This window comes from Melanostigma gelatinosum, assembly GCF_949748355.1.
Source record: "Melanostigma gelatinosum genome assembly, chromosome: 20".
Classification (NCBI taxonomy): domain Eukaryota; kingdom Metazoa; phylum Chordata; class Actinopteri; order Perciformes; family Zoarcidae; genus Melanostigma; species Melanostigma gelatinosum.
The window spans coordinates 2,621,811-2,765,989 of NC_136653.1; the positions used below are offsets into that span (position 1 = coordinate 2,621,811).

Here is a 144,179-nt window from a genome sequence, read left to right on the forward strand (position 1 = left end):
TCTGTTAAACACTTATTGATGTTAATTCTGATGTAAAAAAAGGAATTATGTAAAAAAAAAAGGAATATGTAAAAAAAAAAAAGGTAAATGGCGGCCATTTTGAACAATGGCCGCCATATCTTCCACATGGCTAATCTTGAATGCCTCCATATCCAAAAATGTTTAGAATATATTAATCTACATGTGTGCCAATTTTGGTGCTTTTAGAACAATTTGAACAATTGGTCTGCTATGCCGCAGGACTATCATAGAAGATAGTCACCAAGCTGTCTGCCTGCGTAGTAGCGACTGAGTTGCAGAGAGGTACAGCAGTTGGTGTACTGGTAGTTACAATAGCTGTTAGCAGTTATCCAAATACACCATCCAAAACAATAAAAGTGAGCCAACTAACAACCAGTGCCGTGATGTTACATAACCAATTTAAAACACTTCATTTCAACTGAAATACAAGAGATGATGTCTGCAGACAATTGGTAGACGTTGTATAATGCTCAAAGGCTCACCCTTACTCACGGATGCATGCACAACCGTGACTGATCGCATGATCCTCCTGGCAAAGATGAATCTACACTTGATAGCCTTCTGATTTGTCTGACTCATACTGCCAAAGCCTCATATTAGTTCCAGCTGAACTTGACCAATATCTCCTTTATGTACATAATGGCATGTGAGTACTATCCTCATAAATAATGCCAATTTTCAAAAAAAAAAATCTTCCACTGGCAGTTTTTTGAGATTATGTGCTTCTGGATTGGACCTTTTAAAAAGTTCTTCATTAGGCAAGTGAACATCCACAAGAAGGCATGCATGTTTCAACACGTTAGCATGACACGTAAACTGATAACCTGGGTTTGCCTCTCATTTATACATTCTCCACTTGCCACATGTCAAAATATTAATATTGTTTTTTCATAATTTGTTTGAAATGGAACCTATGTGTTGGCACTGTCCTTGTCAATACTAGCAGTCTTCCAGCTATAAGATTCAAAAGTGATGAGGAGACACGTCAGAACTGTATTGATATTTGAAAATAATTCACACCCTCTGGCCAGAATCAAGTGTTATATTTATGTCCATGGTACAGTATCCAGTATTGTGTGCATGAGTGCTCTATGCACTTTGTCAAAAGTATTGTGGCCACAAATATTATCATTGTCTTTCTAAATTTGCCCAAAGCATCACAGAAGCATTTAAATTATGTCACATGATGAAACAAACAATTGGAACACTGTTTTTAACTTGAATAATTATAACATTGACATTGAATCGATGCCTTTATATGGCAAACTGTTGCCTTGGTCCTCTTCAGTCGTTTTTTGTAAACTCGCCTGCCTCCCAGCGCAGAGCCATGGCACTCTTGCGTCTTCCTCCTGTGTAGACCTCTGGAAACTGAGAAAGATAGTTGATTTTTTACCTGCTTTCAAAGCACTTACTCCACCTCCTTCACATCCACCTCCTCTCTAAGGTCATTAGACTGATGGTGGGATGAGTATATCAGTGTCAATGTAATGGTAAAGAATTGGTAACATTGCTGGTCGGAGTTACCTTGATACAATTTGTTATTGATAAATACTCAACCCAGTCGCCAGAAAAAATGTTGGCATTGTATGATTCTGCAAACAGCAGGATACGCAGAATGTCTATGTTTCTTAAACAAAAAAACCCCATTTCATATCAGCCTTGTATCACGCTTTCAGAAACGCACAACACATTAACATTGTGAGATGAGGATTGGTTAGGTTTAGGCATCAAAACTACTTGGTTAAGTTTAGAAAAAAGGTCATGGTTTGTGTTCGAATTATAACGCAACAAAACAGCAACTGAAACAACTTAACTACCGTAAACAAACAACCACCCTTAGAACATTTTTTTACTTAACAAGTGTTGCGTGAAACAACATTGCAATAAAACAACATTGCGTAAAACAACATTACGTCAACAACGTTACAACGTCTTTAATTGTTTTTAAATCTCCTTTTCTTTTGCCTTATGTTTTGATGCTTTTAATGGTTTTATGTGAAGCACTTTGAATTACCTTGTTGTTGAAATGTGCTATACAAATAAACTTGCCTTGCCTTACATACCACAACGTTACATACCACAACGTTACGTACCACAAAGTCAAATGAAAAGTGTAAATTCAATATTTACTTTTGGTTTAACACGGGACATGAACAGAGGTGAGGTGAGAGAAGTCAGCTGTTCATTTCACCCATTTACTACCACTCCCACCTGCCCTGTCTTGACTTTCTGGCTTGTTATACTGATTATTATACCATGCAACTTTCATACCACGTCATTTTTAAAAATGCCCAATATACAAGGTAACTTCCTCTGCGGGTCACTCGCTGTACTACGTCACTTCCTTTACTGTGCCACTTCCTGTGCTGCATCACTTCCTGTATTACATCACTTCCTGTACTACGTCACTTCTTGTATTATGTCACTAGCTGTACTACGTCCCTTGCTCTGACCAAATGCAAAAACACCCGCATTCAACGTTTCTGTGGTTTGCAGATTTTTCATTATATCAGCTATATTACAAAACATAAAGCATAAAGCATATTTACTTATTTTCATTGACAATTGTTTCTGTAAAATAAGATTTCCAAAAAGGAAATGTTTGAGCAAGAGCTTACTCTGTGATCACAGGATAAAGCAGAGCGATCCATCCTGTAGGCTGTTTTCATTGGTGATGATGGAGACGACTTACACTTCACTGGTCCATCAACTATCAACAAAGAACAAAGATGATCGTTAGCTGAAATGTATATGCACAAAGAGGAAAAAAGTACGTGTACAATGTATCGTAAATAATGTATTGATCTGTCATCAGTATTTTGCTATCATACCTGAATCGTCAAACGCCAATGTGTCCATGTGATTTGACAATATCCTTTCATTGTTGAACTTGTCTTTGCCATACAGATTCGCCCTCTCTTTTCTCAGCTCATCCTCCCTCTGCTTCACCATCCTAATCTCTTCATCCACCAGTGACATTGTGCTTCTTGAACGCAGCTTGAAAAAGGGGTTCTTCAGGAACATCTTTTCCTGGGGCTGCTCACAGGCTTTGTTGAGTGAGAACTCAGAGGCACTGCGAATAATCAGATTGGATGTCGCTAGGATGATGAGGTTGGAGCTGTTATCCTCGGAGCACCACTCGCCGCAATGAGCTACCACGTTATCTTTGCCATGTCTTGGGCTAGAGGTGAAATCATTGCTAGGGCCGAGAATGATAACGTTTGCAGATACTTCATGTTTCAGTGGTTCCTTAGTGGGTGAGGAGGTGATGATGAATGAAGGTGTCAGTGGAGTGCTTATTGATCTGGGGATACTTCGTGATGGAGCACAATCAGTTGATTTGCCCATCCTGGAGAGGCCCCTCTCCCTCTTGAAGTTTTCCTCCCTCTCCATTGATATACGAATCTCCTTTTCAACTGGTGTTTCTGGGTCATCGTAAGGTGATCTGTAACTAGAATCATCCAGGCCAGAGTCCTCTGAGCAAGGGCTGAATTGGGTGTGAGGATAATCGCCAACTAGATTCAAATTTTCCAGATCATGTGCTTTCTTTTGAGTTCTTTCAATGTTGCGCACTGGTGTGTACATGAAGGTGTGGCTGCCATGGAAGCTGGGCTGCTTGGCTGTAGGTAAGACCATCTTGTTCATGGTTTGCTCTTCCATTTCCCGCCACTGTTTACGTGCCAGCTGGAAGTCCACATGTTCTGTGCTCACATTCTCACTCTTGGTCTCTTGTATCACACAGAAGTCTTTAGGTAGCTTCTTGATAAAATCTTCATTGATATGCTTTTGGTGGGTGGTGTGGTTATGATTAACATCCCTGCCATTTTCACTCTCATCTTCAGAGATTTTGGACAAACCTTGAAGGCTTAAAGGGTTATATTTAACCTCTTGAGGAGAGGATGGGAAAGCAATGTCATCCTCAGGTTGTTCCAGAACTTCTTCCCCTTGGTGAACATCAAAACTGACCTCTTCATACTTATTATTGTCTTGTTCCTTAAAGTCTGTCACCTCAACTTTCTGCACAAAGAGCTCCTGGGCACTTAGCTGAAGACTGTCCAAATATGAGTCATCATCTTCTTTATTTATAGACGAAGAGAATATTGATCTCCATTTATCATCTGTCTCACTGTCTGAGGAAGCTGCTGCAATCTCAACTCCCAGGCATTCATACATTTCATCAGGCTCAAGGTCATGGCAGGATTCATTGGAAACATCTGACAGTGCCTCTTCTTTCATACCATCCTCTAATATTGACTCCTCTGTAATGGATGGTTCAAAAAGAGTTTCATGGGTCTCTGGGTCTTCCTCTGTGTCTATTGCCCTATTTTGATAACCATCATATTTGAGACCAAGCACATTTTCCTCAGGCTCTGGCTCAGGGTATAACTCTTTCTCAGGGTATTGCTCAGGCTCAGGGTACTGGGGTGGTTCAAGGTATTGTTCTGACTTAGGGTAGTGTGCCAGCTCAAGATCTTCCTCTTGCTCATGGTATTGCTCTAGTTCAGGGTCTTGCTCTGGCTCATGGTATTGCTCTAGTTCAGGGTCTAGCTCTGGCTCAAAGTAATGCTCTGGTTCAGGGTTTTGCTCTGGCTTGGGATATTGCTCTGGTTCCGGATACTGCTCTTGCTCAGGGCATTGTTCTTGCTCAGAATCTTGTTCTGACATATCCTGCCTCTTACGATGGTCCTCATTCTCATAAACACTGTCTGCACTGGAGAGTGTGTCTGACACAGATGAGGTGATTGACTCATTCCTGTTGAGCTCATCATGCCCTAAATCTAATATCAGAGCTTCCTTTTGATCCTGACAAGGCATTTCAGTGCAAACACTGGTCTCAGAGCAGTCGGGCTTGTCAATCTCAACTGTGCCGCTTGGCAGTTCAGTTAACATTTTGCCGAGCATCACTGTTTTGTCTTGGAAATTTGATGAATCGGTCTCTAAACAAACTTGTTCATCATCTGCACTGAAATTCTTCCCCTGCACAGGTGAATCAGCCACAGTGACCTCCACTTCACAGTCCATTGCCAGCTCTGATTGTTCAGTGGTTTCCATAGTGACGGAGAAGGAGCTGTGATTCTCAGCTATGCTGCAACCTTTGTTCAAATCTTTTCCATCTGCCTCGCCATCCACCAAGGTAGCTTTCTGAGTAGAGAGACAAAAAGTGAAATCAAAAGCTGCATGTTCACAGCAGCGTTACTTCACCCTGGCATTGTTTGCAGTCTCCTTAACCTTGTATTCCTCTATTGTCTTCCTGTGTTGAAAATGTCTTTCAATTTCTCTAATGACAAATCAATTATTAAGTTATTATATAATAAACAAAATACATTATCATGTATGAATGACAAGCCAGGACTATTATTTAGAATTGTTTTCAATATTGTACTTCATGTAAACACAGCACAGAGGAATCAATCTACTACCACTTGATTATATGTACATCTATTGTAAAACAAATACAGAAGAAACACTATCGTGATATCAGACTGAAGATTTTATTTGTTGCGACAATGATTTATGTCAATACATAACTCATCACACTGATCATCATCTGCATTGTATTCATCAACAACATAGACAAGAACACTGGACCGGCTCAATAACACAGGATGTTATTGTGAATGTAATCACACCAAAGTGACTTTGGCAAATCCTACTGAACAAGTCCTAAAGTGAAATAAGCACACTGAAGTTGTCCATGGATAACACTTAAATGTTCTGTGCCTGTGCCAGTCGGAAAAACACTTTCTGATGTTTCTGTGGAGGGATGGGGGGTGGCGATGATGACAATGGAGGTGTTGGGGGGGATATCTGCTGTTTGTGCTTGCCGTTGCTGTGCTGAGTGAATGTTTCCCTAAGTGGGTTATGTGCAGAAAAAGAGGAAGCACATTAATGGCAGCTGAATTAGATGGCATTATATCTGTTCTTATGTAAGACTGCAGGGCTGAGTCTGCCTCCCACATACTGCTGGAGTGTCCCTGCAAGATGATTGGCTGAGCCCCACACTCCCTGTGTTCACAATTGCACACACATACTCAGACATTTTAATTGCTATTCATGTCACTGTGAAGACCATCCCTTTCTATATTTATACTATATTGTATAGGTTTCGCCCTCTAAGAGCTGTTGCTATTGGGTTTATACCCTGCGTCGTCATTTTCCGGGAATTATTTTATTCCCCGCTTCTGTTGACCAATTGATCCTAATAGCCAGAGTTAAGCTGGGGTTAGTTGTTGCTCAGAAACAGTAGCTACTAGACGATAGGTGCCCCTCTCATGACTCCTGAGCATCTGGTAATTCAGTGCATCAGGAGTTGCGTAACTCTGTAGATTAACTGAGATGCCTTGTCTCCCTTTTGGGAGTTGGAATCTGGCAGGAGAAGAGAGTGGGGCTTAGAAGTTATCATTCTCTTCCTCTGAAGAATACAGGGATTCTGTGAATCTTCCTTCCGCAGGTTAAAGTAGCGGAGCACAGGGCAAGTTATCCGTTTTCACCTTCAGGATCCAAAAACAGTCTATTGTTCGACCAGCAAAGTTAAGACTATCACCTGGAGTTTTTCTTTAAAAGCAGCATTGATTCTGCCTCCTTTCATCCAAATCGAGTCGGACGGGACGGCACAGAGTCAAGGTGAGCAGTGATTTATATAGCCTTGGTGATGTCATGGCTGTGTTACAGGGATTTCCTGTGGCCTCATCCAATGAGGCACCAGTGTTTGGTTTGACCCAAATCTCATACATAACTGGTGCGGTTAAACCACTTTAGATGGAGATGGCCAGGTAGGCCTCTCCTTTTTTTCAGCCACATGGGGAAGTTCCAACATGGGTTATTTGTGCCCACTCACGGAAAAGGCCATGGAGCTCCAAGATATATACAGCAGTGGCTGGGCTGTCCGCCGTAACACGCCCCCATATACAATGCAATCAGTGGAACTGGTGGGATATGGGGAACGTGTGTCTCATTCCAGCTGAGTAACGGAAACACAATGGCCCATTTCAGAGACACCCACTTTCTAGTGTGTGTCTGTCGAGTGTTGTTGAATGTTTGTTTGATAAGTTCACTGTTACTGTGTATTGTGTATTTTACGGACCGCCGAGTCTTGTTCAGTGCCTTGAACATAATTCTTGTGCTTGCTGCCGTATATTATAGTGTTGTGCCACACCGCTGTGCTTTGTTTGTGTTTAAATCAGCCACTGCGAGTAAAGTTGGTAAACTATCCTGTCAGTTAAAGAACCACTGCCTCAGCTGCCGAACCTGATTTCACCAGTCGGGCTCCTGTGTGATAAAACTACAGTTAATGTACTTTACTCCAGCAGAGAGGATCCTCTTTGCCTTTCTTTGAGGGTTTTCCTTTCTTTCCTAAATAACCCCGCCACACATACATGCACTCATTCATACACACGTTGTGTGTTAAGCACAACACATTGATATGGATCGAGCACCTTCCATCAACGTTTCCTAATGAAGTGGAATCTTCTACAACTTCCTCATAAAAAATACATACACCCCTCCACAGGGGCGACTGTGGCGACTGTGTGTGTTAGAGCCAATCAGAGGATCAGCAGTTCGAGCCCTGGCTCCGCTAGTCCATGTTGATGTGTCCCTGAGAAAGACACTTAACCCCAAATTTCTCCCGTAGACTGTTGACTACAGTTTATGAATGGGTTGGACGGATTAGATAGTCCTGATGGGCAGCTGGCACCTTCCGTTATAGCCCCTGCCATCAGTGTATGACTGGGTGTTGTTAGATCCTGGGATACTTCTGGCCCGATAAGGGGCTACTTACTGACTCAGCTCTCTATTAAAAGATTGTCGAGCTGGTGTTCTTGCGAGGGAACTCGCCTGGCTCCGCTAACTGCCGTTACTCCCGACGTCTACCCTGCTTCCTCCGGTCTGAGCGCGCTCGGCCCGAGAGACCAGTCCTGGCCCCGGGCGCTCCCACCAGTCGCGTCAGTTATGGCAGCTTCCCTCTTATGGATCCGTGCTCTTGGTAAATGCCAGGTTAGGTTTTAACGGCTAGGATTACTTCTTTCTAAAACCGTAAGGGGTTGTTAAGTGGATTCGGTCTCTAGGATAACCTGACAGAACTCAGTTGTTAGACATACAATGGCTTTAACTTTTTACTGGCACGAGGAACTTTTTACTACTTGAGCAAATAAATGCACTTGAGAAATTTACTTTAAATGCAGATTAGATATTTATTGCAGGTTATATTTAGTTAGTTTGCAAGGGTTAGGCTACAGCTCACATACAAAGTTACTACACTTGATTCGTTACTTTCATTTTCTTCTTCGATTACACTCATTAGTTTTAGATGCCGAGACGGCTCGGTTGGAGCTGGATGTTCAATGGTACGATGAAAAGGTTCTTTTGAAGTTGTTAGGAGCGAAGGTCAGGCCCGACCCTCGGTCCTCCCGCTCTGCAGCGGAGTCCGTTCCACAGTCCTCAAAACTCAGTACAAAGTCTTTCTAGGGCTGCTGCGTCTTCTCCGTTGTCCAGTTGTTAAGAATCGAGCAGTGGGGAGAGGAAAACCTCCGTCTTTAAATGTTATTGTCCACGAACAGCGGTCTTCTTTCCGTGAACAGAGACGAAGTCCTCAATACATCAGTTATGATCGTCCGTATCTCCTCATCGGCGCACTTGGACGGCGCCGTGTCGAAATCCCAGTGTGTTGCCTGCAAATGTCTCCTTTTATCCATCATTTGGGCTCTGTCGGCTCCCCCCTGTTCAATACATGATCTCATCTCCCCACCCACTTGAGTGGGCGTTGGGTCCTGAACATGTCCGGACAAGTCCAGGCTTTATTGCCAACTCATCCTGACAAAACACTTTTCATACATCGCAGCTCCGGTCACACAGAACATTTGTTAAACAGTCTTTACATTTGTTAAATCACTCTATGCATTAAACATTTGTTACATATTGATTAAACATTTTGTTATATAATGATCATACACTTTATCTCTTGATTACACTTTATTCTGAGTATATGCTTTGTGCTTTTATATCCTGACTCTCCCTTGAATGTGCAAGCATGTTACCGAGGCAGCTCTGTGGGCTCAACTCTTCTTGACAGTGTGAATGGGTGAATGATGACATGTAGTGTTAAAGCACTTTGAGCGGTTGGGTCTGGATCCGGACCCAGGACCTAAAATCGGTATTTCAGAATCATACATATTAGGCAGCGAGTTTGTAATTTAACCGGCGCATCTTATTCAGCAGTTACGGTACTTGTTCAGCGGTGCAGGACACACCGACTAATGGGTTGTAAATCACATCACGTGCTAAAGCTCAGCCAATCAAATAGGAGTATTCTGACTCGAGCGAGGTTTACACACACCGTGACACACGGGGGAGAGACGAGGAAACAGAAAGAACAGCAGGAAAATTGCACTGATCAGAGAAGTTATCTCACATGACGTTCTCCAAAAAGAGAAACGTGTTCAGAGAGAATATCATTGATAAGCAAGAATGAACAGAATCTTATATGTTAATTATTCCCACAGGCAGTTAAATCCAGCATGTCTCATATGTCCAGAAACGGTAACTATTGATAAAAGCGGTAAATGAAGCGCACTACCAGACAAAGCACAACTCTTTTGAGCAAACGTACCCACTCACATCTGAAATGAAGACACAGTATGATCAGAGTCCTGACACATGAATTCACTGACCAACAATGATGTTGACGGAGAGAATAGAGCTGAAACAAGTGTTAATAACCACAGATGAAGTCCATGCTCACTGATTTCTCTTTTTAGAAGACAAAATACAATATTGTGACTTTTTGATTGACATCACTTCACACCTGAATGAACTGAATTTAAAGCTGCAGGACAATTCAGTGAAATTAGTTTTTCTAAAATGAATTACTTTATTTTAAGATGCACATTTTTGAAAAGCTTTCTGTTGTATCAGTTCTTTAATCCAGACATTATTGCACTTGAAATGAGAAGAACATTTATTTATGTATTTCTATGTATTATTTATAATCCATCCAGTTAAATTTGTAAACTCAGAATAATAATTTGTTAAAATATAATTGATGTGTACTTTCTTTATTTGATTTGACAGTTGTTGACGACACAGAGACGTTACTACTACTAGACTTCTTGAATAATATATATATATATATGGCACTAAATAGCGCGGGTTAGACATTATTGTCATGTTCCGGACCTTTGCCCGAGGAGATTTTCTCAATCTGGACCGTTTGGAATTTTAGTTGAAGACCCCTGACATAAATGAACATCACTCTGTGCAACGACAGGGTCAGGCCACATAGACCTGTACCAACTACAGGCTTATGAAGACCCTTGTCAAAGTAAAAACCACATACTGTAGATAGGCCTACTTTACACATGCACAATAATAACTTTTCGGGATATTTACTGTGAAGAATTTATAGGAATGTGATTAAATGTGATTATCCACAGTTTCTCCTCCTGACCACGAGATGTATCAGAATTTAAACCCGCCATGTCAAACTCCTTGAATGTGCAACATACCTTGGCAAATAAACGGTTCTGATTCTGATCACTATTCGATCAGGCAGGTTGGATTTAGGTGTTAAGTGTGGACACACATGTGGACACAGCTGAGTTCCGATCTGAAGCATCCCATAACACAAGTTGTATTAAAAAGATGTGTACCCAAAGCTCACTGTGGAATTCTGGGGTAATTTGAAGAATATTCTGTGATCAACACAAACATTGGATATTTGTATTTTGTGCTTATGTTACTGTCCCACTCTGTGAAGGCTCTGGTTGAAGCTACCTCACCCTGCAGCGAAGGTTACATGCTCCAGCTGCCAAGTGTCGAGGCAGCAGCTCACCAGGGCCTTGGGGCTCTTTTAACTCCAAAGCTGAGAATATTTAACAGGATACCCACGGCTGATGACTCCAAACATCAAATATTGCCACCTCCCATTCACTCTCCACCAAGTTCCTAACCCTTTTTCCGTCCTCTCCATCTCTCTTTGGAACAGTCACAGTAGGCACATTCCTTTCATCAAGTCAACTCCCATATAATGTTACCAAGCAGTCTCACCAGAGTCTAAAATCGGACTGGCAGTTGCGATAATGCTTAAATCTCCCACAAATCAATAAAATGATCTTAGTGTGTGAATTCGTCTGCCAGGATAAAACAGCACATAATGTACCACTCTCTGCTCAGACTGAATCTGCAGCTGTACAGCAGCATTAGGCAATATTTGAATGTGAAAAACACCCATTGTTTCAGCTTTTTTTCAATCTTATTCTCTATTGATAATAAAGCCATAGATTTTCTAGATTTTTCTACCACATATAATTTAGGGGTCAGTGCAGTAACTAGTGGGGAATCTCCAGACAGGAAATGATAAGGAAATTGAGTTTCTTCTCTCTGACCTTTTCAGACCCAAACACATCCAATGAATAATACCTGACAGCATACACTGTATATTATATCCTTATCCCCAATATTTGCCTGTTTAACCATTACTGCACTGTTGTGAATCAGTGTAAGTCATCCCCTTCCCCTTTTGTTACAGTCTCAAAGTTAAGGTTGGTAATCTTGAGTAACTAGCAAGTATGCAAAATTTTGAAAGTTATCCGACTGAAAAACCCAGCCCAGTGTTCTCATCATCCAAGGATGATGATTGGACGGGTTTAATACAGACCTGCGACAGCCACAGATACCAGATTATTTTCTCTTTCTTTTGGTCAGAGCATTTCATTTATTGACTGCTGCTGATTGCTGTAACAAATATAATAAAAGCATGTCTTTGAAGAAGACAAATCTAAGCTTTAGAATGATGATTGTATACAAGAAATACAAAGAGCAGCCTGATGAATAGCAGCGGTTCATAAAGAGGTGCGTGTTTGTGATGTCATCACTGGCATAATAAATAGCCCTTAAAGTTCCATTTCAGGAAAAATGTTTCATCCACAAACATTTTATTAAACAAAGACTAGAAATAAGAATCTGAAATCAGCAGACACAAATATACCAAGTTTAGCAGAGTCAGTAGTCATATTAGTGGATCCGAATCAATTATTATTTTGGATTATTATATTTATATATTTTGTTCTATATAATGAAACATGACTCAGCATTTCAATGTTTTCTTTTTCATCTCAAATGTATTCAGAAACAGATTTGGGTTGATTAATGAACATGATAAAATGATCACACACACAGACCACAGTACGGTCAGTTTCCTGCTCAAGAGACCAGTGAAACTATTTTTCCATTTCTTTTCATCCACAACTGCCCAGACACACTTCCTTGAAGACAAGGACACATGCATGCAACCGACTAAGCGCCATGGTAACCATCAACAGGCCTGACACTTAGTGCACTGCTCAGCTGTCGCCGCCTCCACCGCCCCCTCACCAACTAATCCACAGACTGCTAAATGTGATGGGAAGCAGAGCTGTCTTCATGTCGTGTGGGAAAAGTGGTAAATACAAACTTCCTACTTTAAAACAGTTCATTTTCCCAAAAACATTTTCCAAAAAAGTTCCCTGTGTTCATATAGCAAATCTGTTCTGATTAACCTTTTGGTCCTTTGCGAGTCATAGCAAAACTGGAACTTCTAGGCTTTGTTTTAAAAGTAACTCTCATACATCAAAATCTCAATGACATGATAAGTAAAAATCCAGCACTACAGTATTTCATGTGGTTTGCTCCAATTGTCCAGGGATTGAAAAATTATCCCATACTCTTTCCTTTAAATTAACAAACATCATTTCCCACGGCCAAAAACCATCCCAGGTTAAACATCACCAGTTTAACAGACTGACGCTATGCCGCTATCAGAATGGACAGGAAGGGTTGAGCAGCATAAATGGGATTAGGAAGAGGAATAATTATGATGGACCACCGTAAAGAATCTCTGAGTTATCTTTGATCAGGATATGTCCTTTAACTCCTAGAAAATAAAAAACTTCAAGGATTGCCTTTTTTCACCTACGTAATATTGCAAAAAAATAGGCACAGTCTCAAAGCCAAGCAGACATTTTTTTTCATGCATTTGTTACTGCTAGACCAGATTACTGCAATTCCTTATTCACTATCTAAGACCACGCTAATAACGATAAGGGTTTAAAATGGTTTATTGCATGTTGAAGTCAGAGGGATGGACTTCAGGAGCGAAAGGTGGTTGAGGGATGAGGGGATGAGGGACGTGGGATGAAGGGATTCAGGTTCAGGGATGAAAGGGTGTAGGGAAAAGGAATGAGGAGGGTAAGGAGGGTCATAGAACGATGGATGGAGGAGAGCCATGATGGACTGCTGACGTCCGGTGGGAACTGGGGAAGTGGAGACTCTTGAGGGGGGGCTGTCTTTTTGGAAGCTCTGGTGATGCTGAGTCCCCAAAAGATAGCTTCATGAAGAGAGGTGCAAGGGGATGTTTTCTGATATTATTCGGGTTGGAATGGATGTATGCGAGGTATGCAGGGATAGACCAGCGGCCGAGAACCTTAATGACTTGGTCGGGGTCGGTTGAAGATGGTTGCTGAAAGCCGTGGGACCGCAGTCGACAGAGGGTCGGAGGCTGGTGCCTATAGTCTGAATTTCTTGTACGAGGAACGCGAAAGTGAGTCGGCAATCAAGTTGTGTGACCTGGGATGCGGAAGGCTCAGATGCCAAACTGGTACTGAGCCAAAACCAAAGTGAGCCTCCGCGTAAACTGCATTACATTGAGACGATGAGAACGTCCTTTGTGAAGGATCTCCAAAACGGCACTGTCTGAATAGATTGCGATGATATTTGAACCATTCGGGCCCTCAAAGAGGCTGCTATGACTACGGGACATTTCGGAGATCGTGGAAGAAGGGGTGAGTGATGAGAATTCGGGCGGCCTTTCGGCTGAGAACCACTTGCCGCCACAGAAACCACCGAAGCTGATGGAGGGGGCTGTCTGTGAATCGATGGATGTGAGGCAGGTGAGGGATGTAGCGTGATCAATTGTTATGTACTGGATGGAGTAGTCCAGGCTGGGAATTAGGCTATTGATGCTTGGGACGGTGGAGCCCTGGAGTGATGAAGTCTATGATATGGCTCTTTTTCCCTGAATATTTCCCAGCAGCTACGACGAATGAATTGAATAAGAATATGGGAAAAGTGGACTAATGAGTGGACCTATCATGAATGCGTTGTGATCTTCCTGGGCCAGTATTTATCGTCTGTTCCAGGCTCTGAGATGGCTGATTGCAAATGTTTACGTGTGTAGGAGGATTCTGGCTTAACCTGCAAACCTGGGTGGAAGCTAAATGTGACCAGCAGCTTCAGATGCAAATATAACATGATATGTATAAAAGTTGCTGCTGAACCACAGGGCCAGGTCGAGGAACAGCAACAAGTAGTTGTCCAACTTGAGCCTGCGGTCTAGGAAGGCAGAGCAGATGATGTCACGGTACAAGGAGAAAGAAAAGGCGAACTTCAATGTTGTGAGTTCCTTGGAGCAGCTAGGGAGTGCTGATTGAGTGCAGAGCGGCCGAGAGTGGTTAGAAATTCCTTAGAGATGTGTGGATTACATGTGGATGAATTCGTAAATTGAGCAAAGTTGATGTAGTTACCGGCGAGAATCTGTTGCCTGAGTGTGTGACACGGGTGATGATCGGATGGATGCGACTAGGCACGCTGGAGGTAGTGCTGCGGCTAAAGTGAAACTGGTAGGTGGAGGAAAATAAGTTGGAACAACGCTGGAACTGGCTGATGGCGGAGCTGTGGAAAAAAGGGGAGCATTTAAGGTGGTATGGGTAACGCAAGTGGGGGTAGGGATGGAGGAAGGGTGGAGAGAGGAAAGCAGACACTGGAGGAAACAACAGATTTTTGCCAATGACTCCACCGTGGATCCCTATTTGTTGGAGCGTTCTGTGCAGCTGAGGTAGCCGGTGTCGAGGTGGGAGGAGCAAGGTTGGTCGAGGTGGGTGGGACGTAAAAGGCAGAAGCGAGATGACAGAAAAAGATCCTGGAATGGAGGGATGAATGTGCATGGGTTGATACTGAAGTCTGGGGAAAATAAATAGCAAGGTGAGATGTCTCTGGGACCGAGGGAGCTTGAAGAGGGTGGGATACGACCTGGCCCTCTGAAAGTGGATGTGGATGGCTAGGCTTCTCCGTGGGATGCGTCATGACATCACCGGCGCTGTATCTGATGTGGCGCAGGGAACAAGGAAGTGCTCTGGATTCTTGGAGAACGAGAGTGGTGTTGTGCTGTGAGTCCGTGAATAGTTTGGAAAGTTTCGCTTTTTTATCGGAAAAAGGATGTTGGGGATGTTGCGCTGGATGATTGCATTCTTCAGTCGAGAGACTGTTGACTCGAAATGTGAGATATGTAAAGACTGTCAGCGCGTCGGCATGGTGAAAGAGGAGGGAGCTCCGCAACGTGGATCGCTGAACGCAGCCGAGATTGTTGGCGACGAAGCATGGCAAGAAAAGGAGGGTGCTCCGGGGCTTCAGGATATAGCTGGTGATCTGCGAACAGCTTGTTATCAGAGGAGTTGAGAAAGAGCCTGCAATTGACTGGGCAGATTAGAGGCGTGGTCAGGGTAAACAGGAAGAACCCTGAAAGCTGAAGCCCAGTAGAAAATTTGGCAGTGCTAAGCTCCCCAAGTTTTTGGGCTTTTGTAAATGTCTTTTTACGTATGCTGGTGGCATTCCAAAAAAAATCTAAAATCACAGTCTAACTTTTAGGAATAAGAAGGGCAAGCATTACAACAGATACATACATTTAGGTAAGATAATCAGCTTGACTACATTAACCCTTCATATACAAATAGATTCCTCAAACCAGACAAAATGGAAAAAGGGGCAAATAAATAAGTAAACAGGAAAACAAGAAAAAATAAAACAATTTGAATGTAAAAAAAAAGCACTTGGGGTTATATTGATTATCAATGGAAATAATATTAGGGTAAGTAAGTTATGCAGGAGATTTGACTCCTGTGCATGAAGCTCAGGTCGGCTGAGTGTACAATCCAATGGGAAAGTTAGTGCTGGTAGATAGTTGTGCTCAAATCTTGTGACTATATTTTGCAATGGTGGAGTAAATGGGGACTGAGGTACGACATGAACAAATCTTAAAGATTGCACCAGTGGAGTCAGCAGGAATATCTATCTATCACTGATATTGAGGCAAATTCCTTTTGAATTAACACTTGAATTGGATGCCCACTTATTTGGAAACAGTTAATATCCCAGCTCAGTGAGGAGCAGTCAAAAAAGTCAGCCCTTCATAAAATGGCACATTGGAATCGTGAGGTTGGACACGTGCCAGTATTATCAGGAGGTTTTTATCCTACAAACTCCCGGCCTGACATCTTGAAATGAAGTGCCTCTTGCAACAGGGGTCTACTGGTTGTGAAAGTCTTTGCCCAGGGAAATACAGGGACTGTCAAGTCTGTGATCATCGACAGGCTAAAGGCATCAGAACTAACGTCTGCTCCGTAATGTTCCACCAAGATTTAGATGGGGCTACATAAGGAAGGTATTTTATTCCAAGTTTGAAAATAATGAATCATTGAGTGTGTTTACCCTCCATTATTACATGCCCTGCTTTCTTCTGAATATATTTCATATCCGTCAACACAAAAAAAATATGGGGGATGTTAGGGCTTTCTTTGTCTTCAGAGCAGCAGAAACACACACACACTAACTGCATTCAAATGTGTGCAAAGCTTCAATCTAACAGATCAGACAAATATATCGAGACATCAGTGGAAGTTTACCAGGTTGGATACAGATCTGTTAAAGGGATACAGATGCTTTGAGTGTGCGCTTGTGTGTGTGTATGTGTGTGTGTGAGGCACTGACGTGTTTCTTTATGTGAAAGCCTTGAAAACACCAATCCTCTCTACACTAAGAATTATAATGCAATCATTCCAGCGGACTCTGTAAGACAACTGCAGGCTGCACTGCAAATATAATACCATCATTTTATAGTCTATTATGAAACTAGCATCACTGAAACATAAATTAAGCATGCATTAAATATTAAACAATAAGACTTTCTAATCTTTGTATTCCTGGTGATATGTTCCATCATTACCATGAACACACACACTGTAGTTTATTTTGACTCTAACCCACACACACCGTCCTTTTGTCACAAATACTTACTTGACCACCAAATATGGCTTAATCCAAGCCTGAAAATAGTCCCAAACAAATGCACAATTTCCTCTTGTTTGATTAATGTTCGTTAAAAACTATAGCGACCAGCTGTTTGAGAAGATTTTACTCTTCCATAGAAAACAATGGGGTTGGAGCTGAGAGACAGAGACAAGAGTGAGGAAGTCAGAAAGTATTGAAGAACGGATTAACACATTGTTGGTTTGAATCCTTTCATGGGAATCGTCAATACAGAAATATGGAAGAACATTGGTCTCACCTTCTATGCACTTTATAACCGGATACTATTGATTGATGATGATGATGATGATGATGTAGTATAGGTAAATGGTAAATGGACTGTACTTGTATCGCACTTTTCTAGTCTTCCGACACTCAAAGCGCTTTCACGCTACTTGCCATCATTCACCCATTCATACACTGATTATAGGGGCTACCATGTAAGGTGCCACCTGCCCATCAGGACTCTAACTAACATTCATACACCATAGGCAGAGTTACGGGAGCAATTTGGGGTGAAGTGTCTTTCCCAAGGACACATTGACACAGACTAGAGGAGCCGGGGATCGAACTACCAATCCTCTGATTGTCCAGCAGTAAATAAGAGAAATGCCTAAGATTTTGGACACATGGGAATCTGTGTGAGCAGGTATTTCTTTCAGAATCAGCATCAAAGATCACAAAGGCTCCTCTGCTTCTCTGAATTACATCCGTATCTGGCAAACTCAAGGAGTTTGGAGCATGGCACATAATACTGTATACATGAAAAAGCTAAATATAACAAACCTTAAATGCTTGTTTCACAGATTACAAAATAATATAATTTCTCATATACAAATCTCTCCAAACCTAGACAAATCAAGGCAAAACGATCTGTACAGCTGGATACCACCCCTAAGATCAAACATTAAATTCAGCACAGAATTTATCCACACAGAACAAGGACAGTCCAACCTCACTGCTTATTCACACCCGCGGAGCTCCAGACACACACACACACACACACACACACACACACACACACACACACACAGAGAAAGAGAGCCTACTGCAGCTAGTCCATACGTAGCATATTATCATCCCCATAACTCTGCTGGGAGGCTTGCAGAAATCCCTCCATCCACATCAATACCAAACACATGAGCTGATTTCCATTTTAGTAGCCACAGCACTGTGGATCTATACTCTGACACAAGGAAAAATCTTTGCGAACTTTTGTGTGTGTGTGTGTTTTGTGTGTGTTAATATACCTACCTGAGGTAGAGTGGTGGGCTTACGCAGAGGATTCTGCTCTGTTTCTGAGTGCAGCCTCACACTGGCAGCTCTGCCTGGCTGCTGCCGCCTCTGATTGGACGGCTGACGGAAGGGGGGTGGACTGGAGACAGCCAATACTTGAGCTTCCTCTGATGAACCCACACTCAGAATGAGAGGAGCTCATCTTGTGTTCATACACACACTATCCTGTAGCACAGGGATTCCCAAAGTGGGGTGCGCGCACCCCTGGGGGTGCGCGAGCTGCCTCTAGGGGGTGCGCGAGAGGAAAAATGTAATGGCGGTGCAGTCCTGTCTCCTAAAAATTACGTTCCCCCAAAACTAAAATGCATTCTCAATTACGTTTTACCACGAACGTATTTTCTCCCTGATTACGTTTGTGTTTGACGTACAAATACGTTTCTCATCAACATATCTTTGCTGTACTCTAGTCTTTATTATTTTTCTGTGATCTGCCTCGCCTCTACCCCGCCACCCACAAGTTGTTGCCCCGCGGCCTGTTCCGAGGGCTGAAGGCCTGACGATCAGGTGCCTCGCGGCGGGGGCGGCTGGAGACCTCGCGTCCCGGCGCCAACGAGTGAGCGCCGCCACTCGGAACCATAAAACCAAGTCCCGGATTTCACCCGGGGGACATTCTGGAGGTATTGTGACCGGGTGATGTGCCTCGTTGCTGGGGAGGTATGAGCCGAGAGTGGCGGGGTGTTATGGAGGTATATATTACAACTCGGTGTTGTTCCCGTGCGTGGATGAGCGCATTTCTGCCGGAGACAGGCGGCGTGTTGTGGTAGTATTCTGACCGCGTAATAGGGAGGAGAGGCGGTGGTGGAGAGGGAACAATGTTAAAGAGATGGTGGAATGTATGATTGGAGAGAGAGAAGCGAAAAAGTTGGACGTGATCCCGGTGTCCAACAACACTGTCGCGCGCATCGATGCTTTGTCCGAAGACATCCTGGCTACATTGGTCGGTCGCGTGAAGAAGAGTGAGTTTTACTCTCTGCAAGTAGACGAGCCTACAGATGTGGCCAATCTGGCCAATCGTCCGTTACCTTCGTAACGTTACGTCCGTTACCTTTTCGAAGGCACGGTGCAGGAAGAGTTTTTGTGTTTTTTATCTTGTAAACAAACGGCACGCGTGAGCAAACTGTTCTCTCATTCGTCCGATTTTTATGCGGCTCTGTTGCTTTTTTTTTTTTAAGGTGTTGTGTGGGGGGGGGGGGGTGCGTGAACCCGGTCGGGATGTAGAAGGGGGTGCGTGGCCTAAAAAGTTTGGGAACCGCTGCTGTAGCAGATTGATTTGAACCGCTAGCTGATTTCTTTCTCTGCTAGTAGGAACACCATTGAATTCTTGATTTTTCCACTAAAAACATGATATTTTGTGTGAGCCAGCCATGCTTTAGTTGATCATATATTATTGCTTTGAGTGTTTAAGTGCTTTCATTATTAGATTTCCAAAACTCAAACCTGCACTAATCTATTTGCTTATTTCTATTTGTTTACCCAGTTAAAGCTAGGGTGGGTCATGCAATTAGAAGCTTTTTCTCTTATATTGTTTCAATCAGGATGTAAAAAAGAAAAATCTGTGGCTGTCGCAGGATGGTAATACAGTTTTTCTCGATTGCTAAGACACATTTCTTGAAACGGTCACCCATTCTCTCAAAACTGTAAACACAAAACCTCATCTTCAAGCACTATTTACAAAACCTCTCAATCCTCTTGCAAAATGAAACTTTCGCCTCAAAACAGTTTTACCTGTGCTCGAAATCAAACACTGCTCTCAAATCATAAACAAAGTGATCAAAATAACATACACCATCAAGCAGTCAGTAAACAATACACCAATAAATAGAAAACACATTGTTCAAAACATATAGTTCTCAGGGAGAAGTCGATTTTTAATCTCAAAACAAATTTCATATGAACGAAAACATGTTCCATTACAGTAGCTCAAAATTGATCAGAAATGACTCCTGTGCTTTGCTCTTTGCAATTTCTTTTGTTCTTCCTCCTCCTTGTACCCCTATTTTTACAGTACTGTACCCTGCAGCTCACAAACGTGTCCTTTGTCTCTGTGGTACTGGAATTCTTGTTCTTTCTTGATATGAACCTGCAACCAGTCAACATATATTGAGCAGTCAGTACTGTTACTGTAACAAATAGAAAGCACCATGTTCAAGGCCATACAATTTGTTTGTTGTACACTGTCGATTCCCTGGAAGTGTGTGTTGTCTTGTATCACTCGTTCCTGGATTTCTCTGAGTCGTATTAAATGATCTTGAAGGACCATGCCCACTCTAACGGTCTCTTGCTCCTGAGTGAATATAGCTCTCCTTCCACCTGCATGTGGCAGCCTTGCAGTTCTACAAAAAGTAGAAAAATATTCATGCAGTACAATACATACAGTGATGAACTTTACAAATGTCTATTGAAACAGCTGCATATAGTGTCGTACAGTCAATTTGCAATTACAAAAATACAGTAGCATACTGTACCTGTTCTCTTCTCTGAATGTCCTTACTATGGTGGACACAGAAAATCGGCTCAAATTGGGGTGCACTCTAAGTCCTGCTTCCCTCATTGTCAGTCCGTGGACTATAACATGGTCTATGACTGTTGCTCAAATTTCATCAGATATTTCCACTCTTTGTCTTCCTCTTCGTCCTCCTCTTCCTCTTTCTTGCCCTCCTCCTCTTCCTCCTCGTCGCCCACCTCACATACGCACTTGTCCTCGTCCTCGTCCTCTCACATTGTTTCTTCTATCCATTCTCGGACTTTCTCCTTCCCACCTTCAACCACCTGTTTGCTCTCTAAACTGGCTAATATTGGTTGTGTCACATCATTTGATACAAGTGAAATCAATTTTGAGTGATTGTGTTTAATCAATGACATGTGTTCTCCATTTCTATTTGATTGTTGCCACTTGTGTTTACCAGTGTGGATGACATGTGCATTAGAGTGCAGAATGTGTTTTGAGACTGAGAATGTGTTTAGAGTTTTGCTGAAAAGTCTAAGTGAGATCTGCAAATTGTGTTTCACCATGTGAAATAGTTTAAGGTATTGACAACAGACTGCACAATTAGCTAAATGAGTTCAGGCAACTGAGAACTTTGTTCAGCCAATGGGTTTTAGTGTTTTAGCAATTGAGAAATACTGTAAGCCCGTCCAATCATTGCACACTCTGCCTGTTCACTCATTGTGAGTCACCTATGTTGGTAATCTAGTCTAGAAGCTTGTGGAGACAAGGTTCTATCTTACCAGCTGTGAGTATTAACAACAGCTAGTTACAAGACACAAGCAATACACAGCATCATACCACAGAGGTTCTACAGGATGGTGCCCTCCCACTACTTTAAGTCACCAACATCAGTCAAAACACTAGGAAACACAAACACTGTCACTCACATGCAGTTGTCTACGTACACAGCTACGAACAAAGTGAAGTTCATGTTCATTGTGTAGTTGTTAGGCCAACTGGGAGATTAGCAAGTGCTCCTTACGTTTTAGAGCTCTCTTAGCCTAATGGTATGAATGTTAGATAGTTCTGATAGGCAGGCTCCTTGCATGGTAGCCCCTGTCATCAGTGTATGAATGTAGTGTTAAAGCGCTTGAGTGGTTGAGACTAGAAAGATACAAGTACAGTCCATTTAACATTTAACATTACACATAAGACATTACCATTGGCTTGACTCAACTGCAAAAAGAATACACAGCTGTAGTAGGTAGTTGTCTGTAGACACTAAATTGAATTGGTTAAAATCCTCGTCTTTGTATTGGTCGGATATCACTCCTGACACAGATGCTCGGTGTCATATAAAAGTGTTTTTTAATCTGCCACTAAACATCTCAGAGGTAAATATTGTACTATTTACACCACTACAATATTTACCTCTGAGATGTAGTGGTGTAAAAAATACAATATTTACCTCTGAGATGTAGTGGTGTAAAAAATACAATATTTACCTCTGAGATGTAGTGGTGTAAAAAATACAATATTTACCTCCGAGATGTAGTGGAGTAACAAATAGAATATTTACCTCTGAGATGTAGTGGAGTAACAAATAGAATATTTACCTCTAAGATGTAGTGGTGTAAAAAATACAATATTTACCTCTAAGATGTAGTAGAGTGAAAAGAACAATATTTATGTCTGACATGTAGTGGTGTAAAAATGCAAAATTTACCTCTAAGATATAGTGGAGTATAAAGCATAATATTTACCTCTGAGATGTAGTACATTAAACAATACAATATTTACCTCTCAGGATGGAGTGGAGTAAAAAGTACAATATTTACCTCTGAGATGTAGGACATTAAAAAATATAATATTTATCTCTAAGATGGAGTGGAGTAAAAAGAACATTATTTACCTCCGAGATGTAGTTGAGTAAAAAGTACAATATTTAACTTCTATATTTTATATATATTTTTTATAATACTTTATTTGCTACCGTCGACAGGCTAACAAACCCTCCAGTGTCTGTAGCTGCTGAGCTCCAATCCACCTGGGCATGCAATCAATTTGCCACCTTTTTTACTGACAAAATTCAGAAAATTAGACAAGCAGTCAGTGCCTCCACACCAACCACAGGATATGTGTTGTCCCGATCTCTGAATAACATCCATTCAAATATCATGACACAATTTCATTCAATCGACTGTAGAAGCCTAGAAGACATTATACAACATCTGAAGTCATCCTCCTGCTGCTTGGATATTCTACCAACACACTTTTTCAAAAATATTTCAAACTGCATGACCACTGATCTTTTACAAATTGTAAACACATCCCTTCTCTCAGGTGTCTTCCCACAAGCCCTAAAAACTGCAGTTATTAAACCGCTCCTAAAGAAGGCTAGTTTAGACTCCGCAACGATGAAAAATTATAGGCCAATATCAAACCTCCCATTTTTAAGTAAAATAATTGAAAAAACGGTTTTCCAACAGCTGACCAACTTCTTGGCCGTAAATAACTGCTTTGATGTTTTCAGATTTATGCAGACGTTTTTGATGCTTTGATGTGTTATCATAATTATGCAGACGACATACAAATCTACATAACTATGTCACCAGGGGACTATAATCCCATACAAGGGCTGGGTAACTGCATTGAACAAACCAACAACTGGATGTGCCAGAATTTTCTTCAATTAAACAAAGATAAAACAGAAGTAATTGTTTTTGGTACCAAGGACGAACAATTGAAAATCACCGCTCAGCTTCAGTCACTGATGTTAAAACCCACAAACCAAGCCAGAAATCTAGGTGTAGTTATGGAGTCAGACCTCAACCTGAACAGCCATATCAAGACAATTACAAAATCAGCCTACTATCACCTGAAGAATATATCAAGGATTAGAGGATTTATGTCTCAACAGGATTTGGAAAAAGTTGTCCACGCATTTATCTTCAGCAGACTGGACTACTGTAACGGGGTGTTTACAGGTCTCTGTAAAAAGTCCGTCAGAAAGCTGCAGCTGATTCAGAACGCTGCAGCTCGAGTCCTCACTAAGACCAGGAGGGTGGACCACATCACTCCAGTTCTGAGGTCTTTGTACTGGCTTCCTGTCCAACAAAGAATTTACTTTAAAATCCTGCTGTTGGTTTACAAAGCACTGAATGGTTTAGGGCCAAAATACATCTCTGATCTGCTGCTACCTTATGAACCATCCCGACCCCTCAGGTCGTCTGGGACCGGTCTACTTTCTGTTCCCAGAGTCAGAACTAAACATGGAGAAGCAGCGTTCAGTTTTTCTGCTCCACATATCTGGAACAAAGTCCCAGAAAGCGGCAGGTCTGCTGAGACCCTCAGCTCATTTAAAGCAAGATTGAAGACTTTTCTGTTTGCTGCTGCCTTTAATTGAACCACATTCAATTAATATATTAATCAATTTCCTGCATTTCTGCATTTTACTACTGTATTTTATTTCTTACACTGTTCTTAATTGCTGTTAAATCTCCTTTTCTTTTGCCTATGTTTTGATGCTTTTAATGGTTTTAAAAGGACTGCACAATATATCGCCATTTCCTCCGGGACCGAGTTCGTGCAAGGCGTACACTATAAAACGCAGATCGGCAGAGATCTTTTCCAGACGTGGTTTGTGTGCGAGTAATTGCAGAATTGCGGCAGTGTATGGTTGATTGCGTGCAGCGTAATGTCTCAGGGAGACATCAATTATTGTTTCAATGTATGTTTTAAATCTCCTTTACTTTTCACTACTGAATTTTATTTCTTACACTGTTTCTTTAATTGTTTTTAAATCTCCTTTTCTTTTGCCTTATGTTTTGATGCTTTTAATGGTTTTATGTGAAGCACTTTGAATTACCTTGTTGTTGAAATGTGCGATACAAATCAACTTGCCTTGCCTTGCCTTCTGAGATGTAATGGAGTAAAATGTACAATTTTTACCTATATGTATTACCGTAAAAAATACAATATTTACATCTGGTAAGTTGTGGTGTAAAAATGCAATATTTACCTCTAAGAAGTATTGGTGTAAAAAGTACAATATTTATCTCTGGGATGTAGTGGAGTAAAAAATACAATATATACCTTTGAGATGTAGTGGTTTCAAAAATACAATATTTACCTCTAAGATATAGTGGAGTACAAAGTACAATATTTACCTCTGAGATGTAGTGGAGAACAAAGCATAATATTTACCTCTGAGATGTAGTGGAGAACAAAGCATAATATTTACCTCTGAGATGTAGTGGAGAACAAAGCATAATATTTAACTCTGAGATGTAGTGGAGTAAAAAGTACAATATTTACCTCTGAGATACAGTGGAGTAAAAAATACAATATTTACCTCTAAGATGTAGGAGTGAAAAGAACAATATTTCAGATCTGACATGTAGTGGTGTAAAAATGCAAAATTTACCTCTGAGATGTAGTGGAGTAAAACATATAATATTTACCTCTAAGATGTAGTCGTGTACTAAGTACAATATTTGCCTCTGAGATGTAGTGGTGTAAAAAATACAATATTTACCTTTGATAAGTAGTACAGTAAAAAATGTTTTTTTTTACCTATGAGATGTAGTGGTGTAAAAAGTACAATATTTACTTCTGAGATATAGTGGGTAAAATATACAATATTTACCTATGAGATGTAGTGGAGTAGTGTTTATTGACGGATTGAAAACACCTCTATACCGCAACTTGGCGTCTGCGTCAGAGTGACGAGGTTTGTATCCAATTAAATTTAGTGATACAATGGTGACTAGGTCCGCCCACTTAGTGTCCAAAAGAACAAACAGCGAGCAGGTGAAAGCTTTGCGAGCAGAAGAGCAGTGATAGAAGTCCTGCGCTAGACGATGCTCCTCGCCCTCAAAGCATGGCTTCATCCTCGCGGGCATCAATCGTGCTCACTCGAGCAGAGATAATTTGCACGGAGTTATGTTGAAGCGCTCGCAGAAGTAATTTGCGTTCAAGGCTGTTTGAGTTGAATGGGCTAGACCTCTACATACACACGAGCACGGATCTCATTTGTGCTCGCGGATATTGACAGTGATTTTTTTCGTGTGTTTTGTTGTGTTGCAAAATGGGACTGCAATCTGCATTTTGTTGTGACAGCCTGTTGTGCAATAACAATAAAATAATCTTGTAACCAGTGGAACCTATAGGCTCAATTTAACAACATTAACACAGAGAATAATTATAGTGTCATAATATATTGTTATTGTATCAACATATAAACACTCAATGTTTGCTGATGTTCACGTGCTGTTTGTGAGACCTTTCTCTAACCCAAATCCCAAATGTTGCAAAGATGAAATAAAGAAGGTGGTATGATTTAAATCAGTGATTCTTAACCATAGGGCCGCGGCCCATGATTGGGCCGCGAGCGCCACCTAGAGGGCCGCGAAAAACTTTCAGTTTTGCACCTGTGGGCCGCGAGGGCCGCGGGACCGCATAGGGTATCAATTGAAGACACCAGAGATATCACTGTTATCCATGAGACGCTCAGTTACAATATAGCTTCCCACCACCTGGTGGTGGTAATGCATTAGTCAGTTGTTTAACAAGCTGCAATAAGCAGAAGAAGACACTCAACTAGCCGCTAGCCTGTAGCGAAAGTTATGGATAAGTTATTAAAAAGAAAAAATGAATATGACAGTGGTGCCATACCCCCCAAAAGTCTAAATGTGTGCGCAAGTACAACCCTGACTTTCTTAAGTACGGCTTTGTGAACGGAGGCAACGAGGCAGAGCCGAGGGCTCAGTGTGTGGAATGTGAGCTAATGCTATCAAACGAAGCACTGAAGCCTTCAAAAATAAAGCGACACCAAGCGACGAAACATCCAACGCTCGTGGGAAAGTCTGTTGGGCTTCTTGTTGTGTATGCAGGTTTACATACACATGATAATAAATGTCTTTGTGATCATCACATTCTATCATCTCATTTATTTAACAAGGGTTTTGCCTGTTCAACACCGGCATCCTCGATCCCCTCCCCTTCCGTTCCTACGGCTTGTTTGCGCAAATACGTCACAAAACATGTCCGTGTTTGGTATCCCAGCATGCCCAAAATCCTCATCTTTGCAAATTTCTTATGGTTTCTCCACAAAAGGAGCCCACACACACACTGTCCAAAGTCGCCATAATCGCTGCAAGTCGTATCTTGCAGCATTTCGACGGAAAAAGACACATTACAGACCCGACAACGTGCGAGTGGATGTTACCATGGAGCTACTGGCTTCAGAAAACGCTAGTACTTATAGTACAAACCTTATCCTCCTCTTCCATAAGCCGTCAACCAACGTTTGCGTAACTGAGCTATTCTCATTCTCGTTCGTGCGCTCGGTCGCAGCCATTAAGCACAGCAAGTCCGCTACTCACACACCATGTCTTCGGCCATATATACATAGTTTTTGCAATTTGCAAAGGCTAATAATAAAAGGAAAATAATATAATATCAAAATATAAAGGGAGAAACACCTTTAGTGTGTCAGAATATCATGTGGTTACCATGTGTCCATTTGGGTCTCCAAATGTCCTTTTAGAGCTCCGCCTGGATCTCTTCATGGAAGAAACACTGTAGAATGGTCATACTTTGTCCAATCTTCTTCACATGTGAGGCAGTTGTTCACTGATAGTGTAATTACAGCCCTATACTGTCCTTTACCTGTACAGATACAGCCACTGGCAGTTATTTATACTGAAAGATACTTTTTTATTTTATGCGGACAAAAATCTTAAATTTTTACTGACTCCAAAGGCCCACTGCTCTGTTTCTGTATGACCTACAGGTTGTCTGACACTTTTGATGCATATAGTCAGAGTGGGCCCCGGGACACTTTGTACTTGAAAAGTTGGGCCCCGAGGTCAAAAAGGTTAAGAACCCCTGATTTAAATAAATGATTTAGATTTCTTGTTGGCAGGACAAAATTTACGGACACATTCCCAAAATAACCAACTATTCCGTTGATGTCAACTGGGCCTCTAGCCCAGTGAGTGTTGGAAAATCACATTTAAAAATGACATTGTCTCACTGTGAACAGCTGACTTGAAACTACTTTGGAAGGTGAAGTAACACTGCTTTCTCCTTTTAAAGTTCTTCAGGAGCGAAGTGCTTCATCCACAATATGTTACTGATTCTGATCAGTCCATGATGAGCGGAATAGGAGTCATGTATTGACCATATCAACAAAACTCCATTGCTAGGCAACAGCTTGGGTCCATGTTTACTTCCTGTCAGCTTATGTCATTTGCATACACTGCAACAGGAGATAAACTGGCTCAAATTTGTAATGTTTATATTTACACATGTGAAATAGTCTATCAACCCAGATATACAATTTCTCTGTTTACAAGGCACATGCATTCCTATTGGAGGACAAAAGTGGTTTATTACTCTTCCAGCTAATGGAAAGACAGATACAGCGTGAATATTGAACAGAGATAACAATGGATCGCCCTAGGTTTCTCACTTTTCATGTTTTTGTGTTGCATACAAAATGCTGTTATATAACTGTGTTCTCTCAGCCTGATGTCTAAGATGCCACCATATTTTTTCCCACCCTCCATGTTTTTCACGGAGAGACACGGAGAGAAAGAGAAAGCAACCATTGGTTGAATGTTTTACATAAAGAGCAGAGCAGTGACTTCACTCAGCTGTCAGTCCTTGTCTAAGACAGAATTCAGAGCAGACCTGCTGTCATAGCTGCATACAGAAGAGCGCAGACACGCACACCTCTTCATAAGCATATTCATGTTTTTCCATTGTGATAAAAAGTTGTGTACTTCTTTTGGTCCCGGCATTAGGTTGTCGAGACCAACACATATCACAAATTTATTTATTTAATTTAAAATATTTCAAATTATTCTCAGACATAGGTGGCATTTCCCCATGTAATTTAACTGGCTTTGGTGGTGAATACAGTCAAGTAGACCTCACTTTCCGGACCACTGCCAAAAACAACACTGTCACCATTGTTGATGAATAAATATTTTTAATCACAGAGGAAGTAACAGCACACAGAACAGTTAGTTTACACAGGCATGATTAACACCTTCATAAAAAAGCCAGATGTTTCCAGGTTGAAACAAATGGCTTTATTAACGTATGAGGGCACCTGAACATCCCTCTCATGTGCGATAGTTAAACATGTGTTTCTGGCTGCAGAAATTTGCCCCCATTCAGAAACAAGAGTATTATTGAGGTCCAACACCGATGTTGGTGATAAGGTCTGGCTCACAGTCACTGTTCCAGTTCATCCAAAGGTGTTGGATTGGGTTGAGGTCAGAGCTCTGTGCAGGACAGTCAAGTTCTTCCTCACCAAACATTTCTTTGTGGAGCGGCTTTGAGCATGGGGCATTAGTCATGTTGACACAACATAGGAATACACACAAACTGTTGGCACAAAGTTGGAAGAACACTTAAAAATCACAGTATGCTATCGTGCTAAGATTTCCCTTATCCAACGACCCAGTTTCTCAAGGGCGAAGGGCCTGCGAAGGGCCTGAGAACAAACAAGGAGAAATAGGCCCAGGCCAAAATGAATGTCCACATACATGTGGCCATATTGTATAGCTCAGTAACAAGGCAATAATAAATATGTATGTTCGTAAGATATACCTGTCCTTTAAAGGAGTCTTCCTAATGAATTAAAGTAACAAAGCAATTTATACTGGAGGAGTACTTATACTTATATGGCCTTTAAAAAGGGAGTCTGTGTCAGGCAACCTAAAATGTTTAAATGGCTTGATGCTAGTCTATAAAGCTTTGTTTACCATTACTAAATATATTTTAAACAACTTATGAATCATTTATAAAGTATATTATTTTAAACAGTGGAACCAAAAGTGGTCAGGCTTTGACATTGTGCCCATGTTAATGTCACTGGCTGAATATGAAACTAATTTGCTGGGAGGGGGCAATAAAGCTTTCTCAATCAGACAGACAGGTCAGGACTGTCAGTTGGTTTCCTCGATTCCTCAAACCTATAAAGACCCATGAACATGGTAAAGGACAAGAAAAGAAAGATTTAAAATCACCTAAATTCTGTTGCTACATTTCCTCTCCAACGACCCAGTTTCTCAAGAAATGGTCAAGTTACATCTTATCTTCCTGTTGAACAGAGCTTCATCTCCTCCATATTTATGCTGCCTGTGTTTGCAGACTCATCCACCCTCTGTCCCTGCAGGTAGGGACTGGGTCTCTCAGGATTATGGTTGAATGTTGGCTTGTGGAGCACGAAATCATCCCGGTTTGTGTTGGTATCTTCAATAACGTCTCTGCAGCCTTCAACCTTGGCTATAGATACTTTGGGTTGGAAGACTTTACTCTTGTATCCCTCTGGGTGGTATGAGAGACACGCTTCCCTGCCACTTTTATTATGACCATAATGGGCCTCGTCATCGTCATCACCGCTGATGATAACCAGCTCAGCCTGGATGTCATCTTCATCCTCGTCCTCAGCATTTTCATAGCCCATGAAGATCATGGTGACGGGTTCTGATTCTAGCTCCTCTGGCAGGGTGTTGATGAGATTCAGAGAGGCAATACTTTCTGTACAGAAGGCTGAATCTCTGTTGACATCACCTGAGCTCTTTGTCAAAACATCAGGATCAACCCCAGGCTCATGGCTGGCTAGTGAAGGACTGCAGCCATCGATACCCGTGTGGAATGGCTGTTTGGGTGCTGGTATTCCTTCAGACCTGGCTTTGACTGAGACAAGAGCTGCTGGGTTTGGACTGCCTGAATCCATTCTGTTGGTGAGTCCTCGTAGAGTTTTAGCACCAAAGTGAGGCTGTGAAATTCCATGGCTGTCACTCTTGGATTGTCCTGGAATATGGGGGTAGGGCCACTCGGTTTCTTCTCTTCGTCTTTGGATTCTTGACATAGAGTCCTGTTGGATGAGGCTAGGGCTGAGTGATTTGCTTGTGGTTTTCCATGTTTCCAGGTCTTGGCTGCCTTGGCTTTCCTCTCTGAGGATTTGAGCTCCATTTCTGGATGAGACTGAGCTCTGAAAGGGGCTGGGTGTTGGGGTTTGTCTTGGTGTCCTGGGTGTTGAAGGCCTGCTGCTACCTGTGTAGGATAGAGAGTAGACAGGCTGATGGTACTGCACCTCAGTGGGCACATTCTTCTCTGTGGCCTGATGCAGCAGCTCTGCCACCTCTGTGGGCGTCATCATTCCAACTGCTCCATTGTGCATTTTGCCTCTGTCTTGGTGCAGAGCATATACGGACTTACGTCCATCATCATACACCTTTAACCCCCTCTCTTGTATGGTTTCCGGGGTGATGGTTGCTGTAGAGACCACCTGACTTTTGCCTGTTCTCTTATCATGCTCCACACTGATCTCCATCACAAACGTAGCTGGAATGGAGAAAAGACTTAGATGAAGCTTAGAAAATAAATAAAGTTCAATGCCATGCCATCGCGAATAACGCATAATACGCAAAATTTGCCTCATGCGTGCGAGTTGTAATTTTTCAACTAGGGCAAAAAATTGGGAGACGCTGTGTCGCGAAAGCTTATCAGCGTTGAGATGGTCCTCCTGTCATCACTGACATCCTGCCATTGTTTAATCATGAAAAAAATGAGGAAAAAAAGGAGTCTGGCGATTTCCTCCCTGTGCGACAAAGGATCAAATTGTGGTTGCTGTTTACCATAGGCCTATTATTTGTTCATTTTGATATATTTACCGTCAGTAAAATTGTGTACTTTTCAGAAATGCAGTGTGATGATGAAATCAGTTAAAACTAGAACCGTAACAAATGTCTTCTTTAATCATGTAAGGCTTCTACTATTTTTTTTAATTAAGTATTTTCAAATGAAGTACCATATTCAAATTTGTCATCAAATTTTAGGAAACTAAAGTTGGGGAAAATAATTTATTATTGTGGGAATATTAATATAATTTATGGTGCTGTTAGATTGCTGCTAAACCACCTTGGAAATACAGGCTTTGACGCCCTGTGGCAAGCTGTAGAACAATTTTGGATCCCATTGAAAATGTTTTTAATACACCAAAAAATATGAATTGAAGCTAAATATTTAGTTTGATAAAAATATTTTGTGAATTTTAGAAATGACAACATCGATCATTTTCAATAAAAGTTGACTTGAATTGAATACTGCGATTCTCGCTGTGTGTGCCCGTGTGTTTGAGAGAGAAGGAGGGGTGTACTATTGCATGCAATACGTTTCCAGACGTTGCAACTATAATAATGATATGCTTAGCTGGGCTGTCTGTTTTACTCCTTACCACATGTTGGTTGTGATGCAATTTTGTTGCTTGCCCACTGAAAATAGGGCGAGGATGATTTTATGTTGTTCACTATGGGCAGAGGTCTCTTCAAAAACCCTATTAAACATGGATGCAAATCATTTTCCCTCAAAAACAATGTTTTAATTTATTTTCTACTCCATTGTGTACCACTTGTCTCTTATCATATTTTAAACACTTACGACAGTTAGATCAGAAACAGATTTTCAGCATAAGCAGTGATTAGATGATGTATGTACCTTTCTTTGGTTCTTCACTAATAGGCTCATGCAGAGGAGCGTTTTTTGTTGGTGTCAGTGGGATGAATGATGGGATATCTGGGAGTGGTGGGGGGGCATGATGTATCTCATCTGAGGAGAAAAAGAAACACTTGAAATGCCAAGAGAGAGAGAGAGAGTCATCAGATCATCATTTAAGGATTTTGTTATAGCGAGGTGTTAAACCATTATTATGGTATGGATTATGTCCTAGTTATATAAATATAGAAAAGATGAAGTTGTTTCGAGTTTTTTAAGAGATTTCTGAGTAAAATTGAAATTTGCTGAATTTCCGATGGATATCATCTCATGTCTGTATGTAAAGTACAGGGCTGGAGTCAGGCTAGCTTCGCAGCACTACTGGAAGGAGCTCGCTTGACTCCGTTCAAGTTCAAAGATGCACCTACCTTCATTCAGCTCTCTGAGTTACACATTGTATCTAGTTGTACATGGACAGGAATGTAAAAATGAAAATTTGTGCTGAGTAGACAGATAAACTATGTATGGTTTTATCCATCAAGAAATAGCTTCAACGTGTAACCCCCCCTCCCCCTAAAAACACAAATTGATGTTTTTAAATGTTGGTTCTTATATGAATATAAAATGAAATATGATATAATGCAAGGGTCACTAATAGGTGGACCGCGGGCCAGATCCGGACCCAGACGCCATTGTATCCGGACTCTGGACCTAAAACCGATTTTGACAGAGCGCTTCTATTTTAACCGGAGCAGCTTTTCTAGTCTTTACGACACTCGTTCAGCGGTGCAGGAAACACACCGACCAATTACATGCTTTGTAAATCACATCACGTGATGAAATATGTGTATTCTGACAAGTTTCCTGACTCGAGTGAGATTTTCACACAGGAGAGAGACGAGGAAAGAGAATGAAGAGTAGGAGAATTATGAGAGTCAGAGAAGTTATTTCACATGACGTTCTCCAAAAAGAGAAATGTGGTCAGAGAGACCAGTCTTTCACCAAGAATAGATACTCTTATATGTTAATTCTTCACACAGGCAGTTTAAAACCAGTGTGTCTCATGTGTTTTGAGACTGTGACGATAATTAAAAGCGGTAATGTGAAGCGCCGCTACAGACAAAGCACAACTCTTTTTAGCAAACGTACCCACTGACATCTGAAATGAAGTCATAGAAAACAAACGATCTAAGAGCCCAATATGATCAGAATCCTAACACATTAATTCACTGTCCAACAATGATGTTAACAGAGAGGAATAGAGCTGAAACAAGTGGTTTAATAACCACAGATAAAGTCCCTGAACACAACACTTTCTCTTATTAGAAGAAAGTTAAGTACTTTTTAATTTAAGATGCACATTTTTCAAAATATTTCTGTTATATCATTTATTAGTTAATGCAGCCCTTATTTTACTTAAAATAAGAGCAGAACATTTATTTATTATTAGAGTATGTATTATTTATAATTCATCCAGTTCAATTTGAAAACTGACAATACATATTGTTGAGATATTATTCAATTGAACTTTCTTCATTTGATTTGACAGTCAGTTGTTGTCTACATACAGACGTTAATACAACTGTTGGCTAATTCAATTTATATGGGACTAATTCATAGCACAAGTTAGACAATATTGTATAGTTCCAGACCTTTACATGAGGAAATTCTCTCTAAATGGACCTCGCTGAACTTCAATTGAATCCCTCTGATATAATGTGTTCATTAGTGAGCATTAGGTGTTGGTGGGTCCAGGTTAGCTCTTTCCCCGTGCTTCCAGTCTTTATGCTAAGCTTATATATTGGTTCTGAGTTGTTTTAAGATAACTAGATATTCCAAACATTATCTTGGTTTAATGGTCTGAAAAAACAAGATTTGAAATGGGTAAAAATCATCATTTGTTATTTCAAGAAAGTAAAACCCTTGATTTCAGCTGACTGGCAGAATATACGTATATGATTAATATACATAAAATCATGATCTCATAATATGACCTTAAAAAATAAGCAACTAGCCATTAGCTGTTTGTCTGAATGATAAACAATAAAGGTTAAATGGTAAAAAGGTTTGTATATAAATGTATGAGTGTATCACGAACATTCATTATTGTTAATTAATAACACATGTCAAATAATATCAGATCTATGAATAATGCATGGTAATAAAGCCTAGTCACATATTTTGTTACGAGTGAAAAGGAAAACTGAAATGAATCACACACACCAAAAAGCTACAAAAGTGTTTACCTGCCTGGAAGTCTGCGTTAAGCTCCTACATGTGAAGACAGAGTAGTTGAGGGTCAAAGTGGTCAGAGAAGCAGTAGGTCAACATCACAGCAGTGTTACAGATTAATGCTGCATCAGAAGTTCATGCCAAAGTCACAGCTATTTCACTGTCTTTCAGTTACAGACAGCAACCAGAAAGAACATGATGCACATTAGTCCTTGTGCGCTGCACACCCACCATGTGAGCAATCCATTTAGCTGCCACCTTACTCACCGAAAGCACACCCACACAGGCCTCAGACAGTGCATCTTGTTAGAAACAAGCACAGATTAGAGGAAGAGCCACAGCCAGCGTGGGGTGAGTAGAAAGATGATATATATTGTATATTCATAGAAAGAAATTCCGCCTCCTCTAACCCACACGTTTGACAGTCACAACTTGTATAACGTCCAAGAGCATTGTGAAATTGAAGCACCAATGTGCAGTGAGCTGACTTGTGGCTATACGGGACATTGGTTATGGCCGAGAGGCTTTTCACATGTAGCTGAAGTGATATCATACTGGGCTCTCAAACTCTTGAGTTGCAGCAAACGACTAATATCCATCATTTCCAGAGTTTAATTTATTTTTTCAATGTATGATTTAAAGATGATTGTTTCAAAGAACAAAAGCACATTTGGTAACGAGGTGAATTAACTGAAGACTTGACTATGTTTGCTATAACTGTTGCTGTTCCCATTTCCATAAATACACACACACAGCAACTACTGGCAGATGTAGCATAACATTTTCTAAACTTAAGTGGGTGGGATAATGATACAACATGAAACTGCATTGACAAATCAAATATGCAGAAATTTATATTCCAAAAGACTTTGTGATGTACAAATAATAGTGTCGTAATCGTGATGGAAGATGAAATGATTGAACTCTCTCAAGGTACATCAACCACTGTGCAGTTTTAAATCTTCAAACTGACAATCATGCATTGCATCTCATTGTCTCTGTAGCTGAAGTCACATTGTGTTCACCAACACGGCCACCTGCACTGTTTAGTTGCAGTGCTGTTTTCAGTCTGAACACCCAATAACACACTCACATGCATAGCTACGTACCATTTAGAGTTGGAAAGCCTGCACTATAGATGATTAAAGAGTTGCTTCGACCTGATTCTTCAACTTTTACTGAGAAATGCGCTCTACTGACAAAATCATTATTTTTCACCAGTGAAGCACCAATTTCAAAAACGTGTTAACTATGAGCTTTTTATTCATTGTGACAAAATAACAAATGTCACACTGAAGGCAGTGATGGAACTTTTATCAGCAAGAGGGAATGTATTCATCAACAGAACACCAATGAAACAGCCTTTAAGTGCAACTCAATGTATCTGTCCCAACACATTCTCATCCCAACTCATCACATACTGACGCAGCCCAGAGCATGGTTGCAGTAAACATGTGGTTTAAGTTGTGAATTTAAACAAAAACACTTTGTGAAGATGCACTGATTGCAACTTTCTTGGCCGATTTTTTTAAAGTTTGACCAGCAGATTCAGATTTTCATTTAAAAAACTATAATTGACAGGAAGGCTACAGACTACTCCAGACTAATTATTTTATTTTGTTATTGTCATCTATAGTGGTTATTTGCAGACTACTACACAGTAGTGTAGTGTAGTTACGACACAGAGATGTTACTACTACTAGACGTATTGAATATACATATATATATATATATGGCAAGTGCAAGTTAGATATTATTGTAATGTTCCGGACCTTTGCACGAGGAGATTTTCTTTGGAAATGTACTTGAATACCCCTGGTATAGAAGAACACCCACAAAGTTTATTTTCACATGCTAATTGAGCATGGTGAAATGCAAGTACGACACCGACTACATGAGATATGGATTTTCTTACATTAAGGACAAAAGAGGGCAAAAACCTCAGTGTGTTTTGTGCAGTGAGGTTCTGGCACAAGAAAGCATGAAGCTGTCAAAACTGAAGCGGCATTTGTTGGATCAATCCACAGCGGATAAACTGAAAACTATACCTCTTTCAAATGACACTATAAGTAGGAGAATTGACAACATGTCGGATGACATCAAACAACAGACCACAGCTCGAATTTAGGCAAGTGGTCATTTTGCATTTCAAATGGACAAATCTACAGACATAACAAACAAAGCAGTTTTACTCGTTTACGTGAAACATGTGCAGAAGAAAGCTCCCTACTGCTACGACTGCATCGGACATTTTCAGCTCAGGTTCAAACTGCACCATCTTTTCATTAAATAAATTTGAGAAGTTGAAAATTTGGGTGGCGGCCTGTCATTAAAAGGTGATGGTGGGTCCTGCAGCGAGACCAGTTGAGAACCACTGCTCTATAATATTGGTTCTATATTGCAATGGAAACATCTCCTTCAAACCACTGGATTTATTCAAGTTACTCACCAAAAACTACATTTTACAAGATTACATTTGAACACATGATGATGATATAATTTACCTTCACCCAATACAAATTTTTACTGAGTAGAGCTTGAGGGCACGTCTGAAGCTTCTGCTCAGCTGAAGAGACAACAGTGTGCTCATCGCTCCACATCTGATGTAATCTTCCTCACATTAGTCATTAAACTAACACAAATATATTTACAACCAGTTTTCCACATTGTTTTTCGTAGTTGGTGATTGGAGCTCTTTTAATGACATCATCTTGTTGTGCCCTCGTCCTCTGCAGTGCGATAGCGGTTTTCTTACTGAAGAAGTGGCGCCACCTACCACTTATCTCATTAAACCAACTCCTAATAATCGCTCAACTGGAGTGGATGGAAAACAAGCATCATTCGTATTTTCTTTTACAGATTTTCTCAAAATCCAGTTTAAATTTGTGATACATTTTGATGGAAACCTGGCTACATTTAAAATATACAGACCCATGTTGTGATCTTTACTTTATTGTCACATCAGGAACCAGCAAATAATTTGTTTGATTGTTTGTTTGTTAACAGCTTAAGGATTTTTAGATGTCCTCATGATTCATTGCCTCAAGGTGAAAAGTTGCATATTGTAGCAGAGGTAATCAGTAAGCAACACACAGCAGGCTAAGAGCCAGTAGAGCAAAAACAGTATACAAGGTTTATTTGGGCCTACCTTGATAATGTCCTCAGTCGTCCTCTCCACCTCTTTTAAACGTTTCAGAACTACTTCTTCATTGGCAGAGATGTTGAGCTCCTGTGTTTCCAAGGCCTCGATTTCCTCCTCTATTCTGTAAAAGAGAGATATGAACAATGTTGATGACTGAAACAAGCATTCATCTGAATTAGCAGCAGCTACTATCTGAATGGTTTTTATTAAAGCAAGAATAACACACTTGCTTCAGCACTTTTTGCCACATTAGACATTCTGGGAAGTATTGCTGTGTTTGCTTGTAAGGTATTTCCAGTTTCCAGTTATCCAATTTAAAACATGGCTTTGTACGTGTACATGAATGTTATTGTTCAGCTATGAAGTAAAGAGTTTCATATAAATTTAAGTAGTTAAGTTAAGTAATGTTTAGCAATGTAAAAAATATTTTGGTGGTTTTGGCCCAAGTAACTAAATCTTTCCATTTTTATATTCAAGTATTTCGTCATTTCTTTACTCTGTCTTAAACCTGTTAAAAAACGAAATGGCTTCCACTGAAAATAATACGTCTTACAAATGTGTAAACTCGAGATCTGCAGTTAATTTTTCTTCAGTCAAAAATGTACTTCAGGGTTTTTCTCACAGACTGTGTAAGCGTCTTGTTCACAACCCCCTGCAGCAACTAGTCCCTGCTCAGGGCTAACATGTCCCATACTTGCATCTCATGCTCACTTTCCAAACACATTACCTCGAGTATTTTGATTGTGATGTCTTAACGTTTATTTCCAGACTTCTGCTGATATGTTAATTAGGGCTCGAGCACTGACGTAGTCGGGGCGGAGGACCTACTGTTCTTCTAATGTTTATTAGGGCCCGAGCAACCGACAACGTCGGGCCAGCGAAAACCCTATTGAAATCGAAAGGGGTATTATTAGGGCCCGAGCAACCGACGTCGGGCCAGCGAAGGCCCTATTGAAACTGGTATGTTAATTATTATTCTTCTACCAAATGAATTGCCTTTTTTATCATATACCAAAACTAACGAAATGTGGCATGCATATCAGGATTGGTGAAAAATGTTCATGTTTTATGGGTCCCATAATTAAGTATGACAAAATGGCTCTCTAGCGCCCCCTAGAATTTGGACCGGCGACGCCCTCGGCCAGTATTTCCGATTGACTTGAAATTCAACACGCATGTCCAATCCGTCTACTCTACAAAAAAGACAATCAGACCCCTAAACTCTGCCTTCCAAAATTTTCCACCATTTTCAATTTAGTGAAAAACTATTTTTTGCAAACTCCTCCTACACGCTGTGTCCGATTGCTACCAAATTTGCTCTGAATCATTATTGGATCTAGATCATTAAAAAGTATTAAAAGCTTTTTGATATCTCTTTGTATTTACAAGATATTGACATATAAACTTCTTAGGGGTGTGGCTTATATATCAATACACATAACTTCTCAAACATTTGTCATAAAATCACCAAATTTGCAGCATGTGCAGATTGCATCCTGTAACATATCCCAAAAATGTTCATTCCATTCAACCACTAGGGGGCGCTACAGTAAACCCACCATGTTGTGTTTTTTTGTCACTTTTCACAGTTTTCAGCCTTTGTACTAAACTCCTCCTACAGAATTAATGTGATCGACCTCTAATTTGGTCAATATGGTCTCCAGGCCTTTGTGATGAAGAGTTATCAAATTCGTGAGTTTTCATTGAAGAACTTTGACATGGCGTGGTAGCCATTTTGCCTCATTCGGCATGAAAAAGCAAGTTCTTATAACTCCAAGGTACATTACATTGTCCAATCTGCACAAATTTTCTTATGCATGATGCTACTTCAAGCCTAAGCATATATCATTGCCAACATGTTCAATAACTCATAGCCTCACCTACTGGCAAAAGGAAATGTCACATTTATACTTTTATTTATTCCTCCTAGTCAATTGACCTGATCACACTCAAATTTGTTAAGGATAGCCTTAAGACATTGAAGATGCATCGTCCTCAATATTGTGACTTTTTGTTGAACGCTGTTGCCGTGGCAACACATCACTCGCCATGAAAAAGGAAGCTGATTGTTCAGTGACTTGGGATGTTCAAACACCCATGGAACTTTGTACATGTGTGATGGAAACACATATTTGATATGGCTTTTTGGCTTGACCGTTTTAAATTGGCTTAAAATGCTCAAAACATAACCAAACTTGTCACACACATTTAAAATCCCGAATGTAGTTATCTAATGTGATTGTAATGCTTCAGAGTGGCAAGTCGGCTTGATAGCACCCCCTACAATATTTCGATGATGCAGCCCTGGCAGTACGTTTCACCTAGATGTATAAAATTTTTAGGTGCTGTACTTTAACAAACTCCTCCTAGAGAATGAATCAGATCAACTTAGAATTTGGTCAGAGCAATCTAAAGACCTCTGTGATTAAAGATTACTCAAAGTTTGTTGTTTCGTGAAAGGCCGTTGCCATGGTGACACATTCTTTGCCATGAAAAATGAAGGTGTTTTTGATGGGCTAAAATGCTCAAACATATCGCACACATTTAAAATCCTGAATGTAGTTATCTGATGTGAGTTCCATGCTTCAGAGTTTTAAGTCGGCTCGATAGCGCCCCCTACTAAATTTCGACGATGCAGCCCTCGCAGTACGTTTCACCTAGATGTTGAAATTTAGTAAGCAGATGTATCACATTTTGTATGAATTTCTCGTGTTTTTTTCCAATTTCCAGGTACTTTAACGAACTCCTCCTTGGGAATTAATCAGATCAACTTAGAATTTGGTTAGAACAATCTAAAGACCTCAGTAATTAAAAGTTACTAAAAGCTTGAGGTTGTTTTTGCTTTGTTTGTTTTATGTTTTTATTTTCTCCTTTACTACTGTAAACTGAGTAACACGTGCACAAAAAATGAAAATACTTGCTCTTTGATTTTTATGTCATATGGTGCATTCTCATCAATAAAGTATATATTATAAAATAAAATAAACGCTTGAGGTTTCATCAAACGACATAGATGTGGTGTGGCAGCCATTTTACATGGTTCGCCATCATCCATCAAGCTGTCTTAACTCAACTGTACTTTGTCAAAACTGTCCCAAACTTGACATGTTTGATGACTGTCATGACTTTAGGACTTCTGCATGCCAATACTAACTCATAGTCATAGCGCCACCTACTGATAACCATGGCCGTAAGCAGGATTCTATAATTACAGCGGCCCAAACACTGAACTTATTAAACGGGTTCGTGGGCACACCACCAGAAAAAGACTTCTCTGATCTAAATATCTGCAAACTAAGATGTTTGGAGAGCAGCAATTGGATAAAAGAGGTTTCTAAATCGTGCTTGTACGTGGAGTTTTCATTAATCGTAAATTTAATTGTTTTAGTTTTTTTTGAAGCCAGGCCATAATGTAAAGTAATTTCATGAAACGTGAAGTTTGTTTAATAAAATCAAACTGCACCCAGCCTAATTTATATGATAGATTATTCTACATTGGCTCAGCTTTTGGCTTAGACTTATTTCTTTTCAAAAATATGTTTTTCTTTCCACATGGAACTATACATTCTCCTATTTCTCCTCGAATCTTCCAGCTTTGAGTGACTCAGCAGTGATTGTGAGCGACACATGCACAAACAAACAGTCGGTTTTGAGACCTGCATTTACTTTCAAAGTCTGTTATGTTACTAACACTGAAGCGCATTCACACACATTCAGTTTTTTGTCGATTTGTACAGGCTTAGTTATGATTCTATTCGGAGGTACACTCAAAACATTCAAGGCCTGGCTATGCTATTGGTCGACACAGGAAATGCCGTTTAACTCGTGCATGCAGTGCATGATGGTCACATGATTGTATGGCCACATCCTGCCAGTACCCTCGACATGCGTGAATATGCGAGGGCCAGATCAATGCTGCTTGCAGCTTTAATTTCTGATTCATTTCCCTGTTTTATTTACTTAAGGCCTAAAGGAAGTATTTTATTGCCATTCCCAGAAGGGTCAGGTTTCTTCCTCCAGTGGGCTAATGGGGACAGATTGACCTAGACACCTATGTTCGCTACTTGATTGGTTCTTAGCAGTGACGTGTCCTTCCCTGATTTGTCACGCCCCTATCACATGACCCTTTTCCGGAAGAAAACACCAGTCTACCAGTGATTCATTTCAAAATGGATAATGAATTTCAAGCCTTACTTGCTTTGTTGTCTATACTAGCAGCTGTTGTGCAGTTAAATTCTGCATTTTATAATGCTATTACTGCCTACATGCGGAGGAGGAAAGCTATTATTCAAGTGCTGTGTGACAATTCCCGTGTCCAGAGGCGTTATCAGTCCTACATGGAGCGCCGGTTTTTGGTGAGGCCAGGAAGAGTGCCTGGTGGAATAATTGTATCAAAGAAGTTATGATTCCCAAATAATGGCGAGAAAACTTTAGAATGTCCAGATCGGCATTGATCAACCTCAGCGAAATATTACGTCCGCATGTAGAGGGAGCAGCAACAACGATGAGGGCGCCCGGCTAATGCATTTAGACTATCGCAACAAGTTGTTTCGGTTGTCATCTGACAAGTCTGTAAGGCCATCACTGTCTTCCTGGGTCCCGAGTACATCCGAAAACCGAGTACAGATGTGAGGGATCTTGTGGTCAACTTCTACCAAACACACGGTATGCCACAATGCTTGGGGGCCATTGACTGTACACATATTGAAGTGAAACAACCTCGTGCTAAATCGACAGACTACATCAACAGAAAGGGGAAACATTCTTTGAATGTACAGGCCGTGTGTGACTACAAATACTATTTCATGGACGTTGTTGTGAAACTCTTGGGTGGCGGGGGTAAAGGCGAGGCAACGCAATCCGACCGAAAAAGCCCAGACAAGAGGTTTGAACGCAGGCGCCCGAAGATACTCGCGCCTCGGAGGGTTGGATCCCCCGCTCGGCTATAGACGTGACTGTTTAGTAGTTTCTTCGTGGAGAAAAAGGTACCATTAGAAATGGTGTCGGTGACAACAAACGGGGCTCCTGCCATGACGGGCCGGCATGCAGGCTTCATTGCGCAATGTAAAGGTGACTCAGACTTCCCAAATTTCTACATTACCACTGCATCATTCACCAGCAGGTGCTATGTGCAAAAGTAACCGGCTTTGATCATGTGATGACTCCTGTCGTGAAGATCATGAATGGCATCCTATCCAAAGCCAAACAACACAGGATATTCATAACTGATGATTTGTATAAACATGGGACAGAGTTGATTTGTTGATCATGATTTGTTCAAAAATGTTACAAAAGTAGTTCGTACAAACGAGACATGATTTGAAGATATGACAGTTAATGATTTCATAAAAAACAGGTGTGATTTTTAACCAAATGCTACAAATGTGCTTATTCATACAAAACTGTCAAGAAAGATATTTACAAAAATATCAGAGATGCGATACCTCTGACTTTCAAATGTTGAAACAGAATAACAGAAATAAATATTTAAATATATCTGTGTTTCCTACCATCATGTTGTGGAAATCATTGTTAATAATTATTGTGAGGAATAATTAACATTGACATGTGATCAGACAGTGTCTTCACACATATTATTGAAAGGTGATCTGTGCAACTTTGTTATTCAGGAAGTTTGTATCAAACAAGTAGCCCTTCGTACTACTAGGTACCCTTGAAGTAGCTCTCAGTTTTAAAAAGGTGGGTGACCCCTGACATTAGCTGCTGCGTTTTTTAGTGAAGCAATTGGGGTCAGATTGGCATCTAATTTGAGGGTGTTAGGCCCAGGGTCCTGAAGCTGCCCTTCATAACCAAGCGAGGTTCTCAACCACACAGAGTTCCTCCTCCAGTGGTGGCCCTTTAGCGTGGGTCCATCCTGCACACAAACACAAATCCGTTAACATCCGGCCTGAAATAAGTGATACGACGGTGGCTAGTGTATTAAGTTATCCTGGCTTTGCTCCCCTAAGCAGGCTGAGACGGTCTTGCATGTAGATTTCGGGGGGTACGTTCGTTACCGAGGTCAGAGGTCACTGAACAAGCCATCTTCCAGTGCCTTATCAACACTGGGAGGGTTATTGGTTATGCAGGTAGGCTGCACACATTTTCAATAGGCTAACTGTATGCAATATGATCAGAAAACCCTCCATAAACTTTCATTGTTATGTAGATGATACCCAATTATATCTATTGATCAAGCCAGATGAGACCAAACAGTTACCTAAATTTCAAGCATGTCTTAAGGACATAAAAACCTGGATGAACACCTTTCGAAATCAGTTATCTAATGATATAGTTTATCTAGATGCCATTGCCCTGCCTTCCAGCAGCACCATAAATAATCTCTGAGTTATCTTTGATCAGGATATGTTCTTGAACTCTCAGATAAAACAAATTTCAAGGACTGCCTTTTTTCACCTAACATTTCAAGAATCAGGCGCATCCTGTCTGAAAGCCATGCAGAAATATCAGTTTATGCATTTGTTACCTCTAGACTAGATTACTGCAATTCCTTATTATCAGGGTCTTCTAATAAGTCTCTTAAATACCTTCAATTAATCCAAAATGCAGCAGCATGTGTACTAACAAAAACTAAGAAAATAGATCATATTACTCCTGTATTAGCCTCTCTGGACTGGCTCCGTGTAAAATCTAGAATATAATTAAAAATCCGTCTCCTCACCTACAAAGCCGTAAATGGTCAGGCACTATAATATCTTAAGGAGCCTATTAGTATAAAGTAACCCTGAATTTAGATTACCCTACTAGAGAGCTGGGCTCCCTAAATTCAGGGTTACTTGTGGTTCCTAGTCTCAAAAAGTAGGATGGGAGCCAGAGCCTTCAGTTATCAAGCTCCTCTTCTGTGGAAACAGCGTCCAGTTTCAGTCCGGGTGGCAGACACACTCACCACATTTAAGAATAGGCTTAAGACTTTCCACTTTGATAATGTTTATAATTAGGGCTGGCTCAGGTTTATAGTTAGGGCTGGTTCAGGTTTATAGTTAGGGCTGGCTCAGGTTTATAGTTAGGGCTGGCTCAGGTTTATAGTTACGGCTGGCTCAGGTTTATAGTTAGGGCTGGCTCAGGTTTGTGTTTAGGGCTGGCTCAGGTTTGCCTTGGACCAGCCCCTAGATATGCTGCTATAGACATAGACTGCCGGGGGACTTTCTAGGATACACCGAGCTCCTCTCTCCTCTTCTCTCTCTTCTTCTGTTTGAATTCATATCTCATTAATGCACATTAATAATTTTGCTTCTTACCCAGAGTCGTTGTGCTTTCTCGCCTCACAGGTTTCCATGGATCGTGGTTATATCTGGACCCTGGTCCAGCCTCCCACCGTGGTCTTGCCTGACACCCACTGCTACTATCATTGTTGGAATGCTGTTAAGCAGACACCATTTCAACTTTACAATGTTGAGAAAACCCTTAACTATTGCCACATGATTCAGCTTTTTGATATCTTTTAAACGTTTTGAACTGCAGCAATTTAACTTTTATGATTTTTCAGCCCTTTTCTGACTTCATGGGTGTGTATTGCACAGCTTAGATTGCGTGATGTCACCGCTAGAGTGAAGAGCAGCTTGAGATTCTTGTGAAAAAAACATTTGTGTTTTGCCACTGTGTCCACAATCTTCACTCTTCATGCATAATTTCTGGATGTAAAAGTAGCTGATATTGTCCTTGTCGTAGAAAAATTACTGTGGAATCCCACAGATTTCCACATTTGACACAGAAGCCGTTAATTGAGAGGAAAACCAACTTTCTGCTCCATAGAGACCAATGTTAAATTTTACTTCAAAAACATCTTCCACAGAAGACGGTACCCCATTTCTAGATCGCCAGTTAAGCCACATTTTTTACACTACAGACACAAGTTTTACAGGATCTGTTCTTCAACTCATCCTTCCTCTCAATTATTAATATCGGAGTAATAGGAGCTACGGTTATGGGAGTTTTGAGGATTTGTTTGAGAGGTGTTTCCCTGTGTTATCTCCATGAAAAATCTGCAAGGACACAGGTGTTTCTGATTAAGCTAATTAGGGATGTTGGTAAACACCCAGAGTCACAGACACACATGCACTCCTCTCTCTCTATCTCTGTCCCCCTCTCTCTCTCTGTGTCTCTCATAGTCATTCAGGTCTTGGAGACTTTTAGAGGACCCCCCCCCCCACACCCCATTTTTAAATAAAAGCCGCACACACATGATTTAGAGATATACGTGTTGCAGCTCAGCCAATCAGATATGAGTATTCTGATGAGTTTCCTGATTCAAGTGACATTTGCACACACCACGACACAAGAGGGAGAGACGAGGAAAGACATGGCAGAGCAGGACAATAGTCATGTAAGCTGTAAAAGATAAAACATAGTACAATCTCCAAATGAGAAAGTTTGCCAGAGATATCAGTCTCTCGCTATCTCTCTGTCTCTAATTATTCTCTCTGTCTCTCACTAATTCTTTCTTCTCTGTCTGTGTCTCTCTCATACAGTCATTCAGGTCTTAGAGACTTTTAGAGGAACCCCCCCCCCCCACACACACACACACACCCCATTTCAAAATAAAAGCCCCAAAGAGTGAATTCTAATTGAAATGCTAGTGATGAAGCCAGGCATTTAAAATTCTAATTCAAAATAAAAGCCCCATGGATTAACTGTATTTAAACAAGCTCAAAATTAGGCTTTTTTGTTTAAAAAAATGAATGCTCTTACTAATACTGCGACAACTACTACTGCTGCTGCTAATATAGTATTACTACTACTGCTACTGCTATTACTGCTACCACAATCCTACTTGAAGGGCCGAGAATACTTTGTGTCTGTGGCTCATTACACATCGGAGCTGACTAAAATGACATGTGGTGTTCCCCAAGGTTCACTACTGGGGCCTCTTCTGTTCAACATCTACATGCTTCCACTAGCTCAGATTATGGAAAACAACAAAGTGTGTTATCATAATTATGCAGACGACATACAAATCTACATAACTATGTCACCAGGGGACTATAATCCCATACAAGGGCTGGGTAACTGCATTGAACAAATCAACAACTGGATGTGGCAGAATTTTCTTCAATTAAACAAAGATAAAACAGAAGTAATTGTTTTCGGTACCAAGGACGAACAATTGAAAATCACCGCTCAGCTTCAGTCACTGATGTTAAAACCCACAAACCAAGCCAGAAATCTAGGTGTAGTTATGGATTCAGATCTCAACCTGAACAGCCATATCAAGACAATTACAAAATCAGCCGACTATCACCTGAAGAATATATCAAGGATTAGAGGATTTATGTCTCAACAGGATTTGGAAAAACTTGTCCACGCATTTATCTTCAGCAGACTGGACTACTGTAACGGTGTGTTTACAGGTCTCTGTAAAAAGTCCGTCAGAAAGCTGCAGCTGATTCAGAATGCTGCAGCTCGAGTCCTCACTAAGACCAGGAGGGTGGACCACATCACCCCAGTTCTGAGGTCTTTGCACTGGCTTCCTGTCCAACAAAGAATTGACTTTAAAATCCTGCTGTTGGTTTACAAAGCACTGAATGGTTTAGGGCCAAAATACATCTCTGATCTGCTGCTACCTTATGAACCATCCCGACCCCTCAGGTCGTCTGGGACCGGTCTACTATCTGTTCCCAGAGTCAGAACTAAACATGGAGAAGCAGCGTTCAGTTTTTATGCTCCACATATCTGGAACAAAGTCCCAGAAAGCTGCAGGTCTGCTGAGACCCTCAGCTCATTTAAATCAAGATTGAAGACTTTTCTGTTTGCTGCTGCCTTTAAATGAACCACATTCAATTCATATATTCATCAATTTCCTGCATTTCTGCATTTTACTACTGCATTTTATTTCTTGCACTGTTTTTTAATGTTTTAATGAATGTTCTCAATTGTTTTTAAATCTCCTTTTCTTTTGCCTTATGTTTTGATGCTTTTAATGGTTTTATGTGAAGCACTTTGAATTACCTTGTTGTTGAAATGTGCTATACAAATAAACTTGCCTTGCCTTACCATCAATATTATTACTACCACTACTGCTATTACTACCACTACTACTATTACTTATACGACAACTGCTGCTACTACTACTGCTATTCATGCTACTAAAAGTAGTAATACTACTACAGCTATTAGTACGACTGCTACTAGTCCTACTACTGCTATATCTTCTACTGCCATTACTATTACTACTACTACTACTGTGATATTAAATACTACAACCAATACTACAGCTATTACTATGACTACTGATACTACGTCTTCTACTACTTCTTCTAATTACTAATACTTCTACGACTAATAATACTTCTGCTACAACTTCTACTACTACTACTACTACAAATATCACTACTACTACTACTAGTACTTATTATAATGCTACTAATACTTCTACTAATAATACTTCTACTACAACTTATACTACTACAAATATCACCACTGATGAATTTTTATAAGCCACAGAAACTGTTCAAATATCAAAATGTTCAGCTCTTTCAGGAGAGGTGTGATATGACTTTTCATATTTGTAATCTCTAAACTTTTTGAATTATTAAGCTTTTTGCAATTTGTTTTTGACTTGGATATCTATTTTCAGCAATGTTTTTGCGATTAATTTCAGTTTTCAGCATTCCAATGCATTTTCAGCAGGAAATGCATTTTCTAGTTACTAATACTTCTACTACAACTATAAATATCACTGCTGCTACTGCTAGTACTTATTCTAATGCTACTAATACTTCTACGAATAATACTTCTACTACAACTTATACTACTACAAATATCACCACTGATGAAATTTTTTAAGCCACAGAAACCGTGAGAATATCAAAATGTTCAGCTCTTTCAGGAGAAGGGTGATATGACTTTTCATAGTTGGAATCTTTAAACTTTTGGAATTATTAATCTTTTTGACATTTAAAAAAAATTGGATATCTATTTTCAGCAATGTTTTTGCAATTAATTTCAAATTTCAGCATTCCAACGCATTTTCAGCAGGAAATGCATTTTCTAGTTCCACTATTTCTTCTGTACCCCTTTTTTTGAAACTCTTCTTCTTCATTTTTTAAGCTACAGAAACCATTCAACTATCAAAATGTTCAGCTCCTTCAGCTCATCTCTGCTATGACTTTTTCTATTTCTAACCTTTAAACTATTTGAATTATTAAGCTTTTAGCAACTTTTTTTTGAATGGGTTTCTATGGAGAAGATTTTCAAATCCTCTTAAACTTCTTCAATTTTCAAATCCTTCAACCTCCTCATACTTTTAGCTAAAGACACCATTTCAACTATCAAATGTTGAGAAACCCCTGAACTATTGCTGCATAATTCAGCTTTCCGATATCTTTTAAACTTTTTGAACTGCAGCAATTTAACTTTTATGATTTTTCAGCCCTTTTCTGACTGAATGAGTGTGTATTGCACAGCTTAGAGTGCGTGATATCACCGCTAGAGTGAAGCGCAGTTTGAGATTCTTGTGAAAAAAACATTTGTGTTTTGCCACTGTTTCCACGATCTTCACTCTTCATGCATAATTTCTGGATGTAAAAGTAGCTAATATTGTCCTTGTTGTAGGAAAATTACTGTGGAATCCCACAGATTTCCAAATTTGACACAGAAGCCACTAATTGAGAGGAAAACCAACTTTCTGCTCCATAGAGACCAATGTTAAATTTTGCTTCAAAAACATCTTCCACAGAACACGGTACCCCATTTCTATATCTTTCCCCCCTCCTCCACACACATGCCATTTTAAAATAAAAGCCCCACCGAATGAATCCTAACTGAAATGCTTGTGATGAGCATCATTTAATAACCGGCTTGTGTTTATCTAACATTATGATTCTGTCTCCTCTCCCCTTCTCCCCCACACCCTATTTCAAAATAAAATCCCCAGAGAGTGAATTCTAACTGAACTGCTTGTGATGAAGCCTGTCATTTAATAACCTCTGTTTATGTGTGTCAAACATGATGATTATGTCTCCTCTCCCCCTCCCTCCCCCACCCAGTCCTACCCTTTCAAAATAAAAGCCTCATGGATTAACTGTATTTAAACGTTTAGCTAAAAATTTGGCTTTTTTGTTGAAATAATGAATGCTCTTACTAATACTGCGACAACTACTACTACTGCTAATATTTCTAGTATTACTACTACTACTACTACTACTTCAACTTTTGCTGTTGCTACTATTACTACTACTGCTATTGCTATTACTGCTACCATAAACTACTACTTCTACTACTTCTTCTAATTACTAATACTTCGACTACAACTTCTACTACTACTACTACAACAAATATCACTCCCGCTGGAATTCTTTTAAGCTACAGAAACCGTTCGAATATCAAAATGTTCAGCTCTTTCAGGAGAGGGGTGATATGACTTCATATTTGTAATCTATTTTCAGCAATGTTTTTGAGATTCATTTCAGCTTTCAGCATTCCAATGCATTTTCAGCAGGAAATGCATTTTCTAGTTCAACTTCTATTTCTTCCGTCCCACCTCTTCTTCTCCTTCATATTTTAAGCTACAGAAACCGTTCAATTATTAAAATGTGCAGCTCTTTCACCAGAGGGGTGCTATGACTTTTCATATTTCTAACCTTTAAACTTTTTGAATTATTAAGCTTTTTATTTTCAATGGGATCTCTATGGAGAATATTTTCAAATCCTCTTAAACTTCTTTTGATGATTTGTTTGAGAGGTGTTTCCCTGTTTTATCTCCATGAAATGGCTTCAGGCACACAGGTGTTCATGATTGAGCCAATTAGTGATGTTGATAAACACACAGACTCACATGCGCACATACACTCCTCTCCCTCTATCTCTCTGTGTCTCTCTCATAGTCATTCAGGTCTTAGAGATCTTTAGAGGTCTTTCCCCCCTCCTCCACCCCCCCCCCAACCAACTCCTCCTTTCCAGCCACGTAATAACTATGGGCGGGGCAGACAGAGAAACAGAGGAAGGGGGATGAACCGTGGTAGAGGGCGTTTCCAAAATGGCCACCAAAGTGGAGTTTTTCGCCAGACTCAACCCAATTTTTTAGAGATGTTGCTGTTAGGAAGTTCATTTGTCTGGATGTCTGAACACATTGACCTATTTGGCCTAGTACAAAGGTCACTTTTCTATCTTAGTCGGGACAAACAACCGACATGTTCTTTCCCTATATCAACTGCTTCTTGTTAGACTAAACATTTATGCCTCAGTCTCCGATGTGTTATCTGTCTCCTCTGTGCCGGCCTGCCGGCGGGTATAAATACCTTGTTTTTATTCTGCGTCTCCAGAGCATATTCACAGTTCACTGCAATACGTGGTTGTGTTCTCTGTTTGCAAACATTAAATAATAATGAAACTTTGATCATTCATCAAGACTCTGTTTTTATGTTAAACACTTTGGATAAAACCAACTTCACTCCTGAACTTTTGAAGGAAATATTCCACAACAATAAACACACAGACTCACATGCGCACATACACTCCTCTCCCTCTATCTCTCTGTGTCTCTCTCATACAGTCATTCAGGTCTTAGAGATCTTTAGAGGTCTTTCCCCCCCCCACAAACACACACACGGCATTTTAAAATAAAAGCCCCACAGAATGAATCCTAACTGAAATGCTTGTGATGAGCCTGTCATTTAATAACCGGTTTGTGTTTATCTAACATTATGATTCTGTCTCCTCTCCCCTTCTCCCCCACACCCGATTTCAAACTAAAAGCCCTAGAGAGTGAATTCTAACTGAACTGCTTGTGATGAAGCCTGTCATTTAATAACCTCTGTTTATGTGTGTCAAACATGATGATTATGTCTCCTCTCCCCCTCCCTCCCCCACCTAGTCCCACCCTTTCAAAATAAAAGCCTCATGGATTAACTATTTAAACGTTTAGCTCAAAATTAGGCTTTTTTGTTGAAATAATGAATGCTCTTACTAATACTGCGACAACTACTACTACTGCTAATATTTCTAGTATTACTACTACTACTACAACTTTTGCTGTTGCTACTATTACTACTACTGCTACTGCTATTACTGCTACCATCAATATTATTACTACCACTACTGCTATTACTACCACTACCACTACTATTATTACTGATACCACAACTGCTAATACTGCTATTCCTGCTACTACCAGTGCTAATACTACTACAGATATTAGTACAACTGCTACTAGTACTACTGCTACTTCAAAAACTGACTTTACTATTACTACTACTACTACTACTTATTATACTACTACTACTGTTATATAAAATACTACGACCACTACTACAGATATGACTACGACTACTGATACTACTACTTCTACTACTTCTTCTAATTACTAATACTTCGACTACAACTTCTGCTACTACTGCTACTACAAATATCACTACTGCTACAACGAGTACTTATTCAAATGCTGCTAATAATACTTCTACTACAACTACAACTTCTATTACTACTACAACAAATATCACTACCGCTGGAATTCTTTTAAGCTACAGAAACCGTTCGAATATCAAAATGTTCAGCTCTTTCAGGAGAGGGGTGATATAACTTCATATTTGTAATCTTTCAACTTTTTGAATTACTAAGCTTTTTGCAATTTTTTTAATTTGCATTTCTATTTTCAGCAATGTTTTTGAGATTCATTTCAGCTTTCAGCATTCCAGTGCATTTTCAGCAGGAAATGCATATTCTAGTTTTTATTATTAGTCACATTGCTGTTATTACTGATACATTACTGCTTTTGTTATCATTCTCCTACTATAGCCACTGCTGCTGTTATTATTATTAGTTGTAATTTTTCCATCATTAATATGCTTACTACTCTCATTTTATGAATCATTCCTATCATATGCATTGAATGTGTTGTAACTCTGTTATGCTATTCATTCTGTACACATGACATCTATCACACTTCTGTCCATCCTGATAGAGTGATCCCTCCTATGTTGCTCTCCCTAAAGTTTCTTCCTTTTTTCTCCCTGTTAAAGGGGTTTTTGGGGGGAGTGTGTACAGATCGTAAAGCCCTCTGAGGAGAATTTGTGGTTTTGGGCTATACAAAATAAATTGAATTGGCGTATGGAAGACCACTTGCCCGGTGTCGCCATGGGGGTCTGAGTCCTTCTGATCGAAGCTCAGTCCGTGGACGGTGTGAGGCCGGTACTGGCCCCCGGTGTGCCGAGGTCCATCTTCTGGTAGTCGGGTTTCCTTTTTAAAATGCTTATAGTTGGGGCTGGCCCAGGTTTATAGTTAGGGCTGGCTCAGGCTTTCCTTGGACCAGCCCCTAGATAAGCTGCTATAGGCCTAGACTTTTGGGGGACTTCCTCGGATACACTGAGCTCCTCTCTCCTCTTTTCTATCTCTTTCTGTATGACTTCATGTCCCATTAATCCACATCACTAACTTTGCGTCTTCCTCGGAGTCTTTGTGCTTTCTCTCCTCACAGGTTTCCATGGATCGTGGTTTTATCCGGACCATGGACGTACCTCCTGCCATGGCCCTGCTGACACCGACTGCTATTTTTATTCGGGCCCGAGCACTGATAAAGTCGGGCCAGTGAAGACCCTACTGTGGCGTTTCTTCTTCTTCTTTCCAATCAATTGCATTTTTGGTGGCTTTATCATGCTCAAAATCTCACCAAAGTTGGAATGCATATCAGGACTGGTGAAAATTTGCATAGTTTAGGGTTCTTGCGTTTGGGTATGAAAAAAATGCTCTATAGCGCCCCCTAGACTTGATTTTAAGTTCGATATCTCATTGTGTTAAGAATATATGGACCAATGAACTTCAAAGGGGCGTGGCTTTATTCATCAATACACATAACTTCAAAACCATTTTGCCCGTCATCACAGAATTTATAGCATATGACCACAGCATACCCATAACATACCCATTTTCATTCCATTCAACCACTAGGGGGCGCTACAGTAATTCTACCATTTTCTGCATTTTTTGTAAATTTTCCTCGTTTTCAGGCATTTAACGTAAGTTTAACGAACTACTCCTACAGATTTCATTATCTTTAAATGTGGTCAGGATGATCTTAACACCTTAAGGATGAAAAGTTATCAAAATGGTCATGCAAGGACCTTGACGTGGTGTGCCATTTGCCACAGAAGCTGTCCAATATGCCCAAAATTTCTCATGCATGATGCTGGTTCAGGCCTGAGCACATTTCCAAGTCATAGCACCACCTACTGGCAAAAGGAAATGCTACATTTTATCCTAAACATATTGATAATCGTTCCTCCTGAATATTGTTCGATAGTTTTCGTTGAACGCGGTTGCTCAAAAACTCATGGAACTTTGCACATATTATAGGTGATGAATATAAATATTGCTGCTTTTTTTAAATTGTAGGGCTCTATCGAGGCAATTTATGACATCCCATGTCAAATATTCTACAGAGGGCTCTCCAAAATAAATTGAATTGAATTAAAGCCCTGTCTGTAATATAAGCCTGCTTTAAACAAAGGCCTGGTACATTGACACAATGTCTACTGCTGAGTTTACAGGCAATTTGGAGTGAGGTCCATTATCCCGCACACAGACAGACATCCCACCATTGACACAGGGATCGATTTGCGTGCACAGATCGATAATAACACAGTAATGTCGGCCAAAACGTGGAGTAGAGTGGAATAGGCTGCACATATTCGAAAAGGCCGAGCTGACGATGAGGTCAGCGAACGCATCATCACCCGTTTACCAGCAAACATGCTATTCAAAGCCGCAATATTGGGTGAGGTGTGCTCACTGATATCTTCGACCAACAGTGTAACTTCATCACTCACTCAACCAATGATGTAACTTCATCACTCACTCAACCAATGATGTAACTTCATCACTCACTCAACCAATAATGTAACTTTATCACTCACTCAACCGATAATATAACTTCATCACTCACTCTCATAATTATGTAACTTCATCACTCACTCAACCAATGATGTAACTTCATCATTCACTCAACCAATGATGTAACTTCATCATTCACTCAACCAATGATGTAACTTCATCACTTACTCAACCAATAATATAACTTCAACACTCACTCTAATAATTATGTAACTTCATCACTCACTCAACCAATGATGTAAATTCATCACTCACTCAACCAATAATGTAACTTTATCACTCACTCAACCGATAATGTAACTTCATCACTCACTCTCATAATTATGTAACTTCATCACTCACTCAACCAATGATGTAACTTCATCACTCACTCAACCGATGATGTAACTTCATCACTCACTCAACCGATGATGTAACTTTATCACTCACTCAACCGATGATGTAACTTTATCACTCACTCAACCAATGATGTAACTTCATCACTCACTCAACCGATAATGTAACTTTATCACTCACTCAACCAATAATGTAACTTTATCACTCACTCAACCAATGATGTAACTTTATCACTCACTCAACCAATGATGTAACTTTATCACTCACTCAACCAATGATGTAACTTTATCACTCACTCAACCAATAATGTAACTTTATCACTCACTCAACCAATGATGTAACTTCATCACTCACTCAACCGATAATGTAACTTTATCACTCACTCAACCGATAATGTAACTTTATCACTCACTCAACCAATAATGTAACTTTATCACTCACTCAACCAATAATGTAACTTTATCACTCACTCAACCAATGATGTAACTTTATCACTCACTCAACCAATAATGTAACTTTATCACTCACTCAACCAATGATGTAACTTTATCACTCACTCAACCAATGATGTAACTTCATCACTCACTCAACCAATAATGTAACTTCATCACTCACTCAACCAATGATGTAACTTTATCACTCACTCAACCGATAATGTAACTTTATCACTCACTCTCATAATTATGTAACTTCATCACTCACTCAACCAATGATGTAACTTTATCACTCACTCAACCAATAATGTAACTTTATCACTCACTCAACCGATAATGTAACTTTATCACTCACTCAACCAATAATGTAACTTTATCACTCACTCAACCAATGATGTAACTTTATCACTCACTCAACCAATGATGTAACTTTATCACTCACTCAACCGATAATGTAACTTTATCACTCACTCAACCGATAATGTAACTTTATCACTCACTCAACCGATAATGTAACTTTATCACTCACTCAACCGATAATGTAACTTCATCACTTACTCAACCGATAATGTAACTTTATCACTCACTCAACCGATAATGTAACTTCATCACTCACTCAACCGATAATGTAACTTTATCACTCACTCAACCGATAATGTAACTTTATCACTCACTCAACCGATAATGTAACTTCATCACTCACTCAACCGATGATGTAACTTTATCACTCACTCAACCAATGATGTAACTTTATCACTCACTCAACCGATAATGTAACTTTATCACTCACTCAACCAATGATGTAACTTTATCACTCACTCAACCAATGATGTAACTTTATCACTCACTCAACCGATAATGTAACTTTATCACTTACTCAACCGATAATGTAACTTTATCACTCACTCAACCGATAATGTAACTTCATCACTCACTCAACCGATGATGTAACTTTATCACTCACTCAACCAATGATGTAACTTTATCACTCACTCAATCGATAATGTAACTTTATCACTCACTCAACCGATAATGTAACTTTATCACTCACTCAACCGATAATGTAACTTTATCACTCACTCAACCGATAATGTAACTTTATCACTCACTCAACCGATAATGTAACTTCATCACTTACTCAACCGATAATGTAACTTTATCACTCACTCAACCGATAATGTAACTTTATCACTCACTCAACCGATAATGTAACTTTATCACTCACTCAACCAATAATGTAACTTCATCACTTACTCAACCGATAATGTAACTTTATCACTCACTCAACCAATGATGTAACTTCATCACTTACTCAACCAATGATGTAACTTCATCACTTACTCAACCAATGTAACTTCATCACTCACTCAACCAATGATGTAACTTCATCACTTACTCAACCAATGATGTAATTCATCACTTACTCAACCAATAATGTAACTTCATCACTCACTCAACCAATGATGTAACTTCATCACTTACTCAACCAATGATGTAATTCATCACTTACTCAACCAATGTAACTTCATCACTCACTCAACCAATGATGTAACTTCATCACTTACTCAACCAATGATGTAATTCATCACTTACTCAACCAATGTAACTTCATCACTCACTAAACCAATGATATAACTTCATCACTCACTCTAATAATGATGGGGACCGATCTCTTGTTGATGGGTTAACCTGAGTTATTCTGTGACAGGACATTAGCCAGCCAGGAGTAGACTGCGTCCCACTTACTTCTAAAACCAAACCTACACCCTTGTTATCGAGAATAACATACAGCTTGTATGAAGTATACTATTTTTTATGAGGCAAATAAATTTCAAACTATGCATTCATTTTAACTTTTTTCCATTTCTATGGATAGAAACGATTTGCTTCTGCAGCAACTGATTCTCTCTACTGAGATCATGAAGTTTCACTAAGTCTTCACAAGCATCAGTGGACCTGAAGCCAATACGAATGCCTTCACTCACATGGTGTGTTAGTTCTGCAGCTCTCTGCCTGCTGTGTGGGAGGTACCTGAGGATGTTGATTTGCAGCTGATCACTCTGCTGCTGTTCATCCTGAGCCTGAAGCCTCGTGGCCTCCTGTTCCTCTTCCGACTGCTGACTCAGACCATCCATCAGCCACTGCTCCCTCAGGGCTTTCTTCTGTCAATCAAACACCAAGTGTTACTGCCCACATGATTTAGAGTTCTATTCACAATTCATCTTGCCACCTTGTCATCCCCCCCCCCCTTCTCCACTAGATGCCCTCAGAGTTTCCATCACTCAGTTAGTACAGAGTTAAGTAAACAGTAAGTGCAGAGTTATACAGCTAGGATCATTTTATTCATTGCTAATCATATCTTCTTTAACCATGTATCACCAATTAAAAGGTGGCACATCTTCCTAAGTTAATGTGGGACTCCAGACATAATCAGTGTATTAACAAATGCACCACATCTTCAGTATCTTTAAAGAGGACATGAGATCAGTTTGTCAGTAAGACGTGAACAAAATCACAGATGTCACAGAACACTGATTCTTAACTGCACTTTTCATGAAATCTAATATTAGACAGGTTAGCAACACTGAGAAACGTTGTAAGGAGACAAAGTTCTAATTGTAGGGAAGAAATATTTAAAGATAGCATTTGCATTTTTGTCACACTGTTGAGACAATCCAAAGATGCATGTACATTGTGTCAGTATTTATAAGTGTGACTTGATGTTTGTCCCCCCTCATTTAACAGTATCAGTGTCTCATAAACAGTGTGTAATTCAGCCACACTGACTGTAATCCTGCGGGCTTAATAATAATCAGGTTTATCAAGAAAAGTTTGGCATGCTTCTCCTCACACAGCGTTGCCAACACCTGTGCAAAAACTACATCAAAACTTGCGGCCTGATCGGGAATCATGTGTAATGACTTTTACAAGAGATTCGTGCAGCGGTTTTCCCGAAAATCCCGAAAAACGGCGCAAAATTCCTCCATTCACTTGAATGGGGTTTCGTCGTGAAGAGAGCTAAGAAAACACTTAACTTTGGGCCCATATTTACTAGCCATACATAGCCATACAAAAATGATTCTAAAATGTAGACAAAACGCTGCACTTTATTGAGCCAAAGGGACATTTTGATAGCTAGCACAGTTTTCATGAAGTCACAGATTAAGTTTCAGGAAAATTTTGAATAAAAAGGATATTACATAAAGCTGATGCAGAGAGACTCCTTTTAATACTTGTGAAGTTAAGGTCTGGCCTTGCTTCAGATTGTGTCTGAGTTTGTACACAAATGAAACAGGGATTGCTGCAGTGTTATCAGTCACAAATCACAATAACTTTATCCCAGAGTTCCTCCTGGTAGTCTTGTGCAGTGTCTGTTCAGTGTCTGCTGGAGACCCATTTCTACAATAAGATGTTAGAATGGTGCACAACATTCTCTCCTGGATGGTAGTTTTATTATTTTACAGTAAAAAGTACCTTTATGTACTGGAGGTTTAATTTCTCCTCTTCAATCTGTCTCCTTTTCTTGGCGATGTTCTCCTGGAGTCTTCTTTTGTCCTTTGGGGACAAATTAAACACACGTTTGCATCATGTGTACATTATACAACATGGAAACAATTCCACCTGTTGTGCTGTCTTGCTGACACTTCAACCTCCAGCTGACAGCAGGACAGCCATAAATAACTAAACAGCAACGCAACCTTCATGACCTGACCCTACCTGTGTGTGTGTGTGTGTCCACCTGTTCACTACAACGACTAGAATATTCTTTCCTGCAGACAGACAATTCATCTCATATAGGTTTTAATTGTCAGCTGGACATTTAGAGTCATTTAATAATTGACAGATATGTGTCCTGACTGGATGATCCCAGACAAACACACTGCTTAATGGCTTTAACCCAGCATCAAAAAGCCTTGTGTTCCTGGATGTCACAGTGAGTGGGATCACTGCGGACTAAGATTAGCTTGTGGATCTTGGATCACTAAGCCCCAGTGAAAGGGGATCTCCCTGATGATGTCTGCTGATATTTATAGCTTTGTCTCTGTCTGTGTCTGACTGTCGAGCACAGAGACTCTGGGACCATGATCATATGGGTGGGATTTCAGATGTATATGACCCTAACCCACATATGTCTGGGAAGCTGACTGGAGTTTAAATAATGGCTGAGTTATGCTGCGTTCACACCGGTCGCGTTGATTTTTTGACGCACTGCAAAAAAGCGTCCAACGCACTGCAAAAAAGCGTCCAACGCGCCGCGTCATGTCTGGTTCATAATATTGTTCAGAGGAGCTCCGTGGATTGTATCGAGCTGTATTCACTGTGTCTAGCAAGCCACCGGTCGCTGTTTACTACAGCTGTAGGAACACAAAATAAACTGATTTGGCTGTGATTCAACGGCAATAAACCGACAAAAAGGGACTCCGAAATAACTACGTAATGATGCCGATTTGTACTTGTCTTCTCCGACAAAAAGGGACTCCGAAATAACTACGGAATGATACCGATTTGTAGGTTACTGGTCTTCTCAATGGAGCTCTGATGGATCGGTGCTAGGCTATGCTAACATCGTAGCAGCTCCACCAGCACTCAATAACGTCACGTAGACGTAAATACGGCAGCGTCTATTTATTGTTTGTACCGTATGGTTTACACACACACATGCATACACATAGTTTGGTCCGGTCTCTATTGATATGAGGTATCGTAGCGCTCTGGGTGAACACAGACGGCGACAGGATTTATTTCCTGATTCAACAACGGCAGGAAGCCAGTGACGACAGGGGGAGCAACTCAACGCTGATAGGCTATCGCGCCACAGCGTCACGCGATTATGTCGCTGAAGTTGAAAAATTTCAACTCGCGCGTTGGCGATTTTGCGGCGTCCAACGCGTCCACCGCGTCCACCGCACTGCAATAACGCGTCCAACGCGCCGCGGGATCGCAAAATCGAGGCGCGCCAGTCTCATCGCGTCTGTGCATAGACTTTGTATGTAATCTCGACGCGCGTCAAAAAATCAACGCGACCGGTGTGAACGCAGCATTAGAGTATCTAGGCAGCACAGATTCAGATCCCAAGATGAACTGAACACAATCACACTTTGAGAACAACTCCGTGGCTGAGAAGGTACAAAAGGCCCAGGACTCCGGCCCACTAATAATATCGAGGGACCATGTGTGCACATCCTTTAAAAGGAGGAACCCACACAAATTACCTGGACGTGGTCATCTGATCGCATCAAATGGCTTATGTGGACACAAATCAGACCAATTTGAACAAATGTGCTCTGATTCTACCTTTAGCGTAACCACTATGGATTCTGTGGACATTCAGGCCCAATAGAGAGGCCAAGTCCTGCCCTTTCCCATTGATCACCATGGGAGCTCATTTCAGAAAAACATGTACGGTAGTCAGTGGCAAGGGACAAATCATTTTTTTATCCTGTTTTGAATTGTGCCACAAATTACACATGTGATGATTGCCAATTTGAAAGAAAATGTTGCACGTCAACAAATTTTGACGTGCACTGCGTTACGATACGTGTGTGCTTCGTACTGGGATGTACTCACACCAACAAATGGTCTCGCGCAGGTGAGATAACTTTACATTTGTGCATGGATATTGCTAAGTTTCCTAGCTAGCTAGAAGGCCCAGCTATCGGTCATGTTGGTGTTGGTGTTGGTGACGTTGTGCATTGTATGAGACAAGAGATGTAGTTCACTGATCGGTGTCACGCAAAACGTAATGATACTGCACTTTCTTGACTTCCAAAATGATCTTGTAAAATTTACTTACATCATATATGTAATTCAAACAGAGTTTACTCCGTCACAAAGTGGGAGGGTGGAGGCGGCGAATTAGAATTGGGCCTCAAAGTTGATTGTTAGTTGTTCCCCACCTAATAAGAAAGAAAATCCCAAAAATATGTCGACACTACTACGTCTCCATTTGAAAACGGATATATTTTGCTACATTTACTCTGAGCGTCCACAGTACGCCGGAGTTTTCGAGCACCGAAAACGGATAAGTTTGGAAATGCTCCCGAGGACGGATAAGTTTTAAAACTCCGGGGTTGCCTCTTCGTGTCGTAAACGCATACGTTTGGAAACGATGACGCCCACACCCGCGTTTGCTACTTGATTGGTTCTTAGCAGTCACGACCTGTCCTTCCATGATTCGTCACGCCCCTATCACATGACCCTTTCCTGGAAAATCACAAATAACAGCCTTGGTTATCGATCGACTACCAGGTTAATTCAACATGGACAACTGATTACAGGTGTTGCTGACCTTGTTGTCTTTACTAGCAGCTGTTGTCCAGGAGGAGTCATTAGTGAGCGGCGTTACCAGCCCTACGGAGTGGACATCTGAAGTCACGGTTTGCAGCGGGTCATGGACACAAAACGGAGGACTTTCCTTTTCTTAATGATGCTTATTTTGTGAAGTGCACACACGTAAACTATAAAGGAACAAAACATGAACTGCTCTCCAGTAGGACAGAGACTTCAGCCACCAGCAGAGGTATGAGTAAGAACAGACAACGAAACCGAGGAAACGAGTGAGAGACGTGTGTTGACCACATTTATGGACCCATAATCTAGTAAACCTTTATGTGTAAGTGTTCATTTTTAAGTAAAAATGTGTGAGAGAGATAGAGCAAGAAAACAGCGTTGTAACTAAGGCTGAAAAATAAAACTTTTAAAACTTGAGTTTACAGAGGAAGATCTTAAGTATCAAACATAACCTTTCATTATTAAAGACTACTTTATTACTCTGTCGTATTTTTTTAAACTAAGCTACCAATCTACTTCCTGTTTACACCGGCACCCACCCGCATGCCCAGTGTACGTGAATAGTCACGTGCTATTCGTTTTCAGGCGAGTTAGTATGGATGGAGATCATTTCGAAAACGATGCTGAAACGCCGTGTGGACGGAGATATTAGTGTGGATGTAAGTCAGCAAAGCAGCTCTCAACATGTGACACAGAGACTACGTCCTAGCTTTCCCTTATTACTACCAGGAGCACAGGATGGATACTTACCGTGATGGCCTGGAGCCTCTCCCTCAGCAGGTCAGCCTCCTCCATGATGGCCTACGAGACAGACAGATTACATAACAGTGAATGAACTGGGAGGAGGAGGAAGTGAGAGGCCAATACAAATCAAAATATTATTTCAAATTGATTCAAGGCTCCAACCTTAGTAGTGACAATCTAGACTTTTCAAGACCTTTCATTCATAGCCTTTAGGTTGAGCCTAAAGGGGGGTTTCAAATTACACCCATTCTTGTCACTGCAAAACTCAATACAAAAATGATTGCTTAAAACTAGTGCTAGGCAACGATTAAAATTTTTAATCGCGATTAATCGCATGACTTTCTGCGGTTAATCGCATTGTTATGCGCAAAATTCAATAATGAATTCAAAAGTAGTGTATTGAGCACAGCAGTATTCCCTTTACACAGTAGCAGTTAAAATACAGTGCTAATGATTCTAATAGATATTCAGCCGGTGTTTATATATTTGTGTTTATATATTTGAAATATACACCTTGAAAACTGCAAACCTATCTACGTCATGTTTTTTAAAAGTTTGTTAAATTCTCGGTAGCGATAACTAAATGATATTCTTATTATACATATTCCAAACAAAAAACTTAAAAAACTCTAAAAGACATCAAGCAGGAAGAGAAGGAAGAGACGCCACACAAACACAGCTGTTCACCGCTAGCTGCCCGGTTCTTGTGTTAAAAATGTCCGCTTAATAATTTAAAAAACTGCGTTACTGCACGATAAAATAATTGTTGGCGTTAATGAATTAATGTGTTAACTTGCCCAGCCCTACTTAAAACATATAGAGTTTGACCGTTAAACAGTTTTTCACCATTTTTGTGTTGAGGATTTGTTCGGTGGGTCTGGAATCATGGCTCGATGACGCAGTGGAGCATAAACCCTCCCCTAACACTATACAATAACTAGAGCACTGCTCAGTTACAACACTACCTTCTAGAGTTAGCTATCTAGCTATGCCTTCCTCGATTTCCCGCAAATACATATTCCCATATTTTCAAAAAGGGATAATCCCAGATAAAATAATCCCAAATGTACTGCCTCCCTCCCCAATCTTCATCCTCCTGATCTGCTGATTTCTGGTGCCATCATCAACAGTCTGTTTGTTTTATAATTATAGTAAGTTGTCCATAGTAACTACTGTGTAGGAAGTGCAACTCCCTAATGGGATTTGACGGAGGGTAACAGTCAGCGACAATGGCTAACAAAAATGAACAATTTGCTGAAACATTAACTTGTGTCAGCAGATGTTGTGATTTATGATTACAAGAACGTCTGTAGGAAGAATCCTACATATTTTTTGTGAATTTGGGTACATTACATGAACCTGAAAGTAAAGGGGAATTAACTACAGGCGGCCTGTAGGCTGTCCTGCCGCACAACAACTTTGTGCAGAGCACTGGAACAAAGGAACCGACACATCACAAACATGTACGACAGTATGATAATAACATCCAAAAAGATTCACTCTGAAGGGTTTCTGTGACATGACATTTTTTTCTGTAAATCCTTTTACGCCAGGTTTGACCTGCTATGGTGAGGGTTAGGGTTGGATGATTCATTGAGGCCTATAAGGAATGGCACAATGACTGCAAGGAATGTAACATGACTGTGTTGGTGTTCTGTCTCTCCTTCTTGATGGCGGCGCCCTGACAGACACACGAGTTAGGAGTTTATGAAAAAGCAATGTCTGGCTAAATGATATTGACTTAAAGTAAAATCTGGAGTCCTTGGCAGACAACTCACAACTCAGGCAAAGAGTATCAACTCGAACGTGTGCTAATTTTTGTAACTGTGGCTATTACATTTGCTATTATATATGCAGCTATATATTTGGCTTCACTGTATGTTGTAAATGTTATTTCTGTCAAAAAACATCTGAATGCAGTTAAGCCTGTCACAGGAACTAATTTTGTTGAAATAATTGCGATAAACAATATTATTGTCATTTTAAGACCATTTAAGCCACTGATATGAAGATAATATGATATCATGATAAAGTACACCCTTTAAAACCCTCTCAAGCTCTGTTAACAAGAATGAATCATGTCTGCACATAGCCAAGTCTTCTAATGGTCGGAAAACCCTGCTCTTTACTCTGCCATCATGTTCGTAAAAATATTGACCGGTCAAAAAAAGATGCAGGTCAAAATGCAGTAATTCATGTGCATGTTACATTAAGGATATTAATGAATATGAAGCATCATTCACATAACCCAAGGACACTGGTAATTGCCTTGTTCCAGTGTGTGTACCTCAGTGGTGGGCCATCAGGGCCTGCAAGGCCTTCTCTGCTGGCCTAAACAGAATCACAAAGTTATAGCTATTTTATAATTTAATATTTTTTCTTAAATACACTACATGTATTATAATTTATAAAAATGTTTTTCCCATGATCTTATTTTCTCATTGCACGCCTCCTGTCTTCTTCAGTTGCTCTGCTTCCAGTGCAGCTTGTTTTAAGTAGAGCTTTTATCCAATCAGATCTCACCTCTGTGTCTCTAGGTAAGAAGAGAGGCCCGAGGCCTGCAGACTCACAAGTTTGCAGTTTAAGTGAATGGGGACGATATTGTTGATAGTCATAGTGTTCAACCAATCAGATCTTTAGTTTGACATGTTGGGCGTATGCTTTGACATGCCAGAGCTGCTAGCTGGCCTAGCCATACGTGATTAGTCAGTGGGGCTAGGCTGACATGTTGGCCGGTGACAATCCCAATATCTGCTGCCTCTGTGGAGCAGACATTTTCAGCCCTCAAGTGCATTAAAACGTATTTAATAAATACAACTGGGAGACTCGACTGTCTTCACTGGCGTCCATGAATAGAGAAGGACTTCTTACTGAAACTAAAACGCATGGATCTACTGAACAACCGTGAGATTAAACTCTTTATTAACAAAGAAAGGAGGATGGACTTTGTCTTTAAATAGTGAACAGCAGCTCTGGTAAGTTAAATGCGTTTGTTTTTACATCTGCAGTAGCTTTAATATGCTTGTTTATATATTATTATTTGTACACTTGTATTACTTGTTTTTATGACGATGGATTTTTGTTTGGTATGTGATTTGTATGTGATAGAAACCATTGTTACGTCCAATGTTGCTCTGGGGACATATTTAGCCGGTGGCAGTGTTGGCAACTTGCACGCTAAATCTGGCGACTTTCCAAACCCTCATGGCGACTTTTTTAGTATTTAGATGTAACCAAACCGTGAATTGTTGTTGTTGTTTTATCTCAGTGAAAACTTTGAAATGAAATATATATTGATTGTAGCAGAATATTTTCTTAAATAAAAACAAGTTGTGAAATTTGGAAATCTATCTTTTTTCAATCCGATTTGATATTTCGACTTGACAACCTTCTGGAGTTATTGGGAAAAAAACAATCCTATGGAACCACAACTGGAGTCTCATTCTAAAAGAAGTAAAATACTAATAGGACTAATAATTTAAGTGTAGGTTAATCTTTATCCGATTTGAATGTTGAGGTTAACTATTTCGTACAGCCCTTTCTTATGATCCTCTTGCCAGCTGTCCTTTCTGCATTTGTCAGTGTTGGAAAAATCGAATGACTAAAGAAGCATGTTGACTTACAAAGACTTATGTCCTCATGGCCTGTGTCCTCGCATGTCTGGTTGTGTGAACTTGCTCTGACACCAAGAGTCTTGGATATCTTTCCTCTTGGGTGCTACCAGATGTTTGTCCAAAATAATAGATAATAAAACTGTAGAAGACGTCAATACTTAAACAGAGCTGATTTGCAACCAAGACTTCCTGATTTCATAGAATGACATTTGTACTAGAACAAACTGTTAGTGTTGTTTCAGGTTTTGTGAATATTACGCTGTGTGAAATGCCACATGTGTATGTTATCCTTTGTGCGTAAATTACCCTGTACCACCACACTGCTTGTGTTTAGCAGTATGACAGAGACTCAGAGACAAACCTCTGAGCAGCCTTGATCCATATATTTTGTATGCGTTTCAACTCTGTTCCTTCTTGCAAGAATAAATGTCCTATTTAATGATTGTTACATTGGCCTCGAGTGAATTTTTCTAACAGTCAGTTTGAACTGTGTTGCTTTTAGTCTGGATTATGACTTTCACTTGTTCATATTTGTGTAATATTATCTAACGACCCACGTACCTAGCTTTGATTGGTCAGTCGGCGGTAGGCCTACTTTTATACAAGTAGATCTCTTATCTTCAACATTAGCAGTTTAGGTGTTCAGCCTCAGTTACTATGGTGATCTACCCCGTTTTAGTACTGAAAACCCAGAGTTAACCACGAACTTACCTCCTTAACCCCAAATCCTTCTTCGTAGTACCAGGGCCCAGGACCAGCCAGAGACAAACGTTTCTGGAATAAATTTATGATTCATGGTCTATTTGATAATCTAAACAACGCTAACTTTGCTTATGCTGGAAGCCCAAAAAACATACATTTGAAAAGTTGAAAAAAAAGTCTGACATTTTAAAAGTTACCTGTTGCCACGATAAGATAGTTGCACTTTCCAAGATTTAAATGAAAAGTTGTACAAAAACCCAGAGAAACTGCAGGCTGATTACACACTGGAAAAGCAACGTCTCATATCTCTACCAAACTATGGTTATCACTGATAGGGGATTTAGCTCTGCATAGATCAGCTGACTGGAAGGGAAATGGCCTGCTGCTGAAAATACTGTAGGAGGAAACATGATCCTCAGTGACAGATAAGCAGCAATGTGTGGTGCTGATGTTCACACTGCTAGTAGCACCTGAGCCGGCTAAATGTCATCCTGCCATATTCGCTGTCTGTTTCCTCAGTATATCAGAGGGCATACATGGGTTCAACTAAAAGGTGGTGCTATGCTTGGCATTTTAAACATTTCTTTGTCAAGGTCATTGTAATGCTTGAAGCTGTGGTGGAATAATGGCAGCCTCTGTCTCAAATCAGTAGCTGGTTGGGATGTGCAAATGCACAATGTATTTGTATGATGTGGGAGCTCATTATTCTACAATCGACTATTAAAATAATTAAATATAAGATTATGGCAAAAGTGAACCAGCTGTTAAATTGATATTGTCCTTTTCACTTTTTGTGAAGGATTTCTCTCCGTCAGTCATCCAAGCCTCCCACTGAACTCGGAGTGCCACCTTAAATGAACGGTTCACACTAATGTCAAGGGGCTGCAAATACTTTGTTGTGCCCCCAGGAATCACAGCTAGAATAGAGTTTGTCGTCTTGATGGCTGCTTTAACAGAATCCGTTATGTGGGCTCTCATGCTGTCCAAAACTAGCAATGTCGTTTTTCTGTGAAAAAATCCCCCTGTTCGCTTCGTGTAGCATTCCGTCAGCCATTCCTTCATTACGCTTTCTATCATCCACCCTTTCTTGTTCACTTTCACGGCGATTCCTTTCGGGAATTTTTCTTTCGGCATTGTCATCCGCTTAAAAATCACCATGGGTGGAAGCTTTTGTCCGGATGCTGTGCAGCCCAGAACACACGTGATGTCGTCTGGTCCAATGGAATTTTCGGTTATATGTCTTTGCGTGTATTCGCTGAAGTTTGTCATTTTTTCCTTGAAGTCGGGAGGGAGTTGCTGACCAGCGGTCGTCCGTGTTCTAATCGACAGGCCCTTTCGTTGCATGAATCTGAAACACCAAGACGGTCCACCTCTGAAATCTCAAATGTTCTTTTCGGTGGTGACGGCTTTAGCCTTCAGTCGGATTTGCACGGTGGAAACACCTCGACCGTCTGCTCTCTGTGTGTTCACCCAATCCTCAAGAGTGTTTTCAAGATCAGGCCACCTGCTTTTCCTGCCTCTGAAGGCTTTCGTCGTCTTTTTGCAGCAGCTCAGTTCTTCGGCCTGGCGTCTCCAGCGTCTCACCATCGATTCATTGACGCCGAGCGAATGTGCAGAAGCTCTATTTCCTTCTTCGACAGCCAGGCGGATCGCTTTTAACTTAAAAGCAGCATCATACGCATTTCTTCGTGTACCGGTTTTCTCCATGGCGAGCGAGGCGAGATGTGTGGAATGAATGAAACTCACAGTGGCTGGACACGCTTTTATCCGTCCGGGGTCAAATCACGAGCATGCATTCATCCGCCGTGTGCGATCGGCTCCGCCCAGTGCAAATACAGGTGTGTTATGTATTCATCCCCCATATGCTCCGTGGTGAGACGGCGCCATACAGCGATCATAGTTCGTCGATTGTTGGCCACAATTGTGGCAAATCTTCTAGATATCTTCCAAATATGATCTTATGATATGATCACCGGAAATAGTCCAGACATATTAAAATAAAAGTCCGAAAAAAAAGTCCGCGCAACATCATCATACCAGCCATTGTAAACACAATTATACATGAACTAAGATCATACAAAACATTTATTTCTCTCACTCAAAAACACGCACACAAAAAAACTCTTGAACAAGTTTTGTAGAACAAGTTTTGTAGAACAAGTTTTGTAGAACAAGTTTTGTAGAACTGGAAAAAAAAACTGGAAAAAGCGAGTCTGCATTTGGGTCCTTGAACACACCACATCATGAACCGGGGCAAATCCGCCCCTGAGCTTGCGTTGTCGTCCTCATTGCGCTGTCCCCTTAATCTCGTACTATCCCAGACTTTCAGAACCCGTTGGTGAAGGTGGATTCTTTCACACTGTTCCGGGCTATTAGGATCCACTGGCAGACTTGAGAAAAAGCTGATCTTCTCTGCTCATAGCTCTGAATAGCATTTACGGCTAACTGGCTTGCTGCTGTTAGACCGGAACCGGAAGTTGCGGTTGTTGTTGTGGCAGAGAAAAGCTACGGAAAAATCCGTATATAAAGCGCACCGGACTATAAGCCGACGCCTCAAAGCGTGGGGTAAAAAGTAGCGGCTTATAGTCCGGAAAGTACGGTATTCAAAACTGCTTTCAACTTAAGCTCGTTATGTATGTTTTTGTGCTGTTCCTTATTGTTGTCATCTCTTTTGTTATATTGTGTGTAGGGTTGTCACGACACCAAAATTATGACTTCGATACAATACCTGCCATAAGTATCACGATACCGATACTTACGATACGATACCAGAATTCGATACAATACCACAAATACGATACTGGTATAGTTAAATATAATAGTAATAAATAAAACGTCTGTACGGTTCCCTCTTTTACCAGCTTGTTCCTGCCCAGCTTTTTGAACACTTAACAAATGGCATTAATATTAGTATTAGCCTACAGCAAGATATTAATGAAAACTACATGGTGCCATCATAGCATTGATTATACACGGCTATGTAGGCCTATTGTCCGTATCTGACCAGATGACGACATAGTTCCTTCCATAACTATGAGCAATTGTAGAGTTACATAATTTTACAGATGTGCGTTTGAGGTGAAAAAAAACTAAATCTATGTGGGATGGGTACATTAAAGATGGACACATAATTAAAGGGCAATTTCTCCCTTTTATTGAAAAACAATGAAAAACATGCCACCACATACTATACACCAATACACACACGCCATTACACTCTGGCCAACAACGAGACAGCCAGTCTATGCTGTCTGGCAGAATTGTGAATATTCACACTTGTTGCAACTTGCAACGATTGCACTTGTTTATGCACTTATTACAACTATTTACACACTTCTCAAACTATTTACACACTAAAAGCAACACTAACACAGTAAATGAACTGAAATGTATTTTGTGATGGACTAGTTAGCTACTGAACATGTTCTAAAAAAATAAAAAATAAAAAAAGAAGTTGGACTTGCTGACAATAGTCATGCACATGGAAAATGTAACCTTTCTGACGATAATGTGCATTGTCTCATTTTCTGGACAGTTCTTTTGCCAGTTGAAGGTTCTTTGCCTGTCAACATGCTCTTCACTCAGCCTGGAACGCCAAGGACTGCAGATAATGCCTGATGTGCTCAACACTCTTTCTGATGCACAGCTTGTGGCAGGAATGGACAAGTACTGTCTGGCAAAACAAGCACGATTTGGCAGAGTGGCTGAGTGGGTCTTCCACCAGGTCAAAGGATCTTCAGTGGCACTTATTTCTTTCATGTGTTTGTACTGCAGGAATTCACTTTTCAGTTGGTCAGCTGGTTGCAAGGGGTCACTAGCCTGGCCCTCTTCTGACCCCTTCTTTTCAGATTTGATGGTTGACAGCAGACTTTTTAGATCAGTTTTCCTTTTTTTTGTCCCTCCTTGACCTTCCTCTTGCTGCTGATGCTGCTCTCCTGTTCGGACCTGCTCCACTGGCTGTACTGAGGCTTCATGATGTTTTTGCAAAAGATCTTCCTTCACTTCTTCCTCCATTGCAACAAAAGTGTCCTTGAACCTAGGATCCAGATATGTTGCTGTATTAAGGGCAATGTTCAGCTTTGTGTCTTCATATCTTGAGGCAAAGTCTGATTTTATTTGGTCTTTCATGTCACCTGCAATGACGCGTTCTGCATCCCTCTTCTCCAGACAGGAAAATAACTTCCATTTCAGAGGCAGCACAGAAGACAGTGTGGGTACCTTTTCTCCACTGAGCGCATCAGTTAGGTCACTTATCGGGTCAAGTATCTCTCGAACAGTCTCTAAATTTGCCACATCAGAATCTTTTAGCATCAGATGCCACTTCTTTCTGTTTTCTGCCAAAACAGCACAGACAGCTTGTTGCTGTTGACAGAATCGGTCCACCATCTCAAAGGTGGAATTCCACCGGGTGGGCTCATCATGAATGAGCTTTTGCAAAGGAACATTGAAGATCTTCTGTTTGTCTTTCAGGCTCCTTTGCATTTAATTTGACCTGGAAAATGCAGACAAGGTTGTCTGAAGCCTGGACAAGCTTGTTTTAATGTTGTCGAGGCCTAAAGCCTTGCCCACTGCCAAATGTAGATTATGCCCAAAACAGGGTATCCGAGTGTAATTTTCAAATGCCTTTTTGTTGTTAGAGGCATTGTCAGTAGTTATACCAGCCATTTTTGACATGCACAATCCCCATTTTTCACACACCAGTGCTTCATGGATAGAATCTGCAGTATGGTCTGAATACAAAGGAGTACATCCTAAACACCAGGACTGCATTTCCCAGGTTTCTGTTACGTACTGGATTGTGAGTGCCATGTAGGCATCAACTGCCCTGCTTGTCCAGAGGTCAGTGGTGAGAGCAAAACAAGGCTGCCATTGAAGTTGAGCTTGAATAACCTGATTGGTCTCATTGTAGATCTGTGGAATTTCATTGTTCATGAAATAATTTCTCCCTGGCATATCATATTTTCTGTCCAACGCATGCACTAAATGCTTAATTTACTTGCATAGTGAGTTTGATATTTTCACTTCATATTTTATCTTAATTCATGGAATAATTATTTTTCCTGAACTAAAAATAAAAATAATTAGCTCAAGATCCACCCTCAGGCTCCACCAGCATGGAGCCATTTTGCATCAATTGTGTTTCATTTAGTACATGTTTGTGTGCATTGTGACCTCATGATCATATAGGCTTGTTGTCAAACTAGGCTACTCGTGTTAGCTGTATATAGGTGACCTTGGGGGTGTTCGTGTTTATAATCACATTTGCTTACCTGTCGTTCTTTGAACTCTTTGAAAAGTTCGGGGTGTCTGTCTGAAAGGTGCTTTGCCATGTTAGACGTGTTGCCTCACTTTGTTTGTGTGGCTTTGAAACACTTTTTGCAAACGGGTCTCTGTAGGTCAGTGGGCTTTCCTTCACTGTCTGCAATGTAGCCAAAGTATTTCCAGATGCTACTTCTGGCATCTTGTTTTTCAACAAGCAGAGGACGGTCGGGAAAAGCTCCTGCACTCGCCATGTGCAGGAGCCCCTGTGATTACTTGCTGTGAGTGCGCGCGCTGCTTGCTGCTGTGTGAGCGTGCTGGGCAGCCCCGCCCCCTTGCACTCAATTCCTGCAGGCAGCATGACAGGGAGCGGAGCTGCGAGTGCGCTCTGATCGCGCGCTATTTTAATAAAGTATCGATACTAAAAATATGCAGAATCGTATTGTTTTTAACGTACTGGTACCGCGGTACAATCAGTGCAAGTAGAAACATATTAAAATTTACAAGAGATATAAAATAAATTAAATATAAAATAAAGTGAAATATAAAATGAAGTGCACAAATGAACAGATGACAGGACTATAAACAAGTGAGATGTAAGTGTAGTGTAAAGGTGTCAAGTGTAATAGAAGGGATGCAGGGGAGTGACCGGTGGGAATTTGTCCTGGGGATGACAGTCAGTGGGGGTCCCGGGCTCTGTTAATAAGCCCGACTGCGGATGGGAAGAAGCTGTTCATGTGGCGTGAGGTCTTGGTCCTGATGGACCGCAGCCTCCTGCCAGATGGAAGGGGCACAAACAGTTTTTGTCCAGGGTGAGAGGGGTCAGCTACAATCTTTCTTGCTCGCTTCAGGGTCCTTGAATCGAACAAGTCCTGGAGGGACGGCAGATTGCAGCCAATCACCCTCTCGGCAGAGCGAATGATGCGCTGCAGTCTGCCCTTGTCCTTGGTAGTGGCTGCAGCGTACCAGACCGTGATGGAGGAGCAGAGGATGGACTCAATGATGGCTGTGTAGAAGTGCACCATCATTGTCTTTGGCTAGGGTTAGGGTTATGAGTGAGGAGAAGGATTTTGTATTCGATCCGTTGTGGGACGGGGAGCCGTTGTGACCGGTTTTAGTGAGGGATTTGGGACCGATGATGATCATGTCAGATTTATCACAGTTGAGTTTGAGGAAGTTGATTTGCATCCATGATTTAATGTCAGTGAGGCAGTTGGTGAGAGTGGAGTGAGTAGCAGTGGAAACGGCTTTTGTGGAGATGTAGAGCTGGACATCATCGGTGTAGCAGTGAAAGTGAAGACGATGTTGACGTATGATGTTACCGAGAGGGAGCAAGTTGAGGATGAACAGAAGGGGACCAAGCACCGAACCCTGGGGGAAGCATTGGGACAGAGGAGCAGTGGAGGAGGTGCAGTTGTTGATGCTGATGAACTGTTGTCTGTTTGTAAGATGTGATTTAATCCAGGAGAGAGCAGTTCCAGTGATGTTGAGGGAGGATTCGAGGCGGGAGAGAAGGATGTTGTGGTTGATGGTGTCAAAAGCTCCAGTGAGGTCGAGTAGGATGAGAATGTTGAGGTGACCAGCGTCTGAGAAGAGGAGGAGGTCGTTGGTGACTTTGAGGAGGGCTGTTTCAGTGCTGTGCTGTGAGCCGGTTTGAAATGACTCGAACAGATCGTTGGAGATGAGGTGGGCTTTGAGTTGTGTGGCGACAACGCATTCCAATATTTTTGACAGAAAGGGAAGATTGGAAATGGGACGGAAATTGCTCATGGTGTCAGGGTCAAGTCCAGGTTTTTTGAGAATGGGGGTAACAGCAGCCAGTTTAAGTGTGTCGGGGACTGAACCGGAGCTGAGGGAGGAGTTGATGATGACTGTGATGACTGGTGAGATGGCTGGGAGACAGTCCTTGACCAGATTAGATGGGATGGGATCCAGGATGCAGGTGGAGCTTCTCATTCCTGTTGTGAAGTTAGGCCGCTCCAATGGGGACACAAGGGAGAACTGAAAAAGGGGCTGAGGGGTGGAGAAGGGGGCGGCAGGTGGAGAGTTGGAAAGGGCGGGGGAGGTGTTCAGGTGTCAATTTACGTGAACAAATTGACACCATTTGTTCACATAAATGGTGTCAATTTTTGTTTGGAAAAATGAAAGAAAAGAGTTGCATTTGTTCACTGTGAAGGATGTGGAGGTGTTGTCCTTGGGTTTGAGAAGCTTGTTTATTGTGGAGAAGAGAGCCTTTGGGTTAGAGGAGCCAGACTGTATGAGGTGTGAGTAGTCGGTGGACCGGGCTGTGACGAGAGCGTCACAGCCCGTCAAAAGAATGTCAAAAGAATGAATGGCAGGAATGGGAATGGTGGTTGTTTTAATGTCCTTCCTGTAAACAGCAGCAACACCACCTCCCCGCCCCTCAGGACGAGGTTTGTCAATGTATATGAATCCTGTGGGAGTGGTCTGGTTTAGTGAGAAGTAGTCCAGGGGTTTATGCCATGTTTCAGTGAGGCAGAGGAAATCAAGGTTATTGTCCGTTATGAATTCATTCAGAATGAGGCTTTTATTGTTGAGTGAGCGAGTGTTGAGCAAAGCCAGTTTCAGGTGACGTTGCTTTGTGATAGGCTGTGAGGACTGAGGAAGGGGACAGAGATTGGACAGATTCACGTGTTGTTTGTTGTGGTGACGTAACGAGGAAGTTCGGGTGCGACAGGACCATAGGGATGGGATGGAGTTTGGGGACGTGAAGTTGTAAGTGCAGCCAGAACCTCTGTGTGAAGGATGGCGGTCATCAAATACAATAATATGTCACGCATTGACTACGGCATGCGCTGCTCGTTCACACGACAGTGCAGAACGTGCTTTAACGTCAAAACACCAGAAAAGTCTCCAATAACACCAGAACAAGTCGCTAGATTTGTCACGCGTAGCTTTTGACAAAACAAGTCGCCATGAGGGTTTGGAAAGTCTCCAGATTTAGCGAGAGAGTTGCCAAGTTGGCAGCGGCTAAATATGTCCCCAGAGAGCAACAATGGATGCAACAATGGTTCCTATCACATATTAAACCAAACAAAAATCTTCATAAATACAAGTTGTACAAATAATAACATATAAACAAGCATATTAAAGCTACTGCAGATGTAAAAACAAACGCATTTAACTTACCAGAGCTGCTGTTCACTATTTAAAGACAAAGTCCATCCTCCTTTCTTTGTTAATAAAGAGTTTAATCCCACGGTTGATCAGTACATCCGTGCGTTTTAGTTCCAGTAAGTCCTTCTCGAATCATGCGAAGACAGTCGAGCCTCCGTATTTGTATTTCTTGAATACGTTTTAATGCGTTTGTGGGCTGAAAATGTCTGCTCGACAGAGGCAGCAGATTTTGGGATTGTCCCACATGTAAGAAATTTGAGCAAAAAATGGTATGTTCAGTAGATATAATAAAAGTGTAATTCATAATTAAGAATATAATTGTTAGCTGCTCAGGGAGAGAGAGGTGGAGATAGGCGTTTACAGAAGTGCGTAGAGTAGTTAGCCAATAGAAATTGAGATAGACGGGAGGGGAGGAGTCGCGAACGAATATGTGGGCGGAGTTAGAAATGTTTTTTCTGCCTCTTTTTAGCGTGTGGTTTCCTGCGACGGCTGTGTCTCATGGGACCAGAGGTAGTTTTTTTCCAAAGTGGGTTAATATTGTAATATTTCATAGGAGTATGTACTCCAATGTTTAACTGTAATCGTACTTGCATCAGTGGAATTAAATTCCTTATAATTGTAAACCAGTCTTGGTAGATTTCTTATTGCAGCGTGTCGACTGTACAAAGCAGCCAGACACGTGCTCTGGCCTTCTCTGGGGGGTGAGTTTCATCCTCCACACACACATCAGGCTAAATCACGTAGTTGTAGGCCAGCTAGAAGGCTCTGACACGTCAAAGAATACGCCCAACATGTCAAACTAAAGATCTGATTGGTTGAACACTATGACAATCAACAATATCGTCCCCATTTACTTTAATCTGCACTGGCTGCAGGTGAGAGTCTGCAGGCCTCTGGCTCTGTTCTACCTAGAGACACAGAGGTGAGATCTGATTGGATAAAAGCTCTACTTAAAACAAGCTGCACTGGAAGCAGAGCAACTGAGGAAGACAGTAGCTGTGCAATGAGACAATTTTTTTTAAATATCTAGCTTTGTGATTCTGTTTAGGCCAGCAGAGAAGGCCTTGCAGGCCCTGACGGCCCGCCACTGTGCACTAGTGTAGATTAAAACAGCCAGGATATATATATGCACATTAATGCAGCAGTAATATAATATCAGTAAAAAATAATCCAGAAACATCAGATATAATAGGAACACATTTTACTGCATAATCAATACTTTTACTTTTGATACTTTAAAAACACTTTGCAGATAATGCTTTACCTAAAACTTATGAGGGATTTTACTTGTAGTGGATATTTTCACAGTGTGGTATTGCTACATTTACTTTTCATTTTGTGTTGAATTTGGATGTCCCTGTGGTAGTGTTTCCAAACACCAGATTCCCTGAAGAAAACCTTTTATTTTACTGCAGCAGGGTCTGACCTTCTGCCCCGCTCAGTCCTGGTTCTGGTTCTCCCGTGCATCCCTTCTCTCCAGCTGCCCCAGTAAAATGGCCTTGGCCTCCAGCAGCATGGTGTCGGTGTTGGCCTCTAGACCGGCGGAGCAGCGAGGTGAAGCTTAGCTCTTGGACGGAGGAGATGCTGCTGCAGGGCTGTCTACGGCAGTGAAGCCGGATCTTGGTCTGTCCACGGCAGTGAAGCCGGATCTGGGTCTCTCCATGGTGGACTAGTCTCTGTTGGAGGCCCTTCTGGAGTCTGAACTGAAGGAGTTTCTGGAGAACCTACACGATTTCATGTGAATTCACCAGAATCCCGGTGTCACCGATGACAAGCTTTAAGAATAACTATATAGAAATAAAGAATCTTCTCTCTGATGGTTTAATTTACTGATGTGGGTCATATAGAGGATCAGGATTAAATTGAGACTGTTTCAGTTAGACGTTCCTCACAGTTACTTTAAGTAAAGGATTATGGTCTTGAAATCCTCATATGCATTCATGATCATCTCCTGCTCGTCAGCGGAGTAAAAAGCGGCTCTTTCTTTGACTTTATTGGACATTGTACTGTTAGAAAATCATGGTTTCGGTGATCGACGCTTCCCCCTTTTGAAGTGGGACGAGCACGCGCAATCATCCTGATCGTCTGGTTCGAATTAACGAGACTGTTTGAGAGCGGATCAGCCTTGCAGGAACCGAGATAGCCTGACATCAATCATCTCGTGTATATGTCATATTGCTTTTCGGAGAATTATGATGATCAGTTCATAGTCTATGCAAAAGTATACTTATGTACAATATATTATGTTGAACATTGTTGCTCCTGGATGGATCACAGCCAACCCAATTATGTTCAACACAGCTCCATGTCCTTGGTCATGGTGCCACAGCACTTAAAAGAATAAACTTCATCATTCTCAAAATTCTGACACTTTGCTTTTTTACTAACAGCATTTACTTGTACTTTTACTTTCAATGAACAGGTTATGATGTTCATTTAATGTTCAGGTTATGATGTACATTTAATATCAGAAAATTACTTTTGATACTTAAGTACTTTTGTACTTAAGTACAATAAATATCAGATACTTTAAGACTTTTACTCAAGTAGTACTTTTTACTTTTACTGGAGTAGTTTTCCAGTAAGGTATCTTTACTTTTACTCAAGTATGGCTTTTGAGTACTTTATACACCACTGCGTATATGACAGGAGCTGCCATTTTTTCCGGGGGAGTGACCAGTTTATCCAGCTACCTTCACTTAGCCTGCGCTGGAGCAGGTTCAAGCTTATGGATGTGTTGCCATGGTGATTTTGCCGAACTTGCTTTGTGGAACCGAAAAGCCTGATCTACGTCATCTTATCCTGAAAAGTATCCGGCTAACTAAGTTAGCCACGTACGAGGAACGGGCCCAGATCTCCTCTCCTCATGTGTTCTGTCATTCCCCTGTTTGTTATTGTGGGCCATGTGCTCTGTGTTTTTCCTCTGCCTCCAGACACCTCCCATGGCCACACCCCTGATTAGTGCACAGCTGCGGACACTCCAGCTGATTACCTCCCACAGGCTGACACACCAGACTCAGATCCCACTAATCATTCCCCTGGCACTATATCAACCCTGGTCCTGCAGTCTGTGGTTGTCAGTTCGTACCGTCTTTCACCCGCTTCAACCCCGTATCGCTTCTGCCTTGAGCGCCTTCCTCCGGTCCGCGAATCCCCCGTGCCCTCCGTTGTGTTCCAAGGGACTTCACACCGTCGATTTGCCTGCCCTCCAGTGTCGATCCACAGGACATCACACCATCGATCCACAGGAATCACACCGTCGATCTGCCTGCCCTCCGGTGTCGATCCACGGGTACCACACCATCGATCTACCTGCCCTCCTGTGTCGGACCACGGGCTCCACACAGCCATTCCTGTCCTTTATTAGTGATAAAATCTGTCGTACCGGATTCTGTCTCATGTGGTCTTGCTATTGGGTCCTGATCTTGAACTCCCGTGACACATACAGTAACATATGCTCAAGGGTTTGGACATCACAAAGCATATGTCGTCAGCATATAGCAGAGAGCTGTCCCACTTTGGTCCTGGTCTAGCTTATGAGTTCCACAAGCCTTCATTCCTCTGTGTGCTTTTAAGGAAAAGGTTGGTGTCACATATTTTTATCATCATCTCACTCAGAGAGAGCTTAACCAAAATAGAGGAAATATATCAAATAATAGAAGATACTGTCTGTGTAGCCACAGTTTGAAATGTGTATCTATGTACGTACGTGTTGGGCTGAACAGTAAGGTAAATGGAGCACAATCTCTGGAAGGAGGGGAAGCTACTTAATGTCATGCTGCTGCTTAGCCTGTCCACCTGTTGACACTATGGAGGCCTGATCCCACACTGCTGAAAATAGAGGCCCTGCCTAGCTCACAGCTGGACACACCTGACACTGTGCATCAGAGATTCCGCATGTGTTTGCAGCAGGTTACACATTGCTCCTGTAAAAGAGCCAGTGGTAGGAAGAATACCTTCAACACCTGTCTGTCACATTGGCTAAACAGTCAGAAATCCATACCTTGAATCTACCTATGATTCCAAGTGTTAACTGCAGTCAACAACTAGATTCAGACATAATCTGAATGCGTTTGGAGGTGTGTTCTCAATCAAAGTTTATTTTATTTTATGCCAGAAAAACTTGGAAATTTTCACCTAGACTGATGCCTGGCTTGAACAGGGACACAGGGGAGAAGAGTCCATGATGAATGGGCCTCTACGACTCAGTGGTAGATGTGTCCATGATAAATGGGGCTCTACGACTCAGTGGTAGATGAGTCCATGGGCAAGACACTTAACCCCAAATTGCTCCTGTGCCTACGGTGTGTGAATGAAAGTATGAATATTAGAGAGTCCTGCAGTTGGCAATGGGTGAATGATGACATTTCAATCAGGAAAGACAAGTCGGGTAAGAAAAGATAATTGTTTGTGAACAAATGATTTGTGAAGATAAAGTCTTCAGAGTCTTTGGCGCTTGGACTCTACAGAGCGACTTGTAATCGAGGGGCATCTGCCCTGAGCAGCAGCAAGATAAATCCCCCGTGGAGTTCAGACACTGATGGTGGTGGTGCTGATAGAATGATGAGTTGATCAAGATGATGAATCTGTAAGATTAGATGGGGAGGTGGAGGGTTGCGTAACAGCACCATGAACGTACTGAAGGTAGAGAGACAATCATATTTAAGAGTCGGCAGCAAGATGATAGGCCTACGATGTAATTGGTCTCTTCTATGCTATTGGATAGAAGAGACCAGCTGATCAGACCAGCTGATATCATGATCAACTGCCCCGAACAATGACAGCAAGGAAAGCATGAGTGTGCATACATCTGCCATGAAGCCTTGCCATCTGCCATGCCTGAGTGGCAGATGTATGAGAAATAAACTACGGGCTTAGGCATGCAAGAGTATAGTCTTCCTGACTGAATTTACGCTAGCGCTTCATGTAGTGTTAAATATCTTTGAGTGGCTGGAAGACTAGAAAAGCGCCAACAAGTACAGTCCATTTACTATTCACCATTTCAAGGCAATGGGAACATACTAATGGAGGACAAAGCCACGTGAGCCAACTCCAGTCTGTAGGTGCCTTTACAGCACTGGTAAGGTGGTCCATTTAGCCAGAAGTACAGTCGCTGGCATGCACATGCTGTTTGGGCAGTTTCCAAAGCTTCTTGGCTTGTAGACTTTCATTTCTCACCCATCCCCTTGAAAAGCTGCCTCTCATTACATTCAAAACAATGTACTGAGAGGCTGAGTTCATGGTTTGGCACAGCGATGAGTATTCAGGCTGTGAACAGCCAGTTACATACACTATATTTAGAGGCATGGCTTGAAACCAGTGTAAATGACAAAAGAAATGTTTGGTAGAATGTAGTAATGACAATGGCTGAATATGGGTGAAAAACAAAACTATGACAAAAAGAGGCAGTGAGTTAGTAAAGGTTCCAGTATTATTGAAACAAACTAGTCTGTATGACATATTGTCTGACCATGAGTAAAGCCAAAAGTGTTTTTTTCTTTTTCTGAATTGCCACATTTGTAACCCCAGCCATTATGCCCAAAATCACTCATTATTTACAGTTTTCTCTTATAAAAGCAGAACAAAGTGTCACAACAAGCTCAAATGGGCTTATTAATTCCCTCTGTGAACAGTAGTGAGAAAACACCCTCTGCCACTGTGGCTGTCTCAAAAACAAACCTAGGTGAGCAAAACAGTCAGATGTATGCTTTCATGGAAGTGTTTTGACTGAGTGAATTGTTTAGTTACAGTGAATGCATTGCATACCGTGATTGTCTCAGGACTAGGGGTGTAACGGTATTCGTATTGAACCGTTCGGTACGAGGCTCACGGTTCGGTACACATGACGAACAGAATACGTTTGAATAAAAATTATTTAACCAGGTAGTCCCATTGAGATTAAAAATCTCTTTTGCAAGATGTAAGTAACAATACTACATAACATTAAGGAGCAGTTTGTTTTTTATGCTGATGTGTTGCTAAGAAGACTCCCCAGAAGATGGGTCACTCAGGTATAGTTCCATCATTGTTCAAAGTCAAAGAATAACTTGATGTTAGTTGTAATGAATAAATATATTTTAAAATCAAGTACATTTCTCTGGCATTTATAGTTTTCTACTGTACCGAACCATGGCTCCACTGTATCGTACCGAACCCAACCGTGAATTTTGTGAACCGTTACACTCCTACTCAGGACCATGAAAACGTCATATCATCTGAATGAGCTAATGCTGTCTTTGGTTCAGAGTTGACTTGTTGTATTTTTGTATTTGGTTTGTTTGGGTTTAGTTCCCAGTAACATAAAGCAATGTAACACAAATCTGGACCCTGTTTTGCCGAATTTCCACAACATGGTACGATTCACCTCGACTTGACTCTTTTTGTACCAGGTACTTGTCTCAATATTATTTTGCACTGTAGATGGTACCCCCTCAACGTCATAGTCATAGTGACGCCACATGATACTGCAGTCACGTCATCTTCAACGCAACGCAAACTATGTTTTCCCCAGGCGGCAACCTCCGGTTCTGCCGAGTGAAGCCAATGCGGAAGTATCTTGAAACTGCAGCATGATGTTCATTTCATAAATTATGGTCCATTTCGAGTCAAATCGACCATAAAGCGGAGTATGCTTTAGGGCAGGCTTACTGTGATTAACAGGTCTCTGCCACGACCAGAGTCACTTCGTCACTCCTCCGCATTCCAAATATGGTAACTTACGTTCATCGGTTGCAAAAAAGCAAAGATGGCGACGGCGGAATTCCATGATGGAGACAGCTAAATCCTCAAACTTGAGGCTTCAAAACATCAGTCCACAAACCAATGGGTGATGTCACGATGACTATGTCCACTTCTTATATACAGTCTATGGTTTTCCCTCAGGATCCTTTCATCAACAACCAAACAGATGAATGTCTGCACTTCATCAATTGACCACAGTTTTTTTGTTTGGCAGCCTTTTTTAATTATTTTTTTTTTTATCTGGGTTGAGAAGATGAACACTGGATTGTAGCTAAGGCTATTATTGTGCAGGATTTCCCCATGTCATGCAAGACTACAATTCTAGTGACAATCCTTTCTAACCAATCAGTACTCTGCAGTGTTTTGACTCCACATTCTAATATCGGTTCGAATAAAGTACCAGGTAAAAGGTACTATTCTCAACTTTTGCCAATGGGAAACAAAAAAGGAACAAGCGGAAGTATGGCATGAATGATGTCAGTCCCAGTATGCTCCATCTTTTTATCCTCCACAAAGTGGCTATAATAACACTCCATAAAGAGGAAGCTACAAATGTCAACACCTGTCTCTCTGGCTTGTATTTGGTTACCAGGTTAGTTTTGGAGAAGGTAAGATGTTGGATTTTTTAGAGGTCTTGTATCTATGCCATTCAAGTTCAAACAACGATTCTCACTAACGATGAACCAAACAAAAGCATGGCAGTATTCCAGAGTTTTAATAAACTGCTCCTAACCTGAGTATCTTACTTCTGTGAAAATACTCTAACCGGCCGTAGATCGCCACAGTGGGGTTCGAGGCACTTTATTTAAAAGCTTCCTTAATCATAGTACTCCTGTATCAAGTTCTTCTGCCTATAGAGTGGAGTAAAATACCTCTCAGTGCTCTGTCCATGATCCATGCCAGACACCAATCCCAATGGTATGACCCCAATATCTTCCTGTCTGTCTAGCCATTTAGCCAAGGTCCTCCTGACTTCTAATCCCTTAATCTGATCTCTGGTGGATAAACAGCACACAGGCTAACAGCAGACACCTTCACGAGTCTGCAGCATGGTCTGCTAAAAAACGATTTATCAAAGTGACATTTGCCTTTGATTAATGCTCACAACACTCCGTGGTCCACCTAGTGTTATCAACTTCAGATGGATATATATCTGACTCTACCGAGCGATTGTGGGAGAAATTTAACATAAAAGTAACATTTAACAGCGTTACCATATTTAATTCCATCTGAACGTCTTTTCCATAAGTGTCTTGAATTTAGTAATTTCTGAGGCACTAATATGTTGACTTCATGAGCCACAATGGATTTTTTTCAAACACAGACTTACTACTAAATACTTTTTATATTTACTCAAGAATTTTAAGCAAAACACGATGTGGGAACTATGCATATTCACTTTCTTTCCAATAGTTATATGAGATATCATATCATGTGTTTTTGGCCTCTGACATATTATCACCTCATGAAGTTCAAATGGCTTACTGCTGGAGTTTTAGCAAAGAGTTGCCTATTTACACATGCAGCAGTTACATGCATTCATTTGGAGTTGTTTGTTGCCAACGTGTGGATGTCAAATATTCACTTTCCTATTAGCTCTGGATTGTTCTTGATCCACTTCTGAGAAAAGTATCTCTCTCTCTCTTAAGCTTAATGCTGGTGCCAAGAAACAGTTCCAGCACTGAACTCCCCCTTAAATCATGAACCTTTATTTTTACATTTCTGTAAATTCTTTACATTTGTGTACGGATTAAACAAATACAACCATTGGTAGGGCTGTTTTGTGAATGAGCCAGACTAGGTGTTTCCCAGTGATTTTAGTCTAAACTAAGCTAGTGCCTTGACTCCAGCTCTGTACTTAACACACACGTATGAGGCTGATATCCATCTGAACATCTCACTTAGAGTAACACAAAGCATATTTCGCTAAATGTTTAGCTATTCCATTAACTAAGGGACTGCTGGATTATGCTACTAAATCTCTGGAGCTAAAATGAATATCTTTCTGTATTACAAAATATCACTCAACCTTAGTCCATATGAAGGTAACAGCAGAGGGTTTTCAGATCTTGACAGGGGTGTGAAAATGAGTCCTCCCTACCCAGCTCTACCACATGTACTGAAGTGAGTGGGAAGGAGAGGGCGCGTGGTGCCTGGCTTTCTGCAGGCAGCCCAGAACATCAGCATGTAAAGTGGGAGTGTATGAATGTGTACATACATTAATTACACCAAAATGCATGTAGTTTGCAGCTTGTCAGTTTTAAACATGTTCATTTCTATGTTTTAAATGTGATTTTTTTGAGAGCATGAAAATAGGACGAGATGTCATGTAGTGACTTTGTAGCCGTAGCTGCTGTTTGAGTGTGTGTCTGTCCGTGTGAGTGAAAGTCTTGTTAGACAAATCCAGACCCCTGCTAGGAGGCTGCAAGCAGCTGATAGCTGAAAGTAATTAAAAGATGACCTAATCAAAAGACCCTCGTGGCTCATTTTAGCTCCTGTAACAACAAGTTACCTCAGTATAACTACAACACAGTGGTAATCTCTGTAAATCGTAATCTCCATCTGACAAGAGCATCTACCCTTACAAGTCTTCATCTTCAAATATATGTTTTTTTCTTGAGGCAAATTAAACAGTAACAGCAACACAGAAGTCTACTCACCAGGTGTGTGCTGTGTGCGTCTTCGAGAAGGTGATAGCAGAGCGTGTGAAGAAGGTAGAGCTCACACTCGCAGCCTTTACAACATTACTGAGCCTGAGGTTGTGTTGGGAGATTGTGTAGGCTGAGAGAGATTCAGACTGACTGGTAAGACTCTCCTCCCTCTCCCTCTCTCCCCCTCTCTCTATCTTTATCTGCTCCCTGTGAGTCTGTCACAGAGCCCAGTCATGTGCCTGAAATACCTCTGCCAAACTATTTTTCCACATCACACACAGACATTCAATATGTATGTGTATGTTCTACATGTACCAAATAGACAGATGATAGTTCTGCAAACAGGAGAAACAAATGAAACGGGGCAGTTTCACTCTTGTTTGTTTAGCTTCGCTCAGCAGAATTAGTTTATTGACCTAAACATTTTAACACAACAGCAAAATACTAAAACCGAAATGTTCATGTAGCCAAAAGCAAAACTCTTGATGGACGTGACACCGACATCAAGAACAAAGCTTGCATTGGGTGCCATCTTTACGAACACGGCACAACTGAAAATCAAGCTCCTTAATTACTTACTTAGAATAAGGAAAACAATGGCATTTAAGAGCGTTAAGGTCGTAAATCACTCTCCTGTCATAACGCAAAGTATAGGGCCACCCTGCCCACTCCTGGCTACAAGCTGAGATGTACATACATTGTACATGAAAACTATTTAGTTAACACACGTGACAATTCATTGGTGGGCGTCACATATGCACAAACTGTACATAAAGGTAAAGTGCAAACCTACAAACAATGTAATCAACTTCTTTACGTATCAGTGTCCACAGTGTGCATGGCATGCACACTACTCCTCATTCCACTGTAGGACTTTTTGAGGGTACTATATGGAGCATACATTTTTCACTCACAATTGTAACACTCAGATAAAAATTCAGAGAGTGTATGTATCGTGCACAAAATCGTAAATGGGGATGGTTTTCAGACTCGGCACAAGACCAACTATGTGTTTGTTTCAAAACTTCACTGAATTCCAAGTGGCAATTCATTTGAATGAAGCCTTTCTCTCCCGGGTTTGCTACAGCGTTGTCCGACACAGAATTGTCATGTGTAAAAGTCTGGTCCCACCTGCTCCCTCCCGCTTGGTAGAGTAGTAAATACTACCGGACCATGTCACCATCTCTTTGACCTCCGTTTGAAATTGTACATACAGTAAGAATCTTTCCATACATCCCATATTTATCTGGTTATGAGTAGTATTTGACAGTGCTCTGTTTCCAGAGAGCCATAAACTATCTGAAGAACATATCCGAATGTGTGTCTGGTGGCAATAAACATGCGCATGCACAATACAAACAAAACAGGGATCCATTCAAAAGAAATATTGCTCCACAGCTCCCTATGAGTAATCAAAAACAGGGAACGTTGAAGTCAGCTTCAAATGGCCTGTACATACTGTATGTATGTTGTTTTAACACTTGTGTGTTTTTAGGATGCTAGAGCTTCATAAGTGTGGTACAAATAGACCAAAAGGTATCAGTACATAACTACCATAACCAAGACTGTAAATGAACAGATAAGTTAGCACTTAGCAAGTCTCTATCTGAATTTGCTGTGTGTGCAGCTGTCCATGCACATGATGGACGTGCACAGACACCAGTGCTGACATACAATTAGTGTACCACTCCTCCATATTTAGCTTCAAAGAGTGTGAGCAGTGAAGTGTGGATGGGCATAAATATGTCTGTCTGCATGTCATTCTCTTTGTGACTCAACTCCAGTTATCAAAAGCCAACGATACATGCAGCTACAACTGATACTATGACAATGTAAGGCATTCACAATTAGCTATCAGGTTGTCAGACAGCCATACATGTTAGGGAGAAGCAATGCGTCTGATACAACTTTGTTGTAAGAAAATGGTGGTTTAGTCTTGGGTTCCTTTTGAAATACTGCTCTACCTAAAAGCTTTAATTGGAGAGGTTGCTGTTGCCATAGCAACATTACCCATTGCAAATTTGTACATGCTTGGTAGACAGAGCAGATAGAAAGAATGACGACATAGATCTGCTTCTCAGGCAGTGTGTCCTCAGTAAAGCAGATGCCTGTATACATTTACCAATATTTACTGTCACTGTTGAAAACTAGTGACGGTTTGGTCATTTCGGGTTTTCTGATGTAAAGTTGATTGCACCATTTATACAATCAACTAAGGTGAGATCCCACAATTAGCATATTATCTTTTTGATTGGAGAACAGTATTCAGTAAGCTACAGGATACTGGAGTCCTTTTATTGCATATTGGACAGTGTGTCAGGCAGTTGAGTTTGAAAAAAATGTAATCTCAGGCCAAGAACTTGATGACTCAGGACGTCTTCAGAATGACTTAAGCACATAAAGAATTATCCTTTGTAATATAAATGGGGCCACACTGTTGATGCAGCAAACATACCAGTTCGAAAAATGTTTTGTCCAACAACCAAGATTTCATTACAACAAAAAGAATGGCACGTCTTTATTGCATGGAGTGTCTTACCATACAATGAATAAGAAATGCTGAAATAAGACTCAATAGGTTGTCATTTTTTTTTTGCCATTTTTTCTTTTGTCATCTTAAGTGCACAAAATGGAACTTCTGTGATTCCAGGGATGCAAAACAAAACTACACATATTCACGACACAAACTTGTATAGGTTAGCTAAAAATACAAAAATTCAACAGTGTTCGTCAACCTTGTCTTCTACATTTGGCCACAAGTTATCCAATGATAGCAACAATACAGCTGGGAACAAATCTTTTTCATGTCTGATCCATTCTTGGAAATCACCTGCAGTTATGCCCAGGCCACACTACCTGCATGAGCAGCGCATGTGCTTCCCCGAACCTCTTGCTTTTTATTTCAGGGCCCATGTTAACAGGTTAGAGCAGCCACACATGTGGTTGCGTGTCGGCAATGTGGACCGGGTGTTATGTCCAGACATCCGGCACTAATAGTGTCTCAGAGAGACATCTGGTCATTGTGGTCATAAACTTCCCACCACCATGACAGAAAGACTTCCTCTATGCTACGGCATACTATGGAAGTCCCATCTGGAACAATCCTGACTTCCTATTGAACAGAAAACCACTACATTTTTCATCATGGACTAGTAAAGGTGTTACACATCTTCCATAATAACACTTTAGTCTTATTTTCTTATTTGGTTCAGAAGCACAGCATTGGAGAGAATCACTTCTTAGAATATAGTACTTGTATATCACTTTTATAGTCTTTGGACCACTTAAAGCACTTTAACACTACATGTCATCATTCACCCATACACACCCATTCATACACTGATGATAGAGGCTACCATGCAAGGTTCCACCTGCCCATCAGGACAAACTAACATTCATATCCATTTATACACCGTAGGCACAGCTACGGGATTAAGTCATTCAATACAAACTTATTCGTAGAGTACACTACACATGGGAAATTATCTTTAAAATGGGATTCACAGACTCTGAAATGTGTCCACCCTGCACACAAAACGAAAGTTACGAATGTAACTACGGTTCTATGAATCCTGGATGACCGCCAGAGGCAGTGCTTAACACTGGATATCTTCCATCTCTCGCATGCGCAGGTCGAATATTTATATCAACAAAGTCACTCGTGACCTCAGATGACTCCCGTCGTCTATAAGTTCCGGTGTCATCCTCAGTCCTATGGAATCTTCTTGCGAGTTCACGGGATTCCGAGTGACCAAGAACTCTGGCGGTCATCCAGGATTCATAGAACCGTAGTTGCATTCGTAACTTTTGTTCTATTTCATCCTTACTGACCGCCAGAGGCAGTGCTTAACACTGGATGACTTATACCAAAAGAGTCACGAGGAATCACAAGTACCCACCTTGTATAGCTCAGGCAGAGGAAGCTGGCCAAAGAACCCACCCCAGTGGGTGAGGGGTGGCAACGTTCACTCTGTAGTGTCTGGTGAATGTGCTCGGTGAGGCCCATGAGGCCGCAGCACATATATCCTCCACTGGCACACCTCTCAGGGCTGCCCATGACGTGGAGACACTCCTGGTAGAGTGGCCCCTCACTCCGGATGGTAGAGGACGGTCGCTCGCCTTGTATGCATGGGCAATGGCTTCCACTATCCAGTGGGACAGGCGCTGTTTCGAAAGAGCACAGCCCTTCTTAGGCCCACCATAACTGATAAAGAGCTGCTCCAACCGCCGTATGCAAGCGGTGGCCTCCACATAAGCTCTGAGGGCCCGCACTGGGCACAGCAGCCTTGACCTCTCCTCTCCCGATGGGGGGTCAAACTCCGCAAGCTGGATAGGCTGGTTGATATGAGAGAGTGTCAGCACCTTTGGGAGAAATGCTGCATTAGGCCACAAAGTAACACCCGATCCATCTGAGTTCCACCTCAGACACGATTCACTCACCGACAGGGCATGCAGCTCGCCTACACGTTTAGCCGAAGTGATGGCAAGGAGAAACACTGTTTTGGTTGCCAGCCATCTTGGCTCTGCCCATGCCAGGGGTTCAAAAGGAGGCAAGCACAGGGTGTCCAATACCAAATGTAGGTCCCATGCCGGGGCGTTCGGGGGACGCAACCGCCGAGCTCCTTTTAGGAAGAGGGACACCAGTCTGTGGCTCCCTACTGTGCCCTTGTCGACCCTAGCATGGTGCCATGACAGAGCGGCCACGTACACCCTCAGGGTAGCGGGAGACCGGCCCTTATCTAACAGGGACTGCAGAAACTCAAGTACAACAGGTACGGGGCACTGCACCGGGTCCTTGTTCCGAACCACACACCAGTCAGAAAACAGCCCCCACCTGTTTTCGTACTGCAGCCGGGTAGATGGTGCCCTGGCATTCAGGATAGTTCTTCTGACTGGCTCTATGCAGCCAGTCAGCAGCTGGTCGGGCCCTCCAGCGGCCAGACCCATAGTTGGAGGCGGCTGGGATTGGGATGCCAAATCCGACCCCCTAGTTGCGACAGGAGATCCCTCCTGTCGGGGAGGCGCCAGGGTGTCCTGCAGCAGAGTCTGTGCAGTAGGGAGAACCCGATCCTGGCTGGCCATAAGGGGGCCACTAACAAGAGTCTGTGGCCCTGTTGAAGGACTCTGAGAAGTGTTGGCAAGATCAGAGGGACTGGTGGAAAGGCATAAAGAAGCCCCTGTGGCCACGTGTGAGCCAGGGCATCCTGACCCAGAGGACTGGTCCTCTCCGTCAGGGAGAACCAATGGGGACAGTGGGTCGACCTCTCCGAGGCAAAGAGATCCACCTCTGCTCTGCCGAAGAGACCCCAAATGTTCTGCACCACATCTGGATGAAGCCGCCACTCCCCCAGTGGAGGCTTGTGACAGGACAGAAAATCTGCGACCTGGTTCTGTTCCCCTGGTAGGTACATTGCCCGAAGGCTGGTAAGATGAGGGGCAGCCCAGGTGAGAAGGGCACGGGCTACCCGTAGCAATTCTGCAGATCTGGTGCCCCCTTGATGGTTTATGTGAAACACCGCCGAGGTGTTGTCCGACCGGACAAGCACATGCTTTCCCCTCAAGTATGGCAGAAAATGCTTGAGCGCTAGGTGCACGGCCCGTAGCTCTAGAACATTGACATGCTCTATGTGGTCCTGAGCAGACCACTGCCCCTGAGCAGTCCTGTTCTGCCACACTGCACCCCATCCTGAGAGGCAGGCATCTGTTGTGACCACCTCTCGGCGGAATGGGACCGAACCCATGGGGACACCCTTCGCCAGGTATGCTCTCTCCCTCCATGGGGATAGAGCGAGTAGGCACTGCTCCGATACTACTATTGCCCTGTGTCTGTGCCACTTGGCATCCAAGTGAAAGCTGTTCAGCCATATCTGCAGGGGCCGCAGTGACAGTAACCCTAATGGAACGACTGCCGAGGCAGCTGTCAGTTTGCCCAATAGGCGGAGAAAAAGAATGTAGGGCACCCCTTGGAAGGGAGAGAGGCTGTGGAGGATGTCGTCCACCCGTCGGGGTGACGGACAGGCACTCATAGTGACTGTATCCAGAGCCACACCAATGAAGGTTATGCTCTGGGAAGGGCTCAGGGAGCTCTTCTCCATGTTTACCCTGAGTAATTACTCTGTCAGTCAGTTTTTTGTCCAGGTCTCTTTTTGTTATCTTCCCTTTGTCACATAAGGATCTCTCCTTTATACTATTACTTCATCAGTAATGTCAATAAGTTACAGTCGTGTGCACACCTTTTCAAACTGTACTATTCATTTTATTGTCTAGTTAGATATTACTTTTCCTGCTCATTTAGATTTCTGCAGAAAATTTCTGAGTCTCGTCAGCGTAGTGTCCTGCCTTAAACAGAGCCCACTCCTGACAGACCCATATTATAGTTTTATTATTTAAATCTAAGCCAGTCTTTTCGTTTCTTCCCTCTCGAGTAAGGAGTCGTATCAAGACCTACGTATCTCACACTGGAACCCACACTGGAGTTCCTTACACTTATTTGCAGAAATTGCTTCATCAATAGCACACAGTCGCTTTGTCATTAGCGTACAAAAGTCTCTTGAGCTTGAGAGATGCATGGAGTACTCCGCTTTTGAGCTCATCTTGGCCACAACCAGGCGTCACGCCAACAGAATGCTGCGTACGCCTGCACCACACGAGAGAGCTCTCTTTTTACAGCTGGAGATCAAATTGAATCATTTCAACACATCAAGTTTTAGTTTTTTATTTTTTTACCAGCAAACACCAGTCTGCCTCTCTCCTCCTCCGCTAAAGAGCGTGGATTCCGCTGAGGGGACCCCAGACACTCCCTCTCTGTCACACAAGCGAGAACCGCGCCATACAGAAATAAATCTATGGTGAGATATGAACATCTCCTACCTGTTGGCCTCTTAGCGTGGTTGTCGGTTGGCTGGCGTAGAGGAGGTGTCTCGGCCTCAACTCAACCCACGTTGAGGCGCCAATTATGTCGTAGCGAAAAATGACGAGGACAGAGAGTCAACTGGAGTTGCCACCAGCGGGTCGTGTTTTAATAAGAACAAGCCAACATCAACGAGTTCAGCATATTGAAACGACTCCCGATGTAATGCTCTTCACAGATCACTCTTATAGTCAAAATTCACGCCTCCTTTTGCTATGTTCCACCAATCTGTTGAATCAAAACAGGACACATCTGGACTCCTAATTTGGGCAGGTTCCTCTTTTGTTCTGGGCTCACAGGAAACAATTCCATGTAAGGGGTTGTTTTGGTGCTCTTGAGAGATTAATCACACTTTATCTGTCCGAGAGAATCATTTCCCAAAAACGGTGCTTCAGATCACAATAACACGTTATGTAACTTGTTTTTAGTTCAATTGAAGGGCAGTTCACAGTTATAACGCTGATTTTCTTCTACAAAAATGGCCCCGGGTGGATAGAATAGGACCCCTATGTCTGCGGGGTGCGGGCATGTCCCTGCGAAGATCAGAAAACCGCTGCCTGGTCTGGCTAGCCTCAACAGTCCCCTGAAGCGCCTGTATAGCAGCTGACCCAAACAGCTCACCCGGTTCCACTGGGATAGTACGGAGGGTCCTCCTACATGCCTCAGACAGGGGTGACTGCGCCAGCCAAACCTGGCGGCGAGTCTGGACCAGGGTGGACATCAGCCGTCCAAGTTCCCTCGACATGAGCGCAAATGCCTGCAGTGAGGCATCACTGAGGCTGGTTGTGGAGGCATCGGAAGTAGCCTGCTGCAGAGAAGCTGAGAGGGCAAGCATGAGGTGGGAGAGGGAGTTGCCAATACGACCCATGCGTGCTGCTGTGTCATAAGCCCTGGATAACATGTCATCCATGACCCGACATTGGGGTCGAGGGCACCTGGCATCGGGCCTCAGGGTCTCCTCAGGGGAAACTATGAGGGATGCAATAGTCGGCTCAACAGCTGGCATACGGGTGAGGCCAAACTTTGCCGTGTCCTGCATGGCCGCCAGGGTTCGGCCCTCTGATGTAAGACGGGACAGAGCCCCGGTGTCCCTCCAGCATGCATGTAGCTCCCTCAGATATTCCTCGGAGGGAGGAACAGCAAAGGTGGTAGGGGTGAGAACACACCTGAAGAAGGCACTCGCAGGCTGGGGTTCCGGCTGCTGCGTATCTAACTGCAGGCGTGCCAGTGCCATGCGAATGACAGACCCCATGGAGCTATCGTCTGCACCTTCCGAAGAGCCCTGAGCTGAGGAACGGGAGACAGGTCCAGAAGCATGGGAGGGCCGCTCTTCACTGTACTCAGTAAAGAGCGTGGCTGACGCCGCCAGTGACATCACGTCCTCCTCTGAGCAAAGCTCAGCCGCGGGTGGATCTGGTGCTTCAGCCCCCCCCTACACTGGGTTGGAGGGCCAGTAGAAGCGACTTCATCTGAGCTAGCTCGGAGGTCAGCAGATCCACTCTAGAAGACAGCCCGCTGGGTTTAGCCCTCTTGGAGGGAGCCCCTGCAGTTTCTGTGGCCCTGCGCTTGGAACGGGTAGGTAGGGCTGGATTCAACTGACCCGAAAGGGGGAGGTCGACCATACCCGTCAGGTGTTCCGCCTCGGCGAGCCTAGCAGTCCTTACTGCTCGAGGCATGATGCCACAGTTCATGCATGGGTTCTCAGAGAGGCCCTCCCTCAGATGCTCGAGGCCAAGGCAAGCGGGGCAGAGGTCATGGCCATCATCAGGCTGCAGAGGAGCCATACAGGTCCTACAGCCGGGAAAGTCAAACATGGCCGACTCTCTAGGCCAGTCTGAGCGGATGCTCTGCTGAATGTTTGAGAACGGCCGGGGACAGTCAGTGAGAGGGGAGCGAGGACACTCTCTTCACTAAGATAGTTGCTGCCGATATTGGTGTCCCAACAGTTAGCTTGAGCGAGAGCACTCTGCCACTGTGAAAACAGGTCAGGAGAACAGTCCTTCTAGCGAGAGGGGAGCGAGGACACTCTCTTCACCAGGATAATTGCTGCAGATATTGGTGTCCCACCAGTTAGCTTGAGCGAGAGCATTCTGCCAGATGGGTCAAAAACACAGTCCCTCTAGCTTGAGAGGGGACTAGGATAGTAGATAGCCGATAGACAGTTGCTGTAACTCCTGGTGTGCTACCAGTTAGCCTGAGCGAGGGCACTCCGCTAACTGTGATATCCGCTAACTGATATGGCCGTAATGTTCTCACAACAATCAATGGACACAATCAGAGTATTTAGCTTAGACACCCCCGAGTATCAGCTCAGACTAATAAGCCGGAGCGAACGCTCCTGATCCGGCCGCTTATGTTTACTGTGAAGGGCGGCCCGACAGCGTACTCAACGCTCACGTTAGCACGCCACCCGATTAGCTAGAGCGGAACGCTATGCAAACCGAGGAACAACAACGAACAATGGTTTCAAACAATGTCAGTCGATCTCACCGATTGCTGCCCATTTGGGTCCGCCAGACCCAGACTGGGGCTCGATGGTCCGCACGGCGCCGACGCCGTTCCCTCCCAAGAGGGACCGCTTGTCGCAGCCTTTGGGGGGCGAAGATCCGCAACCCCGACCGGTGGTCACAAGGCTACCGCGACAAACTCTAACATATCTTGCTCGTAGACGAAATATATATTTTTTCTACTACCATGGTAGTCAACCTGCGTAGCGAGAAGAAAAAAAGGACTGAACTCAGGATGACACCGGAACTTATAGACGACGGGAGTCATCTGAGGTCACGAGTGACTTTGTTGATATAAATATTCGACCTGCGCATGCGCGAGACGGAAGATATCCAGTGTTAAGCACTGCCTCTGGCGGTCAGTAAGGATGAAATAGAACACCAATCAAGCAATTCTGGCAGAACATCCCCGACAACCTCGCTCTCCTTTTAGGCTGCCACATCCCACTTTCGTCTCCCCTCTGCTTACTTGGAGACATGTCCAACATAAACCTAAACAACGCATCCAGTAGAATACTGTCCATAGCCCTAATCATCGCCAGGAAAACTATCCTCGTGAACTGGAAATCAAGACACAAAATCAGTACTACACTTCGGAAAAATCTACTAATAGAACACATTTCAATGGAAAAATGATATGCCTCAATAAAATGAAATAAACGCTGACTGTGACTTAATCTGGAATCTGCTTGTCAATACTCTCAAATTTCATCAACTATTTTTGCCTGTACAACATCCACAATAAAGAAACATGCCATAATTCACACACATGTCCACATAATAATATTCTATTGAAATAATTATGAATTAATTAGCTGACATTTTTTTGATTATATATTATTTCTACTTGAATTGTTATCATTCTTTTCTTACAATACGATTTCTTTTTTAAATCATATCTAAAAATATATTTTTCTTCTTCCCTCCTACTCTCTTGCTTCCCTTTTTTAGATGTATTTTTGTTTGTGTGTGTATATATATATGTATGTGTATATATGTGTATGTATATATATATATATATGTGTGTATATATATATATATGTGTATTTATATATATATATATATACATGTGTATATATATATATATATATATAGACATATATATACATACATATATACACATATACATGTGTGTATATACATATATATGTGTATGTATATATGTATATATACATACATATACATGTGTATATATACATATATATATATATATACGTATATATACGTGTATATATATACATATATATATATATATACGTATATATATGTATATATACATATATATACGTATATATATATATATATATACGTATATATATGTATATATACATATATATATATATATACATATATATATATATATATATATATATATGCCACATACTCCCGCAGCACCCCCCACAAGAACCCCAGAGGGACCCGGTCGCAAGCCAAGTTCTCCAAGTCCACAAAGCACATGTAGACTGGTTGGGCAAACTCCCAGAACCCCTCCAGTAGTCTTGCGAGGGTACAAAGCTGGTCCACTGTTCCATGGCCGGGACGGAATGCGCACTGCTCCTCTTGAATCTGAGGTTCGACAAGCGGTCGGAGCCTCCTTTCCAGCACCCTGGCATAAGCCTTCTCCGGGAGGCTGAGTAGTGTGATACCCCGGTAGTTCGAGCGCACTCTCCGGTCCCTCTTTTTGAAGATGGGAACCACCACCCCGGTCTGCCATTCCATGGGCACTGATCCCGACCCCCATGCGACATTGAAGAGGTGTGTCAGCCAGGACAGCCCAACTATGTCCAGCGCTTTCAGCATCTCAGGGCGGATCTCATCCACCCCCGGTGCCTTGCCACCAAGGAGCTTTTTAACTACCTCAGCGACCTCTGCCAGGGATATGGGTGAGCCTCCCCCTAGGTCCTCAGGCGCTGCCTCCTCTGCAGAGGACATGTTGGTCGGGTTTAGGAGTTCCTCAAAGTGCTCTTTCCACCGCCCGACGATGTCCCCCGTCCAGGTTAGCAGTTCCCCCCCTGCTGAGAACAGCCTGGGGTAAGCCCTGCTTTCCCTTCCTGAGCCGTCGGATGGTTTGCCAGAACCTCCTTGAGGCCAACCGAAAGTCCTTCTCCATGGCCTCCCCGAACTCCTCCCATGCCCGAGTTTTAGCATTCGCGACCACCGCAGCTGCAGCCCTTCTGGCCTGCCGGTACCTGTCAGCTGCTTCAGGAGACCCCTGGGCCAACCAGGCCTTGAAGGTCTCCTTCTTCAGCTTGATGGCTTCCGTCACCTCCGGTGTCCACCACCGGGTTCTCGGGTTGCCGCCACGACAGGCACAGATGACCTTCCGGCCACAGCTCCTAGTGGCCACGTCCACAATAGAGGCTTTGAACATGGTCCATTCGGATTCCGTGTCCCCAACCTCCCTCGGGATGTGTGAGAAGTTCTTCTGGAGGTGAGAGTTAAAGACCCCCCGGACAGGGTCCACTGCCAGACGTTCCCAGTTCACCCTCACTACACGTTTGGGCTTGCCGGGTCTTTCCAACCGGGTCCCCCGCCATCTGATCCAATTCACCACCAGGTGGTGATCAGTTGACAGCTCTGCTCCTCTCTTCACCCGAGTGTCCAAGACATACGGCCGCAAATCAAATGATACAATTACAAAGTCGATCATTGATCTCCGGCCTAAGGTGTTCTGGTACCAGGTACACTTATGAGCCACCTTATGTTTGAACATGGTGTTCATTATGGCCAAACCGTGGCAAGCACAGAAGTCCAATAACGAAACACCATTCGGGTTCAGATCGGGCAAGCCGTTCCTCCCAATCACCCCCCGCCAGGTTTCTCCGTCATTGCCCACGTGAGCATTGAAGTCCCCCAGGAGAATGATGTAGTCGGTAGGTGGCGCCCTTTCCAGGAACCCTCCCACCGACTCCAAGAAGGCCGGATACTCCGAACTGCTGTTTGGTGCATAAGCACAAACCACAGTCAGAGCCTTGCTCCCCGCAACCTGTAGGCGCATGGAGGCGACCCTCTCGTTCTCCGGGGAGAACTCCAAGACAGCGGCGCTCAGCCGGGGGCTCGTGAGTATCCCCACTCCCGCCCGGCACCTCTCACCCTGGGCAACTCCGGAAAAAATTACATCTTAACGCTCATAAACACTCCTAAGCTGAACGACTTCCTAACTGAAAATTAGATAATCCGAGGGGCACGTTAAAGCACCATTGTCTGCACGCTGCGAGTGCCATTCTACTTTTCTTATGAATTCCAAAACTGTTTAAGTGACCTACTGCTGGGAAATGACAACTTCTGCTGCAGCTGACTGTCTGATATCGAGCTCTGTGGGTTTCTTGCCAAAATCTCCCAAATAAAGTAACAGAAAAAAGAAGCTGTGATGTTTCACTATGTTCAATTTTATTCCAACAACACGGACAGCAGGTCAAACAAGCTGCCACTTCTGTAACTCTGCTGGCATAACGTTGTGCAAGCTCATCTTTGCTTCCTAAACTCACACAGTGCCTGTAAACTGTAAATTGTTATGATTTTGAAAGTTTTCTCAACTCTCTTTTAACTCTGAAATTTACCATCATATTTACAAGGACAACTGGAAAATGATTACTGTAATAAACAACCATCCCAGCAAAATGTTAATGTATTGCTTCCCAATACAATATTTGTTATATAATTAATGTCTTCTAAAGACAGAAAAAAACTGATTATCATTTTAGGAATGCTCTTAACAGGCCCAAATACATAATGTTGTACTTCAAATTATCATTTAAAAAGCAATAATTCAACTAAAAACAGAAAATAATGATGAGAATTGATTATAAAGTCATGAAAAATGAATAATAGAATAAAGCACCTGTGTGATATGACAAAAAGTGTAACAACATAATATGCTACAATTATGGCAAGTGTTACCATATGCTATAGGTGATGAATGTGCTATAGGTGATGAATGTGTGTTCAGGAATGCATGAAGCTTAGGGTGAGAGGAGAACAATATGAAAGGATGAAGGTTAGGGTAGCACCTGTCCATGGGGGTTAAGGTAAAAGAGCTGTTTGAGTCAGTCAACATTAGAATGAGCTGTGGTGTCCTATGTTTTGCAGAGACTTGGAAGGCTGGATCCTTGAGTGCTGCTGGCTCCTGCACAGATTGTGACAAAAGGAAAGGAGGAGGTATGTGCTAATGATGAATAATGCATAAACTGACAAACTTGAAGTTACGCTGTGTTTCCTCATGTGTAAATGCTCACAGTGCCTCTCAGCTGCTGCTATTAACCAGAATGTTCACTTTTATGACCCAACCCACAATGTAACTGCATCTCAATGGGATTACATTTCACTGGAATTGAACCTTGAAAGATTTCATGTGACCAATAAATTGATTGATTGATAACATTGAGTTTGAATGCAGCTTGAACTTCGCTGAAGCTATGAGGAAAGTGAAATTGCCTGCGATCTGTCAGCGGATTTTTATTTTTCATTGCATAGGCAAAAATGATTTGTTAAAGCAAGCACGTTGACGTTTTTAAAGTCATTCAGATACGCTGAGTCGGACTCGATATTCTGTTCAGAGGCTGCTTGTGCATGCCGACCTGCCTTCCAGCAGACACAGCTGATTGTGGACACTCGTAAGCAATTCACTTACTTCACGATTCAATTACTCACATTGCTATTTTATATTACCGATACCATTAACGCACATGACTGACTTTGCTTCTTCATCGGAGTCTCTGTGCTTTCTTGCCTCGCAGGTTTCCGTGGATCCTGGTTATACTTGGACCCTGGTCTTGCCTCCTGCCGTGGTTCTGTCATATGCATTGAATGTGTTGTAACTCTGTTATGTTTTTCATTCTGTACACATGACATATATTGCACTTCTGTCCATCCTGGGAGAGGGATCCCTCCTCTGTTGCTCTCCCTAAGGTCTCTTCCTCTTTTCTCCCCGTTAAAGGTTTTTCTGGGGGGAGTTTTTGGTGGACAGAGAATGTCGTATGTGTGCAGATTGTAAAGCCCTCTCAGAAAAATTTGTGATTTTGTGCTATACAAATATATATTGAATTGAATTGAACTTATTTCTATAGTGATACCTATATTCTGCTATTTGTAGCATTTTTGATTAATGCTAGTTATAATATATATTAACTTGCTTTAGTCTTGTTTGTATTTCCTCAATTGTCCTTTCAATTAGCTGTCTGGCTGACACTGCCACATTTACAGAGATGTTGATTAATGTGCGTTGTCCTTATGAATAAAGACACAAAATGAAATGATGTTTTCATAATTTTCTTTGTTCACCTCATGGAAACCACAAGGTCCACTAGTTTCATGCTAGTTGCATGCGTGTCATGATCTTCTCATAAGAGCGTTACTGGATTATGCATTAGGATGGAACGCTTTCAGGTCTTGATATGCTCGAACTGATCTTCTTGTGAACATTATCAACACAACCCAAACTAACGACACCATCAGAGCAGCAATGATGCAGTGAGTCATTCATAGCACAGTCCTTTTCTTCATCATCGTTCTCACCATCAACACACCAATACTACTCTGGTGCAGTTAGGCAGTGTTTCCATGGCAACCACTGAAGTGAAGTGGAGTGTTTTAGCTGCTCCAGTCTAAAGATAGAGCCCTCATAAACACAACAGTTGGGCATCCTCAGTGATCATTTGAAACAAAGACAGAGGAAGAGTGCCTACACCAGAGAATGAATGACAGTCGATGTAGCACACACAGAGAAACAACATTTAAGGACTAAATATATGATCATTACCACGAGCTGGATGACAGATTAGAGAGCCAGTAGCCCAGGCAAGTTCCACTCTGAGGTGTCCAAATCATGTTTCACATGATGATCCAGATCTGCCTCTACTCTTTATCTCACTGGATGCACAACATATTCGTATTGCCATTATCAAAATGGCTGCAGCGTTCTGCTTGTTCAGCAATATTGTAAATAGCATAGAACATTTGTCATGCGTTTCCTTACAATCCAATCAGTCAAATACAATAGTTTTACACTAAAACTGATTGTAGATTGTGTGTATGTGACAGGAGTGGAGGTAACAAATGTCATTCAGGCCCAATCCCGATACACCCCTTGCCTCTACCACTTGGCTCACACATATGGGTAGGGTTGGGGTTCCTGTTGTGATCGAGGGCTAGGGGTAAACGATAGGGCTATATGGTCCACAGAATCAAATAAGAATGATACAAATAAAAATAAGAAATGGGATTTATTCTTGGTCTCGTTTTTTATTTAGATTTTACTTCAACAAAAGTCACATGCAAAACTGTGAGAATGCAACAAATAAAAGGAGCCAATCAGCAGCTCCAGTAAAGGAGTTGCTGGTGTTGGGTGGCATGGGTTTCAAGTTGCTTTAAATAACTGTTTTTCAGTGGTGACTGTCCAAAGTTCTCACGGACTTTCAATGGTGTAATGTGTACCCTGTAAACATGACCACAGAATGCTGAAACAGATCACTCAAAGCTTCATAAATGAACTAGGAAAAAACTTATCTTGGGATTTTCTACTGTTGCAACTGCCCGGGCAAAGCATGTTTACGCTTTGGGTGCATCCGGCTGTATGGACCAAAGCACCTCTCTGCAATATGAGGTTTCCTCTGTGGCCCAGCACCTCAGAGTAATGCTACAGTTCTGACAACCAATGGCCTACCCTTTCCCATGCCTGCCCCTCCACACTCACACAAAAATGCCTTTTGTGTGAGTGTGGAGGGACAGGCCTCGATCTCAGTGAAGAGCAAACACCAGAGGGGTAAACACTCATCACTGCAGCCAGATAACAGGTCCACTGCTTCAAAGGAGTTGGGCTGTCAGCTTCTCCTATTCCGCTGGAAAACCAGTTTGCTATCCTGGAGTTGCATTACACCAAGCATGCGGCGCTCTTCTAGCGGTGACAGGATTGAGCCAGTAATACCTGGAATCATCTCTCCCTGAAGCCCTAGTTTCTAAATCCCCTGCTCTGACGACGCTTATCATTGATGATTCCATCATTATGTCCGGACACAATTAACAAAACAATTATTGCTATCATGGAGCTACTATGAAAGATTTGGCTAGAAAAATCCCCAGCCTTTTGGAAAACCACCCCACAGCAACAAAGCTTTTAATACATGTCGTAAACAAACGGTCAGTCCCCAGCAGTCTGAACTTCTGATACATGAAGGCACTCACAAATAAGACTTATGTTGCAAATGATCTCATCAGTGAGCAAAATATAGATTTAATTTTTTTGACTGAAACATAGCTTGGTTCAGATGGAGCCTTTCTGTTAATTAAAACCTCTCCTCCAAATTACAGTTGTATCTCGTCGATACATCTTTGAAAGAGAGGAGAAGGACTGACTGCTATTATATCAAACTCTTTCAAATGTAAACATTAGATTTTGGTAGTGTTTCATCTTTTTAATACTAGGCTATACTTCAAAGCCTTCAGTGCTAGTGATTACAATTTATCAACCACCAAAGCATGCAGCGTCACCCTTTCCTGAACTTTTTGAATTCCTCTCAGTCTGTTTTACTAAGCATGATAAGATTTCCACTGATGTGTTTGCATGTTGATAACGTCTCGGACTGCAAGGCTGTGACTTTTATGCAACTTTTAAATTCTTTTAATTTTACTCAACACATTGTTGGGCTAGCTCACAAGTGTGGCTGCAGCCTATCTTTATCTCCAGAGGTCTCAATATTGACAAGACTGTGGATATTAAAGGTAAAATGCACTTCATCATGGCTTTTAAAATAGTGTCAGAAAAGAGTGTCTTTTTCTCCCGCTCCATTAATCTGAAAACCTGTGTAAAAAAGAGCTGATCAAAATAGGCTCCTATGTAAAAAGCAGTGTTGCCAACTCCTCAGTAATGCTGCGTTCACACCAAACGCGTAGATTTTTTGACGCGCCGTAAAATCCCGTCCAACGCGCCGCCGGTCGTGTTCACACCAAACGCCGCAAAATCGCGCAGCGCCGGAGAGGGGCCGTGGTTTATCGACTGGAAGCCATTCACCTGGCCGCCATTTCTTTCCGCTATCTGTTGAGTTCGAGAGCCTCTTAAACTGTGGGAGACCAGCCTTTCCAAAGAGTCAGTCGGTTTCAATTATAAACAAAAGTATTTAATTCTTCTGAAGCTAAAACAGTCGCATAGTGAAGTATATTATCTACAGTTACATCGAATATGACCCGCTCACGCCGAAAGCGTTACACCCACACAGTGGAACCGGAGCAAGAGACCGGAAGTTCTTTCTCCCCCGCCTTACATAGTTGAAAAACATCCCACAAAGTTCCTATTGGCTAAATCGCATGGGCATGACCTGTCTAGAAATCTATCTATCCCTTACTTATTCTAAATACAATCAATGACTGTCTTTTGTGGCTTAACACATAATAAACATGATAAACATTCTATATAAAAGATAAGAATTTGCAACTTTTAAAAAAGAAAGCAAAAGCTTCATGACTACAAATTCTACTAAGATGCTCTTTTAGCTACTAATCCTAAAACACTTTTATGATTATCCTAATTATGCATTTACAAAGCACTTCTGATTATGACTAATTATGAATTCTTAAATATGAATCATTAAACACTTCTACTATAACTTCACACAGTTCTACACTCAAATTTCCTACATATCAACCATGAAAGGAAAAAGGACAATTGCTGCTTTGTACCTGTTGTGGAAGTCCCTCAAACGTCGGAATGCCAAACGCCGTCATGTCTGGTTCATAATATTGTTCAGTCACCGTGTGGGTGGTAACGCTTTCGGGGTGAGGCGCGGGTCATATTTTATTTAACTGTATATAATGTACTTCACTATGCAATTGTTTTAGCTTCTGTAGTATTAAATGCTTTGATTACAATTGAAACCGGCTGACTTTGTAGCAGAGGCTGGATCACATGCGGTTTCCCCACAGTCTAAGAGGCCCTGAATCTAACAGTAAGCAGACGTCAAAGGCTTCACCTTCTTGTTTCCTGAGGGTGCTGGTCTCTCTCATTTTTCAAGAGCTGGACCATCATGTGCCACATCCATAACCTCTGCCTTCTGAGCATCACAGAGGCCTGAGAGATTTAGCCACAGGGCTCTCTCACCTGAGACTGCTAGGCCCATTACACGACCACAGCCTTCCACTGCACCCCGTGATGAAAGTAGGATGAGATCGTTAACCACACAAATCTGATCCCATAGGGTCCGGTATGGAGCCCCTGAGTCCAGCTGACCGCCCATCTGCTCTAGGATTTCTGCCTGGTATGCAGATAGCAGAGTCATAGATTTTAGCGAGCAGACAGACTGTGCTGCATATTTATACATTCTCTGGAAAATGGAGACGGTGAGGCGATCTGTTTTACTTGGCAGAGAAATGTTTGAGGAAGCTGAGAGAGAGCGGCGGTTTGGGTGGAGGTGATAAGCCACTGAAGCCTCCACTGCTAGGGGTTCAACCAGACCCAGTTCCTTCATCCCCTCGATTTCCAGCTTTGAGTAGCCCTTCGTGGGAAGCCTACTCTTAAATGGACTGGACACAGCTCATTTCTTTCATACAGGCAGGCACTGACGGCAGAAGTTGTTTTGATGGCGGTTGGGCTGGTGGGAGCCTCTTACCGTCATACAGGTCTCTCTCCCCCCTGTAGTATCCTGGGCTGCCGGCCATAGTATACCCAATTTGGACGCGGCCCGTTTGCATACCTCGTCTAAGTCGCTGTCCATTGGGGGAACAGCGTCGGATGCACTAGGGCAGGGATTCCCAAAGTGGGGTGCCCCAGCTCGCGCACCCCCAGGGGTGCGCGAGCTGCCTCTAGGGGGTGCGCGAGAGGAAAAGTGTAATGGCGGTCTGATGGTGTAATAATATTAAATATAAAAAAAAAATGTAATTTTAATTTAAAAACTGTCAGGTGGGACATCTGAAGCTATCAGTCGTAAAAGAGGAGAGTGACAGAGAGAGACAGAGGAATCGGAGGCGAGGGGAACGGAGAGGTGCGTTATTGGGGAGAGACCGGGAGAAGAAATCGAGCCAGAGTCAGAGGAAGATGAGACGGCGCAGACTGGGAAAAAAAGAGGAAATATGATGAAAAGTATCTGTGTCTGGGCTTCACTTGGATTGGCAACGCAGATTCCCCAAAGCCACAGTGCGTGGTGTGCAGTGAGGTTCTGGCTAACAGTCTGAAGCTCTTATTTACGTCGCCACCTGAACACCAAGCATGCCAGTGCAAGTCAAAAGCCCCTTACATTGTTTATATCCAAATTGGAGGAGTTACAAAACAGCCCAAAACAACTGGAGTCTCATTCATGTGTTGGTCTATAAATGACGCACTACGGGCTTCATATCTGGTTACAGAATAGCGAGAAAGGGGCTACCGCACACAATCACTGAACACGTAAGCTTGCCAGCTGCCAGAGAGATGGTGGAATGTATGATTGGAGAGAAAGAAGCAAAGAAGTTGTGCATGATCCCGGTGTCCAACAACACTGTGTCGCCGCATCGATGCTTTGTCCGAAGACATCCTGGCTACATTAGTCGCTCATTAATTGTAAATTAAATGTGATAATCTGCCTCTGAGCCTGTGCGTGTGTGCTCGCATCCGTATTGCTCTTTAAAAGTGACGCCTTGTGTCACTGAAAGTTATTGAAACTTTGTTGCAGTGTTTCAGGGCGTTTTCACACCTTCAGTTCGTTTGCTTTGTTGCAGTTGCTCCTTTGTTCGGTTTGTGTTCACACTGCAACATTTAACAGCGGACTAAATCTTGTAAACAAATGCCACGCGCGAGCAAACTGTTCTCTCATTGGTCCGATTGTTATGCGGCTATGAAGGCTTAAAAGGCTCTGTTGCTTCTTTTTTTATTTTTTTTTTATTAAGTGGGGGGTGCGCGAACCCGGTCGGGATGTAGAAGGGGGTGCGCGGCCTAAAAAGTTTGGGAACCGCTGCACTAGGGGGTCTGGGCTGTTGGAGATGAAATGTGGAGTCATCCTCCTCTTCCTCCATTTCGTCCATGTCGAGGAAGTCAGAGTTGGCATCGCCCTCTGTGTCCTCACAGCCCGGCCCCACATCGAGGAGCTCCTCGAAAAGTAGAGGTAATTCCCTGCATTCAGCATCCATCATGTCCACCCAGCTCGCGGCAGATGGGTAGCTTTTGTGGTGGTTCCTGACAGGCATGGGTCCTTCTTATTGGATACCACCACTTTGTCTCCTTTCCAGGATTTTCTCTGGCATTGACACGGAGTGCGAACATGCCTGGGGGTCAGCGTGTTTAGCTGTGCACATAGGATGAGGGTTCCTGCCCGAGATGGACGCCCCGCATGACGCGGGGCATATGCGGGATGCAGCCTCTTTGGTCTTCGGTTACGACCCTCTGGTGGGGGTAGCGGCCTTCGACATGGCGACTGGAAAGGGAGAGAAATACGTAAACAATTAGCTGCGCAGGTCAGTCGGTCAATTGTGCTAGCACACAGGGATTAGCCCGGGCTAATAGTGTACCGAAGGAGTTAGCTCGCCGTGACACATTAGCTGAACTCCGGGTACTCGGCTCAGCTAACAAGCTAATGCTAACCGGAAACTGGTAGGCTCGCTGCAACGCATTAGCCAGGGCAAATAATGTCACACAGTCACCGACAACACCGGTAAGCAAATACAGGGTAGTCGGGGAACAGCTCGCCTTGACGAATATTCTGTGTAACGTATAACCCAGAGGTAGCCAACATAGTGCCCGTGGGCACCCTGTCGCCCGCAGGGACCACGTGAGTCGCCCGCAAGGCATGTTCTAAAAATAGCACTAGTCACCATGGAGCTCCGTCTAAAATTGTAGTTGCTGTTCTTTTTTAATCAAAAATGCTTGCATTAGTGTAGATTTTAAAATGACAATATTTCTTGTCATAATGAATGAATGAATGAATTTTATTTACATAGCGCTTTTCACAGACAATAACATCACAAAGTGCTTAACAGAGCAGACATTTAAAAGCATAAAAAACACAATGTGACCCTAGGGTCAATAAATGATATACACAGAGAAAAGTAAAAAATTTAAAATTAAATAAAAAATAATAAAAAATTAAATAAAACATATTTTAAGAGCAGGTCTAGGACATGGGTTTACTTTTACACAAACGCCAGCCTAAACAGGTGGGTTTTTAGCTGGCTTTTAAAAGTATCCACAGTATCTGCGAGGCGCAGAGTTGCAGGCAGAGCATTCCAGAGCCTCGGGGCCACTGCCTCAAAGGCTCGGTCACCACGGGTCTTAAATCGTGTGCGTGGGACTGACAGAAGACCTAGAGCGATTGACCTGAGAGTGCGGGCGGGTGAATAGGGGCGAAGTAGATCAGCTACATAAGTCGGAGCCTGACCGTGAAGTGCTCTGTAAGTGATGGTGAGAATTTTAAAGTGTATCCTAGATGCTACAGGAAGCCAGTGGAGAGATCGGAGTACGGGGGTGATGTGAGACCGTCGGTTTGTCCTGGTGAGTAATCTGGCGGCAGCGTTTTGGATGACCTGCAGACGGTTAAGAGCAGATGCACTGAGTGATGTAAAAAGTGAGTTACAGTAGTCAATGCGAGAGGAGATAAATGTGTGTATGATCATCTCTAATTCAGGTGTTGATACTACAGATCTCAGTTTACTGATATTTCTTAGATGGAAGAAACATGACCTGGACAGCTGCTTAACATGAGGGTCAAACGACATGGATCGATCAAAGAAAATCCCAAGATTGCGCAGGTTGCAATGGGCAGCAGAGGAGAGTGGACTAATAATCTGCCTGATCATGGGGACAAACTCCTCTGGAGCAATAACTAGAGTTGTTGAGTTGTAAGCAGTTTTCTGCCGTCCAGTCTCTGATGGCATTGACACAGTCCAGGAGCCTAGTTCCTCCTAGAAGCAAAAGTTGGAAAATACATTGTGACGGCCCCTGTCTCTAATCATTGCAAGTATGCTTTTGTCCCTCTGTCCCTAGAGAGCAGATTACCTGATGCGGAGCACCTGGTCCAGGAACAGGGAGGGCATAAAACCCTGCTCTAGCGTTGCTCGGGCGGGTTTACTCTCCAGTGTACGTGGAGTGTTCCCAGCCAGTTGCTGCCGGTTATTTCAGTTTTGGTTTCCTTTGGTTTCGCTGACAACACTCACACTTCATCCCACACGCATCCACGTTGACACTACTGATGTTATTGACTGACACACTTCATACCGTTAACTATTTCTTGATTTGGTTAAATAAACATTTTACATTACTATCATCTGTTGTGTGTGCCGTATTTGTCATGGCCTAGGAGCCAGGTTATGACAACGTACGATGTTTGAATACCAGAACCACGAAAAATAAAGTTAAAGTTGGAAAACACTTAGAAAAATAACGCTATGAAAATGCAGGTGAAATACCAGAACCACGAAAAATAAAGTTAAAGTTGGAAAACAGTTAGAAAAATAACGCTATGAAAATACAGTTGGAATACCAGAACCACGAATCGAGGGTGCACACGCCAACTTCGACCCTGTCCAACTTCGGCTGTGGGGCTCGGTTTATTTGTCTGACAATTTCTCCAGTGAGAGCACGTCAAGGCCGACAATTGAAGGGGCTTGTCCCGTCTGTGCAACCCGGAAATTGGGTCCGTTGTACTCCCAGACCCACGAACGTCAAGTTGTAAAATACGTGGGAAATAACCATCCAAAAATGAAGTTGTGATAGCAGAACCACCATGAAGATGTGGACTACCAGAAGCACCGAAAGAAATGAGTGAAAGTTGTAAAATACTTCGAAAAATAGCGCTATGAAAATCGAGAACCACGAGCTTCAAACGTCAGAGTATCGAGGGTGCACACGCCGACTTTGACCCCGTCCAACTTCGGCTGTGGGGCTCGGTTTATTTGTCTGACAATTTCTCCAGTGAGAGCACGTCAAGGCGGACAATTCGGCGTGTTCGTCTGTGCGTTCTATTTCCGGGGAGATCTGGCCCCGTAAAACCCCGAAATTACGGCCCTTTGCCGACCTCGTGAGGCCGAACGCAGGCTCAGATCTCCGATCAACCTGGACGTGCGTGTAGAGGGCGATGAGACCTACAATTCGGTGTCATGGGCGAGGCTGTGCATGCTTGTTTCGTGGAGATAGCGCGTGTGGGAATACCAGATCCATCAGAAAGTGTTGCCACGGAGGGCTTCCTGCGCTTCGCCCCTCTCCCGATTTTGGAACCAGCTCCAACCAGCTCCAACCTGCTCCAACCAGCTCCAACCAGCTAAACTCCTCCGGATGAAGATATATTACAGCAGCACCGAATTCGCGGCCCTTACAAGTGTTGAACGTTGGGCCACGGTCAGTCTGCTGCTCCTGGGTGGGGCCTCGCTCAAGTACTTCACGAAGTGGAAGATGTTTTGCAGGTAATAGTTTGCGGTGGTCACCTTCATACCAGCTTCTCCGAGGTATTCTGCATAGCTGGAGACATAAAGGATTGACAGAAATGTGTCAGAGTATTGGATTGATTGTGTGTTGCACCCAAGCATGGAGGTCTTTCACCTCCAGGAGGCTGCATCTCCTCATTTTCACCCCAGAACATGCAGCAATGCCTGGGCATATTGAAAAAGAAACATTACTTACTTCATTATTCCATCGACGTTGTCCATGAAGCACCAGTCCCACAGCTTTTGCTTTCCGTACGCAAGGTGCGTTCTTGAATGTTCTTATTCGGCTCAGTTTGGACTTAGCATTGTCCTTCTTCTTCGCATTGCCAAGCGTTGACCCATGCAGTTTCATGTATTGGTCCAAATACTGATCTGTGAATGAAAAGACAAAATACCTCCATAAAGTATCGCTTAGCCGAAGAACCAGCCCAAAATGTCACTCTGTCGATCCGATTTAAAGCCACTTTAGACCGGGCAAATACTTCCATAAAGTGTCGCTGTCTTACCTATTTCATGTGGAAGTACAGGTGTCCCCCACGTAGAGGATCTGCCCTGCTTCAGGAACACTCTCGATGCTTTATGCCTGGCCAGTGCACCTTGGTTGTCGTGAATTTGCCCTGGCTCCTCCTCGTTCTTTGACCCCTCCACCTCCCTACTTGGCCCTGCATCAGCTTTGCCTGCCCCCACTTTCTTAATCAGGCGTCGGTGTCTTTTCGTGAGCCTTTGGAGGAGTTTTAAAGTCCTCTGCAATTCAGTTTCAACCACCATCAGCTTGTGTTCTGAGTGCTCCAGTTTCTCAGTCGTCTGGATGCATTGAGGCAGGAGGCACGATGCCTCCTCCATCTCCTCTGGCTGGTGGTCAGTCTCCTCCTTCAGGTGGATGTCCAGCCCTGTGACCATAGGGCACAGAGGCTCTGTGGCTCTTAACACGACCAGGGAACGCACCACCATCTCTCTCTTGAGTTCGCCCAGCTTTAACGCCACCATATCACTGTCTAGTTCAGGGTGACCGTGGCCGAGATGCCGATCCAGTCATGTGCTATGATATGAACAGCCCAAGACTGGGCAAGGCTCATAACGAATGTTCACTCGGCCTGTTGCCATGCTAAGCAGTATCCTCCGTTCATCCACGTTTCTGACCTTGTGTGTCCCCCGCAAGTGCTGTGTTAGGGCAGCATACATAGTCCCGCACACCGGGCAGGGGTTACATTGTCGGGTAGGTGTCATTTCTGAAAGCAAAAACAATACGCGAGTGGAAAAACATCCACAATATCAAGTACACGTTTCCCCAGTAAAGACAGTGTTCTTAAGCTAGCTGCTGACTGCTTGATTGCTCAGCCGCGTAAGAAAAAACAATACGCGAGTGTAAATACATCCATAATATCATGTACACTTTACCCTAGTAAAGAGGCTTCTTACCTGGCCAAAGTGCATTAAGCAACGGGAGACAAAAGTGTGCCTTACAGCCACAATATCCGTCGAGACAGTGTTCGTTTTACAGAGTGTGACAGTGGCAGTGTCCTTAAGCATGCTGCTGATTTCCTGATTGATCAGCCGTGTAACCTCATTTGCATTGAGGCTCATTTTGTACAGTGGCCGTGTACGCTCATTCATTTTAACTGGCGATACGGACATACCCACTCGTCAACATGCTACGCTGCTAATGTGACTAGCATTGATTGTAAGTCCACAATTTGGAGTACTGTAGTAACGTTAGGTAATACGGAAAGAGACTGTGTTGACATTAAGTCAACCCAGTTAAATAATCAATAGCAGATTGGATGTGGGAAACAATTTTTTTCCTTGTTGCCTTTTGTGAAACTGAGTACTGTAATGAAGCTAAACTGCTTTGTTGGCATGAAGGCCTGTGTGAGGAAAAACAAATGGTCAAACTGTATGGAATTTAGAAACAGTTATTCCTTTGTTGTGTAACTTTAGCTTTGATTTGTTAGCACAAATTTGCTCAGGCCCGTAGCACCGGTGTTTGTTCTGTAGCTAGTGTTTTGCAGTTTTAGCTAGCTAGGTAGTTGCTGCCGGGAGATAGTTTGCTAAAACTGCGAAACACTAGCAGAACAACAGGGGACAATATCGCAGATTTGTTTCTGGCGATATCACCACCATGGTTTGCGTTTTTTGTTGATGTTTTTGTCGTTGTTTTTAAGCAGGAGAAAGTTAGTTATCTACCGGGAGATTTTTTTTAAGCGATGCTAGCGGATGCTAGACTCTTTTACGCCTTCATCTGCCATCACATGGTTTGTGTTTTTTGTCAATTTTAGCTAGCTTTGTAGTAAGAGTACTCCGGTCCTCCAGACTTAAGAGGGGTTTTTGATCTATATGTACATCTTTATTAGGGACTCAAAAGTAGCCCTTGTTTTTCCCTGATTTGATCGGCTGGAACAGCCATAAACAGTGCAAGTCATAGGGCTTATTGATGCAGTATTGAACCTGCCTCCAGTTGCGTGCTGTCCATTTGGAGAACACTCTGATGTGTGACATCATCTGCAAATAACCTATTGCCCTTATTCCGAAAAGGCAATATTCCAAATAAACTGTTTACATGGCTAATGCAAATGAATATTCCACTAATAGAAATCCAGGAATCCAGAGTCTCTACTTTTCCAGTTCCTTGCGTGTAGGAACGGTGCCTTCATGGCCTAGTGCATCATGCATGGCCTGCACCACTTCACTCTCTTCTGCGACTATCCTTCCTTAAGCTTCTCATCCAACTTCTCGATCCCAGCAAAGACAATTTTTCTTATTTGGAGGAAACGGTCCACTTCATTTCTTTTCCAGTGAGTTCCTTAGCAGGTGTGCGCCCTTTTGGTGCATTATCTGGTCCATATTTAGCCTTAGTTCCCATATAGACAGGTCTTTGTTAAGAGCCTGAGCACAGTAATAACTATCTGTTGTTATTCTAGCTCTTTTTACCATTGTTCGCTCCAGGTCAAGCAGACCTTCAATTTTTGCTGTCACTTCCTCTGTGCACTACCGGGGGTCCTTTCTCTCCCTGCTTGAGAATGAAGCCCCAATAGGTGTACAGGGTCCACGCATACGGTTCAGCTTGTGTCATGTCCGGTTTTGTTAGCTTCTTGCTGACTGGCTGTGCAGGGCCAATCTCGAGGTCAGAGTCCTGGAGGATGTCTTCCCATCTCCCCCACCTTGCGTTTGTTGCTTTCATACTTTCCACAGTGGCTTTCCCAGGAACCGATGAACTTGGCTTTGGGTGAGGACTTTGAGACAGTGCCCCTGAGCCAGGTCTTTCAAGGCACTCCAGTACCTTGCCAACACCGGTAACTCCTTTTTTTCGGCCAAGTATTTCTTCTCCACCGATGACGTGTACACGATGGGTGTAGCTCCATAGAGTCACTATTCCTCCGTCTTCATTGCTCACTTTTACCACTGCATCATCCTTATTGCAACTGACCTCTGCTACCAGCTTCACCATCAGGCTTCTTGGTTCCAGCCTAAATGCTCCTTTGATGGCTGTTTTTAGGGTTTCCACGTTACTTTGGTCTGTAGCTGTCCATTTCCACAAATGGCATGCGTACCTGTGGTAGTTGGGAACATGATCTCTAACATAATTGCAGAGCCCCAACACCTTACAAAGTTTGTTTAGCAAGGCTGGTTATTCGATCCGCTCCACTTTTTCCCGGTACCAATCTGACAATCCCAGGTCGGTAGAGACCTGGAACCCCAGATATTTTACCAGATTTTGTCCAAACTGGCAATTCTTGAGGTTCAACTTAAATTTCAGTCTTTCCAGGTGCTCCTTTTCCGTGTCATCTGCAATGGTCTTTGTAGAGTTCTTGTACCCTTGCGGGAGTCTCTCCCAAACGTAGGCCATGCCATTGTGAGTGAATGCCTTCTTGCCTTGCGGGGCTTTAGCCAGCCTCAGCGAGAATAATCTGTTTGCCAGATCAATGCAGGAGTTGTATTTTTTCAGTCTCAGAGTTTTCAGCTTTCCTTGGGGGTTGATAGACCCCCAAGGAAAAACCCTAACCCTTAAAGTTGATAACTGATATTAGGTTCCTTCTGTAGGACTCCCAAGGTGCTCAGCTACTTGACTATCAGATCCATATCAGATCCATTTTTTCAATTGCTCCAGGATTTAGTGGATATTGGCGTTCTGGTGGATGCACACCCCCTTCTATTGTGTGGGTATACTTCACAACCAAATCCCCGCAGTCGTGGACAGGATGTCTTTTATCTATTATTTCCCCTCCGGGGAAAGATCGCTCCTCCGCAAATCGCTACCTTAACGTGGTGGAGGAGTTTGAGTGGCTCCTGGGAGCTATGTTGTCCGGAGCATTAGCCCCTGGTAGGGTCTCCCAAGGCAAACAGGTCTCAGGGGAGAGCCCAGACTAAGAGCGGTTCAAAACAACCCTAATGATAAGCAGCCCACGGACTTCAGCCACCTCGCCTGGACCAGGGAAACCGGGTACCCTCCCGGAGCCAGACCCAGGAGAGGATCTCGTCGGCGAGCGTCTGGTGGCCGGGCCTTCGCTCATGGGGCCCGGTCGGGCTCAGCCCGAAGAAACAGCATGGAGCAGCCACCGTGTGGACCCACCAGCCGCAGGGACAAGCATCGGGGTCGGGTGCAATGCAGACCGGGCGGCGGGTCAGGCGGGAGGCCTGGGCGAGCCGATCGCCGGCAGCATAGACTAGCTCTAGGAACATGGAACGTCACCTCGCTAGCGGGGAAAGAGCCAGAGCTGGTGCAGGAGGTGGATCGATACCAGCTAGATATAGTTAGACTCACCTCCACACACAGCGCTGGCTCTGGAACCAAGCTCCTGGAGAGGGGTTGGACTTTGTCCTTTTCCGGAGTTGCCCAGGGTGAGAGGCGCCAGGCGGGAGTGGGGATACTCACGAGCCCCCGGCTGAGCGCCGCTGTGTTGGAGTTGTCCCCGGAGAACGAGAGGGTCGCGGGGAGCAAGGCTCTGACTGTGGTTTGTGCTTATGCAACAAACAGCAGTTCAGAGTATCCGGCCTTCTTGGAGTCGGTGGGAGGGGTCCTGGAAAGGGCGCCGCCTACCGACCTTGCCCGATCTGAACCCGAGTGGTGTCTCGTTATTGGACTTCTGTGCTAGCCACGGTTTGGCCATAACGAGCACCATGTTCAAACATAAGGTGGCTCATAAGTGTACCTGGTACCAGAACACCTTAGGCCGGAGATCAATGATCGACTTGTAATCGTATCATCTGATCTGCGGCCGTATGTCTTGGACACTCGGGTGAAGAGAGCAGAGCTGTCAACTGATCACTACCTGGTGGTGAGTTGGATCAGATGGCTCTGAGAGGCTCACCCATATCCCTGGCAGAGGCCGCTGAGGTAGTTAAAAAGCTCCTTGATGGCAAGGCGCCGGGGGTGGATGAGATCCGCCCTGAGATACTGAAAGTGCTGGACATGGTTGGGCTGTCCTGGCTGACACGCCTCTTCAATGTCGCATGGAGGTCGGGATCAGTGCCCTTGGACTGGCAGACCGGGGTGGTGGTAGAGAACATTTGTTGCCCAGTAGTAATAGCAAAGATTAGGAAGAGCTAGCCCTCTGTAATTTAGGCCTCTGTAGAAGTTCTATACATATCCTAGGGTTCTTACCATTTCATATAAATGAAGTGAAAGCTTTTTCAATACATTTAAAGAAAGATTTAGGAAGGTAGAGTGGAAGGCATTGAAACGGGTAAAGGAATTTGGGGAGCACATTCATCTTGATGCAATTCACTTTTCCTGCCAAGGATAAATTAATTGTTTTCCATTTCTTCAGATCCGCCCCTTTCGGTCGCCCCTTACTCTTCCTCTCCTCTAAAAATTCCACTTATTGATGTTAACGACTTGAGTGTGATGGATAAGGGCTCTATGGCCAAAGCAAATAACAGTGGGCTGATTGGACAGCCCTGACGGGTTGCTCTCGATAATGTGAAGTATTGTGATTGCTTACGATTTGTAACTACAGAGGCCTTGGTTGAATTGTATAGGAGTTTAATCCATGAAATCAAGTTAAGACCATAACCAAATTTCTCTAAACATGTAAATAAGTATTCCCATTCAACCCTGTCAAAAGCTTTCGCTGCATCCAGCGAGATAACCACTTGTGGTACCTCACTGGATGCAGGAGAGTGAATAATGTTTAAAAGCTGACGGACGTTGGTAAATGAGTGTCGCCCCAAAATGAAACCGGTTTGGTCAACAGAGATCGCTTCACTCATTGTGGTTTCTGGGCAAGAGCTTTGGCCAGGATCTTAACAAGTGATGTTACAAGATGATGGGTCGGTACGAGCCACATTCTGCGTTATCTTTACCTGGCTTAAGAAGGAGAATAATTGATGCCTCAGTCAGTGTTTGTGGCAGCGACCCACGGGACAAAGAATCTAAAAACATATCTCGTAGAATTGGGGATAATTTCTTAGAGAAAGTTTAAAAAAATTCTATTGGGTAGCGTCTGGTCCAGGCACCTTACCACTTTGCATTGCTATTATCGCTTTAATAATTTCAAAATGTTGTAATGGGAGTTCAGTCTTTGTCTTATGTAGCATGTTTCATGGAAGGAGCCCAAAGGTTGTTAAAAAAATGTTCCATGTCAGTTCTATCGTTTGCCATTTCTGACTTGTACAGGTTTGAGTAAAATGAGGTAAATGTTTCATTCATTTCTCCTGGGTTAATAGTTAATTCACCATTTGCTTTTCTTATTTGTGGGATTTGTTGGGCAGCAGATTGGCACTTAAGTTGGTGTGCTAAAAGGCGCCCAGCTTTTTCACCATGCTCATAGACATATCAATGCCATTTTAACAGCATTTCTTCTGACTTTCCAGTTGATAATAAGTTGTATTGAGTTTGCAGGTCAAGCTTCCTTTTATAGTTCAGGGGATGGTGATGTAGAGTACTGGGCATCCACTGTGTTAATTCATTTAATAAGTTGTCTTGTTCATTTCTACGCATCTTATTGGTTCTTGATGAATATGATATAATCTCACCTCTGATAATGGCCTTCAGCGTTTCCCAAAGCAGGGAAGGGAAGATATTATCTTTTTTATTAGATTCTAAAAAGTCATCAATTGTTTTGGATATCAATTCACAAAAAGAAGGGTCAGCCAGTAAGGTTTTGTCTAGTTTCCAAGGAGGGTGTTCCAAATTATTAAAAGCCCATGTGAGATCTAATTACACTGGGGCATGATCAGATTCAATTATAGTTGAATATTCAGCTTTCGTTACAAGGGGAAGAAGGGTTCGATCATTGAAGAAGTAGTCTATTCTACTGTATGAGTGGTGCACTGGGGAAAAATGGGAGAAGGATTGATACAGTGGGAATAAAGAACGCCAAGGGTCGACACTTCCGATTTGATCCATAATAAGGGATAATGATTTGACCATTTTTGATGGTGTTTTAGATTTAGGATTAGAACGGTCCAATACTGGATTAACTGTACAGTTTAGATCACCCTCAAAAATTAGTTGATGTAAATTCAGATCTGGTATTAATGAAATAACTTTGCCTAAATATCATCATCCCAATTTGCGGCATATACATGAACCAAAACGACAGGTTTGATGGTTTGATGTTTTAAGGAACTCTGAAAGGCAATGAGTCCTCAATGCAAAACACACTTCCCTTTGTGATGTCATGAGAGGGAGGGTCATCAACGGGAGATACATCCCCTCCCGGTGGTTGCAGCAAGGACTACAACCCATCATGGCATCTGGGTAAAAACTACAATTCCCATAGTCAGCAGGGCAGCCGGGGCCAAGGCGGCGGCCCAGCTGAAAGAGAGGGGACTGATGACCCGGGAGGGGTTGGTGTGGAGAGGACGAAGGAAATGTTTGGAGAGAGGAGGACAGGAGCACACGAGGAGGAAGAGTTTTATTTGACGTTAAACACAACAGACCCGAAGAAAACGGAAGATCCTTATGTTTACCTTTTGTTTAAAGATGCTGAAATATATTATTTTGAGTTAGAACACAACCGCTTGTTGTCTTCATTTATGCACCCACGCCTCACAAGCTGATCCCGGCCTCTCAAGACATCACAGTGGTGGAGAATGCCAAATTCGGAGGGGTGGGTGAGAGCGAATGTCCGTCAGTGATTTGACCATTCGCTTTGCACAGTTGAGAACCAGTGAGGACGCAATGGAGGAAATGCTTAGGCTGCTGACGCAAAGCACCCAGCTCCAAATGGAGGCTAGCCGGGCTCTGGTGGAGGAGCAAAGGACAGCCAACATGTTGAAGGAGGAGGAACTCAGGCTACAGAGAAGTCAGCTTCAAACAGCAGGGCTACCGAACCCCAACCCTGTCCTCCGGGCCAGTGAGTTCATTCCTAAAATGGGACCCACCGATGATCCCGAAGCCTACCTTCATGCATTCGAAAATACGGAAACCAGAGAAAGATGGCCGAAAGACCAGTGGGGTGGTATCCTTGCCCCATTCCTGTCTGGTGAGTCACAGAAAGCTTTTTCAAGACCTTGATAACACAGTAGCCAATGACTATGATGTCCTGAAAGAGGAAATGTTAAGTAGAATAGGACTTACTAAGTTTGGAATGGCCCAACGCTTCCACAATTGGGGCTTTAGGAATGACCAACCCCCCCGGTCACAGATGCACGAGCTACTACGTATCACAAAGAAATGGCTGGATCTGGATAAAACCCCTGCAGCAGCTATAGTGGAAGCCATTGTTGTAGATCGATACTTACGGGCATTGCCCTATGAGGCAAAGAGGGTTATTAGCCACAGTGCTCCAGTGACAGCCATTGCCATGGTGGAGGCAGTTGAACAGCACCAGGCCACTCATGAAATGCTCCGCATGGAGAAAAAGGAGCGACCCGTGTCTCAAGGACGCCCAGCAAATCTACGTCCCCAGCCCCACAGACCCACTCAAAGTAACCCAACCCAACAGATTAATATACAGAGACATTATCAGACTGAGCGAGAGCAAAGACAACTAAGTCCAGTGGGGGAGACTCGGAGATGCTACAGATGCGGGGAGCTGGGACATATCTCATGGCAATGCGATAAAGGGGACGCACTAAGGCCGACAGCCGAGTCCGCGGGCAGCCAGCCTACACACCTCTACGCCTCCTTGATGGAGGGTACAGAGCACCAAGCTTTTACGTGCCCGGTGAAGCTTAATAATCAGGATGTGGAAGCTTTGCTGGACTCCGGGAGTAGTTATACACTAGTTCACAAACCTTTGATAGAGGGAACAGACTGGCTTCAGGAAGAGACACGACCAGTCTCGTGTGTCCATGGTGATACACGCCAGTATCCGACGTGTATGGTGAAGCTAATCACAACGCTGGACCTCACGAAGGGATACTGGCAAGTCCCGCTTTCCCCAGCTTCCAAGGAGAAAACAGCATTTGCAACAAGTGAAGGGCTTTTTCAGTACACCAAACTACCATTTGGGCTGCACGGAGCCCCTGCCACCTTCCAACGGCTCATGGACCGGGTCCTGCGACCACACCAAAATGATGCCGCAGCCTACATAGACGACATAGTGATACATAGCACGGATTGGGAAAATCATTTGCCTCAGGTGCAGAAGGTGCTGGATGCCCTTCGTGAAGCAGGTCTCACAGCTAATCCCAGCAAGTGTAGGCTAGCATATAGTGAAACCAAGTACCTCGGATACACAATAGGCCGGGGCCTTGTCAAACCCCAAGATGCCAAACTGACTGGCCACGTCCTGTCACCAAGAGACAAGTGAAATCTTTTATAGGGCTTGCCAACTATTACAGGCGCTTTGTTCCTAACTTTTCTGAAAGCCTTTAACTTCTGTGTTGTTCACAGGGCAGGCCAGAACCATGGGAATGCGGATGCCCTCTCACGAAGAGATGTCCTGTGGGCCACTTCTGGTCCCCCGATAGCCTCAATCCAGTGGAGGGGGAAATGTGATGTCATGAGAGGGAGGGTCATCAATGGGAGATACATCCCCTCCCGGTGGTTGCAGCAAGGACTACAACCCATCATGGCAGCTGGGTAAAAACTACAATTCCCATAGTCAGCAGGGCAGCCGGGGCCAAGGCGGCGGCCCAGCTGAAAGAGAGGGGACTGATGACCCGGGAGGGGTTGGTGTGGAGAGGAGGAAGGAAATGTTTGGAGAGAGGAGGACAGGAGCACACGAGGAGGAAGAGTTTTATTTGTTTATTTTAAAGACAACGAACCCGAAGAAAATGGAAGATCCTTATGTTTACCTTTTGTTTGAAGATGCTAAATATATTATTTTGAGTTAGAACACAACTGCTTGTTGTCTTCATTTATGCACCCACGCCTCACAAGCTGATCCCGGCCTCTCAAGACATCACACCTTATATTATTCTTTCAGCTAAAACACACTTCAGGCAGAAATGTTAAACCTTTTGCCAAAAGGCCTGTTCAGCCAACAGCATAGTGGAGGGGAAACACTGATGAACAGATGGATGGGGAGATGGACAAAGAAGGATGGAAGGCTGAAGGAGATATTGACAGATGGATGATCTGTTTTCCAGCAGCACATAGCAACAGGACAGCTGAACACACAGTTCAGTAACAAGCTGTTGCTGGCACCAAGTTTGTTCATGTTATAAGACAAGGGCTGGTATTGATTTAATAATCAATAACGTATCACATTGTCAGGTTCCAGGTTATTCAGTTTCCCATCTTAATTGAAATGATGTTCCAAAGTATTTCCTCCCTGCCCCAAACAGAAGTTTGTCAGTAACTCCATGCATCATCTCTGTGTACTATTGGTCCCTACTGGGGACATACATCTCTAAAAGGTCTCACAAATACAGTTTTTTTAAACAGTTGATTGCTGTAGTTTTGATCAAACGTTAACCAAAAGGTGGAAATGTATTTGGGGATTATTTCTAGTGGAATAAAACCTACATTTAGTATTTATTTTCCCTTCATTCAATGCTCATTAAATATTACAAATAAGATGAGGAAAACAACAGTGCCATCAATATTAAATAATTTATTGTCATATCAACCGCAGTTGACTGGGAATTTGTTTCAGTGCACTCAACCTTTAATCCTGTAATTGACTGCCATCTGCTGGACCCCTAATAGTAGTACTAGCAATGACTGATATTGTGGTAATTGATGTGTCCTTCACGGCCACCGTACTACTTCTAGATCCTAAACTATATTTTTTGGACATAACCTATCATAACAAAGACAGAAACACCCATTTATAGGAGCAGATCGGCAGGGTGGACTTTGAATGTTGCGGTGAGTGTTCTTTGCTCACCAGCAACATGAATGTGATGGTGCCATGTCTGTCAGATTGAGCGGTGACAAGCTCATCTATACAAATTATGAAGAAGACATCCGCTATTTGGTGCTCATGGTGAAAAAAAACAAATAGATAGTAGCCCAAATAGATCATACAAAGCCAAAAATTACCACATGGTACCTTCCCGGAACTATAAAATGGTGCTCTTGTGACCTGGGGACTCTTTTAGGATCAACACCCTGGAGAGGAGACACAGCAGAGGTAAGTGCTTTACATGCATGTTATTTGACAGCACAATTAATATATTCAATCATTTTAGTTAAAGATAACCAAACCACTAATATGTTTGTCTACAGGCCCGACCTTCAATAATTACTCCTGAGACCATATCGAACCGTACAATAAACATTCAACTCTGTGTGCGAGTCTCTTATTGTCTCGAACAGTCCACAAATGCCTGCAATAGAGAGGGTCCTTGTCGCACTAGTGCTTTATATACATTCTAATTAAATAATGGTATTTATTCTAGTGCAATAAATATATACATTCTAATTCTAAAGAGACGTATAATGTAGTAGAGTACTGAGCAGTATTGACCACACTAAATATTATTTGTGTAGCATTCATGCATCAACATAAAGTGCTTCACATCAAAGAATCAAGATCTAATCATTTTTCTTGAAGTAATTATGCAAATATGATATCAATCTCCAAATATTATGCTGCAGTTTTAGTGATATTACGAAATCAATATTTATTTATTTACAAACATAAATCAACATCAACATTTCAAGAAATATTGAATTTAACACCAATTACAATAATATTATTTAAACAATCTGAATAAAAACCTATACAAATATCTTAAGAAAATACTATCACTGCCACAAAATATGTACTATATGCCCCCATGCAATGTGCTGTACTTCACTGTGAATAGATATGACATTATGCTTTAATTCAACATTTTAAATAGAATATTACACCACACAGATATTCTTCTGTTCCTTCTTACCAATTGATTTGGGGAATATCAGGGACCTCACAGCGGAGGATCTGCCACTGTCCCTGAGCTTCTTTGATCGTGGGTCCTGCTCTCTGCTCGGCCCAGCCTCGCCGCTGCCTCCTCCCTGGATATTTTCTTCCGCCTCCCTGCTTGGCACGGCCTCTGTCTCCTCCCTCTGTCTCCTCCCTGGCTTCGCCTGACTTCTGTTGAAAAAAATAACAAATACAGAAGGTATAATTATTATTTTTTGATAACCAGTGTGATGCTTCTCACCTTCCGGCAAGCTGCACTCACCATTTTTATTGCACGGCGCGCCTTTTTTTTTTTTTTTATCCTTTACCCAGCTCACTCTCAACTCTCAAAAACCTCCTCAAGTAGCCTGTGGTTTTCCCTAAGGTCACTGCACTTTGGTAGGAGGCATAACGCCTCCTCCTGCTCCTCTCTAACCAAGTGCTCCTCTTCCTCGTGCTGCTCCAGGTCCAACCCTGTCACCATTGGTATGGCAGGGTCGGTGGCCCTCAAAGCTGCAAGCAGCACCAGTGTCGCTCGCCTCTCAACGTCCTCTAAGCTTGACTTGACCCCGTCGAGCTCAGTGTCCGTCAGTCATGTCCTTGTCCAGTCTTGAGTTTTATATTTGCAGCCCAAGACTGGACAGGCCTCACTACTAACATTTACTCTGCCAGTGGCTAGATGTAGGAGCAACCGTCTCTTCGCCACATTTTTTATAAGATTCAATCGCCTCAGGTACTGAGGCAGAGCAGCATACCGATTACAACAAACGGGGCAAAAGTTGCTCAATTGTGTTGGCGTCATCTCTGAAAAAAAAAAAAAATACAAAGACATCTTTTGTCAACATAGGTGATGAATACTAGTAATCATTAATACTCTGGTCATTAAAGCAAGGCACGGAAACATTCCCCTTAAAACACCCAGAGTGGCTTCTGAAGTGGTAGGAGGCAGACAGACACGAGAGACTTTGTTCAGATATCAAAAAGGTGTTTTATTTATAAAAGTGCCCTGCTACACGTGTAACCAAACATATATACAAACAAAACAGACATTTAACTGAATAAAACTCAACTCATCTTAAAGTAACATAATCACGTGCACACAGCTACACACTGATCTTCCTTTCTCCCCCTGTTCAGTCAAAGTAATCTCCTTATATAGAGCCTCCTATCAACAGGATTTAGTTCCTACCATGAGTGCAGGTGACACCAATTCTCACTAGTTAACGGACAAATCCTATAACTTACAGCACCCCTTTTAGGTAGCCAACAATTGTATGTGGTTTACACTTTGCTATATACAAATAACAATGTAAAACAGACCAACCTACAAATGTACCTGTACATACTCTACTTTCCCCCCCTCCCCCATGTTTCAATTTAGTAATTGAACAGGCTAAAATATAAAGCTAATTTTAATAACTATACTATAGTTTACAATACTATAACTAATGGGGTGTGTTGGTTGGACACAGACACTTCTGTGTCTAAATATATATAAATATATATATATATAGAGATATATATATATATATAGATATATATCTATATATATATAGATATATATAAGAGGTTTTTATTGTCATTGTAGTGATAAAACTAAATTTCGTTTGGTAGCCCTCAGCCTGCCAGCACCAGCGAACAACAACGATAAACAATACACAAAAGGAATAAAAACGGTACTAAAGATAAAAATATACAAAAGGAATAAAACCGTTACTGAAGATAAAAATACACCAAAGGAATAAAAATAAATAAATAATATAAAATAATATTTATTATTGTAACAAAATCAGAGACAAAATGTTTCATGCAAAGACTTTTATTTATGAATAGTCTGCGGTACTGTACAATAGCACACACTTGTCTATTTCTTATCATCGTCATTGTCAATGATCATTTTAAATAGACAAATATTGTGCCTTCAAAAACAGTTCCCTTTTCACAATAATCTAAAAATACCTTGTTCTGTTTTAAATATGTAGCATAACTTTTTGAAAATAAAATATACATTATATGAAATATAACAGTTGTTTATTGGATAGACTATATAGTACCAAACACAATTATATGCAAATACACCTCTCTGTGACTTCTTAGGCATTTCATGCACAAAAAAAAAAAAAAAAGATGCCACGCATACAAAAGAAGCTGTTCATACTTCTGTATGAAAATAGAAAATACCAAAGCAAGATGTGCACCAATAGTCTATATCATGTTATAAAGAACTTGTCGTACAAAAAGACCTACAAGAACGGTCATAACACGTTACCTGGAACACAGAGGTACGGGTACTGGGTTGGCAACAGGACAAAGACAAAACCTCGCACTGAGCATCCACTGATGAACTCCAGTCAGAGCTACTTCTATGCACGTCTACAACCAGATCCAACACGTCCAACATCAAATACTGGATCAAAGAGTGACAGGGTCAAACAAGCAGAACCAGAAGTTGCAGTTTTAGCTTTGAATTTTGGTATTACACCCAGTAAATGTAGATGTCCAATGCATAGCATAAAGTTTGGTATGTTTTTTTAATTTCTTGTATTGCTACCCCATAAGTGAAGTGAGTGTAAACCAATTGCCAGTTCTGCCCCAACACACAAAAGCACTGATATGTCAACATTAAAGTATTGAACATGTTCTGATATTGTGATTAGTATTCCAACAGCAATATTCTGTACAGCATCAATATCAAGCTTCTTTGGCTGAAATACTATTATTATTATTGCCAAAACAACTCCAAAATCTTTCTTCAATGTTAAAATGAATCACTGATGTCCAGTTTAAATTAAGATTCGTAAACTGACAACACTGGATGCGTTACATACAAATGAAGTTCTCCACAGAAACAGTGTGTACAAGGCACACTGCGATCAATATAGCTACATCTATTATTTCCTGCGCAAAAACAAAAGCACTTCTGAAATCACTGTGAACAAAGGAAAATTCCACGGTTAAGTATAGACTTCTGCTATTGCCACAAAATATAGATTTTATTCTTCAACAGTATGAGGACAAACAAAAATAACTCAAATCAGACGTTTCTGATGCACAATGTCGATTGCTAATGTGGAGGCTGACGGTGCCGGAGAACGGGATGAGCGTAATCTCTGAGTGTTTGAAGAGATTATCAGGTGTTCACTGGTAACATAAAGCTAATAATCTCAGCAGTGCAAACCTAATACTTGTACCAAAAGGTAGCGCTTTGAAGCAGACATTTAAATGAGATCAGCTCCTTGCTACTCAAATCATGTCACAAATGTCCCGTATACAACGACGATATTGCTCTTATGTGAAACTATTCAAGGACCACAGTGTTTCTCATTGCAATGCTCTTTGAGTACATTCTCTATCACACAAGTATAAGAATAAAGAACAGGGGGTTTCATTATTAGTACTACACTTCCAAAAATCTAGTCTTTTCGTAACATAGATAAGAAAATATAATATTTTTCTGCAATTAAATGACTTAAATTGATTTTTATATTGTTAATAAAATCTTACAACTCTTTCTTATTTACATTTGGTGTAGGTTAACACTGATTGTAATGCAATACTTTTGCCTTCTTGTTTTGTTTTTTCCTGTTACATTTGTTTTGTTTGTTGAGCAGAAGCACTTTTACATTCATTTTTCAACACCAAAGCTCGAGAAGGAGCCCAAGTGCAGACGGGAATAATGACATGCATTTTTCCAAAAGCTAAATACGTGGGACAATTTCAAAAGGAGGAAGTCAACTTGCTTGAGCAAATAAACTTTTGGAGAGAATGGAAGGACGAGGACGCCGGGGTTGAAAAGGCCTGGAGAATTGGCACCGGTGGTGCCTTTATTTGGCTGTAAAAATGCTCTCGCAGCACCAGGACAGTCAGTTCTATGAGAAGTAATGCGTATAATATTGGAGGGGTCACGGCTGACTAAGCCGCGAGGTGAGATGAAAGCCTTTGTTGTTGGAAAAGCTGTTAACTTGAGAAAGACAGATTTCCACACTGGCGAAGGCAGTGTCAGAGGTTACACTCTCTCGACTTGACTGGGGTCGTAGGAGTCTGATTAGAAAAGAGAAGAAAGAAAAGATGAGACAATACAATCAAAATGAGGCAGTACGATATTATTTGCCCTTAAAAATGTAGACATTAAAAAGGTACCCTGTGAAGTTCTTCATTGTTTGTTAGAGTTAAAGAATGACCCTGCAGTTCAGAAGACGAGATTGGGGAACACTTCCTTTTCACATCTGATGTGCACCGTACCCGAGTACACATGAACAGTATTTCATAGTATAGTATCTTTTTCAAGTAGACCCGCCCACAGTTAGTACAGTACACACTGCTCACACTAATCAAACAAACTTTGGGGTCAAGCGTGCTTGGATCTGGGCCTGGGTCCCTGATGTGAAAGCCTCCAAACACTGAATGTAAGCAGTTACTTTGTCAACATTCTTGGAAATTATCAGGAATGTAGAGCTATCTCTTTAACACAAGACTTTAACAAAACTTTAACTGAGGAAAAATGGCGGCAACCTCAGGTAGAGCAACTGATGAGGGATCCCTCTCCCAGGACTGAGACATGCAATCGATGTGTCTGTTACAGAATAATATACCTGTAGTATACACATTTTAATACCCATACATTATACTCTATGATTCTGCTTCACTTTGAAGTCAAAATAAAAGAACAAATGGTTAATCTCTTAGTTCCTTCGTACCCACCTGATACAGAGAGCATCTCGTCATCCTCCATATTCGAGGGGCCACAGGTCCCAGTGCTGAAGCTGAGAGGCAGCGTTATTTCTCTCTTGGGAACACTGCGCGGTTTAGGAAGAAGAGGAGGTTTCTGCAGCTTGGTGCGCTGCTTTGGTTTGGGCAATTTTTGTCCCTCAGCATCTCGAGTTGCCTCACCTCTACTGACCTCTGCTGTATTCTGTCCATCTCCAACTGTCTCCAAAGGCTTTTCTTTGTCATGCTCCACAATTTTAAGCTCCACCTCTCCGTTTGACGCTCCCTTTTTTATGTCAACATCTACTTCTTCACTCTCTTCATTCCCAGCTTTTAGTGCAATCTCAACATTCATGTCTACCGCCTCCTCTTCTTGTCTTTGCTCTTCCTCACATATCCCTTCATTCGCTTCTTCTTTAGGTTTACAATCTTCTTTAGGATCTCCCAACTTGTCATGTGTTTCATGTGCAGTCTCATGCTCATCTGGGTTCTCCTCCCCCTTCCCTCCTTCCTCTGGTTTTTTATAATTTTCTTCTTCTCGTTGCTCCACAACTTTCTCCTTTGTGACTTCCTGAACTTTACTCTCCTCTCTGTCACCGTCCCTCTCCTCACAATTAACCTCTCCTCCAGAATCTGAACATTTGAGGCTAAGGCGTCTTATTCGAGACACTGAGTCCAGCTCTTTCAGACGGGCCATTCTGGCTGGGGTTGACCTGCCCAGAGATGTAGCAGATGCGGCAGCAGAAGAGGATAGCTTATCTTGCAAGGATTCGATTAGTTTGCATGCTCCACCTCGCCCCCTCCTCTCCACACTGCACATACTGAGTGCTAGCTTGTCATCAGGGCTGACGGGGAGGGATAGGGGAAGCGTATGAGGCGGGAACTCAGGCAGGTCAAGTACCAACAGGGACTGAATCTCAGTGTCTTCACCATCACTGTGGTTGCTGCTGTGCTTTTGTCCATCTCCTTCCTGGTGGTCTACTCCTGATTCTGTCCCCATGACCTCCTCTGTCTCTGCTTCCTGAACAATCAGGGACTTATCTTTGACTTCCTCACACTCTCCTATCACCTGCTGTGTCTCTTTGCCTCGACTGTGTAGTTTCTTAACTACATAGGTATCCATATCGTCCTGGTTGTCAGCCACAGCCAAGGACTCCACTGGAACAGCTATACCCAGGATTCTGGCAGCCCTCTGCTCGATGGACTCATTTTCAGGGATACCTTTTGCGTACTTGACCTCATACAGGTTGCTGAGGTCTTCTGCAGGTAAATAATTGGCTTTCTCCCGAATCAGTAAGTTTTCGAGGTGCTTATCTGCCATGGTCGAGTCATTGTTGTAGGTCAGAGGCTCAGAGATGGCATATCTCCCATTGCCATCATCATCCTTCAACACAAAAGAAACCCCCCTGGTCAGCCTGGTGATATGTGGTGAAGCCTCTTTCTGAGGTGATCTGCTGCTTTCACTCCTGGTTCTACAGATTCTTAAATTCACCTGATTTCCATCTGATTTAGGCTTTCTCTCAGTCTCCACCTCAGTTTGAAGCTCTTTATTTGAATTGTGCTCAGGGCTACCACTATTTTTAACAAGTACTGTCCTGCTCTCCCACGGGAGCTGCACTGACTGACTAAACTCCTTATGATCGAGTGGCAATGGGACGGACAGTGAACGCTGCATTGGCTCTCCAGGACCGCCAGGAGTCTCCGTGTAGACAGTTAACCCTACATCCCTCAGCAAGGACTCTTGAGGGACTGGGATGTCCTGCCCATAAGGCCGGTTTGGCTCATTGTGTGGGGTTAGTGAGGGCAGGAGGCAACTGTCTCTGCAGCCTGGGTTGGAGAGAATGGGTAATTCATTGGTTAAGGGTATGTTGTTGGCCTGTGGTCTGGAGAAAGCACTCTTAATGTCCATGGAGTCCAGATCAGCAGTAGAAGCTAAGGACGTAGATCTGACTTTTAAATAGTTAGGTTTTTCTATGTGCATTGGTGGAAGACTGATTGCTTCCCTGCCTGATTCTGGACAAGCAGTGAAATGTGCTCCTGACTGAAACTGGTCAAATCTCTTATTCGCCCCATCTAGATCGTCAATGCACTGACCCACATTGGGTCTTTTGCTGATTGTGTCTTCCATCTTCTTATTAATGGTCTCCAGTTCTCCAATAGCATCACAGGGTCGACGGTTCACTGGCTTTAAAAGAAACTGACCAAAGGTCACTTGCTCTGCAGTCTCAGGGGGATTGGAGTTGCTCTTCCTGGGGGACGACGACTGCTCTCCTTGATCCCAGGCCTTCGATGGGGAGGATGGGTCTTGTTGTGAGGGTTGGAGGCATGTCGTTTGAGCTGGGCTGAGGCTAAGACGGGAGAATGCGCTGTTGCTGGAGGGATGAAGGTTTTTCTGGCCTGCCATTGGGTAACCATAAGAAGAGCTACTTTCTGGCCCCACACCAATATCTGTGGTTTTATCTGAGACAGATTGAATAGGCTCTTGTCCCCCAGAAGGACTCTGGGGTTCTGGACTTTTCACCAATGTCAAAGGTGAGCCAGTCTGGGTTTCCTGGTTACGGTACTGGTTTCCAGGCCAGGACCCGGCATAGCACAACTCTTTGTCTTCCCTGGCTTGAAGTGCCCAGGCATCTATTATCTCCTTCCTTAGAGGAGCCCTCTTGTAGTTCCTCATTGAGGATGTGCTGCTGGTGTGAAAGTGAGAGTAATGGGGTTTAATGAGCATCTCATTCACCGACTTGCTCCGCACGTTGGGGCTCTCTTTGAGGCCCACAGCAAAAGTCTCTGTGTTAGTGACAGTCAGGCTTGGTATTGTCTCATTGTTGTTCTGATCAGCCGCTAAGTCTTTGCTGATGTTGATTGGTGTGTGAACAGGGACAGACACAAGGCAGAAGATGGTCTCACTCACTCTTCTTTTAGTGTTCTCTGGCCCTGAATCTGGGACAATTTTCTTCACTTGGGTGATGGTTTCTGTAAAGACCTGATCTGAGCTGGACCCCTGACGAGAACTTCTTGTTAACGGGGCCTGGAAGGCTGAAGAGGGAGATGAAGGAGGACGTTGGTTTTTGGGATATCTGTTGCAGTTTTGGTCAGTTGCTGGGAAGTTATCGATAGCCTTTTTGTGCAAATCACTGTGCCACCTGTTATTGTCATTGTCGAAGTCGCTAGAAGACGTCTGGTTAGCATCATCGGCCAGTTTGGCAGCGATGAAAGGCCCCAATGGCGGGGGCAAAAAGGCACTGTCACTGGATGCAGGCTCTGACACTGTGACACTGGGAAGCTCATTACGGATGTACCGGATCTTGTCAGCATCCGTCAGGGAGTTGCCACTCAGGGCTGAGGAAATATGGCAGATACGGGGGTCATCAAAGGGGATGTATTGGATCCCTCCACCGGGGCGCTCCTGGGTAGTATACACAGGGTAAAGTTGCTTCATGCTTCTTTCTCTATGGGGATCAGGCCAGGAACCAGCTGGATGTCTGGTGAACCAGTGAGATCCATCTGGAGCCACGTGTATCTGCTGGTACACGTCCCCTCTGTACCTAAAAGTAAAAACAACACAGTTGCACTTTATCTTTGCAACAATAACTCCCAACAAGCTAAAAAGGAATAAAAAGTGTGCAGAGTGAATGCTTAAAAAATGATTCAAATTATATTGCTCTACTCCGGTATCTGTTCAGCATGCTAAAAAATACTAGTTACTCAATTTTAGAATACAATATAAAAGTACCTTGATTGCACTGAGCAGACATTTCTAAATATCAATGAATATAATCAGAGAACAAATAATGATCTTGAGAAGACAGGAGCCTCTCCAGTGTTATTATATAACATAGAACCCATTCAAAGAGATCTATCACAATCTGCTTTAAAAATATAAATATATGGTAGGTAGATTCTTATGCTTTGTTATTGAGTGTCATCTAAGTTACAGGTGGCATAGAGGATTAAAGAGCTATACAATCTGTGGTCATGAACACAGTGAATTTTCCTGCAAATAAAATATTATTTAAATGCTCATATTCAGTTTTACTGTCTATTAAAGAAATCAAACACAACCGTACATATCATTTTTACAATAATCTTGAATCGTTTGGTATATGTAGATGATCTGTACTTTTGACAACTCTCTGAGCTACACATTTCTTTCACTGAATTAAAGATGTATTTTAGTCTCATGTTTACACTACCGAGCACTACAGCCTCTTGAAGAAGTCCGACCATACACACTTCAAGGGAAAATTCATAAAGAATGGATTACAGCCACTGATAGCACCATGAATTGTGCAACATTTGCAACAGCTATCTGCCCCATCATACGGTCCAATTCACCAAAGATATTGTGCTCATGTTATTTTAGCGCAAACAAGCCCAACACGTTTTGCAGCTGAGTGCAATTTGCCCTTTTTTGCATCTGACTGCAATTAGCGACGTGGCAAAGTATAAATGCACATGAGACCAATGCGTCACTTGTGAGGGGTAAGAGTCAGCCTGAGCGAGAGGTCTTGTCAGTAGGGGCTCATTTGTGTATTTGTTTATATTATAAACATTATTTTTCATTCATTTTTTTCTCGTTTTATGTATTTTCAGAAATGTAATGTAGGGGAGCTTTATTTGTTCATTGACACTACATGAACTGTCACTGCATCCCAAAATAAATGAGCTTTGAGTGACAACCCTTATAAATCCAACTCTCTGAAGACAATTATAATTTAACTGTGACTGCTTGCGGCTCTCAGTGCTGATCTTTGTTAGCTTGACTGTTTTTGCAATGAGGCTCATTTGCATAGACATTAGAATATTTCTGCACATTACATAATTTAAACACGTTCAAAAAGCACATGAGGACCAAAATACTATGTGCAATTATTTTGTAAAGTTGCCCCTCTGTTTTCAATTTAAAAGCACGGCTAATGTATGTGAAAGGGAAAAAATGTTTAATTTAATAAAATGTACCGGTAGTCAACAGCAATTTCACCGTAACCCCGGCGCCCCCCTGCCACAATAGGAACTCTTTTATATGATGGGGGAGGGTTGTATCCTGGAGGTCCAGAGTCCTGTGCAAAATAGTCCAGTTGAGGGTCAACCGTCCTTGATATTGGAAGTGGGGTTCTGTCCCTGGCCTGGAGAATCACTGAGTCTCTACCAGACAACATCTCACAGCTTCCCCTGATCTGCTGGTGCATCTCATAAGAGGGAGGTCTGGGAGGTCGTGTGAAGCGGGGCTTTGGTGTCATCGAGAGTTGGTTAGCACTAGCCGGCCTGCCATTCTCTGGCCAGTGGGGCGGCCTGTAAAGGTGTGATGGTGGGTGGCCATTGACCCGCCTGAAGAGTTCCAGACCGGATGAGTCTATGTCCACATATTGCAGGCTTTCAGGCTGCAGCATCCTGGGCAGGGACTGGGATTTGGCCCTGGGATGGACTACCATACCCTCTGGTGTCCTGGCATGGAGTCGCTGCTGCTCCTGTGCCCAACGCTCACCCTCACTCTGTGACAGCTGGCGGCTAAAGCTCACGGCTGGACGCCACTCATCTGTCCCCAAGCTCTGGCACTTCCTCTCACTCGCCATCCTCCAATGATGGAGAGCTGCTTCCCTCTCCATAGAGCGGGCCTGAGCCTGGACCTGGGCCTGAGCCTGCACCTGAGCCTGGGCCTGTGCTGCCCAGCGCTGCCTCTCCTGAGCTGCTCTCTGACGCTCCTCTGCAGACAATTCTTGGCCTCTTGCTTGTTGAGACCCCTCCGGCCTGCTGTAACTCCCCTGGCCTCCTCCATGAGTCTCTCTGAGGTCAGCATAGTCCAGCAGCACAGTGAAGTCCTGGCCTCTCCTCCTCCAGTAGGACACATCCTTGGACTGCGACTGAGGACCTCTTGTGCCATCACAGAACCTACGAGGAAACACACAAACAAAGGCATCGTTATGCTTCAATCAAAGCACTTGTTGGATGGTTGAATGGTGTCTGAAGCCACCTCCTTTCCCACTTTAGAGTTGGGTTTTTATTACAATCTGACAAGCAAGCCCAGTTTACACAGCAATTGGACAGGTATGCAGAGATAAGAAGGGTTTGAACTTCCTTTTCAAGCAATTACTTCTGCCCCTTTTTGTTTTCAACAATTTAGAGATACGCCAAAGCAATGTGGTAAGCTACTCACTGCAACGTTATGGGCACTTTAAAACATTCAAGCAATCCAATAATTAAAACACTGAGATACAATAATACAGGGACATTAAATGCCAATGGTAAGAGGCAAATAACAACTAACAATGAGGACAGATAAAAAGAAAGAAAAAGAAAGCATTTCCCACTAGATGGAGACAGATGTCCATGAGTAGCAGTGCAGCATCTGGTAATTGGGATTTTCCTTGGAGCATAATGAACACATTACACAATGATACACAGTGGCTGTTAGTCCCGGATGTCCTCCAAGACAGATCAACAATTTAGAGGAAGTTTCATTGACAGTCCTTGTATTGCACTTTTCTTTAGCTCCTAATCTGAGGAAATGAGCAGCATTTCTCCAAACCAGTGCGGGGAAAGCTCCCGCTGTATCTCTGGGAGGATGTTTGATGGCAGACCTGATGGGCTACAACAAGATGCGATGGGTGTCTGCATACAGTCTGATCATTTCAGGCTATTTGTGGAGTGACTGACTGACCGACAACGCAAACAAGACGCAAGCACATGCGTACACCCCCTCAAGGCCGAGGCCACTGAGCGTCCTTGCCATTTCCATCCATGATCATCACTGGCCAGAGATGTTTGCTGGGGGAAGGGGGGGTAGGAATGCAAATCTGCTGAATTTGAGGACATCTTATGTAAGATGAGTTACCATCATTAGCCTAATTGGGTCTAAGTAGCACTGCCTAATGGGAGTGCAAAGATAGGCCTGTTCCTTATCTAAACTAAAGCTGCCAGGCAAGACGGATTTTGACGAGTGGAAAAAAAGAAGGATGAACAAATAACAGACTGAAATCGCAGAACATATGTCCTAGCAATTCCCACATTCCCGACAGAATGCTCCGATAGCACTGGCAGAGCGGCGACATGAAAATGCGGATTACTCGTCTCAAGGAATAAAAGCGAAAAGTGAAAAAAAACACAAACACCAACCACTGACATTATTCAAGGTCATTTGACTATTTTCAGATGATCTGTCACTGGCTGGTGGCAAAAAGGGATGGGGGGGGGAGAAAGTCACACAAACAAAATGTAAGGAAAAAGCCTGCCTCATTTGTGTGTGGACATGGGAACAGCTGTATTGACTTTGTCTCAGTTACAGCACACTTGCCCCCAGAACTGGTGCAAATAGACAAATTAAACAATCCTGTTTTTGCAGCCGGGCGATATCTCTGGAAATATCATACAGTCCCTACCCAAGAGGGTTTCAATTGCATAACGCCAGACGAAGCTAAATATAGCCTATCCTCCATATACATATTTAAATACACCCTATGTGACTCTTGTATTATTGATGGGGAATGCATTATGTAAGTAGGTATAATACTTGTGAAAGAATGGACGTCGGTAAGGCAGAATGGGGAAGGGGGTATGCTGACAAACCTGGCAAGCTGTGTGTGTTTGGGCATGCTCAAACGGGGCACATAGGTTTGCCCAAACGCTGCTTTGATTACAACTCCGAGGTCCCATGTGGCAGATTAAAACTCCACAGTATCCCTTCTCCCCTGCCCAAGATTGATTGGGAAGTGGAGGAGAGAAGGGAATAGAGCTGAGCACAAGGGGAAAGACAGAAGCCTGAAATGGCAGAAGGGACTGAGCACCAGTGTTATGCAGTTCCATTTAGGAGGCCATGCAAAATCTACATGCAAAAAACTCTGTGATGACGTATATATTTTCATTAATCTGCTCCATCAAAGCATCATAACAATGAATGATTGTGTCATTTATCATTAAAGATCGACGACACACGTCGGTCAATCGGGATAGGGCATGCAAAAGGGTCGATCAGACAGGCGCTCATCACTGGTGTCAAGGTACAGCACAGATTTTCTCTTACCCGCTGTCTGAGGTCAGCGACTCTCCCAAGGAGTGGGTGTCGATTTGGCACCGGTTCTCGCCCTCCCGCCTGGACAGGCCTCTGTCCCTGGGTTCGTTGTTGTTATTGGGACAGCCGCTGCCATACGCTTGGGGCTGCCTGGATCCACCACCGTTCCAATAAGGCATCCCAGGCCCCCTTTCGTAGCCATTCACTGTCCTGGGGCCGGGCCTGTTCTCCAGGATTTCATGGTGTTTGCTGTAGGACGGCGGTGAGGATGAGGGAGCCTGGCGGGACAAGGACACGGGGGCTGGGGTGGGGGTTGAGGAGGAGGTGGTATGCTTGGGCAGCTTGTATCCATGAGAGATGAGGAGGTCCTCCACGCTGTACATGGTCGCATTTGTTTATGCTGGTGTGTTTTCTTTTTTTCCTCTCTGCCTTTTTTTTGAGAGCAAGAGAGCGAGAGAGAGGAAGGTAGGTCGGTTGTCAAGGCGTCTCTGCTTCTTCCCTACATGCAGCAGCAGGATCACCGGCACAGCTGCGCAGCTGAGGCCATCACTGGGAAAAAAAAATCAGAGAGAAGAGACGACATGAGGAGGCTGAGAAAAGAGGGTGACGCTAAAACCATTATACCCGTTACCCGTGTCCAGTTTTTTTGTCAAGGGTCCCAACCCATAAGGACAGTTGTGAGGACGAAATTAAAAAAAAAGCCCCCCCCCCCCAAACCCAAATTATGAGCCGCCACGACAAAACCGAAATCACCCGCCTTCCCAGCAGCCCGTCCCTCCCTCCACTCTTCTCCAGTCCTCCTAGCAACAACCCTTTTTCCATCTCACTCGGAGATCACCGGCACCAAACCCATCTATGTCCAGAACTGATGAGGTTGGGCAGGTAAACAAACGCCCTCAGAAACAACCCTAAATAGCATGATGATCAACAGGCGTTTCAGAGAGCTGCTGGTGCTGTGGTGAAATGTCACTGTAGACTTCCATACAGTGGCTGCAAGGTAGCTGTTAGCAGCCAACCACTGCTCATGTTTTGCATCAATGAGGCAACTGGGGGTTTGTGTTCCTCTCCGTTCACTTCCGCATTCCCTCTCTCGACATCTTTTCTTCAACTCAAAGGTATTTTCTGGTTACAGTCTAAAAGGATTGAGGACATATTTTCAGCTGCATGCCCTAAATAAATGGCGGTCTGGGATACGGGTTTGCATATTCCAAAACTACCTTCATTTCTGAAAATTACAGAATATCAGAATCGGAAGGAAGGATTCAGCATGATCAGTGCCTTCTTTGTCTGCGTGTGGAGATAAAATGATTTGCAGATCAACGCAAAATGTATCCGTTATGCAATTATTCTCGAAAAAATATGGCAAAAGATTTCATGATTTCCTGCTCCTCAAATGTGAATTTTCATCGATCATAGCAGACAATACATTCAGGTTTTGAACTGGTTGGACAAAACAAGTCATTATTTAAACTCAGTAATTAGAATAATAGATAGGTAAAACCCGATCTGTGTGTTCTCCTTGACAAACACCAATGCTGAAAGTGTTTTAATTTGGCTTGAAGGTGGAATAGTTGTCAACACTGAATAAACCCTAATAATCTTCAAAGAATATAAAATGTAACCAAGCATTATGACTTTTGCTTTCTGCCCCCAGAAAATGACAAAGCTATATATTAGTATCAATGACAGATGAAGAATTGAATTGGTGATACCCAGGGTGCATGTGCTCATGATGTAACGCCCTTGATGAAGTCATGCTTGCTGCCTTGTCAACAGGACAGATGCTGCTGCGGCCCCCTCATTCAATACTCTCCACTGGAGCATACTGCCAACAACCTGCCTGTCCTTAATAAGAAATGGCATTCGGGAACAGCGGCGCCAGACTCGCTGCCAGAATCAAATGCTGTACAGACAGTTTAAAAGTCAATCACACTATGATCGTTTAATGGCACGGCCAGATTGCTTGCCTTCGGTTTTGAAGAACAGACTGGCGACGCAGCTTCGCCGAAAATGAATTCCGCTGCAAACAGATTAGCATTTGTTGTGCTTCTTAGCATTTGTTTAGCCAGTCCCATAGAGATGACAAAATCCATCTATGAAAGGAGTCCTCACTCAGAGGGCAGCATCGCTAACCCTCTCTATTTCTCTCCCTCCCTCCTCCTCGTACCTGAACCCTAGGATAGCCTACTAGGTGATAAACAGGATCCAAGAGTGTGAAATGCCGCTCTCTTTGTACATCTGGCTCGCTAATACGATTATCTTTCTCATTTAAAACCTTAAACCTGTTAGTTTTGGAGGATTGACTCTTGGCGCTTACAGAGTTAATACTTTAGTTGAGTTGAACTCTTCCCATTTGCGTTTTGACTAATCTCCTCAAGGAGAGGCTAGCTCTGAGTTTGGTCGGGGAGGTTCTTGTGACCAATGTCGATACAAAATAAAAGAGGGGGGATTTGGTTTTGCTCATTTGCTAGCATGCAGACCTGGGACATGCACCGTTTTTACACAGACTGTTATTTCATGAACTGTAGCTGAACTTTCTGGGCAACAGGCCAGTGACTATATGTTCAATAGCATAGTGTCTCTGACATACTGTAGATGCCGGCCAAATGGAACAAAGGCGGTAATATTTGTGCTCATTTGTCATAACGGATTATTCAAACTCATTTGATGAACGGGAATGTCTCTCTGTGAAATTGTAAACACTTTTCTCATATGCTATGCAATTGAGAACCAACACCAGGTGTCCCTACAGCATTGGAGAAGCCCGTATCAGACTCAGATCAGTCAGATTGGTATCACCACCTTTTTCTCCCTGCAGATGAAGTTTATCCATCCAACCAGGCAAAAGGCTTAATTAGCCGAAGTGAGCCTTGGGTCAAGGGCTACGTTCATTAATATGATAATTCACTTTTGTTATGATCGTTGCACATTAACCTGTTTTATCTGCACATCCATATGCTTTCTAATATGGCTAAACCCTTAATCTGAAGCAATTGCTCTTGGTCTCCATTATCAGTAAAAGCGAGGATTTCCTCCTGTAAAGTGACCTGCCTGCATTCAGTCCTCCGCCACTACCCCCCCCCCCCCCACCCGCTCCTTCCTTCCCATGGCAAGCCCCGTTTAAATACTGCTAATGCTGTTACGCAATGGAATTACCCATTTTATATCAAATAAAACCTCGGATTGAAGCAACGGTATGCAACAATGGTCGGCTTTCATCCCCCTAAACACAACATTGTGTTTCGCAACAATGCTGTCTTGTGTGAAAGAGACCAGCATTACAGGCTCTTGGATTTGGAAATTCGGCGGGGGGGCATATCTGCTGTATTTTATGACATGGCTCATTCGAACAGAGAAATTAATGATACGACTTTAAGGATAACATGTGCTGAAAAGTAAGCTAAAAATAAAAAGGAACCACAAGAGGACTGGCGTTTCCCTACAGGCGACCCTCACACCATCCTCCATGTTTTCCCTAATCCGCCACTGTACACTATTCCTAACATCAGTCACACTTACTACGCAGCCAAAGATGTAAGGCGGCCACTTTTGGGGTCAAGTGAACTTTTGTTAAGGCCATGGCTTATTTATTAAAAAAAAAAGGTATTTCTTTTAGCTGCATGATGGATGGGGGGGGGGGGGGGGGGGGGCTGTTGTGCCCTTACTGGCGGCAGCACCAGCGGCAAGCTGCAGGGGCATGACGGCTTACAGGTTGACAGTTTGGTGTCAGCTCCTTATTCATGGCCCAACTGAGATGAGGGCATAGTGGGGAGTTGGGGAGCAAGGGACGCAGAGGGACAGCATGGGTGAATAGAAGTGCAGACTAAGAGGGTGTTAGTAAATAGATTGTGGGTTACAGATTATGTAAATAAACTTTATAGATTGTGAGCAACCATGACATTCGATGAAAATATAGTGTATAAGAAGCAAAAAGCACAAAAACAGAAGATGGTCTGCGATGTGGTCGAAACAAATTGAGTAACAGTGATGAATGTTGTCCAAAAGAACACACAGATGTGTGAAAATAGCACATCCCTCCCAGAAGTGACGAACTACAGACAAAAACAAGTCAAGAACGAACAGGCCCCGGCATGCAAAACACCACAACAAAAGGACGCCAGAGCCCGGAAGAAAAGAGGCGTTTAGCCCGCTTCCTAAAAATATTCCACCAGAGCCGCACCTCTCCGCCACATTGTTCCCAGTCTCCTTGGATCTACAACAACTGACCCGACTGGGTGTGTACTTGGCTAGTCTCTGGCCTGCATCTGTTAGTACTGTGCACTAGTGCTGTCACGGATCACGGATCGATCTGTGATCCGTGATCCGTTCGGATCAGCCCTCACGGTTCGGATCACTTGTGAACCGCGGATCAATCGAGTATTTTTTTTCCTTTTTTTTTTACAGTGTAATCATCATAGTGTGTAATAAAGTTCTACTGCTGCTGTTCCTTTTCAAGTAGCAAGTCCCCGAATATCAATGCAGAGTGTCAGTGAACAGATATAAAGCAGTGGTGTGTTCACGTGAACGGAGCAGCTTAGAAGCATTTAACGGTGACGTCATGGCGAGCGGAGGAACGTCAGAAGCCGCGGCGTCATTTAAGTCGCAAGTTTGGGAACATTTTGTCTTCCCTGTAACGTATAATGACGGATGAGGGTGGTGGACAAAGCGTTACGGTATGTAGGCGTTATTTAAAGAGAGACACACGACAACGGCAAAACATCGGCATGTCCACACATATGAAGAGACACCATCCCGTCTGTCAGCGACGGGGACACTCCGGTGTAGAAAACAAAGGATTTCTAAATCTGGTTAAAATGCTTGAGCCACGCTACGAAATCCACTCACACCCACTTCAGTGTGAAGCTGTTCCAGACCTCTATGAGAAGGAAAAGACTGTAGAGACTGCTTTCACCACGCGGAGTGATTCTTAGTCCGGTGCTGTAGACACGCCCCCTCTGTGAGAGTCACACACACACACACCTGGGGCAGGTGCTGTAGACACGCCCCCTCTGTGAGAGTCACACAGACACACACATGGGGCAGGTGCTGTAGACACACCCCCTCTGTGAGAGTCACACACACCTGGGGCAGGTGCTGTAGACACGCCCCCTCTGTGAAAGTCACACACACACACACCTGGGGCAGGTGCTGTAGACACGCCCCCTCTGTGAGAGTCACACACACACACACCTGGGGCAGGTGCTGTAGACACGCCCCCTCTGTGAGAGTCACACAGACACACACCTGGGGCAGGTGCTGTAGACACGCCCCCTCTGTGAGAGTCACACACACCTGGGGCAGGTGCTGTAGACACGCCCCCTCTGTGAAAGTCACACACACACACACCTGGGGCAGGTTCTGTAGACACGCCCCCTCTGTGAGAGTCACACACACACACACACCTGGGGCAGGTGCTGTAGACACGCCCCCTCTGTGAGAGTCATACACACACACACACCTGGGGCAGGTGCTGTAGACACGCCCCCTCTGTGAGAGTCACACACACACACACACCTGGGGCAGGTGCTGTAGACACGCCCCCTCTGTGAGAGTCACACAGACACACACCTGGTTCAGGTGCTGACAGAAGCATCAGAGTGAAGCTAGACAGGCCCAATAATATTCCAGTCACCACAGAAAGGTCGACCCGCTCCCCAGAGAATGGAGATATTCTCATCTTTTTGAAAATAATGTCACAGTAATGTAACATTATTGTGTATTTGAATGGCATAACCTGACAGGAAGTAAACACAGACCCAAGTTGTTGCTGAGCAGTTCAGTTCAGTGTAAGCAGTGGAAGCTCACTGGCTGTTTCTTTCTTTCAGTATTGATCAAAGGACGAGGATATCAACATACCTCATGTTGCACTTAAACTTAACAGAATTCTTGAATGTATTATTTTTATTTATTTATTTAATTTTGTTTCAAATTGGACATCTTCAATATTTTTGTTTTCATGTAAGACTATCGCCCAAAGTTCTTTGCTTTAAGTGTTCTTGAAGTTCTTTAATTAATAAATGGAAAGCAAAGTTATATTTGACTCCTCCCCTTTTCTTTGTTGATCCGAAAAATTATCCGAACCGTGACTCCTGAACCGTGATCCGAACCGAACCGTGAGGTTTGTGATCCGTGACACCCCTACTGTGCACGCACAAGGGATTTCTCAGATGACAGCTCATCACATTCAGCAAACAGCAACGATCCGCAGATTGTTTATCGATGTGGCATCACCGTGTCCAGCGGAGGGGCCATCTCCCTTCCTGAGGAAGTGAGTTGTTGTTGGGGTGGGGGGGGTTAACGGAGGACAACCGACGGTGTCGCAAATGTTTCCAATCAGGCTCTCTGCGGGCTCCTGTTTGTCCCGTGGAGAGAAGTTGGTGAGGCCTGTTTTTGGCTGGGGCCGGAGTAATAAACAGCCCCCTCAGGCCACATGTTACCCACGCTGACTTCTAGAAAAGCACAATGCTCTCCACTTCAGGTAGGCTGTAACTCAGCAACATATTACATTACAGTCATTTAGCAGACGCTTTTGTCAAAAGCGACTTACAATTCAGATTCTATCACATTTCTACACCGTAGGCACAACTACGGGATCAATTTTGGGGTTAAGTGTTTTGCTCAAGGACACATCGCCGAGCGGAGCCGGGGATGGAACGCTGATTCTCGATCGAAGGACGGCCCTGCTCTCCACGTAGCCACAGCCGCCTGTAAAATGTGGGCATATCATCTGGGGTCACATCAATCAGAAAAACGTTTAGGGGTATTATGACCACATTGACGACAAATTCAAGTGGAAAATCTCTGGAACAGGTTTGTGAACTGACAAGTGAACATCTGTTTAAGTGATGGGTAACAACAACAACAAAAGATATCACCATCCATCACAGCTCATCCATCTGCTTTCTCTAGCCTTTGCGCCCTCGTAGAAGAGAGAGTAGAAACAGGCAGGGCCCCCGCGCATTGCGAGGCAATTAGCTCATGCGGAAAGGTTGAGCCAAAAAACACCCACCAACATTATTTTGTTGAGCATATCCCATGGCACCGGTTGTTTTGCTTTTGTGAATGGCAGCCCTCAGACAATAGCATGTGGGCTGCTCAGATATTCCCGCTGCATTGCTTAAATCCAAAACTTATTACAGTCGGACTCCGCTGGCAGCGAAATCAAAGGCAGGATGGGCTAGGGAGTGGGAGGGGGTGATGGGGGTGTTTTTATTCCACCATATTCCAACAAATCATGGCCTGAAACAGTATGGTCTGGTTGTGATTCATTTTCAGAAAGTAGTCCAGCCAAACATTTGTTCGTGTTTCAATCCAAAGAAAATGTTCAATAACAACTGGCTCACGCACTGGAGTGGTGTAGCTGATAGCTCATTAACGCACGAGGCAAAGCTGCGCAGCAACCAGCAAGACACTGAACGATGCAAGGGTTTTTATATCAATGGACTCATTTCCCCATTGTATGACGGGCTTAGCTCAGTTCAGCTGAAAATGTAGCGATTTGACGTCATGAGATTTCCTCCAACCGGATGCATCCAAACACTCGCATGTGGAGGGAGATTCGGGGCATTTTCTCCAAAAAAACGCCGCAGCTCGTGCCAACATTTGAAAAAAAATGATCATTTCATATGGGGAACAAAAGACAAAACATAAAGGAGGGGTTATTAGTCACAGTAATCCACAGAGGCACTGTTCTGCAGCACACTGGGCTTCACCTGCACTGAACTGCTCCCAACCCATGCGGTTTCTGAGCATGCCAAACTAGCTTCATGGTAATTAGTGTCTGTCAAAGTCCGGGGCTTGCTAGAGATGACAGTGGAATGGTTTATCAGCCAGAAACACAGTGATCAAAGGGTTAGTGCACTCCGGCTTCCTGCTAATCAGATGGACTCTGCATGCCTCTCGCACAGTATTACAGAAGGAAAGGGTAATAAACAATCCAACATAGATGAATTTGACCAATCCAAGAGACCATGCCTCATTAAGGCCGGTTAAGATCATCGAGAGTATGATGTCTAAATGCAGCTGTCAGGACGTGGCAATGGCAGAACTATGGTGACAGAGGACTGTGATGCAGATTACAGGTGGGATAATAAAAGGCTCTCCCACGCAATGGACGTACAGTGTTGTCGAGATGGATGGTGAATGTGGAAAGTAAAATGCGTGGAAATGGAACGATCAGGGTTATTTCAAGGGCTTAATCACACAACTGATACACGGACATCCCAATGCGGGCATCAACCGGATAGGACATAATGGTATCTACACCAGAACTTGCACGCCAGTGCGCGGATCACACTCTCTGCCCTGTGCTCTCACTCTGAGAGAGGCACACTGTCAGTGGCTTTCACACGTTGGTGGCTGGCTCCATCCGCCGGCCTCCTTCCTGAGTCACCTCTGCTCTGACATCACACATCAGGCAAGGACCTCCGAGGGGATCCCTGTAGCCGGGCAAACATCGGATGACTTTCAAGGGCTTTGGCTGCTACCCAAAGGCAGAAAAAAAATAATAATAATTTTCTTGATTCACTTGACCGAGGAATAAAACTGAAGATAGACAGGGATTGGACTGAGAGAGAAAGATAATCTGTCAAACCTACAACAACCACTGCGCACACACACGATTACTGGAAAGAGAAAGTCTAGCCTGCAACAGCAGGAAGTCAGCCCGGCCCAAAGTATCGCTGGCACTTTGTACCGCTCCTGAAAGTTGAACTGGTACGACTCATTTTTATAGCCGTGGAGGGCCCCTCCAGTTTTCGCTGACCAACCCTTTCCTCCGCTGCTGGAAGGAATTAATGAGCTGCTTCCCTTCTTAATACGCTCCCCATCCCACCAAACCCTCCCCACCCCTCTTCCTCCCACCCCCTCTCTCCTCGGGGCATCTAGCCGGTCACAAGGATGTGCGAAAGACCTACCACATAACACACATGCGCCCACGCACATACGCACTTAAGATCGTACTCTTTTCTGTGAAAATACACATTAGCTGGTGCTGGTCTGGGCTATGTTTTTTTTTTTTGCACTATTTTGTTTTTATTTTTTTTTAACTACAAATCCTGCACGCTGTCAGGAAAATGCTTCTTTACTGACATTTACCAACAGCTTTGGAAGTAAGCTCGCTGAGCTATGAAAGGTCTTGGCAAGAAGGAGCGGATCACTCCCAGGCAATGTTAACAGCACTTTCATGAGTACTAAAACAAGCCATATGAATCAGACCTGAGGCTGTGGCAGAGCAGCCAAAACAGGAAGTGGAGATCAAATAGGAAAAAACACTACACCTACTTGAGATGATGATGCTCATTTGTTCACTGCAGCAACATAACTAAGCAATCATCTTGAACTTGAACCGATCAGGTGGAATCTTGCATTGACAATCTGGCCTCTAGAGGTCCCTAAGTGACAGTAACATTTATGTCCCGAGACCTTCTGAAATGAAAGCCATTAAGCAGTTGCAAACGCTGTGACATAATGTGAGGTGCAAGTAAAGAGCAGAGCAGTGTCTGATCCGTCCGGCTATTAAATATTACTGCGCTGTAAAAACTCCATTCTCGAGTTCAGCAGTCAATATCAAAAACGTAAATCTTAAGCACATTACATTATTTACCAATTTGGGCACACTGGCAGCAGGATGCCTGTTCTCACAGCACCATATGCATGCAAGCTCGCGAAAGGCAGTGCGTACAGGAGGCTGTATGGGGGGGAGGAAGGAGAAGAGCGGTCAAGCAGCTGCCATCATCATCATCATCATGCAAACAGTGTGACAAAGTGACAACATGCAGACATCAAAGCGACCTAAACTTGGCATACCATTTGCCAAAGGGCTATTGTAAGCTTATTTCCATCGCCATTTGGCGCTGCCGAGCGTCCCACGGCAGGACCGAGAGCTACACGTTGCCGGACCCGAGTGCTGTCATCGTGTCGTTGCGAAATGATTGACAGGCTTGGCATGACGCGAGCCCCGCTGGGTCCGTTGCAGGTTGCTGCCGTGTAGCTTCCTAGCCTAGCCCCCCGACGCGCGCAGTTCACAGATGCAGGGAGAAACCACGCCAAATCCCGTGGAAACATCTGCCCGTTTAAGGTTCCGTAACAGTGAGGATGACACGCATACCTGTTTTAACACGACTTAAGACCTCACACTGTACATGGTTAAATTCGGCGGATGGATGACCCGCCATACAGACTGTGTTTCAATGATAGCTCTGTTTTATAACTCCAACTGCTCACTGCCGCCCATCACAGCAAACTGTGGATGGAACGCCGCTGAGGAAATTGAAGGCAGAGCAATTATCGAAGTTAAACATCCAATACAAGTACTAGCTGTTTAGAGTCACAGGGAAAGCGAACCGAATACAAGCCATGGCCGCAGTGTTACACGTATGACCTTAATTGGGGCTCCTGTCTCGACATAGACCTCTGCTCGAAAGCCAGGACGCATAAAACTGCGTAATTTGGACGTAGTTTGGCCTCTCTTCCAGAGCAGGGAGAACGGGGCTAACGCTAGCCCCGGCTAGCTCCATCAGCAATCTTTAACCTTCAGCTGATAGGAGCGCGTCCGCAAACAGTGGCACTCGACCCGCACACGCGTCAAGTTATGAAAAAATAAACAAACACAGCCATCCTCGCGCTCCTTCACCTTCTTATGGCGCGTCCTGAATGTGGCAAAGTGTGTTTCCCAAATTCCTCTTATCCCGGCGAAGGAGGCAGGGACAAGCCGGACCGGAGAGCACGTTTGGCTGCAAGTTGAGGGACCCGCTGGAAATGTTGAACGCAGAGCAGATGCGACTCTCAGCCTCCGTGTTTAGGGTACTCTTCGCAGCGGCGCGCGCGCCTCCTCGGCCGAGCGCATGAGACGTGAAATAAAAAAATAACAGAACCCCAGCGGAAGCCTGAATGAAAGAACGGTGTGTCGCTCGATCTGGAGCCGCTCTTACCTGTGAAATGGGTTGTTGCGTTGCC

The 144,179-nt window shown here is 42.9% G+C and overlaps 2 protein-coding genes across 5 annotated transcripts; both read right to left on the reverse strand.

The window, feature by feature from the left end:
* Nucleotides 1–28,850: 28,850 nt before the first annotated feature.
* palmdb (palmdelphin b) lies at nucleotides 28,851–84,629 on the reverse strand. 4 transcript variants are annotated; one of them, XR_013772907.1, is made up of 9 exons: nucleotides 84,510–84,629; nucleotides 62,402–62,452; nucleotides 58,835–58,915; nucleotides 57,392–57,522; nucleotides 37,755–37,869; nucleotides 34,621–34,645; nucleotides 32,378–32,488; nucleotides 29,902–31,225; nucleotides 28,851–29,366 (listed from the first exon to the last, which is right to left on the reverse strand). XR_013772907.1 is itself a non-coding variant. In XM_079291774.1 (9 exons), the coding sequence occupies exons 2-9, from the start codon at nucleotides 62,444–62,446 to the stop codon at nucleotides 29,967–29,969; spliced, it is 1,602 nt and encodes a 533-aa protein (XP_079147900.1). In that variant the 5' UTR covers nucleotides 62,447–62,452; nucleotides 84,510–84,629; the 3' UTR covers nucleotides 28,851–29,966. The 4 variants fall into 4 exon arrangements, 3 of the variants coding, with proteins under 3 accessions (XP_079147900.1, XP_079147898.1, XP_079147899.1); XM_079291774.1 differs by having other exon boundaries at nucleotides 28,851–30,934; nucleotides 31,100–31,225; XM_079291772.1 differs by having other exon boundaries at nucleotides 28,851–31,225.
* A 37,460-nt stretch (nucleotides 84,630–122,089) lies between these two features.
* jcada (junctional cadherin 5 associated a) lies at nucleotides 122,090–133,606 on the reverse strand (the record flags this gene model as incomplete). The annotated part of the gene is made up of 4 exons (XM_079291737.1): nucleotides 122,090–124,555; nucleotides 125,216–128,763; nucleotides 130,178–131,107; nucleotides 133,236–133,606. 4 exons carry the CDS (start codon nucleotides 133,604–133,606, stop codon nucleotides 124,521–124,523), a joined length of 4,884 nt encoding a protein of 1,627 aa, XP_079147863.1. The 3' UTR covers nucleotides 122,090–124,520.
* Nucleotides 133,607–144,179: the final 10,573 nt, after the last annotated feature.

Excerpts from the sequence above, each read along its gene's own strand:
- palmdb (XM_079291772.1), bottom strand. The coding sequence starts at position 62,446 with ATGGAGGAGGCTGACCTGCTGAGGGAGAGGCTCCAGGCCATCACG. Across the intron at positions 58,916-62,401 it reads AGAGGCTCCAGGCCATCACG|GACAAAAGAAGACTCCAGGA; the intron begins GTAAGTATCCAT and ends TTGTCCCCAAAG. Across the intron at positions 32,489-34,620 it reads TAACGCAGACTTCCAGGCAG|ATGAGATACATCATGCCCCC; the intron begins GTAAACACTTTT and ends TTTTCTCCTCAG.